At 38.9% G+C, this 144179-nt stretch overlaps 1 long non-coding RNA gene and 1 pseudogene across 7 annotated transcripts; one reads left to right on the forward strand and one right to left on the reverse strand.

Annotated features, from left to right (window-relative positions):
- Window positions 1-20413: 20413 nt before the first annotated feature.
- On the reverse strand, window positions 20414-90594 carry LOC122733785. Of its 7 annotated transcripts, none has more exons than XR_006353952.1 (12): window positions 90428-90594; window positions 77723-87343; window positions 75938-76073; window positions 75044-75177; window positions 74160-74292; window positions 73022-73157; window positions 72092-72231; window positions 71091-71225; window positions 69359-69495; window positions 67888-68028; window positions 66738-66878; window positions 20414-42135 (listed from the first exon to the last, which is right to left on the reverse strand). It is a non-coding gene; the product is annotated as an uncharacterized LOC122733785 (long non-coding RNA). The 7 variants fall into 7 exon arrangements; XR_006353953.1 differs by lacking the exon at window positions 90428-90594 and having other exon boundaries at window positions 77723-77866; window positions 83428-87947; XR_006353956.1 differs by lacking the exon at window positions 90428-90594 and having other exon boundaries at window positions 20414-37378; window positions 38787-42135; window positions 77723-87947.
- A 49187-nt stretch (window positions 90595-139781) lies between these two features.
- Window positions 139782-140531, forward strand: LOC122734072 (annotated as a pseudogene).
- The last annotated feature ends 3648 nt before the right edge of the window (window positions 140532-144179 follow it).

The raw sequence follows: 144179 nt of genomic DNA on the forward strand, positions 1-144179 counted from the left end.
GTGGAATTACTTTATTATAAGGTTTTTTCCCCCTTCAAATTCGTATTAGGTATGGTATAGTAAAACTACTTGAGCTGTGTTATTTACTTCAGAAGGTCACCAGTGTGTAATACTATATTCAAGTATATGTTGCCTTTTAGATTTAACATTTTTTAAACAAAGAAACAAGTTTCCTTCCCAGCACTGATAGTATGTTCCCAGGACCATCTGAACTTTGATCATCTGTTTTCTAAGAGCCCTCCCAGCTTTGACACTGTGTGGCTTCATGGGCAAACTAATTCTGGAATTATGTGTTCTAAGGGCTTTCTTAAATCTGATATTCCTTCTTTTCAGTGCCCTGCCTGCTCTAACATTCCTTTCATGAATTCCCCAAGTCCTACCATTCTGTATGCTCATAACCCAAGGAATCAGACAATTTCAGTTCCCTGCCTCTGACCGTCTCTCACCTTCTGTGATTTAAACCCCTCCCAAGACTGAGATTCAAGATTAGAGCCCCCCCCCCCCCAAGGCAATTCTGGCTTCCATTTGAATACCAGTTTCTAACATCCTGAACCTGGACCACCATCTCAGCACTGAAATCGTCCATTCTAAGCTCTCTCCAGTTTCCAGTATATTCTACCACAATTCATAGCCAAGTCACACAATCTATGTTCCCCCCCAAATCTCCTAGCTCTAAGCTCTCCACTCTTATGATATTCAAGAGGTTTTTTTCTTCCTTTTCACTTATTTATTCGGTGTTGTTATATTAAATTACGCATAGGTCTTAGCCATATACTATTATTTAAAATTGTGGAATGTCTCCTTTCTAAAACTGGGTATTTAACACTTTATTTATTCAAAAACCTTCCCTATCTATTTCCAATAATACAAATATCAGTAGCAGTCTGACCGGATTAAGGCAGTCCATGGAATTCTTTTTTTTGTCAGGTTATTTTTTTTTTCTGGTACTGATTTTCATTCCACTACAGTACTATCGTTTTTACTTTCCTCATTGGCTGTTTCAGGACCTGCTGTTTACAGAGGAGCATTGGCATGATGCCCTATGCACTCACTGTGTTTTCAGGTATTGTTTTTCTTTTCATTTAAAAAAAAAATGGAATCAGATCAGACACTTGATGCTCACCATTTTATGAAGTTCAAATTCCCTTCCCACATCTGAGATTCTAGGGTTCTTTTTCCTTTTCACTTATTAAATCAATTTCTGTATGTTAAAGGACATCTTTATTAACAATACAATTATTGGAAAGCTCAACTTATTTCCCTTGTGAATCCCATGTACTTATCTAACTTTTTCCCAATAAATACATCCCATCCATGAGCATTAATAGTATCACATATAGGAGCCATACCCTTTGAAACCACCCCATGCCTTTACTTTTTGGTCACTTTTTTCCCTTTTCATTGTCTTCCTGTAAATCTAAATTAGGCACTACATATTTCAACTTTCACTTGGCTTTGTGGTTCAGGATATGAGTTTTAATTCTGAGAATCACCATTGTGCTTACAGATATTTTATTGACACATTCTGACACTTATGGTATTTCCTACCGTAAATATGCTTTTATGACATTTAAAAAATTTAACTTTCCTTCCCCATCAATTGAAGCTCTGAGCTCCTTCCTAGCAATGATGTTGTGTTTTCTTGGGACCAAACAAGCTGTGGTAATCTTGGTTCCAAGAGACCTCTGAGCTCTGAAACTCTGTGGTCTTATTCTGGAGAGCAATTGAGAACTATGCCCAAAGCGCTATAGAATTGAGCATACCCTTTGATCCAGTAATACCAATGCTAGCTTTATATCCCAAAGACATCCCCCAAAAGACTAAATGACCTAGTTGTACAGAAATATTTCTAGCAGCTCTTTCTGTAGTGGATAAGAATTGAAAACCAAAGGAATGTTCATCAATTGGGGGAGGACTTGTTTAAGTTGTGGCAATATTATTGTGCTATAAGAAATGACAAGCAGGATAATTGCAGAAAGGCCTGGAAAGACTTGTATGAACTGATGTAGAGTGAAGTGAGCAGAACCAAGAGAACGTTGTGCACTGTGATAGCAATATTGTTGGATGAAGCACTGTGAATGACAACTACTAGTCGCAATATAATGAGCCAAGACAATCCCAATGGACTAATGATGAAACATACTATGACCTCCAAAGGAAGAACTGGTATTGATTGAACACAGACTGAGGCATACTATTTTTCACTTTCTTTCATTTTTTTCTTTTATTCAAGTTTTATTGTACAAAATTACATAATTGCACACATATAACCTCTATCTGATTCCTTACCACCTCAGAGGGGAGGGGGAAAGGAGTGAGGGAGGGAAGTAGGAATAAAATTTGGAACTCAGAACTTTAAATAAAGGAGTATTTACTGAGAAAAAACCAAACCCTTTGTGGTCTTAAAGCCCAAGCTAGTCTTTTTTTGGGGGGGGGGCGGGGCAATGAGGGTTAAGTGACTTGCCCAAGGTCACACAGCTAGCAAGTGTCAAGTGTCTGAGGCTGGATTTGAACTCAGGTCCTCCTGAATCCAGGGCCAGTGCTTTATCCACTGTAGCACCACCTAGCTGCCCTACAAGCTAGTCTTGATAGTGCTTTTTCTATGGGCTTTTTGAACTCTGGTATTCTTTCTCCTAAGTGCCTTCCAAGCTCTGTCATTCCCTTCTCAGGCTGTGTGTTTTGATCCCTAGAAATCAGATCATGCCCGTTCTCTTTCTGTGATCTAAAGTCCTTCCCAAGTTTGCTACTCTACATAGTAGGGCTGCATCTAGTGCAAACCCCAGTGTCTCCAAATTAACTCTCAGCTCACGCATTATATGTTGGCCATATCTTCTCAAATCTCATATTTTTAGATTCTCTCTTAACTCCCACTTCCTTTGTTCAAAGCCTGGACTTCCATTCCAGTGCTAATAGTCACCCTTGTGCTGAAATACATGTTGCATCTCATACACTAAATATACTTATTTTAAAAATTTAACTGTCAATCCCCATATATGTGAACTTGGAGCAAACAATCAAAACTCCTTTGCAGCTGGGGTATGTTTTTTGGAGGCATTCTGGGTTAAGTGACTTGCCCAGGATTACATAGCTGATAAGTATCTGAGGCCAAATTTGAACTCGGGTCCTCCTGACTCCAGGACCTATGTTCTATCCACTGCACCACCTAGCTGCCCTGTTATGGAATGTTTTCAGGACCATTAGAACTCTGATAATCTCTGCTTTAAGATTTTTCTCAGCTCTGATACTCTGCAGTTTTAAGGCCACTTATAGTTCTGAACTTGTATATTCTAAGGGCTTTCCTAGATCTGATAACACTTGCCCTACCTGCCTTTGCAGGGCACATTCCCTTCTCTCTGGCTTCTCCCGGACCTGACATTTTGTATGCTCTGATCACCCTCCATTTTCTGTGTGCTGACTTCTCTCCTGAGTTTGACATTTTAGGCTGGAGGTCTCCATATAGCTCAGGGTGTGCCTTCATGGTCAGACATTATCCCCTCAAGCCTCATAACAAGAATTTGTTTCTATATAAGCTTCCAGTTCTGATATTCAGAGCCTCGACTACCATCCCAGAACTTCAATTTCCATTCTGATTCTTCCATTCCATTCCATTTCCATTCTCTATTTATCCTCCAGTATATACTCTTGAAAGGCACCTCCAAGCCAAACATTATATTTTCTAAATACTATCCTAACCTTATGATTTTATCATCAAAGTCCATTTCTTCCTCTAATATCTAAAGGGCTTCCCCCATTTTTGCATCTTTAACTGGATTTTAGTATGTTAAATGACATCTATATAATAGCAATGCATCTATATAATAGCAATAGCATCTATGCAACAGCAATAGCATCTAAAATCACAAATTTTTGCCCTTGTGAATCCTGGGTACTTATAGTAATGTTTTTAGAAATATGGTAAATATTCAGTAACAATAATAGTAATATATACCGCAAATCTATACCCTTTGGAAACACAACAAATGGTTATTTTTTGGCCATTGTTTTTCCTTTTGGGGGCACTGTATATTCAGATTTCTTTTTTGGCATTGGGATTCAGACCATGAGCATGAGTATTCAGTCTGACCATTGTGCTTATATCTCTTAGATAGCTCTCTTATCTATGTATAAAATCTATATTATGTTGATATATATGTCGCATTTCATAGCCTAAATATATATTAAAGTTTGTCTTCCTCATAACTTGGGCCCCTGAGCACATAAACAAGACTAATAATTCCCAGAAATGATAGTGTGTCCTCAGGCCCATCTGAGCTCTGACCACCTTCATTCCTAGGGCCTTCTCAGCTCTGACAATGATCAAAGGGTTTTCCTGGTTCAGATATTCTTTTTGCAAAGTGCCCTGCCAGTTTTGATATTCCCATTTCTCAGGGGGCAGCTAGGTGGCGCCTGCCCTGGATTCAGGAGGACCTGAGTTCAAATGTGACCTCAGACACTTGACACTTACTAGCTGTATGACCCTGGGCAAGTCACTTAACCCTCATTGCCCCACAAAAAACAAAAACAAAAAACATATTCCCATTTCTCAGGCTTTTACTGGGCCTGACAATTTCTGTTCTCTGGCTCTGACCACCTTGTACTTTGAGATCAAAAGTCGCTCCCATGTGTGATGCTCTGAGATGTAAGGTCCCATTTAGCTCAGGCCCCAGTGATTCTAAATTGCTTTCGAGCAATTTAGACATTCTACATCAGACATCGTTCTTAAGTCTGGCTTCTTTGTTACTACTCAGTCCTGATATTTCAGAGCTTGGAATGGGATCCAAATTACATTCTTTGAGAATGTCCAAATTGGACGTTCAATTTTCTAAAGACCCTCCTTTGCCTATCATTTTAAGGTTAAAAGCCCCTCCCACCTTTTCTTTTCTGCATTTGTTTTCTCCTTTTCACTTATATCTTCAGTTTTAGTGCGTTAAATTACATATCTGTATTAGCAGTGTAATTATTTGAGAGCACAAATTATTTTTTGACTTATGTGTATTTACTATATTTTTCAATGATTACTGATTACTTCATAAAATTAATAGTGATATTTACAGTAGTTTTAAATATTCAAGGTACTGCAAGTAATAACTATTGTTATATATAATAACTATTGTCCATTATCCTTTGTTCACTTTTGGGGGGGGGGGTTGATTAAAGCACCTTTGATCTTTGACTGGGTGAAGCAGAACATGACTTTTGATTTGGAAGATCCCCGTTGTAGCAATATCTATTATACTGACAAATGTGTGGGATCATCTACCTTATTAAATAGCCTTTGTTCTGTTGTATCCATTTGCCTGCCCTTCCTCCTAAGGTAGAATTCTGACCCCAGAAACAAGGATACTGTGTTTTCTCTGAAACCTCTGAGTTCTGCCAAGCCATATGTTGAACCCTCACAGCTCTGACACTGTATGGTTTTATGGCCAAAGCCAATTCTGAAATTGCATGTTCTGAGGGCTTTGCAAAGTCTGATATTCCTTCTCCTAAGTGCCTTCCATCCCTGACATTCTCTTCTTTTTGGCTTCTCTTAAGCCCGCCATTCAATTGGCTTCAATCCCATGGAATCAGAGAATTTTAGCTCTATCTCTGTCTAGCTCTCCGGCTGTGTTTTAAAGCTATTCTCCACTAGAGCTCCCCCTTCCAGCTAAGGCCCCATGGATATTAAATTGTCTCCAGGCTCAGACATTCTATGTTGGACACAGTTCTTAAGTCTCATTACCTGCATCCTGTGTCCATCCTCACTTCTGACATTTAGAGCCTGGAATGAGGTCCAAATAAATTCTCCTAGAAAGCGCCTCTAAGTCAGACCTTCAATTTTGTGAAGACCTTCTCTTTCATTTTAAAGTTAAATGTCCCTCCCACATTTGATATCCTGACTTTGGTTTTTCCTTTTCACTTATTTCTCCAGTTTTAATATATTAAATTCTATATGTATTATAACTTAGACATTTATACATATTGATAGAAGTCTAATTACTTGAGAGCACAAATTCTCCTTTGACTTCTGTTTATTTTTTCAGTGATAACTGATCATTCATTAACTATTGTTATATCTAAATATAAAGATATCTACAGCAGCTTTAACTATCCGAGGTACCATAAGTAATAACTGCTGTCTGTTATCTTTTCCTTTCTTTTTTTTTCAATTATTTGGTGGGGGGGGGTGATTAAAGCAGTTTTGGTACTGTTTGTTTTTTCACTGTTGACTTGGTGATACAAGCAATGTGTTTTAATTCAGAGGATCCCCATTGTGCTCATATCTATTATACTGACATGTATGTGTGATTCCATGCCCTGAATCTACTTCGGTTCTTTTTTGTGTAAATTTTCCTGACCTTCTTTACTCATTACCAGGAACAGAATTGTGTTTTCTCCAGGCCTTTTGAATTCTGATAATCCATGTTCTAAGGGCCCTCCCAGGTCTGACCCTGTGCAGTTTTACAGTCACAACTAGTTTTGAAATGATATGTTGTAAGGGCATTCCTGCTTCTGCCATCACTTGTCCTACCTACCCTGGCAGGTCTTACATCCCCTTCTCTGTGGCTTCTCTTGGGCCTGCCATTCTGTTTGCTTAGGTCCCATGGAATCAGAGAATTTCAGTTGTCTGCCTCTGTCTAGCTTCCCCTTTTTGTGTTTTAAAGTCCTTCCCAGGTTTGATATTACAGACCTGAGAGTCCAACCAGCTGAGACCCCATTGATTTCAATTTGCCTCCAAACTCAGAAATTTTAGTTGGCCATACCATCTCAAGTCTCATATTTTGGCTTCCATGTCACCTCTCCCTTTTGATATTGAGAACCTACACTGCCATCCCAGCGCTCAAAATTTTCCATTCTATGCTGTATCTACCATCCAATATATGCCTTTAATAAAGGCATCTCCAAATCAGATATCCTATTCTCTAAACACCCATCCAGCCTAGTAATTTTATTTCCAAAAGCCTTTCTGTCATCTAATAGATTACTTTTTTCTTTTCTCTTGTTTAATACGTTTTAATATATTAGATGGCATATAGTTATTAACAATATAATATTTATAATTATAAATTATTTCCCTTCTGAGCCCTGTAACTTGTTCTTGATAAATATGGCCCATTCATTAAGAAGAACAGTAAAATATATTTGAAATCACTTCAGGCAATTACTTTTTGTCATCCCCCCAATTCTCCCCCTCTTAAATCCAGATTAGGGAGGGTATATTCAAACTTTTACTTTGGCTGTATGATTCAGGAAAGGCTTTTGAATCCATAGGATCATCATTATGCTTATTAATATTATATTGCCATATACCTTATATTGTATACCATAAAATACTGTGGAAAATGTTTTCTAAATTTAACTTGCTTTCTCTATAACTTAGAGCCCTGAGCATATATGCAGGGCTCCTTCCCCCCACTAAAGCTGTGTGTTCTCAGGCCCATTCAAGCTTTGATAATCTTCATTCTAAGAGCTCTCTGACCTCTAACACTGATTTTATAGCCAATGCTTGTCCTTAAATTCCATATTCTAAGGTCTCTGATATCCCTGCTTCTAAGACTCCTGCATTTTCTGAAATTCTATCCTTGTATGGCCTTCCTGCTTCCTGATGCTGGGTTTATGCAAATCCCAAGGAAGCTGACAATTTCTGTTATTTTGGTCTGACTATCTTTAACTTTCTGTCTTCTAAACCCCTCCCACATTTGATTTTCCAGGTTTCAGGGTCCCATCCAGCTTGGTCACCCTTTTAAAAAATTCTTTTTGTTCAATTTCATTTTATTTTTTAGTTCTAAATTCCCTCCCTTTCCCCATCCCTTCCAACATCCATTTAAAATACAGTATATACAAAAACCATTACAAATATTAAATAATGCAAAAAACACTTTCACCTTAGCTGTGTGCCAAGGAGAGAGAGAGAGAGAGAGAATGAAAGAGAGAGAGAGAGGGGGGGGGGAGAGGGAGAGAATGAGAATGAGAATGAGAATGAATTGCTTCACTTAGCACTGAATCCATCAGCTCTCTCTGGAAGTAGGTAGCATTTTTCATCATGAGTCCTTTGAAACTGTGGTGCATCATGTTGATCAGTGTTACTAAACCATTAATTGATTATCTTTATGATATAGCTGTTAGAGTGTGTATTGTTCTCAGGGTGGGATATATGAGGTGTTCAGGGAGGACTAGTACCTTTGATGTGAGGGCCTGATGAGCCCTTTTTCAGGGTTGCTCATCCATGTTTGGTGTCTACCTGGCACTCAACTCTCACCTGAGGCTCCACGAAGTTGTAGCATGCACAGCAACCACACCCTGGTAAACTGACTTGGCAGATGGGCTAAATCAGGTTGAGGGTAACTGATGGACCTCAAACCCACTGGAGAATTGGGGGATGTCTACCCCAAGCATGTGAAGACTTTCCCTGGATGAATGGGCAGATGAGAACAATTTGTTCCAACGGTTGCAAAGGCAACTGGAGCAGTCCCTGTGGACACTTAGAGCTTGGTCAGACATGGAAAATGCCAAAGGTCATCCACTGCATCATGGACCATCACCAGTTATCTTGACTTTTGTCTTGCCATTGGGCTTTGATGACTTGGGAAGAGAGAGTGAAGCTGATGATTTTGTGCAACTCTGCCTCACTTAAATCCAATTCACATACAAGTCAAGAAACCACTCTGTGATGTCATTGGTCCTCTTCAAAAATAAAAGACGAACAATAATGTTCTGGTTCTGCTTACTTCACTTTGTATAAGATCATATATGTCTTCTCAAGTTTTTTTTTTCTGAAACCATCCTCTTCATCATTTCTTATAGGACAATAGTATTCTATTGGATTCATATAAATTAACTTTTTCAGCCATTTTCAATTTTTCACTACCGCAAAAAGAACTGCTATAAATATTTTTAGACATATGAGGTTTTTTCCCCTTTTTCTTTGATCTCTTTGGGCATATAGAACTTGCAGGGTTTGGCAGAGTTAAAGGGTATACATAGTTTAATAAGTTTTGGGGAAAAGTTCCAAATTGTTCCCCAGAATGGTTGAACTAATTCACAGTTCTACCAACAGTACATTAGTATGTCTATTTTGCCATATCCCCTCTAGCATTTGTCATTTTCCTTCTCTGTCACTTTGGTCAGTCTAATGGGTGTGAGCTGATACCTCATAGGTGTTTTAATTTGCATTTTTCTAATTATTAGTGATTAAGAGCATTTTTTCATATAGTTATTTGTAGCTTTGATTTCTTCCTATGAAAACTTTCTGTTCATATTCCTTGACCTTTTTATCAATTGGGGAATGGCTTTTATTATTATAAGTTTGGCTCAGTTTCTGATATATTTGAGAAGTGAGAATTTTATCAGAGAAACCTGCTACACAGTCTCCTCCCCACTGCCCACCCCCAGCGTCCTTTTTTTTCTAGTTTTGGCTGCATTGGTTTTCTTTGTGAAAAATCTTCTTAATTTTACGTTGTCAAAATTATTCCTTTGAACTTTCAAGACCCTTTCTCTTGTTTGACCATGAATTCTCCCCCCACTCATCATTCTGAAAGGTAATTTCTTCCATATTCCACGAATTTGCTTATGCTATCCCACTTTATGTCTAAATCATGTACTCATTTTTGAGTTTATATTGGGGTGTGATGTGAGAAGTTGGAGTATACCTGATTTCTGTCTGGCTATATTTCAGTTTTCTCAGCAGTTTTTGCCAAATAGTGAATTCTTTTCCTAAATAGTTGAGATCTTTGGGTTTATCATACCCTAGGTTACTGTCCTCATTTCCTTCTGCACTTGGTATATCTAATCTGTTCCTTTGATTAAACACTCTATTTCTTATCTAGTACCAAACGGTTTTGATTATATTTTTTGTAGTATAATTTGAGATCTGGTACTGTTGAGCCCCCTTCTTTTGTTTTTTTTTTCATTGATTCCTCTCATATTCTTGACCTTTTATTCCTCCAGATGCTTTTTGTTATTGTTTTTTTCTAGCTTTGTAAAGTAATTCTTTGGCAATTTGATATGGCACAAAATAAGTAAATTAATTCAAGTAATATTGTCATTGTTTCTGTTGGCTTGACTTACTCTTGAGCAATTACTGTTTCTCCAATTATTTAGATCTGCCTTTATGTGTATGAAGAGTGTTTTGTAATTGTGTTCACATAATTTCTGTGTTGTGTTTTGGCAGGTAGATTCCCAAGTATTTTGTATTGTTTCCAGTTATTTTTAAAAAGGACTTTCTCTTTCTATCCCTTCCTGCTGGGTTTCATTGGCAACATATAGAAATGCTGATGATTCGAATGGATTTATTTTATATCCTGCAACTTTGCTGAAGTTGTTAAATTGTTTTGACTAGTATTTCAGTTGACTCTCTAGGATTCTCTGTGTAAACCATCCGCTCTCTGTTTTGACTCTCTGGTTTAGGTATCAAGAACATATTTACACAATAGCAGGGATTTGGTAGGACTCCTTTACCTATTTTTTCAAGCAGGTGGTGTAGTATTGGAATTGAATGCTCTTTATTATCTTTTTTAGAATTTGCTTGTAAATCCAGGATTTTTTTTTCTTAAGTAGCTCATTTATGGCTTGTTCACTTCCTTTTTCTATGAGGGTTATTTAAGTATTTTATTTCCTTTTCTATTAACTCTGTGTGTGTAAAGTGTCTGAGGCCAGATTTGAACTCAGATATTCTTGACTTCAGGCCCACTACTCTATTCACTGTACCACCTACCTACCTAGACAATTAATATTTTCATATATGTTCATCCATTTCATTCAGATTGTCAGCTTTATTGCCAAAATAGCTCCTAATAATTGTTTTTATTTCATCTTCATTGGTTATAACTTCATCCTTCATGTTTTCTATTTTATTAAATATTCATTTTTTCCACTGTAAGATTACATTCAATTTTGCTGGCTATATTATTCTCAGTTGTAATCCTTGTTCCTTTGCCTTCTGGAATATCATATTCTAAGACCTCCATTCCTTCAGAGTGATAGTAGCTAAAGCTTATGTGATTCTGACTGTGGCTCCGCAGTATTTGGATTATTTCATTCTGGCTGCTTTTTTTCTTTCTGCATTTTCTCCTTTACTTAAAAATTCTGGATTTCAGCTACAATATTCCTGGAATTTTTCATTTTGTGATTCCTTTCAGAAGATAACTGGTGGATTCTTTAAATTTCTACTTTGATCTCTGGTTCTTTGATCTCTGGTCCTTTGTGGTTTCTAGAAATATGATGTCTAGGCTTTTCCCTGTTTCTCCCCCTCCCCCCACAATGGCTTTCAGGAAAATCAACATTTATTCATCTTCTACTATGTTCCCGGCAGTATATGAATTGCTTGTGATACAGAATGAGGCAAAAGACCATCCATTTGGGGAAGGCAACATAAGAACATATATACAAAGCAAGATACATACAGAATAAATAATAACAGAAGGAAAGCATCAGAATTAAGAGGGGTTGGGAGAAGGTTTCCAGTAAAAGATGGGATCTTAGGAGGGACTTAAAGCAAGCCAGGGTGGTCAACAGTCAGAGCAAAGGAAGGAAAGCATTCCAGGCATGGGTGATAGCCTGAGAAAATTCCCAGAGCTGAGAGATGGAATGTCTTGTTTATGGAACAGCAAGGAGGCCACTGTCACTTGATTGATGTGTCGGAGATTTAAGAAGACTGGAAAGGTATAGAAGGGAGCTAGATAATTAAGGACTTAGAATGCCAAATAGAGCATTTTGTGTTGGATCCTGGAGGCAATAGGGAATCACTGGAGCTTATGGAGCATGTGGCATGGAGGGGAAGGGTTTTCTGATCAGAATTTGGTTTGGTACATTTTCTAGGTTGTTATGGAGGGTAATGTGATGGTAAAGCAAAATTTCTACCTCTCATTCTGCCATTTTGACTCCGTCACTCTGACACAGGCATTCTTGATTGATTCTAAGTTGCCTTCAGAGCCCATTCATTTTACATTCTGCATTCTCTCCCAGGTCTAATATCCTGGCTTTCACACTTAAGAGTGGGGACTGCTGGCCCAGTGCCGGGAGTCTTTATTCTGGCTCTCTCCAACCTCCAATATATTCTCTCCAAAGGGCCTCTAATTCACTATTCTCTACTGATGTTCCCTCTCAGCTGGGTCATGTTATGGTCAAAGGCCCCTCCCCCTCCTGATATCCTAAGATATTTTTTTCTTTTCACTTATTTCTTGTTTTACTATATTAAATTACATATATGTATTAGTAATGAACAACAATTTGAGCATAGAAGTTATTTTCTTTTGAATTGCAGTTATTTTTTTCAATAAATACTGACCATTCATTAGCTATAGTCGTACTATCTTTAGCAGCCTTAACCCTTCAAGACACTGCCTTCGATGATTGTCAACTATTTTTTCCTTTTCCTTCTTTTTTTATTAGAGCCATCGTTCACCATATTTTCACCTTTCATCTTTGATTATGTAATGAAGGACATGAAAATTAATTCAGAGGCTCCCCACTATATGTGGCATCTCATACCCTAAATTTATTTTCTTATTTTTGTTTACATATCCCATAAGTTGCAATGTTGAGCACAGGGAAAAACAAAACAAAACTCATTCCCAGCAATGATATTGTGTGTTCTCAGGACCATCCATGTTCTGATCATCTATGTTCTGAGAGTCCTCCCAGCTCTGACCCTGTGCAGTTTTATGGCTCAGGTTATTCCTGAAATGGTATGGACTTTCCTGGCTTTGCTATCCCTTATTCTAAATTTCCTATTAGCTCTGACTCTCTCTTCTCTCTGGCTTCTGCCAGGCCCATGTGCTCACATCTTACACGATCAGATAATTTCTTAGGCTCTGAATATTCCTCACGCCTTTGGGTTGGTAGGCCCATAGGCTCAAATCGCTTCTGGACTCAGACATTCTCTGTTCTACAAGCCCCTCCAAATCCTGATATTCTGTCTTCTATATGAAAACTGATTTTTAACATCCTGAGATTGGCCTGCCATCCCAGTGCAGAGATTCTCCATTTGAAAATATCCAGCCTCTGAAATATCCTCTTGTAATGCCCCTCCAAGTAAGATATTATAGGTTCTAAAGCATGTATTGTGTGATTGTTATAGAATACTATTGTTCTGTATGGAATGATGATGGGGATTGTTTCAGAAAAACCTGGGAAAAGCTATAGGAACTAATTCAAATTTAATTAAGCAGAATCAGGAGAACAATTTAAATAGCAACAGCAATATTGGAAAAAATAATCAGTAGTGGAAAACAATTATTCTAATCAGTATGATGATCCAAGACAATTCCAAAGGACTCATTATCCACCTCCAGAAAGAGAACTTATGACCTCAGACTACAAATTGAAGCTTCCTGCTCCATCCCTCCTTTCTTTCTTTCCTTCCTTCCTTCCTTCCTTCTTTCTTTCCTTTTATGGCTCATGTGGACATTTGTTCTGTATGACTCCCTATTTGTAATGGGTTTTACATTTCTTGCCTTCTCAATGATTGGGCAGGTGTGGGAAAAGGGATAGAATTTGGAGCTGAAAATGAAATATAATTGAACAATAAAGAAATAGAAAAAGAAAATGAATCTTCTGTAATTTTTTCTTCAAAGTCCCCTTACTTCTATGATATTCAAAGATTTTTCTTTTCAATTGTTTTCATTTATTCATTCAGTTTTAGTATATTAAATCACACATATCTTAGCAACACAGTTTTGAAAAAAAATGACAAATGATGTCCCTTTTAAAACTGGATACTTTTCATCTTTTTTAAAAAAGAACACTTTCCATCCCTTATGATAACAGAAATATCAATAGTAGTCTTAACAGAGTAAGGGAGTGCATGAAATTAGTTATTTTCTATGCATTTTTATTTTTCCAATTTCCATCCAGCTTAGGTGATATATTTTTTTGCTTTTCCTCATTGGCTGTGTTTGAGGACCTGACTTTTAAACAAGAGTTATAGGCATGGTGCTGATATAAATTATATTTAAAAAGCGAAGTTGCATGTCATACCCTAAATATATTTTGTTGTGCTTTTAATTTACTTGTCTCTCCCAATAAATTAGAGCTCTGAGCACAAAAACAAAAGTACTTCGCCTCAATGATATTGTGTATCATCTCACTATCTATGTTCTAAGAGCCCTCCCAGGTCTGACTCTGTGTGGTTTTATGGCCAAAACTCATCCTGAACTTGTAGATTCAAAGGGTTTGATAATTTCAGTTCTCTAGCTCTAAGCTCAGACTTCTTGGGGTGGATCCACTCTCTCAGGTCTCATGTTCTGGCTTCAGTGGCAACCGTTCTAATATCAAGAGCCTGAATATATTCTCTTGGAAAGCATATTTTTAAAAAGTCATACATATTATTTTTAAAGACCCTCCCTGCTCTATCACTTTATGGATAAAATCCACAATATTCTATGTTTTTTCCCTTTTCACTTACTTCTTCAGTTTTAATATATTTAAGTACATATGTGTATTAGCACCCTCCTCCGGATCACACCCTCTAACCATAGGCACCCCAGGGTTCTGTCCTGGGCCCTTTTCTCTTCTCCCTGTATGCTACTTCACTTGCTGATCTCATCAGCTCCCATGGACTTAATGATCTTCTCTACACTGATGATTCTTCATACTCTGCTGACCTCCAGTCTCACATATCCAACTGCCTTTCATACATCTCAAACGGGACATCCGATAGATACATTAAACTCAATATGTCCAAGACTGAACTCATTATCATACCTTCTAAACCCTCTTCCCCTCCTACTTTCACTATTACTATCTAGGACACCACCATCCTTCCAGTCCCTCAGGTTCACAACCTCAGAGTCATCCTGGACTCCTCACTCTTTCTCACCCACTAGATCCAACATGCTGCCAAAATGAGTTGATTTCATCTCTAAAACATTGCTCTAATACATTCCCTTCTCTCCTCTGACACTGCCAACACTTTACTTCGGGCTCTCATCGCCTCACCCCTGGAGTATTGCAATAGCTGCTGTTGGGTCTGCCTGCCCCAAGTCTCTCCCCACTCCAAATCATCCTTCTTTCAGCCACCAAAGTGGCTCCTTTAACTCAACAAATTACACTGACTCCCTATCACCTCCAGGATCAAATACAAAATGCTCTGTTTGGTATCCAAAGCCCTTCATTACCTAGTTCCCTTTCACCTTCCTCCTGATCTTATATCTTACTCCGTAGTAGGCAGTCTTGATCCGGTAACACTGGCCTCCTTGTTCCACAAACAAGACAGTCCATCTCTCAGCTCCTGGTGTTTTCTCTGGCTGTCCCTCATGCCACAAATCGTATCCTTCCTCAGCTCTGCCTACTGACTTGCCCGGAATGTGTGGCTGCATGGCCAAGACTAGTCCTGAAATGGTATGTTCTAATTAAGGCCTTTCCTGGCTCTGCTGTTCCTTCTTCTACGTGCCCTGCCTGTTCAGACATTCTCTTCTCTGTGATTTCTCCAAGCTCTTATATTCTATGTGCTCACAACCCATGGAATAACACAATTCCTGTTCTCTGACTGTCTCTCATCTTGTGTGTTTCAAAGTCCTTTCTCCCATGGTTGATATTCCAGGTTGAAAGACCCATGTGACTCATACCTCTTGAAAGACATATCCAAGTCTGACATTGTATAGGATTGTCCTATCCTAGTTATTTTATGTTCAAAAGCCTTTCCATCCTCTGGTATTTAAGGGTCTTTTTTCCCTTTTCACTTATTTAATCAGTTTTTGTAGGGTATTATAACACACAAATATTATTATTACAGTCATTTCTCACCTGCTGCACTACTTTTGGACCTGCTGATTTCTCCATCTTGCCCCTAGGAGCTCATCATTGGAACCACTTTATCATGCTGTGAGATCTCATCAACCTTGGTCCTCTCTGATAGGGGGTGTGTGGCTATAAACTCCAAACCTCCATTGAAGGAGAGAGGCCAGGTCTGACATCTCACCAGGTTGTATGATTTTGGGATTATCTGCTTGATTTGAATGTGCCCCAGGGTCTGGTATCTCCCCTTCCAACCTACCCCCAACTCCTCCCTCCCTTTTCAGCTTCCCCCATTAGATTAAAAACTCCTAGAGGATGGGGACTGTCTTTCTCTTTTTGTATTTGGATCCCTGGTACGCTTAGCACAGTCCTTGGGGCACAATAGGAGCCTAGTCAATGTTTATTGTCTATTGGCCATGGTCACCAATTGTTTCTCTTGTGAAACTTGATTACTTACCTTATTTTTTCAATAAATACACCCAATTCATCATCAACAACAACATGAACAGCAGCCTGCCCCCTTGAAAACACTGAATACATTCACTTTTTTGGTCATTTATTTTTCGTTTCATTGTTTTCTGATTCCAGATTGGACACTGCATATTCAAATGTATACTTTGGCTGTTGTGACTCAAGATGGGGTTTTAATTCAGAGGATCATCATTGTGATGCCAGAGTATACATATATACATATATATATATATATATATGTTGCATATTATATAATAAACATACTTTTTAAATGTTACTTGCCTTTCCCATAACCTGGACATATGAACAAGACTCCTTCCCAGCAATAATATTTCATGTTCTCAGAGCCATTTGAGATCCGATCATTTTTGTTCTAGGAGCCCTCCCAGCTCTGACACTGGTTTTATGGCCATTGCTGGTCCTGAAATTATATGTTCTAAGGGCCTTCCTGGCGCTGCTATCCCTTCTTCTAAGTGCCTTGCTAGCTCTAACACTATCTTTTATGACTTCTCCCAAGCCTTACATTCTGTGTATTCACATCCCACAGAATCAAGTTCTCTTGACAAGGTGACTGTATGCTAAAGTCCCTCCCAGGTGGGATTTTCTAGGTTGACTGCCTGGTCTACCTCATGTCCCATTTATTGCAAACTGCCTCCAACCTATCAGACATTCTATGTTGAACATACCTCCTCAAGGTCTCATTCTGGTCTCTTTGTCAACCCCCAGTTCTGATATTTTAAGCCTGGATTGCCATCCCAGCACTGAAATTCTCCATTCTAAGCTCTAGACATTCTCCAATATGTTCTTTGGAAAGGCACCTCCAAGCCAGACATTCTCCTGTCTTTTTTTTTTAATTCAATTTTATTTTCAGCTTCAAATTTTTCCCTCCCCTCCGCCCTCTCCCCCACCCAATGAAAAGGTAAGACATACAAAACCTTTTACAAATATGAAGTCACTGAAAACAAATTTCTGCCTTAGCCATGTTCTGGAAAAAAAACACACATATACACAAGAAAAAGAAACAAAGAGAAAAAAAAATCTGCTTCAATCTACTCTGAATCCATCAGTTTTCTATCCGGAGATGGAAAGCATGTTTCAATCATGAGTCTTTTGGAATTGTAGTGGGTCATTGTGTCGATCAGTTACTAAATCTTTCACATCTTTACAAAATTGCTATTATGGTGTACATTGTTCTCCTGGTTTTGTGACTACTTTGCATCTAATCCTTGAAGTCTTCTCAGGTTTCTGTGAAACTGTTCCCTTCATCATTTCTTACAAGCACAACAGTATTCCAATTCTTTGCCATCACAAAGAGCTGCTATACATATTTTTTGTACATATGGGTCAGTTTCTTTGTTCTTTGATTTCTTTGTGGTATACACCTAATGGCAGCACTGCTAGGTCAAAGGAATGCATGTTTAATAGCTTAGAATAGTTGGAGCACTACATAATGCCACCATTATTATGTAATGGCTTTGTCACATCCCTTCAGTATTGTCATTATTCTTTTATTTGTTTGTTTGGTTTCTTAGCCAATCTTTTGGGTCTGAGCTGATGCCTCAGAGTTATTTTCACTTATATTTCTCTAATTATTAGTGATTTACAGCATTTTTTCATATGTCTATTTATCTTTGATATCTTCCTCTGAAAACTGTCTTTTCATATTCCTTGACCATTTAACAATTGGAGAATGACTCTTATTTTTTTTGTAATTTTGGCTCAGTTCCCTACATATTTGAGAAATGAGACTTTTACCAGAGAAATTTGCTGCACAGATCTCCCCTTGACAAGTTTCCTGATTTTCTTCTAATTTTACCTGCATTGGTTTTGTTTGTGTAAAAACTTTTAAAATTTGATGTAACCGAAATTATCCATTTCATCTCCTGGGAACCTCTCTTTCTCTTGTCTGGTCAGGAACTCTTCCCTCATCCAAAGAACTAACATGTAATTTCTTCCACGCTCCCCTAATTTGTCGATGCTATCATACTTTGTCTAAATAATGTACCCATTTGGAGTTTATGTTGGTAAATGGTGTGAGATGTTGGATTATGCCTAGTTTCTGACTGCTTTCCAGTTTTCTCAACAGTTTTTGTCAAATAATGAATTGGGGTCTTTGGGTTTACCAAACACTAGATACTGTGCTCATTTGCGTCTGCACTTGATATACCTAATCTCTTCCTCTTATTAAACACTCTATTTCTTATCTAGCACCAAACACTTTTGATGATTGCGGCTTTGTAGTATAATTTGAGATCAGGTACGGTTGGGCCTGTTTCCTTCTGATTTTTTTTTTCATTTATTCCCCTGATATTCTTCACCTTTTGATACTCCAGATGAATTTTGTCATAATTTTTTCTAGCTCTATAAAGCAATTCTTGGTAAGTTGATTGTTATGGCACTAAGTAAATTAATTTAGGTAACATTGTCATTTTTATTATATTGGCTTGGCTTACCCATTAACAATGAATATTTCTCCAAGTATTTAGATGGCTATTTGTGTGAAAAGCATTTTGTAGTTGTGTTTGTATAGTTTGTGTGTGTGTGTGTGTTTGCAGGTAGATTCAAATATTTTCATATTATCTGTAGTTATTTTAAATGGAATTTCTGTATCTCTTCCTGCTGTGTTTGGTTGGTGATATATAGAAATGCTTATAGTTTAGCAAATATTGGACTTGCCCTGCATTCTTGGTATACATTTGGACTAGTCAGGGTGTATGATCATCCTGAAATATTGTGATCATCTCCTTGCTACTTTTTTTGAAAAAAAAGTTTTCCATCAGTGTTCATTAGGGAAATCATTCCTTTTTTTCTCCATTTTGGTTCTTCCTGGTTTAGGTTTTAAGATCATATTTGTTGCATAGAAGGAATTTGGTAGGATTCCTTTATTTTTTTTTCGACCAAAAGACTGTGTAGTATTGGAATTAATTGATCTTTAAATGTTTGGTAGAATTCACTTGTAAATTCATCTAGTTCTGTGCTTTCTTAGGTGGTTATTTTTGGCTTTTTCAATTTCTTTTTCTAAGAGTTATTTGACTATTCTATTTCCTGTTCTGAGAATATGGGCTATTTATATCTTTGTAAATATTCAATCCATTTTATTTAGATTTTCAGTTCCACTGGCATAATAGCTCCTAATAATGTTTCTTTTTTTTAAAAATTTTTGGTTAAGTGCCTTGCCCAGGGTCACACAGTTAGTAAGTGTCTGAGGCCAGATTTGAACTCTGGTCTTCCTGAATGCAAAGCTGGGACTACTATTACTACTGTGTCACCTAGCTGCCCCACCCCTTTTCAAAAAATCATATTAACCAATGGTTTTTTTAATAACTTCAAAAAGCTCCTAGTTTTATTTATTAGATCTGTTTTTTAAACTTTAAATGTTATTAATCTCTCCTTTGATTTTCAGAATTACTATTTTAATGTTTTAAAAAAAATTTTTTTTAGGTCTTTTTTTGTTGTCGTTGCAAGCCTGATAGTTTGATCAGCATTTTCCCCCTTTTATCGCTGTAAGCATTGTGATATAAATTTCCCCCGAATACAGCTTTGACTGCATCCCACAAATTTTGGCATGTTGTCTTATGGTTGTCATCTTTAATGAAATTATTGATTGTTTCTATGATTTGTTATTTGACCCACTCATACTTTAGGATTAGGTTATTTAGTTTCCAATTAATTTTAATCTATGCTTCAAAGACTCTTTATGGGATATAGTTATTATTTTGGGATTTCTTTCAGGATGTGATGTGAATTGTTCTTTCAATTTTTACTTCACACTAAGATGTCAGTGCAGTTTTCCTTTATAATTTCTTAAAATATGACCTCTAGAGTCTATTGTGTCCATAGCTTTCAGGTATTCTATTGGTTATTAAATTATCTCTTTTTGATCTATTTTCCAGGTCAGTTGTTTTTCATGCGAAATATATTGCATTTTCTTTTTATTAGTTTTTTTTTTTACTTTGTTTTACTGTTTCTTGATATCTCTGCTGTAATTAGATTCTACATGGTAAGTTCTGATTTTTAAGGTGTTATCTTCAGTGAGGTTTTGTATCTCTTTACCATTGGAGCAATTGACTTAAGAGGAATTATTTCCTTCAGTATTTTTGTACTTCTTTTACTAAACTATTAAATCTCTTTCCATAATTTTCTCACATAGCTTCCATTTTCCCAATTTTTCTTCTTCTGCTCTTATTTGATTTTTAAAATCATTTTGTTTGCTTTCTCTTTTTTAAATCTCTTTAGTTCTTCTACGAATTCTTGTTGGGCTTGTGTTCAATCTACATTTTCTCTGAGTCTTAACTTGTAGGTGTTTTTAAGTCATTGTCTTCTTTTGACTTTGTTTCTTGAGCTTTCCTGTCCCCATAGTAGGTGAGGTTCTTTTGGTTGTTGTTATTTGATCTTTTTCCAGCCTATTTCTTGACTTTGTTCTTGTTAAAGTTGGGCTCTGCTCACTTCCAAGGGGAATGACTGACCTGAGTTTCTGTCTTATATGCCCTTCTACTACTTTTACAACTCAGTCTCCCCAGACTGAGGGGGGCCTAAAAGTTTTCAGTGCTTCCAAAATGGTGTGATCTGGGGAGAGAAAGGTGTGGTCACTGCCCTCCTGGTCTGTGCTCTGCAAATCCCTGACTCAGTTTGGATCTGTTGGCTTATATGTGATTGAGTGTATGTAGACTGCTGCTCAACTCAATCGCAGAGGTTCTGCAGGTTCAGAGCCACTAGGCTCACTTTTTGTTTTCATTACCTATATCTGATACTGCAGGCTTATGTGTGGGGTCCTTTAAAATGCTGTATTATTTATTTTTTTAATCAGTAATTTGTCTTCTTTTCATTGCTTTCCTTTTTAATCCAGATGAGGCACTGCATATTCAAATTTCCATTTTGGCTGTGTGATTCAGGACATGAGTTTTAATTCAGAGGATTACTATTGTGCTTATAGATATTATATTGACATATAGGGTGCATTTCAAACCATAAATATATTTTAAAATGTTTTAAAATATAACTTACCATTCTCATAACATGGACCTCTGAGCACATAAAAAGTCTCCTTCTCAGCAAGGATAATGTGTGTTCTCAGACACATTGAAGCTCTTCTAATCTATGTTTTAAGAGCACTTTCAAACCTGACCCTGTGCAGTTTTGTCTAGAGCTAGTCCTGATATCGGATGTTCTGTACATTTCCTGGCTCTGCTATCCCTTCTTCTAAGTGCCCTGACTGCTCTGACATTCTCTCCTCTATAGCTTCCCCCAGGCCCTACATCCCATGTGCTCAGATACCACATAATCAGACAATTTCTGTTCTTTGGCACTGACCATTACTACCTTTCTGCATTCTGAAGTCCTTCTCACATTTGAGATTCCAGATCCTAGGGACCCTGCAGTCTTTTGATTCTAAGTTATCTCCAAGTTTTATGCTCTATATCCTCTCTCAGGCCTGAAATTTTTACTTTCATGTCAATTCCTGATTTTTACACTTACAGCTGGGACTGCTGCCCCAGGACAGGAAATCTATGTCCAACTTCCAAAATATTCTTTTGAAAGGCACCTCCAAAAAAAAAAAGATGAAAGGCATCTCCAAATCAGACACTATTATGGAAGGATGCTTTCATCTGTATCATTTTATGGTCAAAGTCCTTTTCCTCTTCTGATATTCTAAGGTTAGTTTGACTTTTCACTTATTTATATATGTAGAATATATAATATGTATATGTATAATATAAGCAATACAATATTTTGAAAGCAAAGATTGTTTCTTTTGAATTTTGTATATTTGCTTTATTTTTTTCAGCGCATACTGACCACTCATTAACGATAGTAGTAATATCTTTAGCAGCCTCAACCCTTCAGGACATTAAATGCAATTATTGTGTGCTCAATTAGTTTTTCTTTTCCTTTTCTTCCTTCCTTCCTTTCTTTCTTTCTACTAGAATCAGAGTAAGCCTGTATATTTACCCTCTATCTTTGACTGTGTGATTTGAGAGTTAATTCAGAGGCTGCCCATTGTGTTAATGTCAGTTATAATGAAATATATAGGAAATATAGGTCCTACCTCCACCTCTAAATATTCTTAGTTATTATTGCTTATAAATTCTGCCCTTCCCTGAGCAAAGAAACAAGTTTTTCCCAGCGATGCTATTTTGAGTTCTTGGGATCATCAGAGCCCACCCAGCTCTGATACTGTGAGGTTGGATGACCCAAGCTAGGCCTGAAATTGTGTGTGCTAAGGCCTTTCCTGGCTTTTTTATCCTTTCCTCCAAGTTCTAACATTCCCTTCTCCATGGTTCCTCCCAGGCCCGATATTTTGCATGCTCACATCTCACAATTTGATTGCAGGCTCTGAACATCTCCCACATTTTGGGTTTTAAGGTCCCTTACCCCTTTGATATTATTTGTTCTACATGCCCTCCCCAGTCTGCAGTTCTGGCTCCTTTTGGAAAACCCATTTCTAACGTCCTGAGCTTGCACTGCCATCCCAGAGATTCACCATTCTAAGCTCTGGCCAGCCTCCAGTACATTCTCTTGCAATTGATCTCCAAGTCAACATGTTGCGTTCTAAATTCCCTCTTAGCTATCTTCTTTTAAGTACAAAGTCTCCTTGCTTTGGAGGGTTTTTATTTTCTTCCTGTTTAATTATCCATTCAGCTTTATTATATTAAATTACATATGTGTCCTAACAGTACAATCATTTAAAATTGCAGATGGCATTCCTATTAAAATTGTGTACTTAAATTCTTATTTGTTAAAAAAAGAAAACTACTCCCCCATTCTTTGCCCATAATAGAAATATCAATAGCAGCATTATTAGCACATTAAGGCAGTGCATGGAGTTTGTGTGTGTGTGTGTGTGTGTGTGTGTGTATATATATACACATATATATATTAGACACACATATACACACGTGCATAAATATATATTTTGTTTTTGTCTGATATTTTTATCCTGCTAGGTTATTTTACCTTTCCTCAATGGCTGTGTGACTTTCAAATCAGAGAAGAAGCATCGAACTGACAGAAATAATATTGAAGCATATATTATATGTTATAGCCTAAATACATTTTTATACTGTTTTTAACATTTAAATCTCACTCCCCCAAATTAGATCTCTAAGCACAGAAACCAGACTCCTGTCCAGAACTTGATATTGTGCGATCTCAGGACCATCCAAGCTCTGATAATCCATGTTCTATGAGCCCTCCCAACTCTGACACCGTGCACTTCTCTGGCCAAAGCTAATCCTGAGACTGCAGTTTCTAAGACCTTTCCTACCTCTGATATGCCTTCTTCTCAATGCCCTGGCATCCTCTTCTCTCTGGCTTCTGCCAGGCCTGAAATTATGTGTGTGCATATCCCTTGGAATCAGACCGTTTCTGTTTTCAGGCTATGAACATCACTACTTTTCTGTTTTCTAAAGTCCCTTCCCAGTTTGATGCTTCCAATGAGAAGGTCCCATACAGTTCAGGCCCCATCGGTTCTAAGTGGCCTCCAGTCTCAGGTATTCTATGTTGGACATACCTTTTCAGGTCTCATATTCTGGATACTATGCCAACTCCCAGATGTGATATTCAGAGCTTGGACTGCTGTCCCAGCCATGAAATTCCCCGTTTTAAGCTCTATCCTCTAATATATCCTCTCAAAACGCATCTCCAAGTTAGATGTTGCATTTTCTTTCTTTCTTTCTTTCTTTCTCTTTCTTTCTTTCTTTCTTTCTTTCTTTCTTTCTTTCTTTCTTTCTTTTTTGGTGAGGCAATTGTGTGCTAGTAAGTGTCAAGTGTCTGAGGTTGGATTTGAACTCATGTTCTCCTGAATCCAGGGCTGGTGCTTTATCCACTGCACCACCCAGCTGCCCCAGACATTGTATTTTCTAAAGACCTTTCCAAACTTGCAACTGTACTTCCCTCCTCTGAAATTCTAGGGTTTTTTTTCCTTTTTACTTGAACAGTGTTAGTAAGTTAAATGCCAGATGTTTATTAGGAATAACAATTATTTAAGATCATAAATTATTTCTTTTCTGATTCCTGTGTCCTTATCATATTTTAATAAGCAAATATGGCCCATTCATTAATAATAATAATATTAACAATTATGTATACTTAATACCTTACCCCTTGAAGACCCTGAAGGCAATTACTTTTTTGGGTCAGTTCTATTCCTTTGTCTGAATTAAGCATAATATAATCAAAGTTCTACTTTGCCTTTATAATTCAGGACATGAGTTTTAATTTATAGGATCACCACTGTGCGTAGAGGATATGGATAGATATGGATATCTATGTTGCATTTAATACCATAAATATACTTAATTAAAAAAAATAATTCTCCATCCCCAAGACTTGAACCCCTAAGCACATAAACAAGACCTCATCCCAGCAAAGATATTAGACATTGTCAGGAAAATCAGAGTTCTGACAGTGTTCTAGGGGGCCTCTCGACTCTAACACTGTGTGGTTTACTGGCCCAAGCCAGTTCTGAAAGTATATGTGCTAAGGGCTCTGCTGGCTCTTCTCGGCCTTCCTCTGAACTCTCTGCCAGCTCTTCCCTTCTTTTCATCCTGCCTTCTCCTAGGCCTGCATTCTGCCCGCTCACATCTCACTCAGATAGTTCCTGTTCTCAAGCTTGGAACATCTCCCACCTTCTGTGTTGTAAGGTCTTACACCTTTGATGTTATGGTGGGAGGCCCTGGGACCTCACATTGTCTCCCAGCTCAGATATTCCATGTTTTATGTGCACCCTCCCAAGTCTGATATCCTGGCTTCTATCTGAAAACCCATTTCTAACTTTCTGAGATTGAACTGGCAGCCCAGTGTAGAAATCCTCCATTCTAAGCTCTTGCCAGCCTCCAAGATATTCTCTTGAGATACATCTCCAAGTCAGACCATCTATGTACTCATCTATTTACCTGCTTTGTCATCTAATGGTCAAAGTCCCTTCACTCCAGTGTCATTCAAGAAATTTTTTTCTCTTTGCACTTATTCAATGTTAATAAGTTAAATGACATATATATATATGTAGACATGTTAGTAATACATTTATTTAAAAACAAATTGTTTCCCTTGTGAATCCTATATACTTACCATATTTCCCCCCAATAATTAGGCCCCATTAATTAATTACAATAGAAACCCTTGGAAAAACCCCATATTTTTACTTTTTTGTCACTCCCCTCCCCTTTTAAATGTTTTCTTGTTAATCAAGATTAGGCATTATATATTTAAAATGCCTACCTTGGTTGTGTGATTCAGGACATGAGTTTTAATTCAAAGGATCATCATTGTTGGTTATTGATATTATATTGCCATATATGTTGTATTTTATCCCATAAATCTACTTTAAACAATTTTTTTAAACTTGTTTCCCCCATAACTTGGGCCCCTGAGCACATAAACAAGACTCCTTCCTAGCAATGAATCGTGTGTTCTCAAGCCCATACTAGCTCTCATTGTCATTCTAAGAGCCCTCCCACCTCTGACACTGTGTGGTGTTGTAGCCTAAGCTAGTCCTGAAATATATTTAGGGCTTTCCTGATTCTGATATTCTTTTTTACTAAGTGTCCTGCCTTCTAAGGATTCTCTTCTCTCTTGCTTCTCCCAGGCCCTTGTATCCCACAGAATTAAACAATTTCTGGTCTCTCCCTTTCTGTGTTCTAATGCCCTTCCCACCACTGTCATTATAGGCCCCCAACCAGCTCAGGCCTTCTTGATTCTGAGATGCCTCCAAACTCATTCTCCCTTCCATATTCTCTCCCAGGTCTGATATTCCGGTTTTCATGTCAACTCCTACTTTTCATACTTACAGCAGGGACTGCTGCCCAGCACTGGGAGTCTCTATTCTGAGCTCTCTCCAACCTCCAATATATTCTCTCCAAAGGGTCAGACACTATTATCTATGCTCCCTCTCAGGCAGGGCAAAATCTCCTCCCTCCTCTGATTCTAAGGTTGTTGGTTTCTTTTTTTTCCTTTTCACTTATTTCTTGTTTTAGTATATTAGATAAATGTGTTTGCAAGTCATTTGAGAGCATAAATTGATTTTTCGTTTGAATTCTGTGTACTGCCTTTATTTTTTTCAATAAATACTGACTATTCATTAACAACAATTGTGATATCTACAGCAGTCTTAACCCTGTAAGACACTGCATGAAATTGTGGTTTTCAGTTTTCTTTTTTTTGGTTTTAATTAGTATTAAAAGAAATACCAATAGGCCCTATATGTTAACCTTTTCAGTCTCTGACTCAGTGATATAGGACATGTTTTAACTATGAGAATCACCATTATGCCAATATATATTATAATGTAACATAGGTTGCTTCTCATACGCTAAAGAAACTTTTAAAAATTGTACACATTGGGGCAGCTAGGTGGCGTAGTGGACAAAGCACTAGCCCTGGATTCAGGAGGACCTGAGTTCAAATCCGGCCTCAGACGCTTGACACTTACTAGCTGTGTGACCCAGGCCAAGAAGTCACTTAACCCCCATATCCCCACCAAAAAAAAAATGTACACATTTACTGGTCAGTCCCCATAACTTTGCAACCCTGAGCTCAGAAACAAAACTCCTTCCTAGCAATGATATTGCATGTTTTCAGGGCCATCTAAACTCAGATAATCCAAGTTCCAAGAACCCTCCCAACTCTGACACTGTGTGCTTTACTGGCCCAAATGAGTCCTAAAAGCATGTATTTAAGGGCTCTGCTGGTTCTTTTCCACCTTCCTTCCTTGAGTTCTCTATCTTTCTCTTCTTCCTGCCTTCTCCCAGGACTGTATTCTGCCCACTCACATCTCACTCAAGAGAGTTGCTGTTCTCAGGCTCAGAACACCTCCCATGTTCTGTGTTTTTAAGGTGCCTCACACATTGATATTTGTTCTTCATGCCCCTTCTGAAGTCAGATATTCAGGCTCCTATTTGTAAATATTTCCAACATCTTAAGTTTGGACTGCCATCACCATTCAAAAATTCTCCATTCTAAGCTCCAGGCTCTAATATATTCTCTTGAAATGCATCACCAAATAAAATATATCTTCTTTTTATTTTATTTTTTTGCAGGGCAATGAGGGTTAAGTGACTTGCCCAGGGTCACATAGCTAGTGTCAAGTGTCTGAGGCCGGATTTGAACTCAGGTCCTCCTGAATCCAGCGCCAGTAAAATATATCTTCCCCTGCCCCTGTAAAATATATCTTCTAAAGAATGTTCCAGCTGCCTTTTCTTAATTTTAAAATCCTGTCACTCCATTCATATTCAAGGCTTTTTTTTCCTTTTCACTTATTCAGTTTTATTATCTTAAATTGCATATATATAATATATGCTAGCATATATACATGCTAGCAATCGTGTTAGCATTTAAAACCATAAATGGTGCCCCTATTAAAATTAGGTACTTATGGTTTCATTTGTTTGAAAGAAAACACTCCCCATTCATTATGAATAATAGAAATATCTGTAACAGTTTTAAGAGTAAGGAAGTGCATGGAATTTTTTGTCCCCTAGAATATTTTTTCCTATTAGCATCCAGCTAAGGTAATATACCTTTCCTCACTGGCTGTGTTTTGGGACCTGACTTTTAAATCAGGGCATCAGCATAGTACTGATAAAAAAATTATATTGAAACATATGTTGCATGTTATACTACATATATATATAACTGATGCCATGTGACGTTATGGGCACAACCAGTCCTGAGATACTATCTTCTACAGGCTTTACTAGCTCAGCCATCACTTCTTCTACCTGCCTTGATAGTGCTGTCATTCTCTTCTCTATGGCTTCTCCCAGGCCCTACATTCTGGGTGCTCAGATCCCATGGAATTAGACAATTTCAGTTCTGTGGCTCCAACTATCTCTCACTTTCTGTGATCTAGATCCCTCCCAAATTTGATGTTCTAGGCTGGAGGGTCTCATCTAGCTCTGGCTCCATTTCTTCTAAGTTATTTCCAAGCCTACACATTCTATGCTGGACATACCTTCTGAAGTCTCATATTCTAGGTACTATCCCAAGTCCCTGGTCTGCTATCCGGAACCTGGACTGCACCATCCCAGCCGAAATTCTTCATTCTAAGCTCTTTCCATCCTTCAATATGTTCTCTTGGTAGCACCAAGTCAGATACTACAGTTCCTAAAGATTCTCAAAGCCCTGTCATTTTAAGGTCAGTTTTATTTTCCATGGATTTCTTCTGTTTAGCTATAATAAATTCAAGTCATTTAAGAGCATAAATTGTTTTTCTTTTAAATCCTACGTTCTTTATTTTTTCAGTGTCTACTGACTATTCATTAATAGCAGTGATATCTACAGCACCCTGAACACTAAAAATCACTGCAGTAATTACTATATTGTCAGTTATTTTTTCCCCCTTCCTTAACTCTTTTTTTCCTTTGGAACCAGATTAGGCACTTACATATTCACTTTCTGTGAGGCAGGATATGAGAGTTAATTCAGAGTCACTGTTGTGCTAAACACAAATTATACTGAAATATATGTTGCACTTCATGCCCTAAACATACTATTTATTGTTGACATTTCCCTGCTATTGCCCAAGAGTTGTAACCAAAGACAGAAACAAAACTAGTTTCCAGCAATGATACTGCATGTTTTCAGGCCCATATCGGCTTTAATTTCTATTCCAACAGCCCTCCCAGCTCTGACACTAATTTGCTGGCTCAAGCCAGTCCTAAAAATGTGTAGGCTTCTCTTCTAGCTGGCTTGCATTCTGCTCACTCACATCTCACTCAGTCAGGCAGTTCCTGTTCTCAGGCTCTGAACAACAGCCACATTTGGTCTTTGAGGGTGCCTTCCCCCTTTGGTATTATGGAGAGCAAGGCCCCATCTGGCTCAGGCAGTCGGCATCCCAAACTGCATCCAAGCACACACTGTCTGTTCACCATGCTCATGGAAGTCTGATATTCTGGCTATATGAAAACCCATTTCATTGCTAACATTCTGAGCCTGTAGTATCAAACCCACTGTACAAATCCTTACAGTTCTAATATCTATCTACCCTCTGAAATTTTCTTGAAATGCATCTCTAAGTCTGACCATCTATGTTCTAAAAACTCCCCTGGATTTGTCATTATGTGTTCAAAGACCCCTGAACCTGGTGATATTCAAGGATTTTCTTCCCCTTTCTTATTCAGCTGCATTACATTGTTACATTGTTGTCTTAGAAATACAATGATTTAAATTCACAAATATTGAACCTTTTAAGACTGGGTAATTGAAAATCTTGTTTTCAACAAGCATTCCCTAAGGTAGTGAATGAAATGAGTTTCTTTCCCCCTCAGGATATTTTTACTTTTTCAGATTTTCAGCCATTGAAGGTAATTTATTTTTACCTTTCCTTACTGGCTGTGTCTCAGGACTAGACTTTAAAATCACCGCATCAGCATGGTGCTTATATAAATGATATCAAAACATGTTGCATCTAGAGATAAATCTAACAGTTCCTCCTCAGAAATAGGAACTCTGAGCACAGAAATAAAACGCCTCAGCAATGAATGACATTGAGGGCTCTTGAGGCCATCTGAGTTCTATTATATGTTCTAAGAATTCTCCCTGCTCACATACTGAGGTTTTAAGGCCTCTTCCTGGTGATGCTGCTGAATGTTCTAGTCTCTCCTAGGTCTGATATTCTGGCTTCTGGGTCCACTCTCTGTTCTGATGCCCAGAGCCCATTCTGTTATCCAAGCCCTGAAATTCTATCAAACCTCAAGATGTTTTCTTGAGAAGGCAGACACTCTATTTTCTAAAGATTGGCCCTGTTCTGTCATTTGATCTCCAAAGTTCCCTCCCTCCCAATATTCTAGGATATGTTTTTTTTTTTCTTTTTCACCTACTTTTTGTTTTAGTGGTGTTGTGGCCCAAGCCTGTTTTGAAATTCTATGTTCTGCAGACTTTGCTGGCTGTTATCACTTGACCTACATGACTTCCCAGCTGATCTTTTCTTATCTATTGTTTCTCCTAGGCTTGTCATACTCTATGCTCATATCCCATGGAGACAATTTCTGTTCTCTGGCTATGACTACCTCTTACTTTCTGTGTTCTAAAGTTCTTCCCAAGTTTGATATTCTAGCTTGGAGGGCCCCACTGATTTGAAATTTCCTCCAGCTTAGACATTTTATGTTGGACATATTCCTTCAAGTTTCATATTTTGGCTTCTATGTCAAATCCCAATTACGATATTCAGAGCCTGGACTAGCACCTCAGTCCTGAAACTCTCCATTATGCTGATATGATACTGAAATATATGATACATCTCTTACACTAAATATACTTAAGGTTTTTTTTAACTTGACCCTCCTCATTAAGTTGGAACTCTGATCAAAGAAACAAAACTCCTTCTCTGAAATTGTATTGTATGTTCTCAGGCCATCTGTTTAAAGAATTTTCCCAGCACTGACACTGAGGTTTGAAGGCCACTCCTAGTCCTGACATTCTATCACTTGTTCTAGGTGTCTTCCCAGTCCTGTCATTCTCTTCTTCATGGATTCTCACAAGCCTGATGTTCTGCATGCTCAGATCCTAGTGAATCAAGCAATTTCAGTTCTTTGGCTCTGACCATCTCACTTTTTTTGATTGAAAGCATGGACTCCCAAATTTGAAAGTCTAATTTAGAATGCCCCATCTAGCTCCTCTCCTCTCACTGGTTCTAAATTGCCTCCAAATTCAGAGATTGTACGTTGGACACAACCTCTCAATTCTCATATTCTGGCTTCTATGCCACATAGGGTTCACTTCTGATATTCAAGTCTGGATTGTCAACTAAGCACTGATACTGTCCATTCTAAGCTCCATACAGTCTCCAAAATATTCTCTTATAACACATCTCCAAGTCAGACACCATTCTCTAAGAACCATAGCAAGCCTGTCATTGTATTGTTGTCACTTCCTACCTCTTCTCCAACCTTTTCACTTATTCAGTTTTACTCTATTAAATCATATATTTATATGTACATATATTAGCAATACAATTATTTGAGAGCACATTTTTTCTTTTGAATTGCTTTATTTTTTCAATGAATACTTATCATTCATTAACAATAATAGTGATATCTAAAGTAGCCTTAATTCTTCAAGCTATTACATACAATTACCTTTGTCTTTCAAAAAAAAAAAACAAAACTGGAACCAGGTTTGGCACAGCATGCTAACCCTTCCTCTTTGGTTCTGTGAACTAGAGTATAAGTTATAATTCAGAAGATAGACTTTTTTTTGGGTGGGGCAATGAGGGTTAAGTGACTTGCCCAGGGTCACACAGCTAGTAAGTGTCAAGGGTCTGAGGCCGGATTTGAACTCAGGTCCTCCTGAATCCAGGGCCGGTGCTTTATCCACTGTGCCACCTAGATGCCCCATAAGATCAACTTTTGCTGATATAAATAATTGTTATCTGTTTTAGCTCATTTTTTTAAGCCTCTTTTATCAATGCTGCCTACATTTACCTGTCCTTCCCCAGAAGTTGAACCTCTGAGCACAGAAACAAAACTTATTGTATATCACTTGGGCCCATCTGAACTCTGACAATCCACGTCCTTAGAGTCCTCCCAGCCCTGACATTGTGAGGTTTTGTGGCCAAAGCTAGTCCTGAGATTTTAGGCTGTAGGGACTTTTTGAGCTTTGATATCCTTTCTTCTATCTGCCTGGCCAGCTTTGACAGTCTCTTTATTCTGACTTCTCCCAGGTCTAACAGACATACTGTGTGCTCACATCTCAGGGTATCAGACAATTTCACTTCTGTGGCTCTGGCCAACTCTTACTTTGAGTTCTGAAGTCACTCCTGAGTTTGATATTCTAGGTCGGATGGCCCCATCTAGTTGAGGCCCCATTGTTTCTAAATTGTCTCCATGCTCAGACATTCTACTTTGAGCATCCCTTCTCAAGTCTCATATTCTGGCTTCTATGTGGGACTCCCTGGACTACCATCCCAGCCCTGAAATTCTCCATTCTAAGCTCTATCCAGTATTCAGTGTTCTCTTGGAAAGCACTTCCAAGTCAGATATTGTAGTTTCTAAAGTCCTTCCCCTCTTAGTTATTTTGTTCAAAAGCCTTTCTGTTCTCTGATATTCTGCAATTTCTTTCCTTTTCACTTTATCAATTTTAGTATATTAAATGATATATGTGGATTAGTCATACAGTTATTTAAGATCACAGATTGTTTCCCTTGTGAATCCTGTGTACTTACCTTTTTTTTTCTTTTCAATAAATTTGGCCCATTCATTATCAATAATTGTAATTTTTACAGCAGCCTTATTGCCTTTAACACACTGCATGCCTTTACTTTTTTGTCAGTTATTTTGTTTTTCATTTCATTGTTTTCCTTTTAATCCAGGTTAGGTACTTTATATTAAAATTTCTGTTTTGGCCATCTGATTCAGGACTTGAGTTTTAATTCAGAGGATCGCCATTGTGCTTATAGGTATCACACGGAAATGTGTTGCATTTTATACCATAAGCATATTTTCAAATATATTTTTTAAGTTTACCTTCTCTTCCCCATAACTTGGACAAGATTCCTTCCCAGCAATGATATTGTGTTCTATGGCTGATCATTAGAGCTCTCATAATCTATGTTCTAAGAGCCACCCAGCTCTGACAGCATGTGCTTTTTTGGCCAAAGCGAGTCATGAAACTGTTATATTCTAAAAGCTTTTGGAACTCTGATAGCCTGTCTTTCTAGAGGCCTTCCTAGCTCTGACATTCCCTTCTCTCTGAATTTTCCTGAGCCTAATCTACTGTGTGCTCAGATTGTACTGAATAAGACAACCTATTTTCTGGCTCTATCTTCCACATTGTATTTTTAAGTCCCTTACTCCTCTGACATTATGAATAGGAGGGCCCCCATTCAGTTCACACACGATACTAAATTGCCTCTAAGCTCAGTCATTCTATGTTCTACAGACTTTCTCAGGTGATACTCTGGCTTCTGAGCCTGGCTTGCCATCCCAGTGTTGAAATTCTCCATTCTAATCTCTGTTCAGTCTCCGATACATTCTCTTACAATGTGTATCCAAATCAGACAATGTATGTTCCAAAGACTCTCCTGACCTTTTCAATTTTACCTGTCCCTCCCCATAAATGGGAACTCTAAGCAATGATACTGTGTGTTTTCAGGCCCATCTAAGCTCTGATAATCTCTGTTCTAAGAGCTTTCCTGGATCTGATATTCTCTTTTCTAAGTTTCCTGCCTGCTCTGACACTCTCTTCTCTCTGACTTCTCCCAGATATGACGTTCTCTGTGCTCACATCCCATGGAATCAGACGATTTCTATTCTCTAGCTCTGACATCCTATCACTTTCTATGATCTATGGTCCTCTCACCTCTGACATTCCAGGTACCATGGTCCCATCTAGTTTAGAATCTATTGCTTCTAAATTTCCCCCAAGTTCATTAATTTAATGACATTCTATGTTCTACATATCCTGGGTTCTTATATTCTGGCTTCCTTGTTAACTCCCAGTTTTGTCATTCAGGGCTGGTACTTATAGTAAATTCTGACCATTAACAGTAATAGTGATCTGTAGCCTTAACCCTTGAAGATACTACATACAATTACTGTGGTTCAATTTATTTCATTATTTTAAAAATTGGAGCAAGATTAGGCATTGTACAGTCACCTTTACTCTGAGTTGCAGGACATGAGTTTTAGTTGAGGGTATTAACATTCTGTTGATATTAAATTATATTGAAATATATATTGTACCATATAGCATAAATATATTATTGTTATTTAAATTTTCCTGCCCCTCTCCATGACTTAGACCTCTAACCACATTGAGAAGACCAATTCCCAGCAATGATAGTGTGTGTTCTCAGGACCTTCTCAGCTCTGACATTCAAGTTGTAAAGAAACTTCTAATCTTGACACTGTATGTTCTAAATGCTTTCCTAGTAGCTCATCTAAGATTTATATAGTGCCTACTATGTGCTAGGTACCGTGCTAAAAAAAAAAGTGCTTTACAAATATTATCTTATTTGATCTTCACAATAGCCCTACCTCTTTGATTTCCTCCTCTAAGTTCTCTGCCAGCTCTCATATCCCTTTTCCTTTGGCTTCTCCCAAGACTGACATTCCATGTGCTCACACCCCATGGCATTGGGACAAGCTCTGCACATCTTAGTTTCTGTGTTCTAGGGTTTCTTCCACTTTTACTATGTTTGATGTTAAATTTCCAGCAAATCCAGACATTCTATGTCCTACCTGCCCTCCTAGATCTGAAATTTTGTATTCTAATTATTCTCTCGAAATGTACTTTACGTTCTAAAGATAGTTTATGTTCTAAAGACTCTCCCAGTTGTCATTTTATGTTCAAAGAATCCTCAGAGAGTTGTTTTTTTTTCTTTTCACTTATTTATTGTTTTATTATAGGAAATTACATATGTCTTAGCAATACGATAATTTAAAGTCACAAATGGTGTCCCATTTTTCAAAGTGGGTTTTTATTGAAACAGTTTGTTTCAATAAAAATCCTCATTCACTACCAATTAAAGAGTTATAAATTGTAGAATATTTTTTGGCATGGAATTTGTTTGACAGGTTTGCTTTATTTTGAGTCAGCTACAACAATACATTTTAAACTATCCAATTTGGTTGTGTTTGAAAAACAGTTTTAATTCAGAGCATCATCATTATTCTTTAATAAATTATATTGAAACATGTTACATCTCATAGTAAAAAATATCCTTAAGTCATTGTTTTTGACATTTACCTCTCCCTCCTCATAGTCTGGAACCCTGAGCAACAAGTAAAACTCTTTGCCAACGATGATATCAGGTGTGCTCAGGATCATCCCAAGTCTACTAATTTTTGTTCTAAGAGTCCTCTCAGCTGAATAGCTGACATGGCCAAAACTAGTTCAGAAATTTATGTTCTAGGGATTTTCCTAGAAAGGTATCCCTTGTTCTAAATGGTTTCCAGTTCTAACACTCTCTTCTCTGTGGTTTCTCCTAGGCCCTACATTCTGTGTCCCTCACATCTTACGAATTTATGGGCTCTGACCATCTCAGGGACTCTTGATGCTAACTTGCCTCCAAGTTTAACGTATTTTTTAAGGTCTGATATTCTGTCTTCCATGCTTTAACTTTTGAAGCCTAGACTGTCCCACAGTGAAATTCTCTGTTTTAAGTTCTTTCTAACCTCCAATGTATGTTCTTGTATACCTCCAATGTATACCTCCAAGTAAAAAATTGTATTCTATAAACTTTCCCTGTTATTTTATTTTCAAAGACCCTCCCTCCTCAGATATTCTAGGGTCTTTTTTTCTTTTTCACTTATTTATCCAATTTATTGTATTCTATGTTATCTTAGCAATATAATTCTTTAAAATCACAATTGTTTCCCTTTTCAATATTGTGTACTTACCTTATTTTTCTCAATAAATACAGCCCTTTCATTAACAATAACAGTAATATTTATAGACACTTTTAGCCTTCAAGATACTGCATGCAAATTACTTTTTTGTCAGTTATTTTTTTTTCTTTTCTTTGTTTTCTTTTGGAGTCAGATTAGGCACCATATGGTCACCTTTCCACTTTGGTTTTGTGATTCAGTATGTGAATTCTAATTCAGAGCATCATCATGAAACATATGTTGCATCTTGCACCCTAAATATAATAAAAAATATGCACTTGTACCTCCCTAGGAGCTCATAAAACAAACTATTTCCCAGCAGTGGCAGTGTGTTCTCAGCACCTCCCAGCTCTGACACCACTCCCTGGTTTTGTATCTATGTTTTGTATGTTTCCCTGGCGCTGATATCCCTGGTTTCATCTTCCCTGAGGGCCAGGATATTCTCTTCTCTATGCTTTCCCAGGTGTGGCTTTCTACATTTTTAGATCCCACTGAATTGAATTAAGGGTGTTCTTAAGCCCTGAGCTGTTACTTTCTGTGTTAAGGTCCCTTCCACCCTTGATATTCTAGGTCAGGTGGCTCTTGATTCTAAATTGCCTCCAAATTCAAGTATTTTATTTTCTCTATGTCCTCACAAATCTGATATTCTGGTGTCTGTCAATTTCCAGTTTTGACATTCAGAGCCCAAAGTGCCTTCCGAGGGCAGAAAGTCTCTATTCTTAGCTCTAGCCAACCTCCGAGTCAGACATTCTATTTTGTAAAGATCTTCCCAGCCCTGTCATTTTATGTTCAAACTCCCCTCCCTCCTCTCTCTGTCTTTGCCCTTTTATTATATTAAATCACATCTCGGTCTCAGCACAATGATTTAAAATTGAAAAAATGTATCCCTTTTTTGAATTGTTAACTTTTTCCCAATAAATACTCCCTGTTCATTAAAAAATAATAGTTTTATCTTTAGCAGCCTCACCCTTTCAAAATACTGCATAAAATTACTGTTTTTGGTCAGTTATTTTTTTCTTTTTCATTGTTTTATTTTGGAGACTGTATGTTAACTTTTCCTCACTGGCTGGGTCTGAAGTCCTGCATTTTAATTTCGAGTATCTCCATTGTGCTGATATAAATTATAGCTTGCTTCACTCTGGTAATCCCCTATGTGCCTCCCCATTCTCTAGGGTTAGTCTCAGGTTTTCTATTGTGTACTAAGATCCTTCTGACTCAAACAATTTCTGTTCTCGGGGTCAATCCAACTGCCATTTTGTCTTCCAAGGTCCCTTCTACCTCTGGTGTTCCAGGTTCTAGGGCTCCTATTCAGCTCTGGGATTCTTGATTCTAGATTTCCTATGAGCTCAGATATGTTCTGCATGGCCTCCTGAGTCTCATATTCTGGTTTCTGTGTCCTAGTTCTGATAGTCATGGCTGGATCTGCTATCTCAGTGCTGAAATCCTCAATTCTAAATCTAGCCAACCTCCAATATCTGTTCTTGAAGGGTACCACCAAGACTAAACATTCTATGAGTATTTTATGTTCTCAGGCTACTCCTTCCTCTCATAATCTAGGAGTTTTTTTTCTTTTCTTTTGTTTATTCAGTTTTATTACATTATCTTACATATGTCTTAGCAAAATAATAATTTAAAATCACAAATGGTGTCCTTTTTTGAAGCCTATGTACTTACCTTAGTGTTTTGTGTGGTTTTTTGGGTTTTTTTCAATAAATAGTCCCCATTCATTAACAATGATAGTAATATCAACAGCAGTTTTACCCCATCAAATCATTGGATGGAATTATTTTTTGGTTGTTTTTTTCACCTCAGTTTTTTTGGTTTTGTTTTTAAGCCTGATCAGGCACGGTGTATTCACCTTAGCTCTTTGTCTGTAGGGTTCAGGACTTGAGTTAGAATTTCCAGCATCACCATCGTGCTGATATTTACAATATATGTTATATTTAATTCTGTAAAGCTACTTGGCTATTTATTGTTTTCTATAATTTACCTTTCACTCCGAACACTTTGCCCACTGAGCACCTAAATTTAAAGAAGCAAATTCCTTCCCGGTTTTGATGCTAAGACCCTTAGCAACTCAACCAATCTCTTCTCTAAGGCTTCCCCCAGGCCGGCTATTTTCTTGACTAACCTCCCACTGACTTGCACAATTTGTGTTCTCAGGGTCAGATTATCTCCCACTGTCTGTGATCTCAGGTCTCTCCAAACTCTGCTATTCCAGGCTCCAGGGCCCCATCAAGTTCAGGCACTGTTGGCTTCTAAACTTCCTTCCAGCTGAGCCATTATATGGACTAAGTGACCTCTCTTCAATTTCTGTCATTCAGATCTCTGACTGCTTTCAGAAAGCTCTCTAGCAGTTCCTATAGTTTATCTTGAGAGGCATATTCTAGTCCAGATACTGTATGTTCTAGGGGCCCTCAAAGCTCTGGATACAATTCTATGCTATAAGGTCATGCCCTAGTATGAGAGACAGGGTCTCTTGTTTGTTTCTTCTCACTTTCATTTCCTTTTATTTGATAACATTGAATGTCTCTTATCAATACAATGATTTAAAAGCAAAAATGGGATCCCTCTTACATACTCTATACTTAACACCTACCTTATTTGTTTCAAAAATACTCCCCATTCATTACCAATAAAACAAATGTCAATAGCAGTCCTACCGGAACAAGACAGTTCATGGAGTTAATTTGTTTTAAACCAGATGAAATACTCTATTTCCCCTTTCCTTTCTGGCTGGGTGTTAAGGAGGAGTTTTCATTCCAAACATCATCACTGCACTTCCCTAAATGATGACTCTTACAATATGTGTTCTCTGGCTCCAGGAACCTCCCACTTTCTGTATCTGAGGCTCCCTTCCACGTCTGAAATGCCATCCAGCCCCATCCAGCTCAAGCATGTCTGATTCTAAACTGCCTCCACGCTTAGACAGTCCATGCTCTGCATCCCCTCCTAGGCCTGACATCCTGTTTTCTATGTCAACACCCAGTTCTGATGTTCAGAGCCCAGACTAAGGCCTTCCCAGGGCTGACAGGCTCTAAGCTCTACCCAGTATCTCATCCTGAAAGGCAACTCCAGACTTAGCTCGCTGTTCTGGTTTCTGAAGACCTTCCTTCCCTGATTCACTTTTTAAGGGCCCTCCCTCCTCTGATAGCCTAGGGGTTCTATTCTTATCACTTAACTTATTCAATTTTATTATATTAGCTTATTTATTATATTGGCTTAGCAATACAATTATTTAAAATCTCAAATGGTTTCTTTAAAATCCTGTGTACTTACCTTATTTTTTTCAATAAATATTCCACATTTTTAACAATTATATCAATCTCAACAGCAGTCTTACCCCATCATGGCAATGCATGTAATTACTTTTTTTTTTCATTTTTTTTTTCTTTTCTTTTTTTTTTTTTTTGAGCCAGATTAGGCACTGTATGTTCACCTTTCTTCTTTGGCTGTGTGGTTCAGGACCTGAGTTTTAATTCAGAGTATCACAATTGTGCTTATAGAAATGATATTGAAATATATGTTGCATCTCTTACCATAAATATACTTCGTATTTTTTAAAGTAAATTTACCTATCCCTCCCAATACCTATAGCATAGGGTAAATTAAAAAAAAAAACCAACAACAACCCTCCTTCCCATATATGACATTATGTGTCCTAAGGCCCTTTTCATGCCATAAAATCTGTTTTCTATGAGCTCTGCCCACTGGGGGATTCTGTAATTTTAAGGAAATGCCTAGTGCTGACATTCTATATGAGAACAGCCCTACTGGTTCTAAGATTTGCTTGTTCTGAGAGCCCTCCCAGCTCTGACATTCGTGACTGTAACTATTCTCAGTTCTGGCATTGGATTTGCTAAGATCCTAATGATTTGAACAATTTGTGTTCGCAGACTCTGACCATCTCCCGCTTTCTGTGGTCTAAGGCAGTGGTGCCAAACTCAACAGAAATGAAAGCCACTAAGCCATATATAAGGATCCCTAAGGGTCACATATTGACTGCACTTTAAAATACAATGTTATCTAAGCTTTACTATAGTTTTACTGATTTTGTTAAGTATTTCCTAATTCCATTTTAATCTGGTTAGGAAGGCACTGGGGAGTTTTGTGGGCAATGTCCAATATTTGACATCTTTGGCCTAAGGGCCTGCCCAGTTTGGATATGCCAGGTTCCAGGGCCTCCTCTGGTTTAGCCATTCTTGCTTCTATATCTCCTCCACGTTCTGAAATTCTGTGTTTTAAGTACCCTGCCAGGTCTGATACTGTCCACTCCCAGGCCTATCATCCTGAGTCCTGACTGCCCTCTTAGCTCTGAAATTCTCCATTCTAAGCTCTCTGGCCTCATAAACCCAAATACTCTGTTCTAAAGCTCTTCCCTCCCAGGTCTGGAATTCTATGTTCTATGGCCACAACTGGCTATGATATTTCAGGATGTTTTTTTTTTTCCTTTTCTATTATCTACTTATTTTTATTTTATGATATTGCATATGAGTCTTGTCAATATACTAATTTAAAGGAGAAAATGTTGTGCCTTAAGTCCTATGCACTTACCAGCTTGTTTCAATAAACACTCCCCATTCATTGCCAATGACAGGAATAGCAATAGTAGGCATACCGGATTAAGGCAGAACACAAGAATTACTATTTCTCTCAAGGCTTTTTCAATGTTTTTTCCTAAGTAAGATAAGGCAGTGAATGTCCTTTCCCCTTTTCCTTTTGACAATGTGATTGAGGATCAGAATTTTCATTTGGAGCATCATCTCGGTGCTGATATAAATTATATTGAAACATATACTTTTTTATTGTTTTACTTTACCTGCCCTACTCTGTAGCTTAAGACCCTGAGTGTGTCAACAAAACTCCTTCCCCGGGAAGTTAGTGTGTGTACTCAGGACCACTGCAAATTTGCCAATCTGTGTTCTAAGAGCCCTCCAAGCCCTGATCTTATGTGGTGTCAATGCTACTCCTAGTTCTGACATTCTTTTCTGAGGGACTCATTCCATGTGTCCTGCTGGCTCTGACACCCCCTTCTCTGCTGCTCCTCCCAAACCTGACATCCTGTGTGCTGCCTTTCCTCTGAATCAGCCCGCCTTATTCTCACATGTCAATCCTCTCTCACCTGGTGGGTTTTAGGATCCCTCTCATGCTTGATGTTCTAGGTTCCAAGTTCCCATCCAGCTTGGGCTTTCTTGATTCTAAGTTCCCTGCGAGCTCATTCATTCTGTTCTACATATTCTCTCCCAGGCCTGATGTTCTGGCTTTCCTATGAACTCCCTGTTTTGACACTCAGAGAATGGAGTGCCACTCCACTTTTAGACTTCTCTATTCCAAGCAATCTTCAGCCTGGGATTTAGCCTCTGCAAAGGCACATTGCCAGCCATTCTATGTTCTCACCCTCCCCCCGCCCCAATACTATGGGCTATTTTTACTTCTAACTTATTTGTTAAGTTACAAATGAAACTTAACAATACAATAATTTAAGATCCCAAATGATGTGGCTTTTAAATCTTGCATACTTACCTTATTTTTTTTCCAATAAATACTCTCCATTCACTGGCAATGGGAATGCTGATAGCAGCCTAACCAGATCAAGGCAGTGCATAGAATTATTTTTTTCAGGGCTGTTTGGTGGGGGTGGGAGTGGGGGAAAGGGCTGTTAAAGGCATTGGATTGTCCCCTTTCCTCTCTGAATCTGTGCACCGGGACCTGACTCTTATTTCCGTGTCCCCACTGAAATCAATGTGCATCTCGTTCCATAAAGAGCACCTGCTGTTGCCTTTTACATTTACCTGTGACTCCCAACATCCTGGGCCCCTGAGACAGCGACCAAACTCCTTCCCCAGGATTTACATTCTGCTAGTCTGTACTCTATGAGCCCTCCCTCTCAGCTTGCACACTCACTCCACTTGGTGACTGGGTGGTGGGAAGCCTCTCTTGGCTCTAAGAGCCCTGAGAACTCTGCCTGTTCTCACATTCTCTTCCCTCTGGTTACTCCCGGGCCTGACAATCCACCATCTCAGATCGGGGTTCTAACCTCCCTCCCTCCTTCCTATTCCTGGCCCCTGGAGGCCCCTTCCAGGTCAGGCCTCCAAGCTGAGATAGTCTTGGCGCCTTCCCAGAGTAGATATTTGGACATCTATTTAGACCTCCAACGTTCAGAGTCAAGTCTACTACCCCAGTGATGAAATGTTCTATTCTAAGCTCTACCCAACTGCCAATAGGTTCTCTTGAGAGGCCAGACATTCCACGTTCTAAAGACCTTCCCAGCCCTGCCATTTGGGGTTCTAAGGCTCCTCCTTTTTTTTTTGGATAGTCAAGGGTGAGTTTTTCCCCTTATCACTTATCGGTTTAGTTCTATTACTTTAAATACAAGTCTTAAAAATAAAATTATTTAAAATCCCCAATATTGTCCCACTTAAATCCTGTGAACTTACCTTTTTTTTCAATAAATACTCCCCATTCATTAAGAATAATAGGAATATCGACAGCTGTCTTACCCTTCAAGGCACTGCATGGGATAACTTTTTTGTCGGGTTTTTTTTCTTTTCTTTTTTTTTTTTTTTTTTAGGGGGGGAGCCAGATTAGGCACAGTATGTTCACGTTTCCTCTTTGTGTGGTTCAGGACCTGAGTTTTAATTCAGAGCATCACTATTGTGCTGATATCAATTATATTCAAAGAAATTTTGCATCTCATGCCATAAAGATATTTTATCATTTTGAAATTTACCTGCCCCTCCTGCCATCTTGATCACTGAACATCTTGAAAAAGAAAATCACCAGAACCTCCCATCAGTGATGGCCTGTGTTCTCAGGACTAGCCCAGCTCAGATAATCTAGTTTTAGGGACCCTCCCAGCTTATACACTGTGGTTTTCAGGATGATCCCCCTCCTGGCATTGGGCGTTTAAGGTTTTCCTATATTCTAAAAGGTCAATCCAACCCTGACCTGGAATGTTCTAAGACCACCATCCTTCTCTGATGATCTAGGGGGCTTTCTTTCCCTTTCATTTAGTTATTTGGTTCTGTCACATTACTTATATGTCTTAGGGGTAGAATGATTGAAAATCACAAGTGGCACAACATACCTCTTAAACCTTATATATCCTATGTACTTACCTTATTTTTTTTTCAATAAATACTATTTATTCATTTACAATGAGAGTAATAATCATAGCAGTCTTTCTCCATTTCTGCCTGGAATTATTTTTTCCCCTTTTCTTTCTTAGATTTTGGTGGGCTGGGGGGCAGGGGGGGGAGACAGGGTAGGCTCTGGATGTTTACCTTTCCTCTTTGTGTGGTTTGGGACCTAAGTTTTCATTCAGGACTTTACTATCTTGCTGATAGAAAATATATTGAAAAATATTGCATTTTATACCATAAATAAACTTCCCTTGAAGTTTGACCGCTCTCTCCTAACACCTTGGGCATTGGGGACATTTAAAAAAAAACACACTAGACTTCCTTCCCAGCTCTGACATTTTGGGGTTTTCAGGTCATTCCTAGTTCTGCCATTCTGCCTTAAAGAGCTCTCCTGCCTCTGAGCTTATTTGTTCTAAGGAGCCGGCCCCTCTGACATTCTCCCGAGCCTGACACTCTGTGTGCTAAAGTCACAATGAAGAAGTTCACAATGAAGTCACAAGGTCCCTACCGCATTTGATATTCTAGGATTGGTGGCCTCTAGCAAGCTCAGGCACTGTTGGCTTGAAATTGCCTCCAAGTTCAAACATTTGATATCCTAGGTGCCCTCTAACACCTGATGTTCTCAAGGCTGCTTTGTCAACTCCCAGATCTGACATTCAGAGCCTGGACAGCCAGCCCAGCCCTGAAATTCTCCACTCTAAGCCCTATCCATCCTCCCATATCTTCTCTTGAAAGGCACCACCGAGGCTAGGCAAGACCATCCCAGCCTATGTGTTTCTATGTTCTAAAAGAACTCTCCCTCTCCTGAGAGTCTAGGTTTCTCTTTCCTTTTCTACTTCTCAAGGTACTAGGGACCCTCCTAGTCATGGCATTTTATGTTCTAAGGCCCATAACTCAAGTCTGCATTTTTTCTTTCACTTAGCTATTAGTTTTTATTATATTCCATATCTGTCTTGGCAGTACAATACTTTAAAATCACAAATGGTGTCCCTCTGGATCCCATTTCCTTATCTTATTTTTTCTTCAACAAATACGCCCCATTGATTAACAATAATAGTAATATTTATAGCACTTATCTGCTTAAGGCACTGCATGGAATTACTTCTTTTGTTTAGCTCTTTGCATTTTTTTTTCCTTTTCTTGGACCTAGATTAGGCAATGGATGTCTCTTGACTGTGTAGTTCCATAAATGAGTTCTAATTCAGTACTCATAGAAGCCAGTCTCATGGTCTGGCTTCAACGCTCACGCCCTGGTTCTGCTCAGCCAGATCTAATATTCTCCATTCTAAACTTTCCTCATCCTCTAACATTCAGCCTTCAAAAGCACTTCCCAGATGAGCCTTTCTATGTGCTAAGAAAACAGGGAAGCACCTGATATTTTATTATCTAAGGCAGAGGTGTCAAACATGTGGAAGAAGGCCCCAAATATTTGAAGTACAGCCAAATCAGATTAAAATGGAAAAGTGGAAATTTGAAAATATGTAAAAATTTTAATGTTTACTGAAATAAAGATAATAAAACACAGATAACATTACATTTTAAAACTAAGTTTAAATACAGTTTTGCAGCTCCCAGTTCGATGTGAGTTTGACACCACTGGTCTAATCCACCACCTGCTCTAAAATTCTATGTTTTTCTTTTCATTTCTATATTTTTGTCTTAATGAACTTTGTATGTCTCAGCCAGACCTTGATTTAAAAGCAGAAATATTGTATTTTATAAATATAATGGTGTTTTGTTTTTATCTTTCATTGTCGAAGAGAACCAAAATGGCATCACGGTGTCGCGGTCAAGGTACAGTGTGTCTGACTGTGGCTGATCCTTGGAAGGCTCTGCCACAGGTCGGGCACAGACAGTCCATATGACCATTTAGGGAGATGTCTCTAAATGGGCACATCCCACATTTCTGTTGAGTTCCCACAGTTCTGCTTTGCTCATGGAGCACAGGACTTTGTATGCCTCATACTCTACCACTAGCAGGGTTATCCCTTCAAGGAAGTGCAGGGAATCGATTTTTTTTCTAATTTTCAAGACAAATAAGACCCTATATTTTAAGCATTTCACCTTCCTGATATGGTTGGAGAAAAGAGTTGTAATTCACAGCATCACCACTGTGTTGATCTAAATCATACTGATAGAACTGCTGCAATTCTCACTATAAATAAACTATGTTCTTGTTCTTAATTACCTTTATGCCCCACCCCTGTAAAAATGAACTCCTTCTTAACTGAGATCTTGGGAAGTCTAAGGCCCATGCCAACTCTGAAAATCAGTGTTCTAAGTCCTCTCTCAGATTGAACATCATGTGAAGCTGACATTTAGCATTCTAGGTGATCTCTCAGCTCTGATAGCCTCTTTTTAAGTGCCCCCCCCCCCCGCCCAAGGCCTGGCATACTCTTCTCTGTAACTACTCTCAGGCTTCCTAGTCTGTGTGCTAAGCTGCCAATGGCTCAGACCATTTTTCTGCTCTGCTTCTATCCATCTCCTCCTTTCTGCCTTCTAATGTTCCTCCTACCTGTGACATAGCAGGGTCTAGGGCCCCATTCACATCACGCATTCTGGATTCTCAATTTCCTTTAAGCTTAGATATCCTATGTGTTATATACTGTCTCAGGTTTCATATTCTGCCTTCAATGCTCAGTTTTGACATTCAAGGCCCAGATTGCCTTCTTTGTTCTAAAATTTAAAATCTTCTCTCCTACCTACAACATTTTCCCTTGAAAGGCACTTTCTGGCCAAGATATTCTGTGTTCAAAGGACTCTAACAGCCCTGATATACCATGTTCTAAGGCCCCACTCTGCTTTAAAATCTTCATTCTTTTTTTCTTCTTTTATCGTTATTTATTTTTATCTAATTACACTGCTAAAGTATCCTAGAAATATGATTTAGAAAGCATCAATGTTGTCGCTTTTAAATACACTGTCCTTTATGCCTTATTACAGTCAATAAATACTCCCTATTTTTAATTCTCTCTCTCCGTGCCTTGGCTCCCTCACCACATGACAAAATTCATGTTCCCACCAATGTCACTGAAAGTTCTAAGGCACTTTCCAACTCTGAAAATCTAAGTTCTATCACATATACTAGTGTTGTTTAACAACAGCAGAAAATCAACATCCTGTATACTCTCTTGCTCTGCTATCCCTTGTTCTAGGTGCTCTCCCAGCTCTCACATCTTCTCTCTGGCTGAATTCAGGATCCATTTTTTTACATACTCTTTCTGGTTGATATGCTGCCTTCAATGTCCATTCCCATTTGTAACATTTTGCCTATTCTTGTTCTGAAATTCTCTATGCTATCTTCTCTACTACCGTCCCTAGGAAGCCACAACATTCTGTGTGCTAAGGACTCCAACAGCCTTAACTTTCTACGGCTTGCCCTCTTCTAAAATTCTGGGCCCTTTTTCCTTTCCTTTCCCTCCCTCCCTCCCTCTCTTCCTTCCTTCTTTTAGTAGACTGAAAATGTATATTAGCAATATGATGATTCAAAGAAATTAATGTCTCTTTTAAATACACTGCCCTTGAAAAGTTTTCGTAGGCCAAAAATATTCCCTGTTTATTATCAGTGGCAACATGAAATCATCAAGGATCTGCATGGAATGAAAGTGATGACCATTTTGGGGGGTTTTGGTTTTCTCTCTCATGCATTTGTGCATTCCCTTCTCTCCCACTCTGTACTCTAAGCTCTCTTCTCCCTGGAATATTCTTCCTGGAATAGCACCTCCTAACCAAGGCTTTCCATGTGCCAAGGATCTGCATCCTCTGATATCTTATACGCCAAAGACAAATCCTCCTGTGATGTGTTCTTTTCCTTTCTTGGTTTATTTCTTTTTCTCTTCTTGCACTGTCCATGGTCTTAGTAATAAAGTGACAGTGCACATGGTCTCCTTTTGAGATGCACTGTCATTAGTACCTCATGGCCATCAATCAGTAGTCTCTGTTCATTGCCAATAATACTAATATCAATATCAATCTTAGCTGATCAAGGCCATATGAGGAGATGCTTGTTTAGTTGGGAAGGTTGTTTTCAATTTTTTTAAGCCACATAAGGCATTGTATCATTGTGATGCATGACATGAGTTTTAATTCAGACAAATCCTACACTCCTGATATAAATTAAATGGAAATAAACCTTACTCTTCAAACAACAAATGTGTTTTATTACTGGGGTTTCAATGAACCTATTTCTCCCCATGCCCTGCTACCCTGAGGAAAAAACAACAACTTCTCAATGAAGATGACATGGAGAGTTCTACAACTCCTACTTGCTCTGTAAATCCAAGTTCCCTGTGCCCTCTGACCTCTGTCATTTTTGATCCCTCCTACATCAGATGCTTCATATTCTATGAGCTCCCCTTTAAACACACTATTCTGCAAAGGCTATTGTAGGCAATAAGTGGCCATAGCCATTATTAATAGCAGTATTAAGTAATCAAGGGAATGCATTGAATCAAAGTGATGACTATTTTTTTTTTGTTTTCCTTTTTTGATATTGTGCAGTTCTTTCCTCTTAGGTCTAATATTGTGTAATTTAAGCACTTTGCTACTTGGAACATTCTCCCTTTAATGGGACCTCCCAACCAAGACTTTTTATGTGCTAAATTATAGGTAGCAAGGTGGCTCAGTGAATATAGAGTGCTGGGCCTGGAGACAGCACTGAGTTCAGATCTAGCCTCAGACTAGCTGTGTGACCCTGGGCAAGTCACTTAAGCTCTGTTTGCTTTACTTCACTGGAGAAGGAAGGGGCGAACCACTCCAGTATCTCTGCCAAGAAAACCCCATAGACAGTATTATTAGTGTGTTACAGTCTATGGGGTCACAAAGAACTAGACACAACCGAACAGCATATAATGTATCATTTGAAGCCACAAATACACTTTGTACTAGGATTTCAATTAACCTGTCTCTCTTCATTCCTTGGTATCCTAAGAATATGCAATAATCCATGTTCTCAAGGAATGCCCCTGAGAATTCTGTCCTCCTAGCTCTAATGATAGTGCGCTAAGCTCTCTTCTACTTGGAAAACTCCCCCTTGAATGACCCCTCCTAACCAAGCTTTTCTGTGCTAAGGACCCTTGTAGCTCTGACAATATGCTTTCCAAGGGCAAACCTTCCTATGATATTCTATCCATTTGTTGGGTCCATTACTAATTAGTAATAGTTATTATTGCACTGCTCATGGGTCTTAGTTGTAAAACAGCAGTACTAGAGTGAAAATACTCTCCATCCATTCTCCCAAACCTACAAAGAATCATATGTCTTTTGTCAAGGGCTGTTTTTATTTCATGAAGCCATGGAAGGTACTAGATTCTAAACTTATCCATTTGACTCGGTGATTGGAGACTTGAGTTTTAATTCAGACAATCACCACTCTCCTGATCTAAATTATTTGGAAAGAAACATAGCATTTCAAGCCTCAAATTTCCTTTGGTAGTGGGATTTCAAATACCCAGTTCTTCCCTATGCCTTGGTGCCATAAAAAGATTGTTTTTACAATTGAGAGGTATGAGACCCCCTTGCTAACTCTGAAAAATCTAGATTTTATCACACCTCCTAGCTCTGTTCTTATAGAACCCACCCACCCTGGAAATTCCATATTCTATATGCTCTCTCGCTCTGGCACCCCTTGTTCTAGGTGTCCTCCCAGCTCTCACATTCTCTTCTCTATGGCTACTCTCAGTCCCATCCTCTAAGTCGTAAGGTTCCACTGGCTCAAACTGTGTTTGTTCTATGACTCTGTCCAACTACCACTATCTGTGTTCTAAAGTCCTTCCTACTTCTCATTCCAGATTCTAGGATTCATCCTAATTGGACAGTCTTGATTCATTATATCCCTGGAATATCCTCCTAGGAATGGCACCTCCCAGTCTAGACTATCTATGCACTAAGGACTGTTCTAGTTCTGACATAGTATGTTTTAAGGGCAAGCACTCCAAAGAAATTCTATCCATTTCAGAGGTTCTTTTTCTCTTAATGCACTGTCCAAACATTGTTATGGTAGTGAGTAAATACTCTCAAGCAATTCCCAATAACAGGAATACTGAGAGCATTCTTCCTATCACTGATATCCCTTATTCTAGGTACCTTTTTCCTTTCTGGCTATTTATTTCAAAAGTTATTGCAGACAATAAATACTTCCTAGACATTACCAATAGCGTACTGAGTAATCAAGGATCTGCGTGGAATGAAATTGATGACTATCTTTTTATATTTGAATTTTTTATATTGTGGAGTTCTGCCCTCCCATCTCTAAAAATCTCTAAGCTCTCTTCTTCCCGGAAAATCCTTGAATGTCACCTGCCAACCAAGCTAAGAACTCCCAACTATAATCTAAGGACCCTCATCCTTGACACTATATATTCGAAGGCAAACCCTCCTATGGTATTCTATCCATTTAGTGATTTATTTTTTTCTTACTGCACTGCCCATAGGTCAGTCATAAAAGTATCAGCACAAATGCCTTGAAATGCCTTATGAGTAAATATGAGTAATGGCAAATGAGTAAATTCTCTCCATCCTTCCCCAATAACAAGAATAAGACTATCAACAGGAGCCTTACTTGATCAGGGTACTACAAGGAATCACGTGTCTTGTGAGGGATTGTTATGGGTTTTGTTTTTTTCTGGGAGCTGTATAAAATACTTGATTCTAAACTCAGACATGTGGATCTGTGACTGGAGACCTGAGTTTTAATTCAGACAATCACCACTCTCAAAATATAAATTATAGGGAACTAAATGTACTCTCTCAAGTCAGAAATGCCCTTTGTTACTAGAGTTTCATTTAACCTGTCTCTTTCCATGCCTTGATACCCTGAGAACTTAGAACTTAAAACAACAACAACCATGTTATCAAGGATGAAAATGAGAATTCTGGGGCAGCTAGATGGCGCAGTGGATAGAGCACTGGCCCTGGATTCAGGAGTACCTGAATTCAAATCCGGACTCAGACACTTAACACTTACTAGCTGTGTGACCCTGGGCAAGTCACTTAACCCCAATTGCCTCACGAAAAGAAAAAAAAAAGAAAATGAGAGTTCTAAGGCCCCTTCAGCTCTGAAAATTTGGTCCTATCAAACCTCTTAACTGTGTTCTTACAGAATCCTCCCACATCAGAAATTCCATATTCTATATACTCTCCTTCCCTAACCTCCCTTGTTCTAGGTGCTCTTCCAGTTCTCACATTCTCTTCTTTAGGGCTACTCTCAGGTCCTAAAGACACTTACTAGCTGTGTGACCCTGGGCAAGTCACTTAACTGTTTGCCTCACTTTCCTCATCTATAAAATGAACTGGAGAAGGAAATGGCAAATCATTCCAGTATTTCTACCAAGAAAACCCCACATGGGATCATGAAGAGTCAGACACAACAGAAACAACTGAAAAACAACAAATAAAGGTTCTGAAAATACAGGTCCTGTCATGTTAGCTCTGTCCTTTTGACACTCTCCCACACCAGAAATTCAACTTTCTGTGTACTCCCTTGTTCTAGGTGCCCTCCCAGCTCTCACATTTTCTCCTGCCTGGCTACTCTCAAGGCTGAAATTATACTCCAATATACAGCATGGATTTCTGTTTGGCTTCAAACATTTCAGCTCTGTGGTGATCCTTTGAATTAAAACTCAGGTACTAATCCAATATATCCAAGGAGGAAAAGGGGAGACATGCAGGACCTTCTCAGACTCCCTAGTCATTACCAATAGCAGTACTGATTGATCAAGGATTAGCAAGGAATCAAATTGATGATCTTTTTTTGTTGATGTTATTCTCTTTAATATTGTACAGTTCTACCCTCCCAGTTCTAATACTTTGCACCCTAAGCTCTCTTCTATTTGGAAAATTTTCCAATGGATGACGTCTCCCAACCAAGCCTTTCTATGTGCTAAGGAATCGGACACATTTACTTCTAAATTTAAATCCACCTCTGATATTCTATCCATTTATTGGTTTCTTTATTTTTCTCTTACTGCCCATATTTGTCTTAGTCATAAAATGACAGTAGAAATGGTGCCTCTTTGAAATGGCTTATATTTAAAACCTTAATCGTGAATAAATACTCTGCATATATTCTGAGTAACAGGAAAATCAATAAAAGTCTAACCTGATTAGCATTACACTATGAGGAATCACTCTTGAGGGACTGTTTTTATTTCTTGAAGCCATATAAGGTACTGGATTATAAATTTACATGCTTGGCTGTTCAACTGGGAACCCGAGTTTTAATTCAGACAATCACCACTCTCCTGATATAAATTATATGGAAAATATGGTAACATTTCAAGCTACAAATATTCTTTGATTCTAGGGTTTCAATTAACCTGTATCTTTTCCTACCTTGGTGTCCTGAGAACTTAAAAAAAAAATCTATCTTTTGAAGGATGCCACTCAGAGTTCTAAAGGCAATTTCCAGGTTAGAAAATACAGGTTCTATAGCCTAGCTTCTTAAACTGTGGGTGGTGACCCCATAAGGGTAACTGAATGTGGGAGTCACAAAAAATGTGAGAGCAGTAAAAGGTTATGTCTATCTCTTTTATATCCCGATATACCCAGGGTCATGTAAAAATATCCTGAGCGAAAAGGGGTCATGAGTGGAAAAAGTTTAAGAAGCCTTGTTCTGTAGAACTTCATAGCTCTGTGCTTTTGGAACTCTCTCACAGCAGAAATTCCACATTCTGTGTGCTCCCTTCCTCTGCTATCCCTTGTTCTTGGTATCTTCCCAGCTCTCACATTTTCTTCTCTCTCACTATTCTCATGGCCCATGTTCTATATCCTTCCCCCCACTGGCTCTGGCTATTTTTATCCCTTGGTTATGCCCATTTCCCAACTCTTTTCTTTGTAAGTCTCTCCAAATGTCTGTTATTCCAAGATTGGGGCTGATCCAGATCCAATAGTTCTCTCTCTAAATTTGGTCCAACTCTAACTGGAGTTTCATTTAACCTCTCTTCTCCTTGGCTCTGAAGGCAGCCAGCCTCTCCTGTGGTAGTCTGGCCAGTCATCAGTTTGTTTCTTTTTTTCTTATGGCCCTGCCCGTGGATCTTCCTTCTAAAGTGACAGCACAAATAGTGCCATTCTCTGCCTTCTCAAGACCCTCTCACAGTTCTAGAGCTTTTAGAAATGAGATAGTCTGGATTCTGAATTTCTTCCATGCTCTTACTGGAGTTTAAATGAACCATTCTCTCCCTATTCCTTGGCCCACTGGGAACATAAAAATTCTCATCTTCTCAAGGATGACACTGAGATTTCTACTAACTGTACTGGCTCAGAAAAATCTAGGTTTTATCACCCCTCTTCCCTCTCTAATTTTCAGACTGCTCTGAGTGAGGTGAGACATTCACCATTCCATACGTTCCCTTTTCACTGCCCTGTACTTCAAAAGTTATTGGGAGTAATTCATGTCCCCTAGTCATGACCAACAGCATTTTTAAGTAATCAAAGATCTGCAAGGAATCAAACTGATGGCCAATTAGTTTTTGTTTTTCCTTTTTTACATGGTGTAGTTCATTTCTCTTCAAGCTCTTACAGTGTATACTTTAATCTCCCTTCTTCCTGGAAAATTCTTCCTTGAATGTCACCTCCCAGTCAAGCCTTTCTATGCGCTAAGGACCGTCACAACTCTGTCATTATATGTTGTAAGGGCAAACCCTCCTATGACATTCACCCTTAAAAAAAAGAATTGTTGTATTGTATGACCCAAGGGACTTAGTTATAAAGTGATGGTACATATAGTCTCTCTTTGAAATGCCTTGTACTTAATCCTAATGGTAGTGAGTAAATACTCTCCATCCATTCCTAGTAACCAGAATATGAATAGCAATATTATCTGATCAGGGCACACTACAAGGTATGACTAGTCTTGTCAGGGGGTTGTTTTTAATTCTTGGAGCCATATAAGGCATTAGACTGTAAATTTATACATGTGGTTCTCTGTTCCACAATCTGAGTTTTAATTCAGGCAATCACTAGTCTCCTGATATAAATTATGTGGAAATAAAGACAGCATTTTAGGTCCCAAGTATTTTTCTTTACTAGGGTTTTCAATTAATGATGTCTTTGTGCTCTGAGAAGATAGAGAAACCGAGGTTCTCAAGGATGTTATTGAGTATACTAAGGCCCCTTCCAGCTCTGAAAATCAAGCTTCTATCTCACCTCTTGGATCTGTTCTTTCTGAACCAGAAATCCAACACTCTATGAGCTCTCCTCTTCTGATATCTCTTGTTCCAGGTGCCCTCCCAGCTCTCACATTCTTCTATATTGTTACTCTAAGGTTCCCATGTCTACATACTTTAGCTCATACTATTTTTGTTCGATGGATTTGTCCTCCCTCTCTCTGTGCAATTCCCTACAACCTCTTTTATTCCAGGTTCTAGAGGTTATCTAGATTCTGTTGGCTAGAACTGAAATTTCTTCCATGATCTTAATGGAATTCCAATTAGTTTGTGTCCCTCTATTCCTTATCCCACTGAAAACACTGAAAAACCCATGTTATCAAGGATGACATTGAGATGTCCATGGCCTAGGCTGCCTCTCATTTACCTCTCTAATTTAAGACCTCTCTTATATAGAGACTTTCAGAATTATGCTCACACTGTCTTGATATAAATTATATGGAAATAGAGGTAGCATTTCAAGCCACACTTTTCTTTTGTTACTAAGCTTTCAGTTAACCTATCTCTCTCCATGCCCTGGTGCCCTGAGAATACAAGGCCATCACTGAGAAATATATACTTTCAGTCCATCTTCTCAAGGATGACATGGGGGCTTACCAGCCCATACTGCCTCTGAAAATCTATTATGCTGCTTCTCTTACCCCTCAGATAATTCAGATATTTAGCATTCTGACTGTTCCCTTTTAAAATGAAGTGTACTGCAAAATTTTTTGTGGGTGATAAATACTTCCTAGTGGTTAGCAAAAGAATATCTGCAAGGAATCAAACTGATGACCTTTTCCTTTTTTGTTATTGTGATATCATGCAATTCTACACTCTCAGTGCTAATATTCTGTACTCTAAGCTCCCTTATACCTGGAAAATTCTCCCTCAAATTGAACCTTCCAACTAAGCCTTTCTATGTGCTAAGGACCCTCATGGCTCTAACACACTGTCTTCTAAGGAACACCTGTTTATTTATTTGTTAATTTTTATCTTGTTGCACTTCCCATAGCTCTTAGTCGTAAAGTGACAACCCAAATGGCCACTCTTTGAAATGCTTTGTACTTTAAAATTTATGGTACCAACTAAATAATTTGGGTCCATTCCCCCAAAACAGGCATATCATTAGAAATTCAATCTGACTGGGCATGCAATTAAAAAAATAAACTAGAAAAGAGAACAACTTAAAAATCCACAATTAAACATCAAATTGGAAATCCTGAAAAAAAAAAGGAAAGATGAATAAAACTGAATGTAAGAAAACTATTGAACTAATAAATAAAATTAGGAACTAGTGTTATGAAAAAACCAACAAAATAGATAAACCATTGATTAATTTGATTAAAAAAGAAGAAAGGAGAAAACCAACAAAATAGATAAACCATTGATTAATTTGATTAAAAAAGAAGAAAATAGATAAACCATTGATTAATTTGATTAAAAAAGAAGAAAGGAGAAAACCAAATTAACAGTATAAAAAATGAAAAGGATAAATTTACTACAAATGAAGAGGAAATTAAAGCAATTATTAGGAACTATGCCAATAAATCTTACACTCTAAGTGAAATGGATGAATATTTATGGAAATATAAATTGCCCTTGGAAGAAGAGAAAACAGAATACTTAAATAACTCTATCTTAAGAAAAAGAAATTGCACAAACCATCAAGGAGCTCCCTAAGAAAAACCACCAGGACCAGATGAATTCACAAGTGAATTCTACCAAACATTTAAAGAACAATTAATTCCAATACCATATAAACTATTTGGAAAAATAGACAAAGAAGGAGTCCCACCAAATTCTTTGCATGACACAAATATGGTGCCGATAGCTAAACCAGGAAGAGCAAGCAGAAAGAGAAAGAAAACCATTGACAAATTTCCCTAATGAATACTGAAGCAAAAATCTTAAATAAAATAAGTGACTGACAAAGAGATTACAGCAATATATCACAAAGATCATACATTATGACCAAGTGGGATTTATACCAGGAATGCAGGGCTGGTTCAAGATCAGGAAAATTGACCACAGCAATAACAAAACCAACAACAATCATGATTATCTCAATAGATAAAAAAAAGCTTTTGACAAAATACAACACTCATTCCTATTAAAAACACTAGAAAACAGGAATAAATGGAGTTTTCTTTAAAATTATGAGTAGTATCTATCTAAAACTATCAACAAACATTATCTGTAATGGAGATAAGCTAGAAGCCTTCCCAACAAGATCATGGTGAAGCAAAGAGATCCATTATCACCACTATTATTCAATATTGTCCTAGAAATGCTAGTTATAGCAACAAGACAAGAAAAAGAAACAGAAGGAATAGGCATTGGGGAAACAAAACTATCATTCTTTGGATACGATATGATGGTACATTTAGAGAACCCTAGAGAATCAACTAAAAAACTTGTTGAAATAATGAACAACTTCAGCAATGTTTCAGGATATAATACAAACCCACGTAAACCATTAGCAATTTTATATATTTATACATATATATGTGAGTGTATATATATATACATATATACATATACATATACATATATACATATATATTACCAATAAAGTCCAGCAGGAAGAGATAAAAAGAGAAACTGCATTATTTAAAATAATTATAGACAATACAAAATACTTGGGAGTCTAACTGCCAAGATAAACCCAGGAACTATATGAACACAATTATTAAACACTTTTCAAACAAATAAAGTCAAACGTATATAACTGGAAAAATAGTAATTGTATTACAAATTCACACTCATCAAAACAATCTGATACTAGTGAAGAAATATAGTGGTGGATCAACAAAACAGATTAGGTACATAATAAACAGTAGTATATTGCCATAGTAATCTAGCATTTGATAAACCCAATGATGCCAGCTTCTGGGACAAGAACTCACTACTTAACAAAAATTGCTGGGGAAAATGGAAAGCAATTCTTCAGAAGCTATATACACTGTATATACCAAGATAAGGTCAAAATGAGTGCATGATTTAGACATAAAGCAAATTAAGGGAGCATGGAAAATTTTACCTGTCAGATCTATGAATAAGAGAAAAAGTTATGACCAAACAAGAAGCAGAGAGCATTATGGGATGAAAAATGGATAATTTTGATTACATTAAATTTAAAAGGTTTTGCATAAACAAAGCCAATGCAGACAAGATTAGAAGGGAAGCAGAAAACTGGGGGAAAACATTTCAGAGTAAGTTTCTCTGATAAAGGCTTCATTTCTCAAACATTTAAAGAACTGGGTCAAATTTACAAGAATACATGTCATTCCCCAATTGATAAATGGTCAGAAGATATGAATAGGCAGTTTTCAGAAGAAGAAATCAAAGCTATCTATGGTCATATAAAAATACTCTAAATCACTACTGATTAGAGAAATGCATATTAAAACAACTGTGAGGCACCACCTCATACCTATCAGATTTGCTAATATGACAAAAATGAAAAATGATCAATGTTGTAGGGAATGTGGAAAAATTGGGACACTAATGCACTATTTGGTAGAGTTTTGAACTATTCCAACCATTCTGGAGAACAATGTGGAACTATGCCCAAAGGGATATAAAAGTATATATACCCTCTGACCCAGCAATACCACTACTGGGTCTGTGTCCCAAAGAGATCAAAGAAAAAGAAAAAGCTCTTTTTGTGGTGGCAAAGAAATTGGAAATTGAGAAGATGCCCATCAATTGGGGAATGACTGAACAAGTTGTGGTAGATGATCGTGATGGAATACTATTACACTATAAGAAATGACAAGCAGGGTGGTTTTAGAAAAACCTGCAAATTCTTAAATGAACTTATGCAAAGTGAAGTGAGAAGCAAAAGAACATAATACACAGTAACAGCAATGTTGTATGATGATCAGCTGTGAATGATTTTGCAGTTCTGAGCCTTACAATGATCCAAGACAATTCCAAGGGATGAATGATGAAAAATGTTATCCACTTCCAGAGAAAGGCCTGATGGAGTCTGAATGGAGATTGAAGCAGACTTTTTTATGTTTTCTTTTGTAACATGGCTAACATGAAAGTATGTTTTGCATGAATTCACACATATCATATAATCTATTTCAAATTGCTTGACTCCCCAAGGAGGCAGGAGGGAAAGGAAGGAGTGAAAGAATTTGGAACTCAAAATTTTAAAAGATGAATGTTTAAAAAACTTACATGTAAAGGAGAAAATTAAATTAAATTAAAAATAAAGGAAAATTTAAAAATCCAACCTGCTGAAAACACAAGGAAGCACTTTTCTTGGAGGACTATTTTAATTTCTTAGAGACAAATAAGGTGCTCTATTATAAACATATACCTTTAGCTCTGTGGTTTGGGAACTGAATTTTAATTCAGAAAGTCACCACTCTCCTAATATAAAGATGGAAATAATGGTAGCATTTCAAGCCACAAATATCTTTTGTTCCTAGGGTTTCAATTAACCTGTCTCTCTCTATCTATCTTGGCACACTGAGAAAAGAAAATAACCCATGTTCTCAAGGATTCTATAGATAATTCTAAGACCCCTTCCAGCTCTGAAATTCTAGGTTCTTTTGCAACTCTTAATTCTGTTCTTTAAAAACAGTTCCAAAACAGAAACAGAGCATTCAGTGTGCTCTCCTGATATATCCCTTGTTCTTGCTGCCTCCTTTAGTACCCCCGCCCCTCCCTCCCTCCTCCATTCTCTTATCTATGTCTTCCCTCAAGTCCCAAAATCTATGTACAAAGCTCTCACTGGATCAAACTATTTTAGTTCCCTGGCACTGTCCAGCTCACATTTTCTGTCCTCTAAAGTCTTTCCTATTTCTCATATTCCAGGTCCTAGGACTAATCCAGATGCCACAGTCTGGATTCTAAATTTCTTTCAAGATTTCACTGCAATGTCTATTAACCCGTTTCTGTCTCTGTATCCTTCCCTCCCTCCCTCCCCCCCCACTTTGGACAGCTAAGAACAAAAAAATGAAATGAAAGAAAACAAAACAAAACAAAACAAAACTACTTCATGTTCTTAAGACATTGAGAGTTCTATGGCCCATCCTGCCTCTGAAAATGCAAGTTCTATCATCCCCTTAGCTCTCTAATTTCATTCCCCTCAGAGATCAGACATTCAGCATACTATGTGTTCCCTCTAGTTCACTGTCCTTCAAAATTTACTTTAGGTAATAAATATTCCCTAGTAATTACCGATAGCCATCCTAAGTCAGAAGAGAATTGAAAGGAATCAAATTGATGAAAAAAACAAACAAACAATTTTTGAATCTGGTGTAGTTGTGATCTCCCAGCTTGAAGAGTATGTACTTCTAAGATCTGGAAAATTCTCCTCTGAATGACATCTCCCAATCAAGACTTTCTTTGTGCTAAGGACCTATAATCATAGCTCTGATACTATATATTCTAAGGGCACACTGTCCATTTATTGGTTTGTTTAGTTTTAGCCTTATTGCCCCAAAGTCTGTCTTGTTAAGTGACAGACAGCACAAATGGGACTCTCTTAAAATACTTAAAAATTTATGGTAGTGAGTAAATACTCTGAATCCATTCTGAATAACAAGCATAGCATTAGAAATCCAGCCTGCTCAGGGCACTACAAGGAAATATTTTTCTTGGGGGAATGTTTTTTTTGACTGCTTAAAGATAAATAAGGTACACAATTTTTTTGTTTGTTTGGGTTTTTTTGTTTGTTTTGTTTTGGTTTGGTTTTTTGCAGGGCAATGGGGGTTAAGTGACTTGCCCAGGGTCACACAGCTAGTAAGTGTCAAGTGTCTGAGGTTGGATTTGAACTCAGGTATTCCTGAATCCAGGGCCGGTGCTTTATCCACTGCACCACCTAGCTGCCCCCAAGGTACACAATTATTAACTTAGACCTTTGGCCATGTCATTTGGGACCTGAGTTTTAATTCAATTGCTACTCCCCCAATATAAATAATATGGAAAGAGGGGGAGCATTTCAAGCCACAAACATTCTTTATTATTAAGATTTCTTTTAACCTGTCTCTGTTCCTTGGCTCTCTAAGAACATAAAAATACTCATCTTTTCAAGGGTGACATTGAGATTTCTAAGGCCCATGCTGGCTGTGAAAATCTGAATTCTATAACCCTTTTAACTTTGTAATTTCAGAGCCCACCAACATTACATATTAAAGGCACCGTACTTCAAATTTCATTGTAGGCGATAAGCAATTACTAGTCAATACCAATCATAGTACTGAGTGGTTAAGGATCTGCATAGGTCAAAATTAATGAGCATCATTCTAAGTTTTTTATTTTATTTTATCTTTTATATTATGCGGTTCTGCCCTTCCATCTCCAGTAGTCTATAATCTAAGCTCTTTCTCCCTGGAAAATCTCCCCATAAATGGCACCTCGTAATCAGAACTTTCTATGTGCTGAGGATCCTCACAGCTCTGACACATTCTCTCCTCAGGGCAAACGTTCCTATGGCATTCTACTGATGTATTAGCTTATTTTTCTCTTAGTGTACTGTCAATAGGAAAGTGACAGCAAAAATTGTCATTCTTTGAAATGCCTTGGACTTAGCACCTTTTGGTATCACATCTCTGTCCATTCCCAATAACGGGAGTAGCAGTAGCAGTTTTAGCTGATCAAGGAACTCCAAGGAATCGTGTGTCTTCTTGGGGGATTGTGTTTACTTCTTAGTGACATATAAGGCTCTTGAAAATAAATGTGTATATTTGGCTGCGTGGTCTGCTACCTTAATTTTAATGCAGATAATCGACATTCTTCTGATATCTATTATGTGGGAATAATGGTAGCATTTCAAGCTACCATTTCTTACTAATTTCTTATTAAGTCTCAACTCTTCTGTCTCTCTCCATGCTTTGCCATTGAGTGTTCTAAGGTCACTTCCAGCTCTGAAAATCTAGGTTCTATATACTTCCTCACTTTGTTCTTTCAGAACAGTTCCAAGCAAGAAATTGAACATTCTCTGGGCTCTTCTAATATGATATCATTTGCTTTATGTGCACTCCCAGCTCTAATATTATCTTTTCTGTGGCTTCTCTCAGGTCTGATAGTCTATTTACGAAGGTGCCACTTAAGGTGCCACTGGCTCAGACTATTTTAATTCTATGGTTCTGTCCTTTTTTCACTTTTTTTGATGAAATTCTTTCCTACCTCTCCTATTCCAAGTTGTACAGGTCATTCAGAATCTGCAGTATAGATCCTAAATTTCTTCCATGACCTTAAAGGAGACTGAATCTATCTCTCTATTCCTTGGCTGACTAAGAACATAAAAAAATTACTGTCTCAACGATGACACTGAGTTTTCTAAGGCCCAGGATGGCTCTGAAAATCTAAGTTTATTGCCCCTCTTTCCTCTTAAAGTTCATACTGTCCTCACAACAGACACTCAGTATTCTCCGAATGCCCATTTAAATGTACTGACTGTACTTAAAATTTTATTTTAGGCAATAAGTACTCCCTACTCATTAACAATAGAAATACTGAGAAATTAAGGAAATTGATGACCATCATTTTGTGTTTTTGATTTTTTTTTAATATCGTGTGCTTCTGCCCTCCCAGCTATAACCGTCTGTGCTCTAAGCTCTTTATGCTATGGAAAATTCTATAACAAATGGCACCTCACAACCAAGCCTTTCTATGTGCTAAAGATACTTAGATTTCTGACAAATCCTCTGTAAAGGGCGTACTCTTCTTTGATATTCTAGCTATATTTTGCTCTTGCACTGCCCATCAGTCTTAGTCATAAAATGGCAGCACAAATGGTCTCTCTTTGAAATGCCTTATGGAACCAAGTCCACACGCTTCTAACAGGAATAGCACTAGATAACGGAAGTCCAACCTGATCACGGCACTGCAAGGAATCATTTGTCTTGCCAGAAGGTTGTTTTTACTTCTTAGACACATGTAAGGTGTTTGATGATAAATTTTTATGTTTAGCTGGGGAGTCTGATACCTGAATTTCAATGAACACAATCACTACGTTCCTGAGATATATTCTACAGAAATAATGATAACATTTCAAACCACAAATATAATTTCTTCCTAAGGTTTCAACGATCTTGTCTCTCTCCAAACCTTGTCAACCTGAGAACATAAAATAACTCACGTTTCCAAAGATGCCATTGGTCATTATTAGGGCCCTTCCAGCTCTGAAAATCTAGGTTCTAGATTAGGTACCTCCTACCTCTAAACGCCAAATTCACTCAACACCATTAACTCAAGCTATTTTAGTTCCCTGTCACTCTCCAGCTCCTACTTTCTGTCTTCAAAAATTCTTCCTCCCTTTCAGATTCCAGGTTCTATATCTCATGTAGATCCCATAGTCTAGATTCTAAATTTTTCCAAGACCTCACTAGAATGTCTGTTAACCTGTCTGTCTCTATTCAGTGGCCAGCTGAGAATGATTAAAAAAAAACAAACCTATGATCTCAAGAAAGACAATGAAGCTTCTACGGCTCATACTCCCTCCAAAAATGCAAGTTCTATTGTCCCCTTAGCTCTCTAATTTCATTCCCCTCAGAGATCAGACACTCAGCATACTATGAGCTACCTCTAATGCACTGTCCTTCAAAAATTATTGTGGGCAATAAATATTCCCTAGTCATTACCAAATAGCAGCCTTAAGTAATCAAGGATCTGCAAGGAATCAAACCTATAATCATTCTGATATGTTTTTTTGTTTTGTTTTGTTTTGTTTTATGGAGCAATGGGGGTTAAGTGACTTGCCCAGGGTCACACAGCTAGTAAATGTCAAGTGTCTGAGGCCTGGATTTGAACTCAGGTCCTTCTGAATCCAGGGCCGGTGCTTTATCCACTATGCCACCTAGCTGTCCCCCCAATACACTTTTTTTTGTTTGTTTTTTGTTTTTTGAGTGAGGCAACTGGGGTTAAGTGACTTGCCCAGGATCACACAGCTAGTAAGTGTTAAGTGTCTGAGGCCGGATTTGAACTCAGGTACTCCTGACTCCAGGGCCGGTGCTCTATCCACTGCGCCACCTAGCTGCCCCCCGATATGCTTTTTAAAATTAATTGTGCAGTCTGCCCTCCCTACATTAATATTCTCTACTCTAAGCTCTCTTCTCCCATGAATGTCACTTCCCAGTCAAGACCTTCTATGTGCTAAGGACCCTCAGAGCTCTAACACATTATCTTCTCAGAGCAGACCCTCCTATGATAGTCTAGCCATTTATTGGTTTGTATATTTTTCTCTCCTTGCATTGCCCATGGGTCTTAGTCATAAAATGACAGCACGTGAAACTGCTAGAGTCCACACTCTAGGTCAGTTCCCAATCATAAGAATATCGTTAGAACTTCAACCTGATCAGGGCACTACAAGGAATCACTTCTCTTGTGAGACTTTTTGTTTTACTTCTTGGAGCCATCTAAGGTACTTATACCTTTGGTGTGTCCTTCAGGACCTGAGTTTTAATTCAGACAATTACCTCTCTCCTGATATGAATTATGTGGAAATAAAGGTAGCATTTCAAGTCACAAATGTCCTGTTACTGGGGTTTCAATCAACCGGTTTCTCAGAATGTCTTAGAAGCCTGAGAACATAAAAAACCTATGATCTTGAAGATGCAACTGAGAATGGAGTCCCCTTCGAGCTCGGAAAATCTAGGCTCTACTGCACTTCCTAGCTCTGTTCTTTCAGAACAGTTCCAGACTAGAAATTCAGAATTCTATGGGCTCTCCTGATGTTATCTCTTGTTCTAGGTCCCCATTCTCCTTACCCCTTTAATCTCCCTCTTCCCCATTGCCTCTTGTATTCTTTTATCTATGTCTTCCCTCAGGTACCAGAGTCTGTGTACTAAGTTCCCATTGGCTTGAAGTATTTTTAGTTCCTTGCAATTGTCCATCTCCCATTTCCTGTCTGAAAATGTGTCCTCTTTCACATATTCATGGTTCTAGAGCTCATCAAGATCCTGTAGTCTGGATTACAAATTTCTTCCAAGATCTCACTGGAATTTTTACTAACCCGTCTCTCTCTATCCATTGGTCAGCTGAGAATAAAACAAAACAAAACAAAAATAAAACAAACAAAAACATGTTCTCAAGGAAGCCACTGGGAGTTCTGTGGCCCATACTGTCTCTGAAAATGCAAGTTCTCTTGTCCCCTTAGCTCTTTAATTTCATTCCCCTCAGATATCAGACATTCAGAATACTATGTGTTCCCTCTAATGCACTGTCCTTTAAAAGCTATTGTGGGTAATAAGTCCAGTCTAGTCATTACCGTTAGCAGTCTTAAATGATCAAAACTGCAAGGAATCCAATCGATGACCATTCTGTTTTTGTTTGTCTAACCTGCTTAGTGTCCTATGAGGAAAAGATTGTCTTGGAGGATTATTTTTATTTCTTATAGCCATATAAGGTACTGGATTACACGCTGATACCTTTGGCTGTGTTGTTCAGGACCTCAGTTTTAATTCAGACAATCACCACTCCCTGGATATAAATTATATGGAAATAAAAGTAGCATTTCAAGCCACAATTTCATTTCATTTTTTTTTCAGGGCAATGAGGATTAGTTAAATGACTTGCCCAGAGTCACACAGCTAATGAGTGTCAAGTGTCTGAGGCCGGATTTGAACTCAGATCCTCCTGAATCCAGGGCCGGTGCTTTATGCACTGTGCCACCTAGCTGCCCCCCATACAATTTCATTTCTTACTAGGATTTCAATTATCCTGTTTCCAAGCCTTGTCAACCAGAGAACACAAAATAGCCAATGGTCTCAGGGCTAAGATTTAGTGTTCAAAGGTCCCTTCCATTTCTTAAAATCTAACACTTCTTAAAATCTAGCAATCTTCAATGGCTCCTCATAGCTCTGTTCTTTCAGAATAACTCCAAACCAGAAATTTGACATTTCATGCACTCTCCTGATAGGATACCCCTTGTTTTAGGTGTTCTCCCAGCTCTCACATTCCCTTCTCTATGGCTACTCTTAGATCCTCTGGTCCACCTATGGTCCCACTGGCTCACACTATTTTCTTTCCTATGGCTCCGTCCATCTGAAGTCCCTCCTACCTCTTATATTACCAGTTCCAGGGCTCATCCAGATCCAGCAGTCTGGATACTAAATTTCTTCCAAGCTCTCACTAGAGTTCCAATGACCCTGTCTCTCTCTATTCCTCGGCTCCCTGAGAACATAAAAAAACAACAACTGATCTTCTCAAGGAGTCCATTGAGAGTTCTTAGACACCTTCTAGATCTGAAAGTCTTGGTTCTCTAGAAGCTTAGTTCTTTCGCAGCCCCCTCAGACCAGAAAGTCAGACCCCATTGACTGGCTTTGTCAAACGGCTCTGTCCATCTCCCACTCTCTTTCTTCAGAAGTCCCCTCTACCTCTTATGATGGAGGTTCTTGGTTCTGATTGGGATTTGGCAGTCGGGATTGTACATTTCTTCCAAGCTCAGCTGTTTTACATTATAATACCCCCTCTCTGATCTGATTTTCTGTCTTTAATGTCCACTCCTATCTCTGACATTCAAGGTTCAGACTACTTTCCCTTTTCTGCAATCCCCTTCTGTGCCCCTTCAAAGTCTATCATGTGCTGAGAACCCTAACAGCGCTGACATTCTAGGATCTATGGCCTACCCTGCTCGAAAAATCAAGGGGTTTGTTATCTGTTTCTTTTTGTCTTTTTGGACTGTAAATGCCTCTTAGCAATATGATGATTGAAAAGCACCTTGTTGTGTCTTTTAAGTACACTGCATTTCACAATTACTATTTCACTATTAAATATTTACTCCCTATTACCAAGAGCAGTATTGAGTAATTAAGGAACTGCATTTAATCAAACCAATTCCCCCCCCAAACCCCCTTTTAAAGCAGTTACATCAGTATTACCTGATCAAGGCTGTATCACTTCTCTTGTCAGGGGATTTTTATTTCTTGGAGCCATCTAAGACTCCAAGATTTTCAGCTTATACCTTTGACTCTGTGGTCTGGGACCTAAATTTGAATTCTGACAATTACCACTATACTGATGTAAGTTATTCGGAAATAAACGCTGCATTTGGACTACAAATATCCTTTGTTTTTAGTCAAGCTGTCTTTCTCCAATTTCTTGGCCTTCTGAGGCCATCAAAAAAGTCATCTTCTCAAAGATGACACTGAGATTTTTAATACAACTCCCGGTGCTATAGTTCTCTCTCATCTCCAACATTCTGTTTATTGTCTTTTGAAAACCACTTCCCAGATGAGACATTCTGGGTCCTCTGGCTACTCCCTAGTCTGCTTGTCTGTTTGTGATTGGCCACGACAATCTGTGTTCTCCACTTCTCGCCATCTGCCACTTTCTGGGCTCTAAAGCTACCCCTACCTTAAAGAAGCTAGACTATAGTAGCTTACCCAGCTCGGATATTTTCTATACCATTTACCCTTCTCCATCTCTTACCTATCTTGGCTTCATTTTTTCACTCCCAGATCTGCTTAGCCAGCCCTAAGATTCTGTATTCTAATGGCTTCTCCTCCACCACCACCAGTTTTCCTTGAATGACACTTCCCAGGCAAGAGAATCTATGTCAGAATGACCCTCCCAGTCCATTCATGTTCTGTATCACCATCCTCCTCTCAGATTTGGACTCTTTTGAATTTATCTTTATCTCATTGCAGCCTAAATACCTTAGCAGTGGGATTATTGAAAAGCAATTTGTTTTTTGGCTGTAAGTACACTGTACTTAACACATTATGGAAATCAATAAGTATTTCCCATTCATTATGAAAAGTAGTACTTTCAATCGCAATGTTACCACAATCGAAAACTGCAAGGAATCTTTTTTTCCCCTTTATTTTCAAGCCACATAAAACTCTATGTTTTCATCATTCCTTTTTAGCTATCTGGTTCAAGATCTGAGTTTTAATTCAATGCATCACCTCGATCCTAATATAAATTATATTTAAATAAATATGCCATTTCATAACATTCTTGTGGAAATTCATTTGTCCCTTCCCCTTACCTTTTACCACTGAGGACAAAACTCCTTTGCATCTTGATTGTTTGTTCTAAGGTGCCTCTCTGCTCAGAAGAGCTATGCTTTAAGGTTTGAGCCAGTCTGGGCGTTCTGTGATTTCCGAGGCCACTTCTACTTTTAACATACTGTGTTCTTTTTTTTTTAAATTAATAAAGTATTTTATTTTTTTTCCATACTGTGTTCTAATATAGTTTGTCAGAGTTTTAAAATTTAGCCTGTGCTTCTCAAGAACTAGACCCACTGAGCATATTGTAAAAAACAAAACTCTCCATCCCAGCCATAGTACTATGGTCCTTGGAGGTCTGAAGACTTGTATTCTAAAGGCCATCCCATCTGTGGCATTCTGGGATGCCCAGGCCACTCTTACTTTCGCCACCCTCTGTGCTGCTTCTCCATGCCCTGCTGCTTCTGATGTTCTCCTCTCTATGCCGAACCCCAGGCCTGACATTCTCTGGGCTAAAGTCCCCTAGACTCTGACATTTGTTCTCCGACTCTCCTCTTGTCACCACCCACTTCCTGTGTTGTAGGGTGTCCTGAAAGCCCACCTTGGATATTCCACCCAGCTCAGACATTCTGGACTCAAACACGCCTCCCGGCCCACAGATGCTTCCTTCTGTTCTGCTGTCTCTGTGTGCCCCCTGCAGGCACTGCCATCCAGAGGCTGACAGCCCCCCAGCTCTCATATTCACTCCTCTAAGCTCTCTCCCACATTTAACTTTCTCTTTGGAAACACAGCTCCCAGCCTAGGCATCTATGATCTAAGGTCCTACATCCTAAGAAATTTCTTCTATTAATTTCTTAATATTAATTTTATTACATTATATATATATGTGTATATATATATATGTTTCAGCAACACAGTTATTTAAAAAGACAAATGGCTTCCATTTAAAAATCTACATACTTAACACCTTATTGTTCTCAACAAAGACTTAGCATTCATTACCAATAATAGTAATATTAATCACAGTCTTACCAGATCAAGGCACTTCTGCAATTACTTTTTTGCCCGTGTTTTTTCTTTTTGTGGAACAAAATAAGGCACTTCATTTTCACCAATCCCCTTTGGCCGTATTGGTTCAGTCCCTGAGTTTGAATACAGAGCTGCACCACTGCACTGAAATAAATTATACAAAAATTAATTTTGCAGATGATACCACAAATCTAATTTATGTTCTTTTACATTTCTACTTGTACTTCCCAAGATATATCACCCCAGAGCGCATATTAAAAAAACAAAACAAAACACGAACCTTCTTCCCGACCATGATATTGTCTATTCTAAAGCTCATCACAGATCTGACCAACAACCCTCCCCAACCTGTGTTTTAAAGGGTTTCTCAGCTCTGAGATCTCTTCTTCAAAGTGTCCTCTCTATGCAAGTCTCTGGCCTGACATTTGGAGTGCTAAGATTGCCTGGGCTCTGACCACCTCCCACTTTCTTTGTTATGAGGGTCCCTCAGTCTCCCCCTCCCACTCCTCCACCCCCTTGACATTCCGGGTTCTAGGGCCCCATCCAGCCCAGCCTTCTGGATTCTGAGATCAGAAGAGTTTGTTCTAAATGCTCTCCCAGACAGGGTATTCTGGCTTCCATGGCTCCTGCCCATTCTACCATTCAGAGCCCAGAGCCCTCCCAGCATGCAAAATCCCTGTTCAAAGCTCTCTCCCACATTTAACATTTTGGGTTATTAGGGGCAGCTAGGTGGCGCAGTGGATAGAGCACTGGCCCTGGAGTCAGGAGGACCTGAGTTCAAATCCAGTCTCAGACACTTAACACTTACTAGCTGTGTGACCCTGGGCAAGTCACTTAACCCCAAATGCCTCACTAAAACAAAAACAAACAAACAAAAAACCCCAAAAACATTTTGGGTTAGCCCAGACATCCTAGGTTCAATGGACCCTCCCAGCACGGTCACTCTTTGTTCTGAGGTCCCCACTCATTTCTGATACCCAAGGCTTTTTTCCCCCCATTTCTCTATATTATGTTCCATGGTACATGGGACTTAGCAAGACAATGAGATGAAAGCATAAATCATGTCCCTTTTAAATCCTATGGGCTAAACGCACCCAATTTTTGTTCATTAAATAGTCCCCTAGAGTAGCGGGATCAATAACAGCAGGCTTACCCAATCAAGGCGCTGCATGGAAATAGTTTAATACCCGTTTTGTTTCCAATTTCTGGAGCCTGAGAAGGCACTGCATTCCCGTTTCCTCTTTGGCTGAATTCATTTAATACCTGAGCTGGAATTCAAAGGATCACCACAGAGCTGGAAGAAATGAGAAGGAAACCAACGGTGTACATCATGACACCACGGTCTCACGGTTTTTCAATTTCCTTTTGTTTCCTAATGCTTTACCACACAGAGCACACTCAGAAACCTCTTCCCCAATATGATACGGTTGGTTCTACAGCCCCTCACAGTTCTGACGAGCTATGTCTTGAGGGCTTTCCCAGCACTGAAATTGTCCCGTGTTCTAAGGGCTCACCTAGCTCTGGAATCCCTGGTTCTAATTACCTTCCTATCACTGACACCCCTCCATGTCTACTTCCCAGCGTGCTATTTCTATGCTGAGATGCCTTGACAATCTGCGTTCACAGGCTCTACCTATCTCCCACCTTCTGTGTTATAGGGGCCCCTGAACGCCCACCTTGGATATTCCAGGTTCTAGGGCCCACCCAGCTCAGACATTCTAGATTCAAACATGCCTCCTGGCCCACAGATGCTTCCTTCTGTTCTAACATCTCTGTGTGCCCCCTGCAGGCACTGCCATTCAGAGGCAGGCAGCCCCCCAGTTCTCACATTCGCTACTCGAAGCTCTCTCTCATCTCCACCACTTTTTTTTTTTTTGGCAGGGCAGTGAGCGTTAAGTGACTTGCCCAGGGTCACACAGCTAGTACTAACTAGCCAAGTGTCTGAGGTCAGATTTGAACTCAGATCCTCCTGAATTCAGGGCCAGTGCTTTATCCACTGCACCACCTAGCTGCCTCCTCCACCATTCTCTTTTGAAAGGCACCTCCAGCCTAGACATCTAGAATCTTCCCTGGACTGACATTGTAGGGATTTTTTCTTTTCGTTTCTCAATATTTCTTTTAGTGCACTGCACACGTGTCTTAGTAATACAGTATTTACAAAGCAACACTGGTGGACCCTTTAAAACACATATTTATAAAACCTTCTCTTTAAAGATTGAAAACAACCTGCTCTGGCATCTGAAACCCTCCCTAACTCAGCCCCCACCTCAAGAAGATCTCCCAGGAACAGCTTGGAGGCCAGGGTCACTGCTTCAAAGAGGCCCTTTTGGAGTCCAAGCTTTAAGAAGGGTGTCTCTTTAAAGAGAAGGTTGCTTGGCATATACATGTCTTCATGTTGTCTCCCCCAAGAGATTTTAACCTTCTTGAGGGCAGGGATTGTCTTTTGCCTCTGTTTTTTATTCTCAGGGCATAACACAGTACCTAACACATAGTAGGCTCTTAATGAATGTTTACTGATTGATTCTCAATTCCTCATTCATCACTACTACTACTACTACTACTACTACTACTACTACTACTACTAATAATAATAATAATAATAATAATATCAATAACATTCTTACCAGAACAAGGCACTGCTTGGGATTTTTTGCCTGATTTGTCCTTATTTTAGAGCCACAGAAGGCACTTTATTTCCCTCTTAGCTCTTTAGTTGTATTGGAGTTATACCTGAGTTTTAATTCAAAGGTTCACCACTGAGCTGAAATGAATGATATGGAGATTAACGTTACATATCACAGCATTATTATACTTTCTAATGATTTGTCAATTTACTTGTACTTCCCAATACCCTAACCCACTAAGCACATTAAAAACAAGTTTTTCCCCAACATGATATTCTTTGTCGTAAAGCCCCTTCAAGGTGAGAAGATCTTTATTGTTCTAAGGGCTGTCTCATCTATGACATTCTTTTGTTGTAAGGCCACTGCTACTTCTGGTAGTCTCTGTTCTAAGGGCTCACCTAGCTCTGCTATTCCTTGTTCTAAGTACCCTCTTATCTCTAACATTCTCTTCTCTTTACAACTTGCAGGTCCATGATTGCTCTGTGCTAAGTTCCCTAACCTCTGATGATTTGTATTCTTGGACTTTGAGCATCTCCCACTTTCTGAATAATGTTGGGGGGAGAGGGTGAGTTTAGCCATTTCCGTCATGTCTGACTCTCTGTGACCCCCTTTGGGGTTTTCTTGGCCGAGAAACTAGAGAGGTTTGCCATTTCCTTCTCTAGCTCATTTTAGAGCTGAGGCAAACAGGGTGAAGGGAATTTTGCCTAGGGCGACACAGCTAGTATCTGAGGCTGGATCTGAACTCAAGTTTTCCTAATTCTAGGCCCAGAAACTCTATCCACTGTGCCACCTAACTGTCCCTTTAAGCACAAATGCATTGACTAGAAATAATAAGCACCCCCCCAAACCCTCACCTCTGATCTTTGAGGTTCTAGAGCCCCATCCAACCCAGCCTTCTGGTTTCTAAGACACCTTCCAGATCAGAAGAGCTTTGTTCTAAATGCTCTCCCAGAAAGGATATTCTGCCTTCTATGGCTACTGCCTATTCTACCATTCAGAGCCCAGAGCCCTCCCAGCATGCAAAATCTATTTGAAGCTCTCTCCCCCATTTAACATTTTGTGTTAGCCCAGACATCCTAGGTTCAGAGGACCCTCCCAGCATGGTCATTCTCTGTTCTGAAGTCTCACCCTTTCCTAATATCCAAGCTAGTCTTTTTTTTATGTCCCACTGCTCGTGGGACTTAATGATCTAAAAGAACCAATGATGCCTGTCACGGGGTAAATTGGTGGTAATGGTGGTAGGGTCCTTAGAGGTATCCCTCTTTAAAGAATTACACCCTCTCGCACACAAACCCAATTAGAATAAAACGATCTTTTATTTAGGCACTAGAAAAAGTGACCGAGAGCGAAGTCCTTGGACTAGGGGAGATGGTTCAGAGACATGGTTCTCTGAGATATCTATCTCCTTGAACAGGAGGAAGGCCATCACTTTTATAGAGGGTAGATGGGGTGATCACCTGAGCCTTTATTGGGGGTGGGTTGGGAGAAGTCAGGTGAGGGGCAGTTGTTCTGATTTCTGGAGCTATCTGTCCCCGTGGGGCCCATCAGGCAGAAGCCATGCCTAAAGGGTTTATCTCCCTTACTTCTCAAGGTGTGTCCTCTTTAGTTTAGCTGGCCAGTTTAAACTTTAATAGTCCCAACCCCATAACAATGTCCCTTTTAAATCCTATGGACTAACCACTTTCTTTCATTAGTCCCCAAAGTAGCAAAAGCAATAATACAGAAGTCTTACCAAGTCAAGGCACTGCATGGAAATAGTTTAATACCCGTTTTGTTTCCTATTTATGGAGCCAGAGAAGGCATTGCATTCCCGTTTCCTCTTTGGCTGTACTGGTTTAATACCTGAGATTTAAGGTTCACCACTGAGCTGAAATGAATTAAATGGAAATTACTGTTACATACCATGGCATAATTTCACTTCCTTATTGGTTATAAAGTTACTGCTACTTCCCAAAACCTTACCCCACGAGGCACATTAAGAAACAACAACAACTACCACAACCACAACCACAACCACAACAACACCTTTCCCCAATATGTTATCTGTGTTCTAGAGCCCCTCACAGGTCGGAAGATCTATGTTCTAAGGGCTAACGCATCTCTGACATTCTGTGATTTTAAGGCCAATCTTATTTCTGCCATTCTGTGTTCTAAGGGTTGCCCTAGCTCTAATGTCCCTTGTTCAAAGTATCTTTTTTTTTTCTTTTTTTTTCTTTCTTTCTTTTTTTTTTTTAGTGAGGCAATTGGGGTTAAGTGACTTGCCCAGGATCACACAGCTAGTAAGTGTTAAGTGTCTGAGGCCGGATTTGAACTCAGGTACTCCTGACTCCAGGGCTGGTGCTTTATCCACTGCGCCATCTAGCTGCCCCCGTTCAAAGTATCTTAAAAGTTCTGACATTCTCTTCTCTATGCAACAATCGGGACTGACATTCAGAGTGCTAAGATTGCCTGGGCTCTGACAGTTTGTGTTCTAATCTCCCACTTTCTTTGTTATAAAGATCAACTCAGTCTCTCCACCTCAGACATCTCCAGATCCTTGGGCCCCATCCAGCTCAGGCATTGTTTTGTTTTTGTTTTTTGTTGTTTTTAATGTTCACTTATTTATTTTTGACATTCATATTTTAAAATTTTGAGTTCCAAATTTTCACCCTCTCACCCCTCCACTGAGCAGGCAAGCAATAGGATATCAGTTAAACATGTAAAGGCATGCAAGATCAATGATGGCAGTCTTACCAAATGAAGGCACTGTATGGAAATAGTTTTAATACCCGTATGTTTCCAATTTATGGAGCCTGAGAAGGCACTGAATTTTCCTTTCCTGTTGGCTGTATTGGATTAATACCTGAGTTTTAATTCAAAGGATCACCACTGAGCTGAAAGAAATTATATAGAAGTTAATGTTGTATATCTTGGAAAAATCTCACTTTCTCATTGTTTTGAAATTCCCTGCTTCCTGACCCCTCAACCCAATGTGTATGTTCAAAAGAAACTCCTTCTCCAATATGATATTTTTTGGTATAGTGCCCTCTTATGTTTTAAGGGCTGCCCATCTCTGATGGGGCTCTGATGGGGCTCCCCATCTGCCATTCTGTGATTCTAAGACCACCCCTATATCTGAAATGCTTTTCTAAAGGCTCTCCCAGCTTACATTCTCCTCTCTATGCCTATTCTCAGGCCCGACCTTCTCTGGGCTGAGGTCCCCTAGACTCTGACAATTGTTCTCAGACCCTCATCACTGCCCACCTTCTGTGTTATAGGGTGTGCTGAACGCCCACCTCAGATATTCCTGGTTCTACAGCCTACCCAGCTCAGACATTCTGGATTCAAACACACCTCCCGGCCCATAGATGTTTCCTTCTGAAGGCTCTCCCAGCTCTGCTAGTCTGGCTTCTCTGTGTGCCCCCCTGCATACACTGCCACTCTGAGGTGGACTCACATTCACTACTTTCAAAAGCAGCTCCCAATCTATGATCTAGGACCCTGGCCTCCTTTGACATCCTAGGGATTTTCTCTTCTCCTTTCTTAAAATTTCTATTTTACTGCCTCCATTTCTTAGCAGCACAGTATTGCTTTTCAACCCTATATGAACTTAACACTTTTACTGTCCTCAACCAGGACTCCTTACTCCTCATCCACCAAGAGCCATTTCAATTGCAGACTTACCAGAACAAGGCACTGCTTGGGATTTTTCCCTGGTTTTCCTTATTTTAGAGCCATAGAAGGCACAGCATTCCCCCCTTTTCCTCTTTGGCTGTATTGGTTTAATACCTGAGTTTAAATTCAAAGGTTCACCACTGAGCTGAAATGAATGATATGAAAATTCACGTTACATATCATGGCCTGATTTTCACTTCTTTATTGTTTTATAAAGTTACTGGTGCTTCCCAATACCTTACCCCACTGAGCGCATCAAAAAACAGAATTGAAAATAAATAAATAAATAAAATAGAACTGAAGAATTTTCCCTGCTGTCATAGTGTGTGTGTGTGTGTGTGTGTGTGTGTGTGTGTGTGTCCTTTAGAACAGCCCCTCACAGGCCAGAAGATAGTCACAGTAGGTGCTTAATAAATGCTGGCTGATTGGGAAGATTGGTGTTCTAAGGGCCTTATCTATGACATTCTGTCATTTCAAGGCCACTCTTACTTCACCATACCATGTTCTACGGGCTTCCCTAGAGCTTGTTCTCTCCTATTTCTTGGTCAAAGGGCCCCTGATGTTGACATTCTCCTCTCTGTAAAATTCCCAAGTCTGACATTCTTGGTGTTAAGGTCCTCCGAGCTCTGCCGATTTGTATTCTCAAGCTCTGACCCCCTCCCACTTTCTGTGTTATAAGGTCCCCTGGACAGCCACCTCTGATATTCTGAGATTCTAGGGCCCCAGCCAGCCCAGCCTTCTGGATTCTAAGACACCTTCCAGATCAGAAGAGCTTTGTTCTAAATGCTCTCCCAGACAGGATATCCTGGCTTCTATGGCTACTGCCTATTCTACCATTCAGAGCCCAGAGCCCTCCCAGCATGCAAAATCCCTGTTCGAAGCTCTTTCCCCCATTTAACATTTTGTGTTAGCCCAGACATCCTAGGTTCAGAGAACCCTCCCAGCACGGTCATTCTTTGTTCTGAAGTCTCACCCTTTCCTAATGTCTAAGGTTCTTTTTCATTTATTAATTTTCATTGTATTCCACTGCAAAGACAATGATGTAAAAGAACCAATGCTGTCCCCTTTGCATCCCATGAACTAAACACTTGGTTTTTCTTTCCTTAAACATTCTCCATAAGGGGCAAAGCAATAATAGCAGTCTTACCAAGTCAAGGCACTGCATAGTTTACCGGTTTTATTCCAGTTTATGGAGCCTGAGAAGGCACTGCATTCCCCTTTTTCCTCTTTGGATATATTGGGTTAGTACCTGAGTTTTAATTCAAAGGATCACCACAGAGCTGAAAGGGATTCAAACAGAAATTCATGCTGTATATTGGGGTATAATTTCACTCTGTTTTAAAATTTACTGGTGCTTTCGAATTCCTTAACTCCCTGGACACAGAAGGGAAAGTACTGACCTCATAGAACACTGTTTATTCTAAGCGCCTCCCTAGCTGTGCAATCCTCTTTGCCAAGATTGCTCACAGACCCCCATATTCTGCGTGCTAAGATACCCCAGGCTCTTATTTTGTCTCCTTGAACTCTCAACAGCTGCCACTTGTCTGGGTTATAAGGGCCCCTGAACTTTGCCCACCTCAGACATTCCAGGTTCTAGAGCCCCACCTAGCTCAGACATTCTCAATCCCCACACGCCTCCTGGCTCAGAGATGCTGTGTTCTAAAGGCTCGGCCAGATCTTACTTTCTGGATTCTAGGACCATTCCAAGTTTCACCATTCAGCCCTCCAGCAGTCAAATTCCTTATTCTAAGCTGTGCCCCACCTCCAACCTTCTCCTTTGAAAAGCACCTTCTAGCCCGGATATCTAGTCCTATGGACATCTGACATGCAAGGGATTTTCCCCCCATTTTTCAATGTTTATTTTCGTGTATGTATGCGTGCATGTGTGTGTGTGTCTTAGCAATACTGTCATTTCAAAGACCGCATGCATATGATGTCTGTTTTCAAACCTATGAACTTAACACCTTAACTGTCCTCAACCAGGACTCCTCACTCCTCATCCACCAAGAGCCATTTCAATTGCAGACTTACCAGAACAAGGCACTGCTTGGGATTTTTCCTGGTTTTCCTTATTTTAGAGCCATGGAAGGCACTGCATTTCCCTCTTAGCTCTTTAGTTGTATTGGAGTTATACCTGAGTTTTAATTCAAAGGATCACCACTGAGCTGAAATGAACAAAATGGAAATTAATCTTGTCTATCATGGCATAATTTCGCTTTTTAAATGTTTTTCAATTTCTTGGTGTGACCTGAATACATTAAAAGCAATGGCTCATTCCTGGCTACGATATTCTTTCTTCTAAAGCTCTCCAAAGTCAGCCATTCTGCTAAATATTTTAAGGTCCCTCTTACTTCTGAGGGTTCACCTAGCTCTTGATCCCCTTTCTTCTCTGCGCCCTGCTACTTCTGATGTTCTCCTCTCTATGCCTATCCCCAGGCCCGACCTTCTCTGGGCTGAGGTCCCCTAGACTCTGACAATTGTTCTCAGACCCTCATCACTGCCCACCTTCTGTGTTATAGGGTGTGCTGAACGCCCACCTCAGATATTCCTGGTTCTACAGCCTACCCAGCTCAGACATTCTGGATTCAAACACACCTCCCGGCCCATAGATGTTTCCTTCTGAAGGCTCTCCCAGCTCTGCTAGTCTGGCTTCTCTGTGTGCCCCCCTGCATACACTGCCACTCTGAGGTGGACTCACATTCACTACTTTCAAAAGCAGCTCCCAATCTATGATCTAGGACCCTGGCCTCCTTTGACATCCTAGGGATTTTCTCTTCTCCTTTCTTAAAATTTCTATTTTACTGCCTCCATTTCTTAGCAGCACAGTATTGCTTTTCAACCCTATATGAACTTAACACTTTTACTGTCCTCAACCAGGACTCCTCACTCCTCATCCACCAAGAGCCATTTCAATTGCAGACTTACCAGAACAAGGCACTGCTTGGGATTTTTCCCTGGTTTTCCTTATTTTAGAGCCATAGAAGGCACAGCATTCCCCCCTTTTCCTCTTTGGCTGTATTGGTTTAATACCTGAGTTTAAATTCAAAGGTTCACCACTGAGCTGAAATGAATGATATGAAAATTCACGTTACATATCAAGGCCAGATTTCACTTCTTTATTGTTTTATAAAGTTACTGGTGCTTCCCAATACCTTACTCCACAGAGAACTTAAAAAAAACACTGAAGAACTTTCCCTGCTGTCATAGTGTGTGTGTCCTTTAGAACAACCCCTCACAGGCCAGAAGATCTATGTTCCAAGGCTGCCCCATGTCTGTAAATTTTCAGGCCATCCGTACTTCTGACCTGCCCTGTTCTATGCACTCTTCTAGCTCGGATATTCTCTTCTCTACATGTACACGTAGGCCCGACATTGTGTGCTAAGCTCACCAAGGCTCTGACAGACTGTGTGTTCTAAGATCCAGACCATCTCCTGCTTTCTGTGTTGGAAAGTATCCATACCCTACTTCTGACAATCCAGCTTCTAGGCCCAATTCAGCTTTGGGCATCCTGGATTCTCAAATGCCTCCCAGCTTCCAAATGTGAGCCAAAGCTTGATAGTCTGACTTCTCCATCCCCTTCTTGTCTGCTGTTCAGGGCCAGGACTTCCCTACCTGCTCAAAGTTCTCTCTCACCCCTAACATTCCAGAGCCTAGACTACCCAACGGACCTCCCAGCTCAGATGGTCTTATCATTTCAGGTCTTACCTCCTCACATATGCTAGGGACTTTGTCTTTTAATTTCTTAATATTTATTTTATTACACTGCATATTGTCAGTCAATGAATAAATATTTATCAAGTGCCCATGTACCAGGTAGTACTAAAGGGCTGGGGATAACAAAAGAGGCAGAAAATAGCTCCTGCCATCAAGGAGCTTACAATCTATCTGGGCTAGACAACAAGCAATCTGATATATACAACCAACCATCTACAGAATAAATGGGGCATAATTAAGTGAGGGAAGGCCCTGGAATTAAGAGAGGCTAGGAAATGCTTCCTGTGGAGAAAGGATTTTAATTGGGGCATGTCTTGTTCATACAACCACAAAGCCATTGTCACCAAATTGAAGACTGTGTGTTGGGGACCAAGGTGCAAAAAATACCAGAGTGGAGGAAGGAAGAGGGGAGATTATGAAGGGCTTTGGACACCAAACAGCATTTGGTGTGTGATTCTTGAACTAATAGGGACCCACTGGAGTTTATCGAGCAGGGGAGTGATATTGTTGTACCTGAACTTTACCAACAAAACACTTTTGGTGGCTGAATGGAAGATGGTTTGGAGTGGGGAGAGACTTGAGGCAGGCAGACCGCCCCCCAGCAGCTACTGCAGTAGTCCAGGCTTGAGGAGATGAGGGTCTGTACTGGGGGGGAGTAAAGTCAGAGGGCACATATTTGAGATATGGCAAAAGGGAAATTGATAGGTTTTGGCAATGAATTCTATATGGTGGGGGGACAAGAGAAGGAAAAGCTCAGGATGATTCCAAGGGTTTGATGCTGAGGGATTGGGAGGATGGTGGTATCTTCTACAATAACAGGGAAGGATAATCAGTTTGCTTTTGGACAATCAGTTTGCTTTAAGACGTCTACTGGACGTCCATATTTTAAAAGCATACATGGTGTCTCTCTTAAAATTGATGCATTTAACACTTCATTGTTTTCAACAAAGACTTGTCATTCATTACCAATAATAGTAAAATGAATAGCAGTCTTACCAGATCAAGGCACTGAATGGATTACTTTTTAGTCCGTTGTTTTTTTTTTTCTTTTATGGAGCCAAATAAGGCACTACATTTTCACCAATCCCTTTTGGCTGTTTATTCGATCCCTGAGTTTTAATACAGAGCTGCACCACCTCACTGAAATAGATTATATGAAAATTAATGTTGAATTTTTACCACAAACATACTTTGTAGTTATTGTTTTTTAAATGTATTTGTAGGTTCCAATGCATTGACCTACTGAGCACATTAAAAGGAAAAACATCCTTTCCTACTAGAGCCTTGGTTTTTAAAGCCCCTCACAAGTCCCCCTACTTTTGGACATGCTCTGTTCTACCTATTCTTTCAGCTCTGATGTCTTTATAAGCTTTGACCATCCCCCACTTTCTGTGGTATAGGGTGTCCTGAACACCCACCTGGGATATCCAGGTTTTAGGGCCCCACCCAGCTCAGACATTCTAGATTCAAATGCCCATCTCGATTCACAGATGCTTCATTCTGAAGGCTCTCCAAGTTCTACTATTCTGGTTTCTCTGTGTGCCCCGCTGTATATTCTGTCATTTAGAGACCCGGACAGTCCTCCAGTGCTCAGATTCTATATTCTAAGCTCTCACCCATGCTCAATATTTTCCTTCAAAAGGTGTCTCCAACGTAGACGTCTAGAATCTACTCTGCTTTGACATCCTAGGGATTTTTCCTTTTCATTTCTTAGTATTTACTTTAGTGCACTGTATATGTTGTATCTTAGCAATACAATATTTTAAAAGTACAACCGGTATCCCTTTTAAAATCCATGCACTTAACACCTAATTGTTTTCAACAAAGACATGTCATTTCTTATCAATAACAGTGATATCTTGCCAGATCAAGGCACTATATGGAATTACTTTTCTTGCCTGTTTTTCCCCTTTTTTGGAGCCAAATAATGTAACTAAAAGCATTTTCCCCATTCCCATTTGGCTGTGTTGGTTCAAGCCCTGAGTTTTAATATAGAATACCTCATTATGGTACAGAAAGTATATGGGAATTCATCTTGGATATCATACCATATACTTTTGTGGTTTTTAGATTTATGTGTACTTCCCAATGCCTTGACTCACTGAGTATATTAAAAAAACAAAGCAAAAACTTTCTCGGCTCTGGTATTGTCTGCCTTAATGCCATTCACAGCTCTGAGTATATGTTTTAAGAGCCCACAGAATGCCAACATCATCCTACCAATGCCTACTCCCTTATCATCTGTGTGCCACAGTCCCACCAGCTCAGTTCATCTCTCATTGTCTTCTAAAACCTCTCCCAGGTCCTATATTCTAGGTTCCTGGACCCCATAAAGCTCAGAAGTATTTTAGTCTAAGACAACTCAGGGCTCAGAAAAGCTTTGTTCTAAGTGATCTAGCAAGTCTGATATTTTGATTTGTTTTCAAGTTTCCCTTCTGAAATTCTGTATTTTAAATTACTTTCCAACTCCAGCATTTTCTGTTGAAAGGCACCTCTTGGCCCAGGCATTCTGTGTGCTAAGTAGACCCTAATAGCCTGATATTTTATGTTCCAATACCCTACCTTGCTCTGCTCTTCTGGAAAATTTTCTTTTATTAATTTAAATTTTATTCTATCACAACACATATGTATCTTAACAAAATAATGATTTAGAGGGCAGCTAGGTGGTGCTGCAGTGGATAAAGCACTGGCCCTGGATTCAGGAGGACCTGAGTTCAAATCCAGCCTCAGACACTTGACACTTACTTAACTGTGGCCCTGGGCAAGTCACTTAACCCCAACTGCCTCACCAAAAAAAAATTCTTGATTCTAAAACAGCTCCCAGCTCAGATAATTTTCTATTTGAAGCACCCTCTGAGGTCTGCTATTCTGGCTTCTTTTTCCACTCCCTGTTCTGACATTAGATGCCTAGATCAGACTTGCAGCTCTGAAAGTCTACATTTTAAGTTCTTTCCTCCTCCCAGCCCAGTCTCTTGGTTCTAAAGGAGGGAACAAACACTTATTAAATATCTACTATGTGCCAGTCACTCAGTTAAGAGCTTGACAAATATTTCATTTCATTCCATTTGAGCCTCACAACACATCTGTGTTGACACTGAAGAAACTGAGGCAGATACTGAGACTTGCCCAAGATTACACAGCTAGGAAGTGTCTGAGGCTGAATTTGAACTCAGGCCTTCCTGCTTCCATAGAGTTGCCTCAGTTCTAATAATATAGGGACTCTTCCCCATCTTGACGTTCTATTTTCTACATACCAATCTTGCTCTGATGTACCAGGGTATTTTTTCTATTGCTTATTTTTAAACTAAATGTTTCTTAGCAATAAAGTGATTTTTAAAAAGTGTCTTTTTAATGTTCTGTATACTTCACACCTTATTTTTTCAACCACTAAATACTGCTTCTTCATTAACTACAATAGTAAAATCATTAACAGTTTCCCCAAATCAGGACACTGCTTGGAAATTGCTTTTTGGTTTGTTTGAGGCAGAGAAGGCACCACATGCCTTCCTTTCCAGCAGTGTAGTTAAAGACCTAAGTTTTGATTCAGAGCATCGCCACTGCACAGATATAAATTCTGTAAAAAATAAATGTTGCTGACACTCCACAAATGTCTTTTATTATTTTTTCAAAGAATCTATCAAAACCCAGTTATTTTAAAAGATCCTTTGCCAACTATGCTGTTCTGTGTTTCCAGCTCTGCCCATTCAAGTCTGAATACCCTTCCCATCTCTGGCATTCCGTGCTTTGTAAGGTCACTCCTATTTGTGACCTTCTTCCTTCCCTAGCCCTGCCATCCCATGTTCTAAGCACCCTTCCAGCTGGGAAATAGAGTATAATAAACAAAACCCTGTCCCTTCCAATACCTTATCCAGAGTACATAAACAGAACTCCTACCTAGTTATGACACTGGCTCCTAATCTATGATTTAAGGGCCCTCCTAGCTCTGCCAATCTGTGGTTTTAAGGCTGCTTCCAGATCTGCTATCTCTGTTCAAAGTAGCCTACCAGCTCTGATATTCGCCTATTTAAAGCTATGTTGGTTTTTTAAAGCTGATGTTCTGTGTTCTAAGTCCGACTTGGCCCACTGGATCCCAGATTCCAGGTTCTCTGCCTCTTTTCAGCATCGATTTTTTGAGTTTTAAGGTATATCCCAACTCTGCTATTCCAGGTAGGGTTCCTTTCAGCTGGGTGAGACATTGTATTTTAAGAGTGCTGCCTGTTCTGATTTTGTGGCTTCTCTGTCCACTCTGGGTTCTGCCACTGGGTGTCTAGACTACCTTCAAGGTCTAAAATTTTGTATTCTGAGCCCCCTCTCACCTCCAATATTCGCCCTTCAGGACATTCATGTAAAAAACTCCTTCCCTTTGCTCTGACCTTCCAATGGCGGTTTTTTTCCCTTTTCTATTAAACTTTTGAAATTTTATTAAACCCCATATTTAGCAATCTAATGATATATAACACAACTGATGCTCCCCTTGAATCTTGTTTACATTTAATTCCCACCCCCCACCAAATATAAACAACTCATTAAGAAGATGTAGCTACTTTTCTTTTGGTAGTCAGTTAAGACAGTGTATGTTCCCCTTTCCTTTGTCACTATGGTTCAGAACCTGACTTTTAATTCAGAGCGTTAAAATGGTGCTAACAAAATTGTATTAAATGTTGTGCTATATTACATAGCTATTGTTTAAAGTAGTGAACTGGTCCCTCCCAATAACTTGGCCTATGAATTAAAATGCAAAAATATTCCATCCCAGACAGGAGTGTGTGCTGAGGGCCCTCCCAACTCCCATATTCTGTGATATAAAGGCTACATCTATCTGATAATCTGTATTCTAAGGACTCTCTTAGATCTCTTATTCTAAATGGGCCCCCAGTATTGAGACTCTCTTTCTCCAGGGTTATTTCCTTGGTTGACTATTCTGTGTTCAAAGGTTCCATGGCCTCTTACAGTTTGGATTCTCAAACTGACCATCTCCCACTTCCTGTTATAAGGTACCTCCAAACTGTATATTCTAGGTTTAAGGGTTCCATCAGTTCAGACATCCCTGTTTCTAAAACTCCTCAGATATTCTGTTGTTTCCTAAAGTCCTGTAAACTTTGACAATTTCTGAAAGCAGAGGGCAATGGCCTTTCCACTCTCTAAGGTTCCTCCCACCTTCTGACAATCCCTGTTCTAGAGGCAATTTCAGCTAAGTCATGCTGCATTATAAATGCCTCCTAGCTCATACATTCTATACGCTAAGTGCCCTCTAAGCTCTGCAATTCTGTACTCTAAAATCTCTCCCATATCCAATAGTCCTTGAAAAGACACCTCCCAGCCCTCACCTTCTCTGTTCTAAGGCCCCAGCAAGCTGGGATTTTTTTTTTCTGTTTACTCAGTTTTATTTTAGGACTTTGAATATGGTTTAGACATCCATTGCTCTGAAAGCATAAATCATGTACTTTAAAAAATCTTGTTTAATTAACACTGGTGTGCTTTAGCTAGCTAATACTGGAATGTGAAAGTCTAATGTTAAAAAAATTTTAGGGTAAGCATCTACATCTTGGAAATCGACAAAAGCTAAAAATTAGGGCTGGATTGTTTTATTGTCTAGACTTAAAGTGATGGGAAAATGTTACTAAAGCAGATTAAATGTAGAAGTGTGTCTTGTCAATTTACAAACTCAACCTTGCCCAACACTATTTCTCCAATAGATTTAGTCAGGTAATTACAAATACTATTCTCTCAGAGCAGTCTTACCTGATCAAGGACCTGCATGATACTACTTTTTTCCTGGTAGCCAGATAACCTTTTAATTCATAACATCAAAACTATTCTGATATAACTTATATTGAAATAAGTCTCACATATCATATTATAAATGTACTTTATTATTTTTTAAATTAATCTATCCCTCCCAATGCCTTGGTCCATGGAGCAAGTGTTAAACAAAAATCCTTCCCAGCTATATAGCACGTGTTCTAAGGCCCCTTCTAGTTTTGACAATTTGTGTTCTAAAATATTTCATGAAATTATTTTTTCTGTATTTGGGGGAAGGGGCATAGCAAAGAAGGCACTGTATTTTCCTCTTTGATTGTGTGGTTCAGGACCTGAGTTTGAATTTGGAATGTCATCATTTTGCTGATATAAATTATATTGAAATCAACATTTCATATCATTCCATCACGGCATTTAAAAAAAAACAACGATCTGATCATTCCATGGCCTGATGAAATTAGAACAAAACACAATGCCCTCTCACCTTCACTATCTATATCGTGTGTTAAAGACCCCACTTACCTCTGGATTTTTTTTTTTTTTTGGTGGGGCAATGAGGGTTAAGTGACTTGCCTAGGGTCACACAGCTAGTAAGTGTCAAGTGTCTGAGGCCGGATTTGAACTCAGGTCCTCCTGAATCCAGGGCTGGTGCTTTATCCACTGTGCCACCTAGCTGCCCTCCTTACCTCTGGATTTTAGCTCTGACCTCCCAGGGATTGTTCTTTACATCTCTCTGACACTGCATATGTTTCTTAGCAATACAGTGATTAAAAAGCACAAAGGTGGTGCTTTTGAATACTGCATCCTTAACACTTTACATTTTCAATAAATACAATCGATGGTCACCAACATGAATATCAACTTTATTCTTACCCAATCAAAGCAGTGCACAGAAATAATTTTTTAAAATTTTGTATCCAAATGATGCTCTGTATTTTTACCTCTCTTTATCTCTGGGAAGTTCAGGACCTGACTTTTAAAATTCTGAGCATCAATAGTGTTGATATAAATTACATTGAAATGAATGTTCCATCTTATACCATAAGTAGACTTTGTTAGTCTTCTTTTAATTAACCAGGCACTCCCAATATCTTGGCCCACTGAGCGAAAAACAAACAAACAAACAAAAAACCAAACAAAACAAACAACCCTCCATCCAAACTATGATATTCTGTGTTCTCAGGCCCCTCCTAACTCAGACTCTCCATTCTGAGGGCTCTCCCTGCCCTGACAGTCTCTGGTTTGAGCCCCACACTAACTCTGACCTCCATCACTTTGCTATGCTTTTGTGAAACTATGAGTTTCACATTCTAACATCCCAGCAGCTCCGACATTCTGGCTTCTCACTTGCTCATCATTTCCCACTGTATTCCCTCTTCTCAATATCCTTTCTACTCAAGTATTCTCAATTAGAAGAGGTCTCCAGGCTCAGCCCCTTTATGTTCTAAGTTTAGCTTCTCACAATTCTCACTCACAATTCTGACATTCTGTCCCCAACTCAACTTCTCTTCCAGCTCTTAACATTCACCCTTCAAAAGATACACACCCAGTACAGACATTCCATGCTCTAAGGACCTCTTTGGGCTAACAGTCTATGCTCCACCCAACTCTGATCTTCAAGGTTTTTTTTTTCTTTTCTTTAATGATTTAAAAACACATATGGTGTCCCTTTTGAATCTTGAATAACTACACTTTATTTCCTTTTATAAATTCAACCACTTTATTCCCAGTAACATTGGTTATCAGTAGGAGTCTTACCTGATCAGGGCCATACAGGGAATTACCTTTTTTTGGGGGGGAGGGGGGGAACGTGGGGGTAGCCAGATAAGGCACTGTATTATTACTGTTCTTCTTTGTGTCTGTGCTTCAGGACCTGACTTAGTTCAGAGCTGCCATAAATTATGCTGAAATCCATGTTGTATCTCCTAGCATAAATCTGCTTTGTTATCCTTTTTTTCCTAGATTAAACAATCATTCCCAATAATTTAGCCCACTGTGAAAATACAAACCACTGCACCTCACCTTCTGACATTGTGTGTTGTATGCCCCCGGCCAGCTCTAAGATTCTCCTCTCTAGGGCTGTTTCCAGGCCTGACATTTTTATGTCCTAAAGCCTCATGGGCTTTGCCAGTTTGGGGGTCTCATATTCTGACCATCTCCTACTTCCTGTTTTAGAAGATGCCTCCAAACTGGGGCATTCCAATGTTTCTAAGGCTCCATCTCCCTCAGGCCTTCTGGAAGCTAAGATGCCTCCCAGATTGTATTTTCCCGTTCTAAGTCTCCTCACAGGTTTCTGTGTCAACTTTCAGTTCTGACATTCAACGTGCAGCCTAACCTCTCATCTGGGAGATTCTGTTGGCTAAAGCTATCTTCCACCTCCAACATTCTACTTTAAAAGATGAACCCTACCCCCAGCCCTGTCCTGCCCCGCCTTACCCTGCCAACCTCATAGTATTTTGGACTATGGCCCAAAGGCTCTGACCTTCTGAGACTTTTTTCTTTTATGTCACTGCATAGGTTTACAATAATTTTAAAGTACAAATGATGTCCTTTTAAGACTTGGGTGCTTAACACTTTATATTTTTCAATAAAACCAATTCATGTCCTGGGTCACACAGCAAACAAGTGTCTGGGGTCAAATTTGAACTCAAATCTTCCTGATTCCAGGCCAAACACATTATGCACTGCATCATATAACATTAAAATCCACAGCAATCTTACCTGATCCGTGCTTAGAATTTTTTTTGAGTATCCATATAAGGCATTATATGTTCACCTTTCCATTTTGGCAGTGAAGTTCAGAACCTGACTTTTAATTCAGAGCATCAAAATTGTGCAGAAATAAATATTGTCTCTTATACCATAAATATACATAATTATTATCTCTTAAACATTTTTTCTGTCCATTCCAATACATTGGCCCTCTGGACACATGAAAAAAACCAACCAACCCTTTTCCCAGTCTTCCCAACTCCTCTCACCTCTGAAATTCACTATTCTAAGTTCCATCCAACTTTCCATATTCTAAAGAACCTCAGAGCCCGGTTCCTTCTCTGATATTTTAGGGTTCTTTTTTCCTTTTAATATATTTATTTCCTTTTATTTATTACATTTCATATGCTTAGCAATACAGTGATTTAAAAGCACAAATGGTGTCCTTTTTAAGTCGTGTATATTTAACACTGGATATTTTTCAAGAAATACAACCAAATCATGTCCTGGGTCACACAGCAAGTAAGTGTCTGAGGCCAAATTTGAACTCAGGTCTTCCTAATTCCAGGTCTAGCATTCTATGCATTGCATCACACAATATTAATATCCATAGCAATCTTACCTGATCCATGCTTAGACATTTTTTTTTGGAGGGGTATCCAAATAAAACACTGTATAGTCACCTTTCCACTTTGGCGATGTAGTTCAGGACCTGACTTTTAATTCAGAGCATCAAAATTGTGCAGAAAGAAATTATAGAGAAATACACATTGCATCTCATAGCATATACACTATTAGTTTTTTTTTAAGTTACACGTTCTACCCTATACCTTTGTCCACTGTCTTCCCTAATACATTAACCTACTGAGCACATTAATAAGCATCTTGCTAGCTAGAAGACCCTCCCCACTCTGACATTCTGTGATTCTTAGTAGGTCACTTCTACCTCTCAAGTGTGCTATTCTAAACTATGACCAACTTATGGTATACTCTCTTGAAAGGCATCTCTCCAAGTCTCTCCAATTCCGACATTTTATGTTCTAAAGACTCTCCTAGCCCTGTCATCTTAATCCCCTCCCCATTCCTATGATATTCTAGGGTTCTTTGTTACTTTCAATTTACATATTCTTTTTTATTTTATTAAATTACATCTATCTTAGCATATAGTGGTTTAAAATCCTATGTACTTATACTCTTACTTTTTAAAGAAAATGATTCTCCATTCATCATCATTAGTAGAAATAGCAATAGCAGTCTTTCCTGGTGAAGTCACTGTATAGAATTCCTTTTCTATATGTTTTTTGGTTTGTTGGGGTGGGGTGGGGGGGTTGCCAGCATACCTCGCAGCTACAGGAGGAACGTGTAATGTTCCATGTTCTAAGACCCCTCCCAGGTCTGATATTTTGGCTTCTGTGTCCACTCCCAAATCTTAGATTCTGTATTTTCCAACCTCCACTATTTTACTCTGAAAGGCACCTTCTAGCCTAGATGTTCTATGTTCAAAAGCCCCACCCAACTCTAACCTGAGGTTTTTTTTTTCCTTTTCTTTTTTATAACACTGCAGATTCTTCTTAGCAATCTAGTACTCCTACCTCTGATATTCCTTGTTCTCAAGATCCTTTCAGATCAGGCATTCTAGATTCTACAATACCTCCCAGCTCAGACATTTTATGTTGTAAGGGTCCAGCTGGGTCTGATGTTCTGGCTTCTATGTTCACTCCCAATCCTGACATTTAAAACCCTGATTGCCTTCTCGGCTCTGAAATGCTGTATTCTAAGTTTTATTCAAGCTCTAACATTCATTGCTCAAAAAGTACCTTCCAGACCAGACACTCCATGTTCTAAAGACCTGCCAGAGGTCCCATCCCATTTTGATAAGCTAGGATGTTTGTACTTTTTATCTATTTATTTTTATTTTATGACACTGCATATTTTTAAATAAAATTTCTTTTAAACCTCATATACTTAACACTTTTTCCCCCCAATAAATACAAATTCATTATCAATTAAGTCTTACCTGATCAGAGCTGTGCAAATAATTACCTTTTTTTTTTTAGGTAGCAATATATGACATTGTATTTTCACCTTTCCTCTTTGGCTGTGTGGTTCTGGAACTGAGTTTTAATTCAGAGCATCACCCCTGTGCTGATACAAATTATATTGACATAACTGTTTCATATCAAAACATCTTTTATTATTATTTTTAAAAATTAACTCCCAATACCGTGTCCAACTCAGCACATAAACATCCCACCAATCCAGCTATGAGATTATGTGTTCTAAGGCCCCGCCCTGCTCTGACTTCCCAGGGTTCTCCCACCCCCCCTTTTTCAATTTCATATTCATTTTTATTTTATCATATTGCTCATGATGTATCAAAACATTACAATGATTCAAGATCACAAAGAGTTTCCCTTTTAAATCCTATTTAACACTTTGCTTTTTCAAAATTTTCCCCATTCATTACCAATTATAATAATGAATTAGTAATCTTACCGCATTAGTGCTGTCCATAGTTAAATTTTTGTTTGCTTTTATTGCCAAATATGGCATTGTATTTAAAGCATCACTTCTGTGCTGATATAAATACACTGAAATGAATGTTGTGTATCAAAGCATAAACATATTTTGTCATTAATCATTCAATTAACCCGTCCATCATAATGCTTTGGCCTAATGACCACATTTTTAAAAAGAAAGAAAAAGAGACAGAAACAACCCAACACCCTTTCCGAGGCATAAGGAGAGGCGCAACTTCTCTTCTCCCACCCACCCATCCATCCATCCATCCATCCATCCATCCATCCACAATCCAGGAAAACTTTACTTCAAGGAAGACAAGGCTGACTCTGGGCTCTGATTGGTCCATGTCTTGGCCTTGCCTTCCCTGGTACAGCCCCCCTTTGCCCACCCACTTTCACTTTAGCAACCAATATTGGATAGGCAGAGCACAAAGCTACCTCTGGAACCTGATTGGTTCTGGATGCTATGACGTAATTTCCCCCTCCCTCCTCCCCGCCTTCGCAACCAACATAGGCTTGGCCAAGGACTCAGCCCCTTCCATGATCTGATTGGCTCTGGATTCTCTGATGTAAACTTCCCCGCCCCCTTCTCCACCTTAGCAACCAATATTGGATGGGCAGAGCACAAAGCTGCCTCTGGAACCTGATTGGCCCTGGATGCTATGACGTATTTTCTTTCCCCTCCCTCCTTCCGCCTATCCAGCCAATACTGGATAGGCCGAAGACTCAGCCCCTCCCACGATCTGATTGGCCCAGGATTCTCTGACGTAAACTTCCCGCCCCCTTGTCCACCTTAGCAACCAATATTGGATAGGCAGAACACAAAGCATCCTCTGGAACCTGATTGGCCATGGATGCCATGACGTATTTTCTTTCCCCTCCCTCCTTCCACCTGCCCAGCCAATACTGGGTAGGCGGAAGGCTCAGCCCTCCCACAATGTGATTGGCCCGGGATTCTCTGACGTAACTCCCCGCCCCCTTTTTCACCTACATAGCAAGAGGAACAAAGATGCTTCTAGGACATGACAGACCCCGGATTCTATAAAGCATTTTCTTTCCCTCCCCCCTCCCTCCTCCCTCCTCCCTCCTCCCTCCTCCCTCCTCCCTCCTCCCTCCTCCCTCCTCCCTCCTCTTTCCTCCCTCCTCTTTCCTCCCTCCTCCCCCCTCCCTCCTCCCCTCCCCGCCCCCCTTTTTCCACATGCGCAATCAACATTAGATCTGCAATCTGACAGCCCCCAAATCCGATGACGCACTTTCTTTCCCCCACTGCGGCCAACACCGACTAGGTCTACAACAAAACTGACAGGCCCGGATTCTATGGCGCACTTTCTTTTCCTTGCTCCCCTTCCCCCTCCGCGGCCAACACCGACTTAGGTCTAAAACAAAACTGAGAGCTCCTGAAACCTATGACGCACTTTCTTTCCCCCTCTGAGGCCAACACAGACTAGGTCTAGAACAAAAGCAACAGGCCCCCAGATCCTATGGCGCATTTTTCTTTTCCCTCTGCGGCCAACAGCGAGCTAGGTCTAAGAAGAAAACTGACATGCCCCGGATTTTCTTTTTTTTCCGCACTTTCTTTTCCTTGCTCCTCTTTCCCCTCCGCGGCCATCACCAACTAGTTCTAAGACAAAACTGACAAGCCCTGAATCCTATGACGCACTTCCCTTCTCCCTCCGCGGCCAACAGCCGCTAGATTACTAAAACAAAACTGACAGCTCCCGGATCCTATGGCGCACTTTCCTTTCCTCAACTCCCTTTCCCCTTTCGCGGCCATCACCAGCTAGGAATAGGATGAAACTGACAGGTCCTGATTTTATGACGCACTTTCCTTTCCTCACTCCCTTTCCCCTTTCGCGGCCATCACCAGCTAGGAATAGGATGAAACTGACAGGTCCTGATTTTATGACGCACTTTCCTTTCCTCACTCCCTTTCCCCTTTCGCGGCCATCACCAGCTAGGAATAGGATGAAACTGACAGGTCCTGATTTTATGACGCACTTTCCTTTCCTCACTCCCTTTCCCCTTTCGCGGCCATCACCAGCTAGGAATAGGATGAAACTGACAGGTCCTGATTTTATGACGCACTTTCCTTTCCTCACTCCCTTTTCCCTTCCGCGGCCATCACCAGCTAGGAATAGGCTGAAACTGACAGGTCCTGATTTTATGACGCACTTTCCTTTCCTCACTCCCTTTCCCCTTTCGCGGCCATCACCAGCTAGGAATAGGCTGAAACTGACAGGTCCTGATTTTATGACGCACTTTCCTTTCCTCACTCCCTTTTCCCTTCCGCGGCCATCACCAGCTAGGAATAGGCTGAAACTGACAGGTCCTGATTTTATGACGCACTTTCCTTTCCTCGCTGCCCTTCCCCTTCCGCAGCCAACCCAACACCGGCTAGATTACTGGAACAAAACTGACAGCTCCCAGATCCTATGACGCACTTTCCTTTCCTCGCTGCCCTTCCCCTTCCGCGGCCAACGCTAGCTAGGAATAGGACCAAGTTGTCTCTGAGACCTGATTGGCTTCCAGCTTCCCTGGCGAAGCTTACTTTACCCACCCACCTCCCAATTTCGCGGCAATTAGGCCGTGGACAAAGCTGCCACTGGGATCTGATTGACGCAGATCAGTGGCGCAGGTTCCTTCCCCATCCACCTTCCACCTTACCAGCCAACATGGGATAGACCGAGGACAAAGCTTCCTCTGGTACCTGGTTGGCCCTGGATTCTCTGCCGCACTTCGTTCCTCCCCCCCCTTCCACCTTCAGGTTGGATGGGAGGAGGACAAAGATGCCTCTGGGTCCTCAGAGACGCACATCAGTGGAGCTGCATCCTTCCCCATCCACCTTCACCCAAACACTGACTAGGCAGAGGACAAAGCTGCGTCTGGGAACTGATTGGCGCAGTCAGTGCCGCAGTTGCCTACCCACCACCCACCCACGCACCACCTTAGCAACGAACGCGTACAAGGCTGCGTCTGAGACCTGATTGGCTGACTCAGTGCCGCAGTTGCCTACCCACCCACGCACCACCTTAGCAACAAGCATAGGATAGGCCGCGGACAAAGCTGCATCTGGGACCTGATTGGCGCAGTCAGTGCCGCAGGTTCCTCCCCCATCTACCTTAGCAACAAACATGGGATAGGCCGAGGACAACGCTGCGTCTGAGACCTGATTGGCTCAGTCAGTGCCGCAGTTTCCTACCCACCCACCTTCCACCTTAGCAACAGACATGGGATAGGCCAAGGACAAAGCTGCGTCTGGGACCTGATTGGCCCTGGATTATCTGACGCACTTCCTTTCCTCATCCCCTCTCTTGCTTTCATAGCCAACATGGCTGTCTCTGGGATCTGATTGGCCTCAGCTTCCGCTCCCCACTCCCACGCCAATGTCGGATAGTCAAGGGCAAAGCTGTCCTTGGCAGTTGATTGTCCTCCCCATCCCCCCTCTTCCCTCAAATAATCTCTTCTTCACCTATGAGCTAGAAAATTCCCAGCCCTATAGATAGTTAAGACCCCAGTCCTAGGTTGATTTCTGACGCAGATGCCTTGCTGACCCTATTGTTTTCCTCCCGAGGGAGGGAGGAGAGGCAAAAAGAAGCTGCGTCATGGGAAGCTATGCCCCTCGGCCTTTTTGCATGCGTTTGTATTAGGACAAAGTTAATTCTTTGGTCACTTTTCTAATGGAGTCATTGCAGCCTTAACAACTGACTTCTCTAGCCTGAAGCACTCTTTGAAACTCCATTTTTATGATCAAATTACTGGAGTTACAGCCAGGAATGGAGTTTGTTGTCTTTAAGTGGCTAAGATGGAGACTTGGTCGCACATTTACAGATGAATTACCATTGTAGCAAGCTCCCCAATCTACTAGGAAGGGACTCAGTCAATAAACATTTATAAAGCACTTCCTGTATGCCAGACACTGCCTTTGTAAGGAGGATACAAATGTGAATAAAGCAGTTCCAGTCCTCAAGAAGCTAACAATCCAATGGAAGAAAACAACACACAAAAGAAAATTGACAGGAGAAGAGGGGGTGGGAGTGGAGAAGAAAGTACCCAGCAAAGGGTGGTGAAATTCTGTTCAAGGAGTGCAGACTGGGAGGAAATGAAGAGTTGGGTGTACAGATAAGCACTAGGATGGTCATCTCAAAAGCATCTTTTGTTACAAGGTCAAATATATATCCTTGGAATTTCTTTTGTAATAATGAAAAGAATATCAAATATATAGGACTCTTGCAAATGATATTCAAAATCATTAGGCTCATAAATTCTATTTTTCTTAGTCAATAAAATCCAACTTTTATTCCTATAATAATTTCAGAAAAAAACAAAAAGAGTTGGATGTCCTGGGGGGTCCTCTTTAAATGGAGTCATAGGGTGGCTGGTTTTTTAATTTTTTTTTTTTTGGTTGGGCAATGAGGGTTAAGGGAGGAGTGTTTTGCTCCACCTTCCAGCTCTGCAATCAAAGAGCAGAAGGTACTGAGCATACTGATACTTATGATAATACTCATCATACTGATGAGGTGTTAATACCAAAGTTGATAAAATCTTGCAGGATGATGAGTTTTCTGAGGACACAGTAGAGTCCAGTCCAATGCTGGCTGGTAGAAAATGAAGAGATGGGGGCAGCTAGGTGGCGCAATGGATACAGCATCAACCCTGGAGTCAAGAGGACTCAGACACTATCTGGGTCTCAGACATTTGAAACTTATTAGCTGTGTGACCCTGAGCAAGTCACTTAACCCCAATTGCCTCACCAAAAAAACCACAAAACAAAACAAGAAAATGAAGAGATGAAAGGGGTAAAGTTTTAAAAGAAATGGGTTTGGTCATTTGGATTTTATGAGGTTCTGCCCACCACAGTTTACCATACCCAATGACCATTCAGTCCCAAGGACAATTAGATCTGGGTAAACCCCCACCATAATGGCTTAGAGAAGTATCTCAGGTCCTCCACAACTGGCAGCCTTCCTTCCTTCTGGGATGGTTGGGACAACTTCCACAAAAGGGCTTGGGAAACCATGGAGTTGCGTTGTTGGAAGGTGCCTTAATTTTTAATTGAATGGGAGAGGTAGAACTGTCACTATATAATTAAGGTGGGTTTTTTTTTACCTGGAAATTCGCTTGGCAGTAATTCTGAGTCACTGGATGAGCATGAGGGATAGTCCTTATTAAGTCCCTGTGGAAGAAGGGGTAAGGCCTTCCACAAAGGGGGCAGCTTTTGCATCATTCCACTGAGGTGGCTCTCAAAAAGGGGGTGGTTTCAGCAGGTGGGCCAGGGAATCAAGTTAGATCAGGACAGGTTAAATACAAGAGTAGTATGACCTCTTAGCTACTTTTCTACAGAGGGCTCTGATGTGTGAGAAATAACTCCTTGGTAGGCCAGAAATGTCCATGATGTGGTCCTAATCTAGAGCTGATACTGTTTATCATTAGCACTTTCCATCCAGAAAAGAAATATGTCATTGTAGTAAAGTAATTTTCATCTGTGTTGGGTCACTGATATTCCTAGTGCTATTCTGAATGATCATTATCCAACTTGCATTAGAAAAACCAGCAAGAACTGAAAATATTTGGAATTTTCCACCACGTGGACCAGAATGAGAGACTGGAGACTTGCTCCTTCTGAAAGGGATGTTAGAAAATACCATGATTTCTGGTTCTTGTTATCCACAATTTTGTTATTGTTGTTTTGGCTTTTTCTGTTTTCTACTTTTGACCCTTTGTGCTCCCCATTTCAGGAGGATTGTCTGGCCCTGTAAGCATTTCAATTGTGGAAGGTCTGATCTTTAGGACCTTGCCAAAGGATGGTACCACTTTAGGGTGGTAGATGATAGGAACATTTCTCTGAGCCAGTTTCTTTCCTCCTATTTCTAACATTGGGAGGCTTTACCTACAATTAGACAAAGCTGCCCTCAGGATCTGATTGGTCTGGGTTTCCCCCCAACTCTAATCCCTATCCCCCATGGGGCAGGCCTAAAATAAAACCTTTCCTGGGATTTGATTGGCCCTAAACTTTCTCATCTAAGGGGATAAAAAGTCCCAGCCACATAGAATCTAAGTTTCTCAGATTAGTCACCTTACCCTGCAGTGCTAACAATTGGAACATCTGTATAGAGATGAGGGAGGTTGTGTCAAGAGGAGCTAAGTATTACTGTGTCCTTTTTGTATGTCATTTCTGTGTTAAAGCGAGGTAAACCTATTAAATGGTGAATGTCTTTGTAATGCTTCATTTCATCCCAGCATCTAACCTGAACTAATGAGAATGTGGGCATCAGAGCAGCATGTACAACACTATCCCTCCTAATACGATGCCAGATTGATCAAATTAAAAACAAACGGACAAACACGTCTCCCTGGCAATGATGTGTGTTCTAAGGATACCTACCAACTCTGACAATCTATGGTCTAAGGGCCTTCAGAGCTTGAACATTCTGAGATTTTAACACTACTATTTCCATATTAAGCATTCTAAGGGTGCAACTTACCTCTGAAATTCTCCTCTTTGTGGCTGTTCCCAGCCCTGACATTCTATGTGCTAAGATCCTAGGTGCCTAGCAATTTGTATTCTTGATCTTTAAAATTCTCCTACTTTCTCAGTTATAAGGTCCCTGCCAAGTCGGATATTCCCAAGTTCTAGGACCACATGCAGCTTAGCCACTGTATGTTCTAAATTCTTTTCCAAAACTGATGAAACTTCATATTCTGCTCCAAGTTTTGACATTTGGAGTCTGAACTGCCCTCCAAGCTCTGAAATTCTGTATTTTAAACTCTTTTCCACCTCCAACATTCTCCATCAAAAGTCACCACATAGGGCAGCTAGGTGGTGCAGTGGATAAGGCACCAGCCTTGGATTCAGGAGGACCTGAGTTCAAATCCAGCCTCAGACACTTGACACTTACTAGCTGTGTGACCCTGGGCAAGTCACTTAACCCCCATTGCCCTGCCAAAAAAAAAACCCCAAAACCCCCCAAAACAAACAAACAAACAAGTCACAACATAGCTTTGACATACTTTCTTCTAAGGAACAACTTTGCTGTATTTTTCAGAGTTTTGTCTTTCATTACAATAATAAAATCATGAATGGTGGACCCTTTAATTCCTATGTACTTAATACATTATTTTCTAAAAACAATACTCAATATTCATTATCATTAATATTGTGAGTGAGATTATCCATAACCCTTAGATACAAGTGATTTAACAGTAGTACTAAGCAGTTTATAGACTACAAACTGTGGTATTCTTTAATAGCTTAAGAGTGAGTAAGATAGGGGCAGCTAGGTGGCGCAGTGGATAGAACACTGGCCCAGGAGTCAGGAATACCTGAGTTCAAATCCAGCCTCAGACACTTAACACTTACTAGCTGTGTGACCCTGGGCAAGTCACTTAACCCCAACTGCCTCACTAAAAAAAAAAAAGTAAGTAAGATAGATATTGAAAGGAGCTAAGACAAATGCTAACTTGTCTGCTCTACAAGCTCAACCAAAGATTCAACTGACTTCCAATTGTGATTAGGTATAGCCACCAATCAGCTTAAAGGTCAGATACCTAAAATAGTAACTTCTGAACTATAAGGGAGCAATCAGAGCAGGAGAAAAGTTTGAAAGCCAGGCTTAACCAATATGGTGGAAAGTCTTGATAGCTGAGAAACAACTCAAAGAAATATTGACCAGAGAGGCAGCATCAGAGATGGCAAAGACTCAATCCAATAGATGGCTTCTTATGTTATGTGCCTGTTACTTAATAACAGGGCTATTTTAAGTAAGATATAGAGAATGGCAAATGACTGTGCTAGTATCTGACTGATGGTTACTTTCTTCCTATTCCATACTTATTGCATTTGTATACCTTAAATTATGTTACACTGTGGGAGGACTTATTGTATATAAATATCCATGGATCCTGAGTCTTGGAGTCTTTGAGTCCTAGACCTGAAATCAGCTTTATTGTGAGACAGGATCCCTCTCTCAATAAACCTATTTTCTTTTCGCTTAGAGACTTTGTTTTTTTTTTTCTTCATCTAACACTTTGACTTAGAAATTTTTGTAACAGTATTAATAGCCATAGCAATGTTGCACAATGAAAGAGCTGGGTGGAATTACATTATTTTCTGTGTATATGTATTTTTTTAAGCCAAATAAAGCACAATACCTTCATATTTGCTACGGCTATGTAATTCAGGACCTGAGTTTTAATCAAAGCATATTCACTGTATTGATATAAATTATACTGAAATAAATGTTTTATCTTCTGCCAAAATCCTATTTTATAATAGTTTTTTAAAAAAAATAAAACTGTCCTTCACAATACTTTGAAGCCATGAACATTTCAAAAAATGTTTTCCAAGCTATGATACTGAGTGTTCTTAGACCTTTTTTAGCTCTGAAGATTTATGTTACTAGAGTCCTTGTAGTCTGACATTATGTAGTTTTAAGGAAATTCCTAGTTTTAATAATCTGTATTCTAATGCCCAACTTTACTCTATTGTGACATTTCACTTTTTTTCTCTGCTTTTCTTTTACATTAGTGTCATTAATATTAAAAAAAATTAATAGCACAGTGAATGGTGTCCCTTTTAATTACTGGGCACTTAATAAGGTTTTTTCCCCCCTCAAAATGCTCCACATTCATTATCAATACAACAATTTGAAAGAAAGTCTTATCTGATGAAGGAATTGGGAAGAAATACATTGCTTTCGGGGGCAGCTAGGTGGCACAGTGGATAGAGCACCGGTCCTGGAGTCAGGAGGACCTGAGTTCAAATCCGGCCTCAGACACTTGACACTAGCTGTGTGACCCTTGGCAAGTCACTTAACCCCAATTGCCTCACCAAAAAAAAAAGAAAGAAAAGAAATACATTGCTTTCATGGATCAGGGTTTGTTTTTGTTTTGGGGGATTTTTTGGTAGGAAGACTACGTACATGGTGCTTATACCTTTTGCTTTATACTGTGATTCAGGAGGTGAGTTTTTATTCTAAGAATGACTGTTATGTTAACATAACTTTGAAATAAATGTTCTACCTCAAATCAAATTCATACTGTCAATGTTTCTCAAATTAAAGTGCCCATACAATTATTTTGGCTTACTGAGCACATACCAAAAATTCCTTTGTTCTACTGCCCCTTCAAATTCAGGAAGTCTATGTTGTAAGAGCTCTGGTAGCTCTCATGTTTTGAGTAGGCTTCTCATAATTATGACATTCTGGGTCATAGGGCTCTCCTCTCTCTGTTATGCCTTCTTCTAAGTGCTTTACCTCTCTAATTCTCTTCTCTATGGCTATTCCCAGGCTTGATTTTCTATGTGTTAAAATCCCATTGTCACAGACAATTTCCATTCCAAGGTCTTGAGCATTGATCAATTTATTGAAAATAAAGTCCTGACCAACATATTTCAGTCTCGAGGTCTCAATCCAGCTGAGGATTCTTGATTCAAAATTTCATTCAAGCTCAGACATTGTATGTTTTAAGTTCCCTACCAGGTCTGATATTCTGACTCCTATGTCCAATACAAGTTGTGACATTAATAGCCAGTACTTACCTCCCAAATAGTAAATTCTGTATTCTAAATTCTCTTCCAATTCCAATATTCTTCCCTGAAGGTCACCTAGAAACCAATACATTTTATGTTCTAAGGCTTCATCCAGCTGTGATATATCAGAATTAATTTGTTCTATTTATTTAGAATTCATTATGATGCAAATGCATCTTACCAATACAAAATACCTGGTATTTAACTGGTTTTAAAAAATACAACATAGTAATTATTCTTTAACAGGTTTTAAAAATACAACATAATAATTATTCTTTTTTAATTTTATTTTAATTAATTTTTTTTTTTGCCAGGCAATGGGGGTTAAGTGACTTGCCCAGGGTCACACAGCTAGTAAGTGTCATGTGAGGCTGGATTTGAACTCAGGTACTCCTGAATCCAGGGCCAGTGCTCTATCAACTGAGCCACCTAGCTGCCCCCATAGTAATTACTCTTGACTGTGATATAAAGAGGAGATTTTGTGAAAGAATGAACTTCATGGAATTGCTTGTTTTCAGTATATGTGAAATTGGTTTTGTTTTGCTATTTATTTAAGCCACTCAAAAAATAAACAGTACTTTCACCATGCTTTTTTGGTAACAAGTTTTTGTTTTTGTTTTTGTTTTTTGCGGGGCAATGGGGGTTAAGTGACTTGCCCAGGGTCACACAGCTAGTAGGTGTCAAGTGTCTGAGGCCGGATTTGAACTCAGGTCCTCCTGAATCCAGGGCTGGTGCTTTATCCACTATGCCACCTAGCTGCCCCCCACCATGCATTTTTGATTCTATGGTTGAGGGTATGAGACTTTTTAAAAAATCATCCATCATTAGGCTAATATGATTTAAATTGAAATAACTGATTAATTTAATATAAAATCTATTTTGTCCTAATTTTTAAATTTAACTATAACTTTCTAATATTTGGGCCCATGAAGAATATATATTAAAAAAGATGCTTCCTATTTATAATATTTTCCATTCTAAAGAACCTCTAGAGCTAATGATTTATATCTAAATACCCTAGCATCCCTAATATACAATGGTATTGAGAACATTACTATTTTTTGACACTTTCTGTGGAAAGGCCTCTCATCTTTCTGAAATCTCTCTGAAATCCTTTCTAAGAGCTCTCCTCCCTCTCTCATTCACTTTTCCATGGCTACACCAAATCCCTACATTCTGTGTGCTAAAATCCCAATGCATCTGACAATTTCCATTCTCAGTCCATGAACATCTCCCATTCTCCTTGTTCTAGTCTCTCCCATCACTGGCATTCCAGCTTCTACAACCTCATCCAGGTCAGGAATCTGGATTTGAAATTCCCTTTAAGCATAGACATTCAAGGTTCTAAGTTCTCCCTAATCTTATATTCTGGTTTTTCCATCCAATCCAAGTTTTGATATTCAGTGCTGTAACTTCCTTCTTATCTAGGAAATACTGTATGATAAGTTCTCTGCAAACTCCAAAATTCTTTCCTGAAAATCATCTTGAAGCCCAGACATGCCAAGTTCTAAGGAAATTTTCAGGCCTGGCTTTCTATTTTCTAACATCCAAGCACCATGGGCCTACAAGGCTTCTTTTATTCTTTTAACTTTCTTTCAAATATATTGATTTGAGTACTTTTTACTTGTGCCTGCTTATTACACTGATTTCAAAGCACAAATTGTGTTCCTTTTAAGTCCAAGTATTTGACACATTTTTTTTTTTTACAAAAAATACTCCATAATCATCAAGAATATCAGGGGTCAGCTAGGTGGATAAGGGGAGGACCTGAGTTCAAATCCGACCTCAGACACTTGACTCTTATCAGCTGTGTGACCCTGGGAAAGTCACTTAACCTTCATTGCCCAGCAAAAAAAAAAAGAAGAAGAAGAATATCAAAACTTGACTTACCTCATGAAGGGACATTAAAAGTCTTTACTCTCTTACTTTATTCCTTATTATTTTTAGCTAAAGGAGGAGGCACTATCTTTGAACCTTTCCTATTTGTCTCAGTGTTTGAAGGACTGGGTTTTCACTCAAAGCGTCACTGCTGTGCTGATATAAATTACTTTGATGTAAATAAATAATTAACCTCATACCAAAAACATACTTTCTTTTTGTTTTTTAAAATTAGCTGGTTCTTCTCTATAATTTGACCCACTGAGCTCTTAACCAAAAAGCCTCCTTCCCAGAAATGCTATTTTGTATTCCAGAGCTGAAGATTTACCATCTCATGGCACACCTAGAGTCTCCCTCTTTATATGACTGAATTCTGACATTCTCTGTTCTAAGGGCTATGCTACCTTGAATGTCCCTTGTTCTAAGTGCTTTCCTATCTCTGCTAGTCTTTACTCTTTGGCTCCTCCCAGTCTTGGATTTCTCTGTTCTAGAGTTCTACTGGCTCTGAAATTTTCTCTTCTTAGACTCTAGACATCTCTCACTTTCTATCTTCTAAGGTCCCTCCCAAAAACTATTAGGACAAGTTCCATGGCCCCATCTTGATTTGGAAAGTCCCCCAAAACTCAGACAATCCCTGTTCTAAGTGACCTCCCAGTTCTGATATTCTGACCTCTGTATACATTCCAAGTTCTTACATTCAGAGACCTTATTGTCCTACCAGCCCCACAATATCATATTTCAGGTTTCTTCCCAGCTCCAAGCTTCTCCTTTAAAGGGCATCTTGGGGCAGGCAGGTGGTGCAGTGGATAGAGCACCAGGCCTGGATTCAGGAGGACCTGAGTTCAAATCCAGCCTCAGACACTTGACACTTCCTAGCTGGGTGACCCTGGGCGAGTCACTTAACCCTCATTGCACCACTAAAAAAAGGGCATCTCAAAACACAGACAATGTACTAAGGAACCTGCATTCCCTGACATTTAATGTTCTAAGGCCTTATTCTACTATGACTGAACAATGCACACGTGCTTAACCAATACAATAATTTCAAAGCACAAGTGGTATTCCTTTAAAACTTATTTTTTTCCTAAAATATACTATATTCATTATGATTATAGCAATATGAAGGGCAGTATTTATCAATTCAGAAACTGCATGGAATCACATTGGTCTTGGTGTGAATTTTTTTTCTGGGGGGGAGGGGTTCATAGCCAAAAATTAAATAGTGCTTTTGCCATCCCCTATAGGCTGTATGGTTGAGGATTTGAGTTTTTTTTAAAGTGCCACCAGTAGGCTAATCTATATAAAATTAGAATAAATGATTAGTCTCCTTATTTTTTTAAATTACCTAGAGGGTAGTTAGGTGGTGCAGTGGGTAAAGCACCGGCCCTGGATTCAGGAGGACCTGAGGTCAAATCTGGTCTCAGACACTTGACACTTACTAGCTGTGTGACCCTGGGCAAGTCATGTAACCCTCATTGCCCTGCCAAAAAAAAAATTACCTAGAGGGAGGCAGCTAGATGGTATAGTGGGTAGAACACCGTCCCTGGATTCTGGAGGACCTGAGTTCAAATCCAGCCTCAGACACTTGACACTTACTAGCTGTGTGACCCTGGGCAAGTCACGTAATCCTCATTGCCCTGCAAAAACCAAAACAAAACAAAATTACCTAGAACTGGCCAATATTTTGACCCATTCAAATATATATGAAAATAAGTCATTTCCATTTACAGTATCTTCAATTCTAAAGCTTCTTCCAAATCTCAGAATTTATGTTGCCAGAGCCCTCCTAGCATTGCCTACATTAGATGTTAGGACACTCCAACTACTGATCTTTTGTGTTCTAAGAGACCTCTTCACTCTAATATCCCATCTTCTGAATGTTCTCCCTCTCTCATTCCTTTCTCCATGGGTGTTCCCAGGCCTGCCATTCTGTGTACTAAAATCTCACTGATTCTGATCATCAGCTCTCCCTCTCTCCCTTAAAATGCAATTCATTGCAAGGTATGGCATCACCCCGATGCCATGGTCCTCTTCAAGAATGAAGGACCAGGGACAGCTAGGTGGCGCAGTGGATAGAACATCAGCCCTGGAGTCGGGAGTACCTGAGTTCAAATCCGGCCTCAGACACTTAACACTTACTAGCTGTGTGACCCTGGGCAAGTCACTTAACCCCAATTGCCTCACTAAAAAAAAAAAAAAAGAATGAAGGACCACCACCAACAACAGCTTCTGACAATTCTCAGCCTCTAAACACTTCCCACTCTCTCTATTCTAGTCCCTTCCAACACTGACATTCCAGGTTCTATAGCCTCATCAAGCTCTGGATTCTGCATTAAAAATTTCCTTCAAGCTCAGATGTTCTAGGTTAGAAATACCCTCCTGATCTTATATTCTGGCTTCACTTTTCATTTCAGCTTGAGCCATTCAGAAGTGCAACTTATCTGTAAGATAAGAAATGTTGTATAGTAGTCTAAGCTTTCATCCATCTCCAATATTCCTCCTTGAAAGGTGCCTGGAAGCATTTTATAAGGAATGTCCCAGCCTTGACACATTTTATTCAAAGGCTACATACACCCTGCTGTGGGCTAAAAGGATTTAAAAGAAATTAATTTATTTGAATATTAATACACTGCAAATGTCAGTTGCCGATATGATTTCTTTTGGGGGGGGGCGGAAATGAGGGTTAAGTGACTTGCTCAGAGTCACAAAGCTAGTAAGTGTCAAGTGTTTGAGGCTGGATTTGAACTCAGGTCCTCCTGAATCCAGGGCCAGTGCTTTATCCACTGCGCCCCCTGATAAAATGATTTCAAAGTACAATTGGCAATCCTTTGGAATCCTCAGTACTGAATACCTTGTTTATTTGTGAGGGAAAAAAAACCCTTTATATTGATTATCATAAATGTAATAATAATAGTAGTCTTTACTAAAGAAGGAATTGCATGGAATTGCATTTGTTTTAGTGTGCAATTTTTTGTTTTCCGAAGGTTTTTTAGCTAGCCATTAAATTGAAAGAACTTTCATCATAGTATGGTTGAAGATGCAAGAGTATTTTTATTTTTGTTTTTGAAAAGTATTACAAACTAAATTGGAATAAATTTTCATTCTCACATGAAAAATGTACCTTCCTTTTTGTTTTTATTTTATTTTTTTGGTGAGGCAATTGGGGTTAAGTGACTTGCCCAGGGTCACACAGCTAGTAAGTGTTGTGTCTGAGGCTGGATTTGAACTCAGGTACTCCTGACTCCAGGACTGGTGCTCTATCCACTGTGCCACCAAGCTGCCCCACTTTTTGTTTTTAAATTTTAATTGAAGTGGCCAATATTTTGAGCCCCTAAGAATATAAAACAAAATAAAATCTTCCATTTTATGATATTTTCTATTCTGAAGACCCTCTAGAGGAGATGATTAATCTTCAGAACCGTCCCCCAAATCATATACCATGGTATTAAAGACACTCCTTTTTCTGATATTCTGAGTTCTAAGGGGTCTCCTCACTCTGATATCCCATCTTCTCAGTGCTCTCCTAATTCTCTCATTCTCTTATTGTGATTACTCCTAGGCCTGACATTCTGTGTTAAAATCCTCCTGCTTCTGACAGTTTCCATTCCCAGCCCTTGAACATCTCCCACTCTCCCTGTTCTAATCCCTCCCAACACCAACATTCCAGCTTCTAAAACCTCATTGAGCTCAGGATTCAGGATTAGACATTTCCTTCAACCTTAGGCATTCTTGATTTTAAATGCCCTCCCTTATGTAATATACACGATTCGCTTTCCATTCAAAACTGGGACATTTAGAGGGTCTTATCTCTTAGTTTAGGAAATTCTGAATTCTAAGCTCTCAGTCACCTCCAACATTCTCCTTTGAAAGATATCTAGAAACACTGCATAAAATAAATGTTTTATAGACCTTCTCAGCTCTACCAGATTTTGTTCTAAGTCTGCACTGAGCTATGATCTCTAAGGTGTTTTTTTTTCCTTCAGTTTTTCCAATTTATTTTAATATTATTACAGTGCTCATGTCTTGCCAATATAATGTTTTTGGAGTGTAACTGGTGCCTCTTTTAGAGCCTCCATGTGGAACAATTTGGATTTTTGTTAAAAAGTCTCTGTATTGATTATCATTAATATTAATGACAATAGCAAACTTTCTCAGTTTGTGTTTATTCAATATCAATTCTTTCTCTGGAGGTGGATAGTAGGCTTTATCATTAGTCCTTTGGGATTATCTTGGATCATTGTATTGCTGAGAGTAGTTAAGTCATTCACATAGAACAATGATGTTGTCACTGTGCACAATGTTCTCCTGGTTCTGCTCACTTCATTATACATCAGTTCATACAAGTCTGTCCAGGTTTTTCTGAAATCATCCTGCTTGTCATTTCTTATAGCTCAATAATATTCCATTATAATCATATACCACAGCTTGTTTAGTAATTCCCCATTTGATGGGCATTCCTTCAATTTCCAATTCTTAGCCACCACAAAGAGTTGCTATAAATTTTTTTTGTACATTTTTTTTCTTTTCTCTTTTTCACAGTTACTATTGTTAACTGTTTCCCTCCATCCTAGTCCCTTCCCCATGATATTTACTCTATTATCTATGTTCTTTCACCCTATCCCTCCTCAAAGGGGATTTGCTTCTGACTGCCCCCTCCCCCAATCTGCCCTCCCTTTTTTCACCCCCTCCTTCCTTATCCCCCTTCCCCTCCTACTTTCCTGCAGGGTTAGATAGATTATTCCACCCAATTGAATGTGTATGCTATTCCCTCCTTTAGGCAACTCTGAGGAGATTAAGGTCCTTGAGCCAATTCTGATGAGTGTAAGGCTCATTCACTGCCCAGTTTAGATAGATTACTCCACCCAATTGAGTGTGTATGTTAATCCCTCCTTGAGCCAACTCTGATGAGCCAGCAAACTTTCTTAAAGAAGGAACAGGGGAGGGGGGGGCAGCTAGGTGGCACAGTGGATAGAGTACTCAGGAGGACCTGAGTTCAAATCCGGCCTCAGACACTTGACACTTACTAGCTGTGTGACCCTGGGCAAGTCACTTAACCCCAATTGCCTCACCAAAAAAAAAAAAAAAAAAGAAGGAACTGGATGGAATTGTGCTGGATTCCATGGGAAGGTTTTTATTATGTAGGGAATATTTGAGCAAGCCAAAAAATTAGTACTTTCACCTTACCCTTTTGATTGTGTGGCTGAGAATGTGAGATTTTTTTTAAAGCATCACCACTGACTAATATAAAGTTGGAATAAATGATTGGTTTCATACATAGTAATCTTTCTTCTTTTAAAATTAACTAGAACTGGCTAATATTTTGGCTCGCTAATGACATGGTCTTAGGATAAGTTATTAGAAGTTTCTCCTGTGAGAAGCAAAACCAAAGGGGACCAGATCACAGGACAGATATATGGAGGAATTAAGGGACTATTGAAGTTTAGCTTGGCCAACTATATTTCAGGACAGACACACCTAAGAAGCAAGGGGAGATAAAATTCTCTAGCAGGAAAGTCAATTAGATGTGGCTACTACCTGAGTTAGGAGACAGAGATAACTCCAGAGGTCAGGACTATCATTCCAAGAGAAAAATCCCCCTGACTCTCAGGAATCTTTCACCACTACACCCTCAAAGGGAAATTTCCATTGTCAGTTGGTCACCCCATCTATCCCCTATAAAAGCTTTGGCCTTTCTTCTGTTTGAGGAGACAGATGTTTCTAAGCCCTCTCCTCCCCTTGAGGCCAAGTCTTCCACTTCCCCCTAGGTCACTTTCTCCAGTGCCCAATAAAGGACCATTTGAATCCTGATTGGACGGGGTGTAAGAGTGTAATTCTTTACAGAGAAATACCTGACTCCTACCACCTCTTTCTCCCATGACAGCTAAGAATATATATTAAAATAAATCTTTGCCCTTTTGATATTTCCTTTTCTAAGGACCATTCCAGAGCTAAGGATTTACATTCTCGGAGTTTTCCCAGTTATGGCATGTGGAAGTTCTTTGGACACTTCAAGTCTGGCCTTTAATGTTCTAAGAGCTCTCCTTGCTCTGATATCCTTTTTTTGAATATCTTCTGATGGAGGAGGCTAAAAAAGGTTAAAAGAAAACCTAAGATCTGAGCTCTAACTAAGACCCAAGATCTAAAAGGGGCTAATAGATAACTTAGCAATTGTAGCTAAAAGGGGTTAACAGATAACCTAAGATCAATAGTACCTAAAAGGGTTAACAGAGAAACTAAGGTTTGTTTTCTTATCAACAGTACAGTAACCCTCACCATCAACAGAGACAAAAACTAGGGATTATTAACCATGAATAGCCATTACTATTCCTAGATGACAGGACACCTAGAAACCAGATCTAAGTAAAGAGATATCAAAAACACAGAGACCTCTGGCTCTGACAAGTTTAAGCATGTCTTTATGATCATGCACATAAAGGACCAAATGTGTCCTTAGGTTCACCTTATGACATGTAAACCCCCAAAACACACCTCCAAAGAAAAAGGTACCTCCCTCAGGGATTGCCTTAGGACCCCAGGAAGTCCAAATTAGGATAAAACCTCCTATGTACCTCCTTAAGGAGGAGATTAAGATAGTGAGGAGATAACCTACTTTTTCTCACTATAAATAGAACCATTTTCATCTCCCTATTCAAGATCCCTATCTCCTTAGGGTGATTCTCCCTGTGGTCATCATAGTATTTCAATCAAACTTGGGAAACTGAGTCACTGAGTCTTGTAATTCTTTGTGATGCCTCCTGATCAATTTCATCAATTAAATCCATCTCTACTATATCATCTTCCAGCCTCTCTCATTCTCTTCTCTAAAGCTAACATTGTGTGCTGAAACCCTACTACTGAAAAATTCCATTCTCAGTCCATGAGCATCTCCTCCTTTTTCTGGTCCAGTTCCTCCCAACATTGCCATCCACCTCAGCATTCTGGATTAGAGATTTCCTTCAAACCCAGATGTTCTAGGTTCTCAGTGTCCTCCCAGATCTGATATTCTTGGATTCACTTTCCATTCCAAATTGGGACATTCAGAGATGGGGTTTAGCTCCCTACAATGAAATTCTATATTCTAAGCTCTTGGACACCTTCAACTCTGCCCCCCCTCCAATGGTACCTGGAAGTACTTCATAATATTCAATGTTCTAAGGACCTGCCAAAGCCTTATATTTTGTCTGAAGACTGAAAACTGCTATGGTCCAGAAAGTTTGTTTTCTTTCTTTTTATTTTTAAATTTCAAATGTTTTGTTTATTTGTGTATTATACTGAACATTGTGAAAATTATTATTAATAACCAATAATTTGGGGGGAGAGTCAGAGCTCTCCCCTTCTTCCAAAGTCCTGATATTTTTTTCCTTGAATCTCAATCAATGATAATGAGATTGTATTTATTTTCCTAGATTTTGGTCACACCAGCTCCCAACCATACAAGGAATTTAATTTAGGGTGGGGAAGCTCACTGTGTTCTCAAGATTGGGTGGAGATAGATCCTTTTGTCTGTATAAGATGAAGGCTTCTCCATGGGGGGGGTGGATCACTCAGGGCCCCACACTGAAGAAGGAATACATTCTATGAAATAATAGTCCAAGGCTGGAGCTGATCTGAGTGGAGATAATCTCTCCGTGCAGGGGTCAACCCTTGGCCTCATTGGCCACCTACTGTTTCAAGGGTATATGAGCTGTGAGTCCCACCACTATGATTGTCTTTGGTCTGAGACAGACAGCCAAATGACCATCCTTTTATTAATAATCTGCTGGCCTTAGTAATAAAATTATTAAATTACTCATAAACTATGCCTCAACTTTTTAATTGTGACATTTGTCTTACTTATATAATGTTTTAGAAGTATAAGTCATGTCCCTTTGGAATTTTCTATAAAGAATACCTTGATTATTTGCCAAAAAAATTATCATTGAAGGGCAGCTAGGTGGTGCAGTGGATAGGGCACAGGCCCTGGAGTCAGGAGGACCTGAGTTCAAATCCAGCTTCAGACACTTGACACTAGCTGTGTGACCCTGGGCAAGTCACTTAACCCCAACTGCCTCTCCAAAAAAAAAAAGATTAATAATAATAACAATAGCAATTTTTGTTGTTTTTACTAATAAAAGGAACTGCATGGCATTCATTTGTTTCAGTGTACAGGTTTTTGACTTTTGGAGTTTTTTGGCTAGCTATTAAATAGACTGTATATATTCTTGGAAGTATGGTTGAGAATGTGAGATTTTTTTTTGGTTAATAGATTAAATGAAAGTAAGTGTTAATTTCATATAAAAAATTAACTTCTTTTTAAAAAAGTTTAATTTGAACTGGCCAATATTTTGGCATACTAAGAATATATAATAAAATAAAACCTTCAAACTTATGATATTTTCCATTCTGAGGACCCTCCAGATTTGATCACTGATCTTCTCAGCTGTTGTTGTTTGCCCTTCATTCTCAAAGAGGACCATGACATCAGAGGTGATGCCATGACTTGCACTGAATTGGATTTTAGTGAGGGATGGTTGTGCAAGGTCTTTCCCCTGGAGCCATCTGGTTCCAGTGGCAATAGATAGATAGATAGATAGATAGAGAGAGAGAGAGAGAGAGAGAGAGAGAGAGAGAGAGAGAGAGAGAGGGATCTATAGATCTCTCTCTCTCTCTCTCTCTCTCTCTCTCTCTCTCTCTCTCTGTCTCTCTTTCTCTCTCTCTCTATCAGGATGACTGAAGATAGTCCTGGATGTTTAAGGCAATTGGGCTTAAATGACTTGCCCAGGGTCACACAGCTAAGTAAGTGTCTGAGGTGAGATTTGAACTCAGGTCCTCCCAACTTCAAGGCCAGTGCCTTATCCACTGTGCCACATAGCTGTCCCATATATACCTATACACCCAGGGTTGCATAAAAGTTTCTCAGGTGAAAAGGGGTTGCAAGTGGAAAAAGTTATATAGGTATATAAAATAGGTATACATAACCTTTTACTATTGTTAAAATTTTCACAACCCCTACATTCAGTTATACAACCCCATATGGGGTTTGAACTTACAGTTTAAGAAGCTAGGGTCTAGAAGGATTTAATTTTTTTAATCTCTTTGGATTTTGAAATCCTCTGTACAATACACCTTGTTTATTTTCCAATTTGATTATCATTAATAGTAATAACAAAAGCAGTCTTTACCTAAAAGGGAACTACATAGAATTCTTTTTATTTATGTGTAGGTATTTTCAATCTTTTGACTAGGAAAAGAAGGGGACAGTACATTTACCATACCTTTTTGACTATATGGTTGAAAGTGAGCTCTTCTTTTTTTTTAAAGCATCACCACTGGGCATATATATATATATATATATATATATATATATATATATATATATATATATATATATTTGTTGTTGTTGTTGAGTTGTTTTCAGTTGTATCCAACTCGTTGTGACCTGTTTGCCATTTTCTTCTCCAGCTCATTTTACAGATGAGAAAAATTAAGGCAAATAGAGTTAAGTGACTTGCTCAGGGTCACACAGCTATTAAGGGTCTGAATCCAGATTTGTACTCAGAGAGATAAGTCTTCCTGACTACAGGACCCAGATGGCTCTAGAAAATCCCACTGGCAAAGATACTGGAGTGGTTTGCATTTCCTTCTGTGTGTGTGTGTGTGTGTGTGTGTGTGTGTCTGTCTGTCTGTCTGTCTGTCTCTCCTTGCCATTTGTGAGATTTTTCTATTCTAAGCCCCTTGCAAAGCAGATGACTTAAGCTCTGAGAGCTTTCTCTGCTATGGCATACAGAAGATTTTAGGACAATCCAAGTCTAATTTTTTGTGTTCTAAGAGTTCTCCTTCTCCTTGATCTGATAGCCTTTTTTTCCCCAGTGCTCTTGTCCCTTTCTCATTCTCTTCTCCATGGCTATTCCCAGGCCTTACATTCTACATGCTAAAATCCCACTGCTTCTGAGAATTTCCCTTCTAAGCCCCATAACATCTCCCACTCTCTCTCTAGTCCACACTCTTCTAGTCCCTCCCAACAGGGACATTCTAGCTTCTACAGCCTCATCCAGCTCTGGATTAGAAATTTCCTTCAAGCTCAGATGTTCTAGGTTCAAAGTGCCCTCTCTGATCTAATATTCTGGCTTCGCTTTCCCTTCCAAATTGGGACATTTAGAGTTGACTTCCCTCCTAAATAGAAAATTCTGTATTCTGTCCTCTTGGCACCCTCCAACTTTCTGCCTTGGAAAGTAAATCTACTTATTCCCTAATGTTATTTTTTTTAGTGAGGCAATTGGGGTTAAGTGACTTGCCCAGGGTCACACAGCCAGTAAGTGTAAAGTGTTCGAGGCCGGATTTGAACTCAGGTACTCCTGACTCCAGGGCCGGTGCTCTATCCACTGCACCACCTAGCTGGCCCTATTCCCTAACATTCAATGTTCTAAAGACCTTCCCAGCTCTGACAATTCTGGTTCTAAGGCCACACCCTCTTAACATTTATAAGGGTTTGTTTTTTCCCTTTTTTATGGTTTATTATTATAATGCACATAGGTCTTACAGCTGTGAAGATTTAGAAAAAAAAAATGTCCCTTATAACTCCTTGGTAAATAACAACTAGTTTTTTGGATGGTCCAAATAGTCTATATTCATTCTATTTTTATAGTTTTGGGTTTTTTTTTTAAGCAATTGGGGTTAAGTGACTTGCCCAGGGTCACACAGCTAGTAAGTGTTAAGTGTCTGAGGCTGGATTTGAACTCAGGTCCTCCTGAATCCAGGGCCAGTGCTCTATCTACTGTGCCACATAGCTGCCCCAATAGTCTATATTCATTATCATTAATAGGAATACTAATAGTAGTCTTTACCAAAGAAGGAACTGCAGGGAATTGCATTTGTTTTGGTATGGTCCAGATTAGGTTTTTTCCCTGTTTTATTTTTTTTTTGGCTAACCAAAATATATACAGCACTTTCAACATTCCCTTGAGGCTTTGGGGTTGAGAATGTGAGAATTTTTTTTGGTAATTATCACCACTGCACTAATACATATTAAATTAGAATAAAACATTAATGCCATATAAAAAACTACTTTCTTCTTGTTTTATTAAATTACTAGAACTAGCCAATACTTTGGGCAATATATATATATATATGTGTGTGTGTGTTTATATATATCATATATATAATATATATAAACACACATACTCATATATATACATATACACATATACATGTGTGCATAAGACAGACACACATAATATATTATATATGTATGCTTACATATATGTGTACGTACACATGTATGTATGCACATACATACATGTGTATATATTAATCTAGATTAATGCACACACACATATATGTATGTATATATTATGTGTGTGTGTGTGTGTGTGTGTATGTGTGTATAAGCCCTTGTCATTTATAAGATCTTCCATTCTAAGGCCCTTCCAGAGCAGGTAATTTATAATTTCCTAGCTATCACATATGGTCATTTTGAGGACACAGCACATTCTGACTTTGGCTATTTTGAGGGATCTCTTTGTTCTGCTATCCCTCATTCTAAAGGCTGTCCACCCTCTCTCATTCTCTTCTCCATGATTGTTACTCACAAGCCTGCTTCTGACAATTTCCAAACCAGTCCCTAAACATCTCCCATTCTCTCTGTTCTAGTCCCTCCCAACACTGACATTCCTGCATCTACAGCCTCATCCCGATGAGGATTCTGGATCTGAAACTCCCTTGAAGCTCAGACAGTCTAGATTCTAAGTGCCCTCCTTGTTTTATTATTATTGCTTTACTTTCCAATCCAAATTGAAACATTCACAGGGGAACTTACCTTTTAGCTAGGAAATTCTGTATTCAAAACCCTCAGCCAGGGTGGCTAGATGGCGCAGTGGATAAAGCACTGGCCCTGGAGTCAGGAGGACCTGAGTTCAAATCCGGCCTCAGACACTTGACACTTACTAGCTGTGTGACCCTGGGCAAGTCACTTAACCCCCATTGCCCTGCAAAAAAAAACAAAAAAAACTCTCAGCCACCTCCAATTTTCCCCCTTTGAATGATACCTAGAATTCTAGAAATCCAGGATTCAAAGGACCTTCCAAGATATTCAATTCTAAGTTCTAAGGCCATAGCCTCCTATGATATTATAAATTGGTTTTTTTCTTTCAATTTTTGGATTATTGTTACAATTTACATGTATATAACTGATAAAATGATTGCAAACTGTAAGTCTTCTCCCTTATAAGTCATCTCTAAGTAACACCTTGTTTTTGTGGCCCCAAATACTCCATACTGATTATCATTAATAGTAATAACAATAGAGGGCAGCTAGGTGGCACAGTGGATAAAGCACCAGCCTTGGATTTGGGAGGACCTGAGTTCAAATATGACCTCAGACACTTGACACTTACTAGCTGTGTGACCCTGGGCAAGTCACTTAACCCTCATTGCCCCACAAACCCCCCCCCAAAACAACAAAAACAAAAAAAATAGTAATAACAATAGCAGTCTTTACCAAATTAGGAATTACATTTGTTTTGGTGCGTATGTTTGGATTGGGGGGGAGGGGTTAGGCTAGCAAAAATATAGGTAGTACCTTTTTGGCTCTATGGTTGAGGATGTGAGATTTTTTTAAAGCATCACTGGTAGGCTAATATATATTAAATTGGAATAAATTATTAATCTCATAGGAAAAAAAGCTACTTTCTTCCTGTTTTTATATTAATTAGCACTTGTCAATATTTTGGCCTCTTAAGAATAAATTGCCATTTATGAGATTTTTCCATTCCAAGGCCCCTTCTAGTCCTGATGATTTGTGTTCTAAGGGCTCTCCTCCCCTATGATATCCCTTCTTCTAAGTGCTCTCCTAACTCTTTCATTTCCTTTTTGCCATGGCTACTCATAGGTCTGACATTCTTTGTACTAAAATCCTACTTCCTCTAAATCAGTCCCTGGACAGCTCTCAATTTCTCAATTCTAAACCCTTCTGACATTTCAGCTTGCACAATCTCATCTGGCTCAGGATTCTGAATTAGAAATTTCCTTAAAGCTCAGATACTCTAGGTTCTAAATTGTCTCTCAGATCTAAAATTCCGGCTTCACTTTCTATTCCCAATTGGAATATTTAGAGGTTGGACTTACCACCTAGCTTAGAAATTTTGTGTTCTAGGCTCTGACCCACCTCCAACTTTCCCCATTGAAAGGCATCTGGAAGCCCAGACATTCAGAGTTCTAAGGACTTTCCAAGACAGGACATTTTTGGATCTAGAAAAACCCTCCTTACTGTGATTTATAATTTTTAAAAGCTTTCCCCCCCATTAGATTATTATGATCTTCCCAGCTCTGATCATTTTAGTTCTAATACCATGTCCTCCTATAATTTATATATATATATATATATATATATATATATTTTTTTTTTTAGTGAGGCAATTGGGGTTAAGTGACTTGCCCAGGGTCACACAGCTAGTAAGTGTGTAAAGTGTTTGAGGCCGGATTTGAACTCAGGTACTCCTGACTCCAGGGCCAGTGCTCTATCCACTGCGCCACCTAGCTGCCCCTATAATTTATATTTTTAAATTTTATAATTGTTCATTTATTATTGACAGAAGGCATGCCCGCCAATTGGAATGGAATTGGAAGATCATTAAGGAAAGTTCATTAAGGTTCTTTTTTCCTTTCTTTTTTTTTTTGGTGGAGCGGGGGAAATGAGGGATAAGCAACTTCCCCAGGGTAAGTAAGTGCGAAGTGTCTGAAGCTGAATTTGAACTCAGATCCTTATGAATCCAGGGCCAGTGCTTTATCCATTGTGTCACTTAGCTGCCCCTGTTCGCTTATTCTTGATTATATTTTTTATTATAAGGCACCTACGTCTTATAGATATACTTATTTTGAAACATACATTGTTTCCCTTTTAATTCCTCTATGTAACACCTTATTTAGTAGTCAAAAAGATTTTATACTCATCATCATTAATAGTAATATCAATAGGGGCAACTAGGTGGTGCAGTGGATAAAGCACTGGTTTGGATTCAGGAGGACCTGAGTTCAAATCCAGCTTCAGACACTTGACACAACTAGCTGTGTGACCCTGGGCAAGTCACTTAACCCTCATTGCCTTGCAAAAATAGTAATATCAATAATAATGTTTAACAAAGAAGGAATACCTGTAATTGCATTTCTTTCTATGTGCCAGTATTTTTTGGTTTGGAGGATTTTTATGTAGCAAGCCAAAAAATTGTATTTCTATTATATCTTTTTGGCTGTATGGTTAAAGATGTGAGATTTTTTAAAAAGCATCACCACTGGGCTAACCTATAACTAATTGCAATAAATTATTAGTTCCATAGGAAAAATCTACTTCTTAATTTAAAAAAATAGTTGGAATTGGCTGATATTTTGGGCATCAAAGTATACATATTTAAATAAATTGTTGCCATTTCTGGTATTTTTCCTTCTGAGCGCCTTCCAAGGTTGATGATTTATGTTCTCAGAGACCCCCTGCTATCACATGTGGTTTTCTGTAGGACATGTCTAACCTTTGGTGTTCTAAGGTCTCTCTCCTCTCTGACAGCCCTACTTGTCATACCTCTCTCATCCTCTTCATGGCTACTTCCAGACCTAACATTGTGTGCCCCAAATCCCACTTCTGATCGTTTCCATTCTCAGCCTCTGAACATCTCCCTCTTTCTCAGTTCTAAAGACCCTCCTAACTCTGAAATTGAGGTTCTAAGCCTTCCTCCAGTCCAGGATTCTGGATTTAATATTTCCATTAAACTTAAACATTCTTGGTTCTGAGTCTCTTTCCAGATCTTACTTACCTTCTCTGCCCAATCCAAATTCAGACATTCAGAGCTGCAATTTCCATCCTACCTAGTAAAGTCTATATTCTATGTTGTCTGTGACCTTCATTCTTCCCTGAAGGCCAGACATCTAAGGACACTTCTAAAACTCTAGTTCTAGTTTCTAAAGACAGTGTACTCAGGTATACAAAGATTCTTTTATACATTTAAGTTTGTTAATACTATTGATTCCAGTACACTTGGCTTCTGCCTTGTCATTAAAATGACTTCCAAGCACACATCTTCTTCCTTTCAATTCCGAGGACTTAGCACCTACTTTTTTTTTCTCCCCGAATACTCCACTATCATTATCATTAAAAGGAATGTCAATACGTGTCTTACCTGATGAAGGGACTACAGGGTATTACACATTTTTCTTTTCTTGCTTTTTTGTCCTTATTGTTTTCAGGTCAATGAGTCACTGTCCTTTCATTTTGCAAGACTGGGTATCTGAAGACCTGGGTTTCATCGAAAGCATCACTCCTGTGGTAATATAAATTATATGAATGAATGAACTTCCCCAAAATACAATGGCTTCTTTTTTTTTTAAATACCTGGTCCTTCCCCATACTTTGGTCCACTAAGCACACAACCAAGAAACTTCCTTCCCAGCCACTCTATTTGGTGCTCCAGAGTTGACAATTTCCCATCTCCTGGTGCCCCTAGTTCTGCCATTCTCTGCCTTCCAGGCCCCTCTGACTTCTGAAATTCTGTATTCTAGAGGCTAGGACAGCTCTAATGTGCCTTGGTCTAAGTGCTTTCCTACTTATGTCATTCTCTGCTCTGTGGATACCTCCAGTTCTGACCTTCTCTGTCCCACTGGCTCTGGAAATTTCTTTTCTCAGGCTCTAGACATCTCTCACTTGCTGGCTTCTAAGGTCTCTCCCAGTACCTTTAGGGCAGGTTCTAGTGCCCCATCTTGATTTGGAAATTCTGCACAGTTCAGACAGTACCGGTTGTAAGTGAACTCCCAGTTCTGATATTCTAATGTCTGTGTACATTCCAAATTCTGACATTCAGAACCCATACTGCCCTATCCCTTCTAGAGTCTAGATTCCAAGCTCTCTCCCATGCCCACACTTCTCCTTTAAAGGGAACCTCAAAGCCAAGGCACTCGGTTTTCTAAGGAACCAGCCAGTCTGAAAGTTTATGTTCTAAAACTCTACCCTGCTATAAGTAGCTAATTTCCCCCCTCCCCATACCTCCCCCACGCTGTTTTTTTGTTTGTTTGTTTGTTTGTTTTTTTAGTGAGGCAATTAGAATTAAGTGACTTGCCTAGGGTCATACAGCTAGTAAGTGTTAAGTGTCTGAGGCCGGATTTGAACTCAGGTACTCCTGACTCCAGGGCCGGTGCTCTATCCACTGCACCATCTAGCTGCCCCCGCTGTTTTTGCAGTTAAAATTTTTTCAAAGCAGAAGTGGTGTCCCTTTAATATCTGTGTACGTAACACTTCATTTTTTTTAATTCACTATCATCATTATTAATATTGAGATCAGTCATTCTCAATGAAAAACTGCATTGATTGCATTGTCTTGGTATGCCTTTGGGATTTGTTGGTACTGAAACAAATAAACTGTATTTTTACCAAACCTTTTTGGCTCTGTGGTTATAGATGTGAGATTTTTTTTAAAAAAAGCATCAGGGGGCAGCTAGGTGGTGCAGTGGATAGAGCACCGGCCCTGGAGTCAGGAGGACCTGAGTTCAAATCTGGCCTCAGACACTTAACACTTACTAGCTGTGTGACCCTGGGCAAGTCACTTAACCCCAATTGCCTCACTAAAAAAAAAAAAAAAGCATCAGTAGGGGGCAGCTAGGTGGCAAGTAGATAAAGCACTGGCCTTGGATTCAGGAGGACTTGAGTTCAAATCTGGTCTCAGACACTTGACACTAGTTTTGTGACCCTGGACAAGTCACTTAATGCTTATTGCCCCGTCCCCCCCCCAAAATCATCAGTAGTTGTCTAAGCTATATTAAATTGGAATAAATTATTAATCTCATATGAAAAATCTTCTTTATTCTAATTTTTAAAAAAAATTACCTAGAACTGGCCAATATTTTGGCCCTCTAAGAATACAGATTAAAATAAGTCCTAGCCATTTGTGATATTCTTCATTCTAAGGACCCTGCCAAAGCTGAGAATTTATGTTGTCAGGGAATTTCTACCTACCCTCTGCAATAGTTTTTGGACCACTATCTTTTGACCTTTTTTTTAATATGTTTTGTTTTGTTTTGTTTTGTTTTTGCAGGGCAATGAGGGTTAAGTGACTTGCCCAGGGTGACACAGCTAGTGTCAATTGTCTGAGGCTGGATTTGAACTCAGGTCCTCCTGAATAAAGGACCAGTGCTTTGTCCATTGCTCAACCTAGCTGCCCTTGACCTTTTTTGTTCTAAGAGATCTCCTTGTTCTAATATCTCTCCTAAATGCTCTACATACTCTCTCATTCTCTTTTCCATGGCTACTCAAAGTCCTGATATTCCATGTGGTGAAATCCCACTGCTTCTGACTATTTCCATTTCCCGACTGAACATCTCCCACTCTCTCTGTTCTAGTTCTTCACAGCACTGACATTCTACCTTCTACTTTCTCGTTCAGCTCAGGATTCTGGAATCCAAATTTCCTTTCACCTCAGACAGTCTACATTTTAAGTTCCCTTTTGAGTTAATCCAATTTTGCTTGCTCATAAAGCAAAGCGCCTTCTTGGAGGCAGGCATGCCATGCTGAGCAATCCAGTGCCAATGTCTCACAATTGATTCCTAAGTTCTTCAAGAGATCTTGCGACTGTCCTTGTATGGCCTCTTCTGACCTCCATGTGAGCACTTGCCTTGTGTGAGTTCTTTAAAATAATCTTTTAGGCAAAACAAGGAAAGATAAGAAGTTTTTTTCTTAAAGGAGCAATGAAAAGAAATAAAAGAAAACAATAGACTGGGAAAGATAAGAGGTCTCTTCAAGAAAATTAGAGATATCAAAGAAATGTTTCATTAAAAAATGGGCATGATAAAAGACAAAAATGGTAGAGACTTAACAGAAGTAGAAGAGATTAAGAAGAGCTGACAAGAATATACAGAACTATACAAGAAAGAATATCACCAATAACCACAATGGTGTGGTTATTGATCTAGAGCCAGACATCCTGGAGAATGAAGTCAAGTGGGCCTTAGGAAGCATTACTAACAACAAGGTTAGTGGAGGTAATAGAATTCCAGCAGAGGTATTTTGTCTGACTCCTGAGAAGCAAGAAAAACTCCTGAAGTTAGCACCTACCCTCCCCATATCTCCATATCTGCTCTTATTCATTTAACAAGCATTTATTAAACACCTAGTATGTATCAAAAAAAGGTCAGAGGAACTAGAGACCAAATTGGAAACATTCATTGAATTATGGAGAAAACAAGGAAGTTCCAGAAAAAAATCTACTTCTGTTTCATTAACTACACTAAAGCCTTTGATTATGTGGATCACAAAAAATGTGGGAAGTCCTCAAAAAGATGGGATTACTAGATCATCTCACTTGTCTCATGAGAAACCTATATGTGGGTCAAGAAGTAATAGTGAGAACCAAAGAGGGAACAACTGATTGGTTTAAGTGTCACCTTATTTATTTAACTTATAAGCAGAGTACAGCATGCATAATGCCAGGCTGGATGGATTAAAAGGTGGAATTAATGTTGCTGGGAAAAATATCAACAATCTCAGACATGCAGACAATACCACATTGATGGCAGAAAGTGGAGAAGAATTCAGAAGCCTTTTGATGAGGGTGAAATCTAGCTTAAAGCTTAACATTAAAAAAAGATCTTGGCAATTGGCTCCATTGCTACCTGGCAAGTAGAGGGAGAAGAAATGGAAGCTAGGTGGCACAGTGGATAAAGCACTGGCCTTGGAGTCATGAGGACCTTAGTTCAAATTTCACCTCAGACACTTACTAGCTGTGTGACCTTGGGAAAGTCACTTAACCCCAATTGCCTTAAATATCTGGGGCCATCTCCAGCCATCCTGATGTATATCTTGCCACTGAACACAGATGGCTCTGGAGGAGAAAGCAAGGTTGGTGACCTTGCACAGACCTCCCTCATTTAAAAAAAAATCCAATTCGTTGCAAGTCATGACATCTGTCAGGGTCCTCTTTGATAATGAAGGACAAACAATAACAATATTCTTGGGCTCACAGATCACTGCAGATGGTAATGTAGCCATGAAATTAAAAGACACTTGCTCCTTAGAAGGAAAGCTACAGCAAATCTGGACAGCATACTAAAAAGCAGAAAGTTCACCTTGTTAAAAAAGGTCCATATAGTCAAAGCTATGGTTTTCCCAGTAGCAATGTATGGCTGTGAGAGCTGGATGATAAGTGGAGCACTACTGTGAGATTTGCCAATGCCAAAAGGCCCCAACCAGAGGAGATTGATCTAGATTGATTAAGTGAGACCGCCTGAGAGTGATTGACTAACCCATTTAAAGTTAATTAAATTGAAACCACACCTGGCCGGCACCTTAAGAGGGTATTGTTCTAAGAAGCTAAGGACTTTGAAGTCAACAATGAGACCACCCTCAAATACAGTGAACCAATGGATTTGGGTGACACTGACTGACTGACTGACAGCCTCTTCCAGGTAAGAGAAGCAGGAAGTAGGAAAGGCTGCTAGCTCTCTGGCTCTTTCTCTTTGGTGGCTGGAACCGAGGTGTTGGTGGCAGAAGGGAAGGAGAAGGCCAGGCTGAACTATTAGGGTAGATAGACTTTGCTATCTTTCTGAACTCCACATATTCTCTCTTTACTCTTTAATAAATACTTAATGCCAAACTTGGTACTAAGGATTCTAATTTATAAGTAAACCCTAGCTAGTTTTCCCTAAACTAGGGAAAGGAAAAAGGTGACCATACACATTAGATTTTAAATGTCACACAACTGATCTATGCTTTTGAGTTGTGATACCAGAGAAGAATTTTGAGAGTCTTTTGGACAGCAAAGAGATCAAATCAGTCAATACTTAAGGAAATTCATTCAGACTATTCACTGGAAGGTCAAATGCTGAAGCCAAATCTTAAATACTTTGACCACATAATAAGATGGGATACATTGGAAAAAGCCCTTGATGTTGGGAAAGATTGAAGGCAAAAGGAGAAGGGAATGGCAGAGAATGGGACAGATGCATAGTGTCATGGAAGCAACAGACATAAACTTGGACAAGACTTTGGAAGATAGTGGAGAATAGAAGAGCCTGGTGACTCCATGGAGTCACAAAGAGTTGGAACAACTGAACAACTGAAAAACAATACCTCTAACAGCTGCTGAAAATTTCTGCTTTCAGTCTCCCTATATCTTCTACTCTCTCTGTTCCAATGTGTCCCAACACTGACATTCCATCTTTCATAACCCCATTTAGCTCCTGCTTTTGGATTTGAAATTTCTTTCAAGATTAGATATTCTAGGTTCTAAATGCCTGCTGTGATGTAACTTTTTGGCTTCGCTTGGTACTACAAATTTGGATATTCAGAGTTGGGACATATCTCCCAGGTAGGAAATTCTGTATTCTTAACTCTCAGAGATCTCCAACTTTTTCCCTGGAATGGTACCTGAAAGGCCAGAATTCAGTGATCTAAGGACCTTCCAAAAAACCCCACACCCTCTTCTAAGGCTTCCCCCCAGTTTTTAAATTTATTGGGTTAATATAATGATTTCAAAATATAAGTTCTCTCCCCTATAAGCTCTCTGTATATAACAGTTTGGTTTTATGGCCAAAAATTCTCTATATTCAATATTATTAATAGTAACATCAGTAGTACTCTTTACCAAAGAAGGAACTTCATACAATTAGATTTATTTTATTGTACAGTTATTTTGGGGATTTGGGTGTAATTCTTTGGATAGCCAGAAAATACAAATAATTTAACTATACCTTTTTTGCTTTGTGATTGAAGACATAGCCATCTGTTAAATTGGAATAAATTATTAATGCCATATGAAAAATCTTACTTCCTTCTTATTTTTGGAAATTAAATAGAATTGGCCCTAAATTTGGCCCACTAAGAATATGTATATGAAAATAAATCCTTGCCCTTTATGCTGATTTCCATTCTAAAGCCCCTTCAGAAGAGATGATTTATGTTCTCAGAAGCCTCTCAGCTGTTCCAAACGGAAGATGTTGGGATAATCTAGGCCTGCCCTTTTGTGTCCTAAGGGCTCTCTTTGCTCTGATATCCCTTCTTTTCAATGTTTTCCTAACTCTCATTCTTCTCTTCATGCCTAGTCCCAGCTCTGACATTCTGTCTGCTAAAATCCTACTCCTTCTGACAATTTCCATTCTCGGCCTCTATACGGCTCCTACTATTTCTGTTCTAATCTCTCCAAATGCTGATATTCCAGCTTCTATAAGTCTTATCATCTAGCTCTGGATTCTGAATTTGAAATTTCCTTCAAGCTCATTCAGACGTTCAGTTTCACTGTGCCCTCCATGATCTCATATTCTTCACTTTACACTCAAGTGTGGGATATTTAGAATCGATCTTTACCTCTGAGCTAAGAAATTCTGTAGCCTATCTCAGCCACCTCCAACTTTCTTCCTTCAATGGGACTTGTAAAGTCAGACATTCAATGTTCTAAGAACCTCCCAAGACCTGATACTTTTGATTCTAAGGCTGCACTCTCCTATAATTTATGAGATTTTTTTTGTTAATTGGATTATTACAATGAATATGGGTCTTACAGACATACTGATTTCAAAACAAGAGATTCTGTCCTTTTAATGTCCTGTTGCACCTTGATTTTTGTCCAAAAATATTCTATATTCATTGGCATTAATGGTAATATTGATTGCAGTCTTGACAAAGAAGGAATTGCATGCAATTGCATTTGTTTTGGTCTGCAGGAGTTTTGGGGCTGTAGGGTTTTTATCACTAGCCAAAAAGTAGACAATACTTTCTATAGACCCTTTTAGCTTTGTGGTTTGATATAAATGATTTATCTTATATGAAAAATGTGCCTTCTTCTTTTTGAAATTATATTGACCAACTAAGAATAAAAATGAAAATAAATCCTTGCCATTTCTGATATTTTCCATATGAAGGCCCTTTCCAGAGCAGATGATTAATGTTCTTAGAGAACTTCCAGCTATCCCATAGGGTGGCTTTTAGCATATTCCAAGATCAGAACTTTTCTGTTCTAAGGGCTCTCTTAGATATCCCTTCCAAATGCTACTAAATCTCTCATTCCTTTCTCCAGGGCTACTCCCAGGCCTGGCATAATGGGTGATAAAACCTCATTACTTCTGATTATCATATTTTTAATCAGGCTCTGATCATCTCCCACTCTCTGTTCCCATCTCTGTATAATGACATTCCAGTTTCTCCAGCCTCATCCAGCTCTAGGTTGTAGATTAAGAATTAACTTCAAGATTAAGCATTCTGGGTTCTAAGTACTCTCCCCAATCTAATAATATTCCAGTTTCACTTTCCATTTCAAACTGAGACACGCAAAGACAAGAGTTACCCCCTAGTAAGGAAATTCTGAATTCTAAAGTCACCTCCAACATTGCCCCATTACCTAACATTCAACATACTAAAGACCTTCCCAACCAAGACACGTTTTGTTCTAAGGCTACACCCTGCTATGATCTTGAAGGTTTTATTTTTTTCAATTTTTTACCTATTTGAATATCATTCCAATGCACATGTGCCTCACTGATACGATTTTTTTTGAGGTATAAATGTTGTCCCATTTAAATATTCTATATGGAACAGCTTAATTTTGCTAAAAAGTCTTTATATTGATTATCATTAGATGTTATAAAAATAGCAATCTATATGGAAAGGTTTTATATCACAGGGGGATTATTTTGACTAGCCAAAAAAATAAGAAGTATTTTCACTGTACCCTTTTGGCTGAATGGTTGAGAATGTGAGATTTTAAAAAATCATCACCACTGGGTAATATAAAATAAATTAAGCTGGAATAAATGAGTGAGTGATCTCCTGAGTAAAATTTACTTTCTTCTTGTTTTCAAAATTATCTAGAACTGGACAATATTTTTGCCAACTTAGAAGATATAAAAATGAAAATCAATTCCAGGGGGCAGCTAGGTGGCACAGTGGATAAAGCACCAGCCCTGGATTCAGGAGGACCTGAGTTCAAATCCAGCCTCAGACACTTAAAACTTACTAGCTGTGTGACCCTGGGCAAGTCACTTAACCCTCATTGCCCTAAAAAAGAAAAAAAAAGAAAATCAATTCCAAAAGAAATGAGATTTTATGTTCTTTAAGCCCTCCCAGCTATCACAAATGATGGTTTTAAAGTTTCAAAAACTGGATTCTTATTACAATACACATGGTTCTTACTGATTTGATGATTTTGAACCATGTGTCATGTCTTAGAAGTTCACAGAATGAAATATCTTTTTTTTGTTCCAAAAATTCTCTATATACATTGAAAAGAATTTCATTAGCAGTCTTTACCAAAGGAGGGACTCCTTGGAATTGTCTTTGTTTTCATGTTCTGGTTTTTTCCTTTTGGGGGTATTTCTTAGCTAGCCAAAAAATTATCGGTACTTTCACCGAACCATTTTGGATATATGTTTGAGATTGTGACTTTTTTTTAAGCATTACCACTGGCTTACTATGTATTAAATTGGAATAAATGATCAATCTCATAAGAAAAATCTATTCTATTGTTTTTTAAAAATTATTTAGTAATGGCTAACATTTGGACTCACTAAAATTTTATATGAAAATAAATTCTTATCATTAAAAATATTTATTTATTTTGTGTGTGGAGGCAATCAGGGTTAAGTGACTTGGTTAGGGTCATACATCTAGTAAGTATCTGAGGCTGAATTTGAATGAAGGTCATCCTGAATTCTTGTTATGTCTGATATTTTCCATTCTAAGTTCCTTTTTAGAATAGATAATTTATTTTCTCAGTCTTCCCAGCTATCATATGTGACCATTTTAGGACACTCCAAGATCTGACCTTTTGTGTTCTAAGGGTTCTCTTTGCTCTGACATCCTTTATTCTAAGTACTTACCTACCTCTCTCATTCCCTTCCCCATAGCTACTAACATTTTCTGTGCTAAAGTCCTCCGAATTCTGACGATTTCCAGTGTTAGGACTTGAATCTCTCTCACTCTCTCTGTCCTAGTTACTCCCAATATCAACATCCATCCTGTAATGCCTTGTCCATTTTAGGGTTCTGGATTAGAAAATTCCATCAAACCGAATCCCTCTAGGTTTTTACAAGCTCTCCCAGATCTCAATTTTCTGGCTTCATTATTCACACCAAATTGGGACATTCAGAGGACAGACTTGCCATCTATCTAGGAAATTCTGTGTTCTAAGCTACAGGCCACCTCCAAATTTCCTTCTTGAAAGGTACCTGGAAATACTTCATAACAATCATTGCTCTAAGGACATTTGCAGCACTGACATTTTTAGTTCTGAGGCTGCTCCCTCCTTTTATTTACAAGTTTGATTTTTAAAAACTTTTGTGTTTATCAAATTATATATTATATTATATATTTTATAAGATATAATAATTTTATAATAAATTTTATTATTACCATACTGTACTTGGTTCTTACCATTATACTGATTTCAAAACATAACTCCTTTCTCTAATAAGTCCTCTTTATGTAACATCTTTCTGTGGTCAAAAAGACTATTTTATTATCATTGTTAGCAATATCAATAACAAGTTCTACCAAAGAAAGAACTGTATGGACTTGCATTGGTTTCAGTGTGCAGGTTTGGGGGGAGGTTTTGGGGTTTTTTTTGGCCGGCCCCCAAAATAGGCAGTACTTTCAACATACCTTTTGACTATGGTGTTGAGTATGTTATTATGTTTTGTTTAGCTTCACCACTGTGTAATATAAATTAAAGTGGAATAAATGACCAATCTCAAAGGAAAATGTGAACTTCCTGTTTTTTCAAATCCTGATAACTGGCCAAGATTTTGGTTCACTAAGAATATATATGAAAATAAAACTTGCTATTTTAATGAGTTTTTTCCATTTTGAGGACTCTCCAGAGGTGATTTATCTTCTCAGACCCCTCCCAGGCATCACATATCATGGTACTGAAGGATATGCTGGGTTCTAAAGGGCTCTCTTTGCTCTGATAGTCCTTTTTCTAAGTGCTCTCTGACCTCTCTCATTCTCTTATTCATGGCTACTCCCAATTCTGACATTCTATGTCCATAAATCCCAGTGTTCTGACACTCTCCATGCTCAGTCTCTGAGTATCTCCCATTCTCTTTGTGCTAGTCCCTCCTATCACTGACATTCCAGCTTCAATAGCTTCATTCCAGCTGGGGAATTTGGATTAGAAATTTCCATCAAGCTCAGATATTCTATGTCCTAGGTGCCCTTCTTGATCAAGTATTCTAGTTTTACTTTCCACTTAAAATCGGGACAATAAGCAGGAGGGCTTAACACCAGCTAGGGCATTCTGTATTCTAAGCTCAAGGATACCTCCAACATTACCCCTTGAATGATTCTTGGAAGTCTAGATATTCAGTCTTCCAGGTACCTTCCAAGACCTGACATTATAGGTTCTAAGGCTTTATTTATTTTTTACCAACTGGATTATTATTGAAATGCAAATGGATGTTATCTATATCCTGATTTTGAAAATTAAGCTTTTCCCCTTATAAGTCCTCTATGTAACACCTTCTTTTTTAGGGTCAGAAATATTCCATATTCTTTATCATTAATAGCAATACCAATGTCATTCTTTAACAAAGAAGGACATATAGGGAATTGCATTTGTTTTGTGTGTAGATTTTGGGGGTTGTTGGGCTTTTTTTTTTTTTTTTGGCTGGCCAAAAACCAGACACAATAACTGTTTTGGCTGCATGTTTGACGATATGAGATTTTTTTAAAGTGTCATCATTGTTAATATAGATTTAATTTGAATAAATGGATGATCTCATAGGAAAAAGCTCCTTTTCTTTTTTGATTAGTTACATACATCCAGCATTATGGGCCACTAAGAATATATGTGCGGGGGCGGCTAGATAGCACAGTGGATAAAGCACCGGCCCTGGATTCAGGAGTGCCTGAGTTCAAATCCAGCCTCAGACACTTGACACTTACTAGCTGTGTGACCCTGGGCAAGTCACTTAACCCCCATTGCCCCGCAAAAAAACAAAACAAACAAACAAACAAAAAGAATATATGTGCAAGGGCTGCTAGGTGGTACAGTGGATAAAGCACTGGCCCTGGATTCGGGAGGACCTGAGTTCAAATCCGACCTCAGACACTTGACACTTACTAGCTGTGTGACCCTGGGCAAGTCACGTAACCCTCATTGCCTCACCAAAAAAAAAAATATATATGTGCAAAGGAATACTGGTCACTTATGACATTTTCCATTCTAAGGCCCATTCAGAACAGATGAGATGTTTTCAGAGTCCTCTAAGCTAACACATTTTTTTAAGGACACTCTAAAATCTGACCTTTTGGGTTCTCAAGGCTCTTCTTAATCTGCTAGCCTTTCTTCTAAATAGCCTGAATCTCTCCCTTTCTTCTCCATGGCTCCTCCTAAGCATAGTATTCTGTGTGCTAAAATCCTCCAGCTTCTGACAATTTCCCTTCTCAGGCTCTGAACATCTTCTAGTCTCTTCCATCATTCAAATTCCATCTTCTACAGCCTCAGCCAGCTCTGGATTCTGAATCTGAAATTTTCTTCAAGTTCAGACATTCTAGGTGCTAAGTGCCCTCCCTGGTGTAATCTTTTAGTTTCACTTTTCATTCTCAATTGGGACATTCAAAGGCAGGAATTACTCATGAGCTGGAAAGCTCTGAATTCTAAGCTCTTGGCAACTTCCAACATTCCCCCTTGAAAGGCATCAAGAAGCATTTCATAACATCTGATGTTCTAAGGAACTTTCCAGACCTGACTCTTAGACTGAATGAACTGTAGAAAAATAGGGGTACCCTAAATTGCTTGAGTCCCAAGTTATCCAGGTAACCAGAGGACTATGAGAAATAATTTTTAATAAACAATATCATGGGAAAATTCAGATCCTTTTTTAAAATTAATGCTGTAATTTAGTCTTTGCCTTTGTAATACTTATAGATTTAGATTCACTGTCCTGCACTATATCACACCCAGGTGGAAGTTAGTGTGCTCTGATCAGCTTGGGTAGGGTTCGCATTCTTTCTCTGATGTCTCTTTGGCCAAGATTTGAGTGACCTAAGTCAAGTAACCTCATTTCAATAATCCCACCTCTGATCATGTCAACCAATTAGATTTGCTTGCTATTTGATGAACCACCTACTGTTTGGAAGGGTATATAATCTGTGAGTCCACCTCCATATTGGTCTTGGTGAGAAAAAGATGTCCATTATTCATCCTTTTATTAATAACCTGCTAGCATTATTAATAAAATGATTAAATTGCCCAGAAACTATGTCTTTCATATTTTTAACTGTCACAGGACTGAATGAGAACTGACCAACAATTCATTGCAGGGTGGCTAGGTACAAACCCTCTGAAGCAGTTCTGAGTTCATATCAAGTTATCTACAGAGATTCTCCCTTTCCTTTGTCTTACCATTTAGGCTAGAAGCTTGAACTGTCAGATTTTGAACAGAATGAGGGACCCAATTATTTGTTGTTATCAGCCCCAGTGGCAGATTCCTGACTGTACAGACATCTTGCTTACCAGGAAAAAACCAAGGCCATAAATCTTAACTGCACTACCTAAAACTGTGGCCCTGCTATTTAAATATCCCCTTCTTTATAATGCGGGGGGGGGGGGGGGGGGTGTGTGTGTGTCTTTCTTTCTCTTCCTCTCTTTGTCTCTCCTGACTCTCCCATGCATGCATGCCAACTTGCTGAGGAGAAATAAAATGGGTATTTGTCTAGATATCTGTTCTTCATTCTTTCTGTTTTGGTCAGGGATAGGTTTCTCATTAACAGATCCTTGCAGGTTTTTTTATTTTTCAATTTTTTGATTTATTTGGACATTATATCAATGCATATGTGCCTTGCCAGGATGATGTTTTTGAAGTATAAGTGTTGTCTCATTTAAATACTTTACCTGGGAAAAGATATTTTTGCCCCCAATGTCTATACTATCATTAATATTCATACCAATAGCAATCTTTCTCATAGAAGGAATTGCATGGAATTGCTTTTGATTAGGTGGGCAGTTTTTATATCATATTGAGATTATTTTAAGTTGACAAAAAATAGATAGCACTTTCACTGTACACTTTTGGCCATGTGGTTCAGCATGTTAGATTTCTGTGAAACTATCACCACTGGCCCAATATAAATTAAATGTGAAAATAATTACCATTCTCATATTTTTAAAAGTACCTTCTTTGTTTTTTTAAATTTAATTCAAATTGGCCAATATTTTGGCTCACCTAAAATATATAATAAAATAAATGTTTCAGTTTATAATATTTTCCATTCAAAAGCCCCTTCCAGAGATGATGAATTATCCTCTCATTGTGAGGAATCAATAGTTCTCTCTTATATTTTAAATTAATTATTGTATCAGGACCAATGTTTTTCTCCTTTTTTGCTTTCTCATACAGAAACCAACCAGTGTGGGAAATCTCTTTTAGAGGTTTGTCCAGGCCAAGATCTAATCAAACAGTAAAAAATTCTAAGTATGGGCTAATGGGTGTATTCTTGCTCATTTTGTTTCTCAAACAGGCCGGGGAAAGGTTGATTCTCCCCATTATCAAGACAAGTAATATGGAAATTGATGTCTCTTTGACCAAGGTTTGTGACCTAAATTACATACTCCAAGACCTTCATTTTACTATATCCCACACCTCCCATTGGATTAACCAATCAGAGATGATTGCAATAAACTGTGATTCCTTAGCTATTAGGGATCTTTGGCTTAAGAAAGATGGCCAAGTTACCATCCTTTTATTAATAACCTGCTGGACTTATTAATAAAATGACTAAATTACCCAGAACCATGTCTCTCAAATGTTTTTAATCATCCTTATCAGAGCTTTTTCAGCAATTACATACCACAGTATTGAGGACACACCTATTTCTGATATACTGGGTTCTAAAGGGCTCTGCTTCCTCTCATATCCCTTCTTCCAAGTGTTCTCCTACTTCTCTCATTTGCTTCTCCATGGGTACACCTAGTCCTAGGATCTTGGCCACCTCCAACATTCCTCCTTGAAAGGCACCTGAAAGTACTCTGTAATTGTCAGGGTTCTAAAGACCTTCCCAGCTCTTACATATTTTATTCAAAGGCTGTACCCTACTGTGGTCTAGAAGGTCTTTTTAAATTTCAAATTTATTTGTATATTATTAAAATTCACATATGTCTTGCTGATATAATTAGTTCAAATTATACATGGGATCTCTTTGAGATCCTTGGTATTGAACAGCTTGTTTATTTGCCCCCCAAAACCTGCTACATAGTTTATCAGAAATGTAATAAAAACAAGAAGGAACTGTATGGAATTGCGTTTTTTAAAAATTGTGCCTGTGTTTTAAGTTTTTTTTGTTGTTGTTGTTTGTTTTCTTTTAGCTAGAGAAAAAAGTCAGTACTTTTTCCAAACCCTTCTGGCTATGTGATTGATGATGTCACACACACGCGCATGCATACACACACACACACACACACACACACACATATATTTAAAGCTTTGCCACTCTGTTATATAAATTAAATTGGAATGAATAACTGATATCACTGGGAAAATCTAAATTATTCTTATTTTTTAATTTACCTAGTACTGATTTTTTGGTTCACTAAGAATATATGAAAATAAGCCTGTACCACTAATGATATTTTCTATTGTAAGTCCCTTTCTGGAACAGATGATTAATGTTTTCTGAAACCTCCCAGCTGCGGCGTATGGTAATTTCTAGGACACTGCAGGTTTAACCTTTGGAGTTCTAAGAGTTCTCTTTTCTCTGATACACTTTGTTCTGAAAGCTCTGTCTCTCATTAGCTTCTCCATGGCAACTCCCAGGCCTGACATTTTGCAAGCTGAAATCTTCCTCCTTCAGACAATTTCCATTGTCAGCCTCTGAACATCTCCCACTCTCTCCGATTTAGTCCTCAACACTGACATGCCAGCTTCTATAGCCTCATCTGACATTCTAGCTTCTAAGTGCCCTTCCAGATCTAAAATTCTCTAAATGAGAACATTTAGAGTTGGGGAGAACTGCTTTGTTTAGAAATTTTGTATTCTAAATTCTCAGCTACTTCCAACCTCCACCCTGGAACAGTAGTTGGAAACGGAGATATTCAGTGTTTTAAGGACCTTCCAAGACATGACATTTTGGGGGTCTAAAAAAACATCCTATGTTCTATTAGGGTTTTTTAGTTTTTTATTGATTGGATTGTTATTTTGACACACATGGTTCTTATGGATATACTGGTTTTGGAACAGAAGTCATGTTCCTTTTCATTCCACTTCTGTAAAGCCTTGTTTTTGTGGAGAAAAATATTCTTTTGGCATTATCATTAATAGTGAAATGATTAAAATTGATCATGTATCATTTTTTATCCCATTTACAAGTAATTTATTTGAGTACTATAAATACATTTGGCCTGTAATTACTTTAGTCATGCATCTCTGTCTCTGAATTTTATTCAGAATTCAGCTGGCCTATAATAGGTTAAGTTTAAAACTCCAGTTCTCTTTGTGATCACTAATCTATTCTTGCCTCAGGGAGTACAGCTTAAACTTGGGAGATGCATGTGAACACAAGGGAATTGGGCCTGACATCTCTATACCACCAAACCATCCTTCAAGGATGTCTGGTTTCCTGTCCAAAAGTCTGAACAATTATCAGTAACATTGCAGGTAGATTGAAATAATGAGCACTTATAAGTCACAGGGAAGGAAGGAGAGATCATTAGTACTTCTTTATTATCCAAATTCCAAACAATAATATTTTCCCTTGTGCCTCAGCATAATAACCAATCATGTCCTCAATCTCATGATATAACCTTCTTCTATTCTTTTTGTACTCCCTAAAAACCAATAAAAGAAAACTGGCCCCGTTTATTCAGTGTCTTAGCTTTGAGATCCTATTTATTGGTAGATTACTACTTTATCAATAAATTGATCATGCTCTGAACTTTGTGCCTCAGTTGCCTTATGTTTTTAACTGTTACCATAGTAATTTCAATAACAGTCTTTACCAAAGAAAGAAATGCAAGGTATTATATTTCTTTAGGTGTGCAAGTATTTGGGGTTTGTCAGCTGTGTTTTTTTCAGCATCCACAAAAGTAGTACTTCCACCATACCCTCCAGCTGTGTTGTTGAGAATGTGAGATGTTTTTTAAAGCATCACTCTTGGGTTAAACCATATAAGATGCAATAAATTATTGACCTTATTGGAAAATTCTTTGTTCTTAGTTTTAAAAAAAATAACTAAAATTGGCCAATATTTTTGTAGTGAACAAATATATATATATATTTTTTTTTGGGGGGGCAATGGGGGTTAAGTGACTTGCCCAGAGTCACACAGATACTAAGTGTCAAGTGTCTGAGGCCGGATTTGAACTCAGATACTCCTGAATCCAGAGCCAGTGCTTTATCCACTGCGCCACCTAGCTGCCCCCAATAATATATTTTCAAAGAAATCATTGCCATTTATGATATTTTCCATTATAAACACCTTCCAGGGCTGAAGATTTATGTTCTCAGACATCCCCCACCCAATCTTGTCTGTCTGTCTGTCTATCTATCTATTTAAAGTTTTTAGTTCCAAATTCTATCCCTCTCTCATTCCCTCCCTCCTTACCTTCCCCTCTCCCTGAGGTGGTAAGAAATCAGATATAGGTTATACATGTGCAATTATGTAAAACATTACCATATTAGTCACTTTATATAAAAAAGTCAAGTATAAAAAAAAGAAAGCGCAAAATAGCATGCTTCAGTCTGTGTTCCATCAATATCAGTTCTTTTTCTGGAGGTGGATAGTATGCTTTATCATTAGTCCTTTGGGATTGTCTTGGATTATTGTATTGCTGAGAGTAGTTAAGTCATTCACAATTGCTCATAGAACAATAATGCTGTCACTGTGCACAATGTTCTCCTGGTTCTGCTCACTTCACTATACATCAGTTCATGTGAGTCTTTCCTGGTTTTTCTGAAATCGTCTTGCTTGTCATTTCTTATAGCACAATAATATTCAGTTATCTATCATCAAGGGAATTTTTTTCAGTCACTCCAATTTCTGACCTTTTGTGTTCTAATTGCTCTCCTTGCTTTGATATTACTTCTCATTCTCTTCCCATAAGTCCCAAGCTGTATATTCTTTGTTCTAAAATTGCACTTTCTCCCTCCCCAAGAGTCTCTCTCTATATTATTAATAGCAACGATAACAGCAATCCATAGAAGGAACTACACTGAATTGCATTTAATTCTGTGGGAAGGTTTTTAGTTATGGAGTTTTGGTGGATTATTTTTGTAGCCAAAAAATAAATAGTACTTTTATCATACCCTTTTGTCTGTGTAATTGGGGATGTGAAACTTTTTTTTTTAATTCACCAATAATTTGTTAGTCTTTGAGGAAAAATCTATTTTCTTCTTATTTTTATATAATTAACTACCATTGACTAAGATTTTTGGCCACTAAAAGTATTTGTTGTTGAGGTGCTTTTCCATCGTATCTGATTCTTCTTGACCCCATTTGGGGTTTTCTTGGCAAAGATACTGGGAATGGTTTGCCATTTCCTTCTCCAGCTCATTTTAGAATTGAGAAAACTGAGGCAAAAAGGGTTAAGTGACTTGTCCAGGGTCACGAAACTAGGAAGTGTCTGAGGCCAGATTTGAGATGAGTCTTCCTGACTCCAAGTCTGGCACTCTATCCATTGTGCCATCCAGGTGTGCCTTAAGAGTATAAATTTAGGGGGCAGTTAGGTGGCACAATGGCTAAAGCACTGGCCCTGAATTCAGGAGCACCTGACACTTAATAGTTGTGTGACCCTGGGCAAGTCACTTAACCCTCATTGCCCTGCAAAAACAAAACAAAACAAAGCAAAGAGTATATATTTAAATAAAACCTTGTCATTTATATTATTTTCCATTATAAGGTCCCTTCCAAACCTGATGATTGATGTTCTCAGAGTCCTTCCAGTTATCATATATGGTGGTTTTAAGGACAATCCGCCATCTAAACTCTTAAGTTCTAAACTTTCTTTTCCTTCTGATATCCTTTCTTCCAAGTGCTCTCCTATCTCTCTCATTCTCTTCTCCATGGCTCCTCCCAGGCCCAACATTCTCTGTGATAAAACCCTACTAACTTTGACAATGTCCATTCTTGGACCTTGAACATCTCCTACTCTTTCTGATCTAGTCCTTCCCAACACTGACATCCCAGAGTCTACAACTTTATCCCGCTCTTGATTCCAGATAAGAAATTTCCTTCAAGCTCAGGTATTCTAAGTTCTACATGATTTTCCTAATATAATTAATATATCAATCTCACTTTCCAATTTAAATTGGGACATTCAGAGATGGGACTCTCCTCTAAGGGGGAAAATTCAGTGTTCTGAGCTCTCAGCTACCACAAACTTTGCCCCTTAATGGTACTTGGAAGGCCAGACATTCAGTGTGCTAAGGAGATCCCAGCTCTGACATTTTTTTATTCTAATGTCACAGACTCCCGTTATTTAAAATTCTTTTTTAAAGTTTAATTTTTTTGGATTATAATTAAAATGCACATGTAATTATTATGACTTAATAAAATGATGTACTGATATAATGATTTCAAAACCTAAGTATTATGAGTCCTCAGTGTGTAGCACTTTGATTTTGTGGCCCTAAATGCTCTATATTCCTTATCAGTATGAGTATTGTTACTAGAAATCTTCATCGTTAATAGTCATATCAATAGCAGTCTTTACTAAAGAAGGAACTGCAGGGAAATGCATTTGTTTTGGTGTGCACCAATACTCTTAGCACTATGCTACCTCCAACTTTCCCTCTGGAATGGTACTGGGAAGGCCAGGCATTTATTTAGTGTTCAAAGGTCCTTCCAACAAACTATACATTCCTATGAACTATGAGATATTTTTTTATACTTTTTAATTTATTGATTATTATAAAAATGTACATGTATTTTACTGATATAATGATTTCAAAACAAGTCTTCTGCCTTAGGAGTCCTCAGTTTCTTTTTGGTATGAGGCCTTCACCATGTTTTTGTGACCATAAATACTCTATATTCATTACCTTTAATAGTAATGAATAGTAATAGCAGTCTTTATCAGAGAAGGAAGTACATGGAATTGCATTTCTTTTGGTATGCATTTTTTGAGGGAGTTACAAGTGTTTGTTTATTTGTTTGTTTGTTTGTTTTTGGCTTTGGCTAGCCCCAAAATAGAGAGGCATCTCTCACCCAACCTTTTTGCTAGGGTGGTTAAAGATACAAGAGGTTTGTTGTTTGTTTCTTTTTTAACATCACTGTTTTATTTTTAAACATCACTGTTGCTTAATATGTATTATTTTTGAATAAATGTATGATCTCATATATAAAAAATCTATCTTATTTTTAAACTATTTAGAATAGGCGATATTGGGGCCTACACAGTATATATAAGAAAATAAATCCTTGTGTGTTGTAATATTTTTCTCTGTGAGGCTCCTTGCCCAACAGATGATTTTTGTTCTCTAAACCCTCCCACCCATAACATCTACAGTTTTCCAGGACACTGCAAGATCTGATCTTTTCTGCCCTAAGGGCTCTCTTTGCTTTGATTCCCCATCTACCTATGGGCACTGCCTGTGCTCTCATTTTCGTCTCCATGGCAACTCTGTGTGCTCCCATATTCCTGCTTCTGAAAATGTCCCTTCCCAGCTCCCGTAAGTCTCCCCCTCTCTCTTCTCTAGGCCTTCACAATTCTGAAATGGCAGATTCTGCTGTGTCATCCAGCTCATGATCCTGAATTCCAAATTTCCTTCAAGTTCTTACATTCTTTGTGCCATGAACCAATCCACATCTCCTAGTCTCTCTAAGCCTTCCACTCAAAATCTGGACCTTCAGAGGCAGGACTTATCTCCTAGCTGGGAAATATTGTATTGTAGGCTCCAGGCCCCAGGAGCTTAGATCCTTGAAAGGCCCCAGGGACATCCAGTCATTCAGTATTGCAGGGACCTCCTTTATCTTCTTTTCCCCTTCCTTAGAAAAATACACATGTGCTTTCACAATACATGATTTCAAAGCAGAACTGGTGTCCCTTTAAAATCTGTGTACACAACAACACAATTTTCCACAAATACCCCATATTCCTTATGATTATTAGTAATATTAAGAGCAGTCTTTCTTAAGGAAGAAACTGCATGGAATCACATAGTTGTCAATGTGTCTTTGGCCTTATTTTGGTAGCCAAAAAATAAACAATCCTTTCATGATACCCCTCGGGTATTGGTGGTGAAGGGGTAAGATTTATTTTCTTCAAGCATCATCACTAGGCTCATCTATATTAAACTAATTTGCTATTTTAAAAATTAACTAGAAATTGCTAATATGTTATCCTATTAAGAATAAATGTTTTTAAAAAAGGAACAAGAATACATGTTTTTAAAAGCTTTGCCATTTAGGAAATTTTACATTCTAAAGAACCTTTCAAAGCAGATGATTTATAATCTCAAAACCTTCTCACAACTATCCAATAGGGTGGTTTTTAGGACATTCTAAGATCTGATCTTTTGTGTTCTAAGAGCTTTCTTTGCTCTGATATCCCTTCTTCTAAGGTCCCCCTAACTCTCTCCTTCCCTTCTCTTGGCTTGGGAATTCAGTATTCTAAGCTCTCAGTCACCTCCAACTTTTCCCATTGAATGGTACCTGGAAGGCCAGACATCTGATGTTCTTAGGACCTTCCAAGTTATTATATTTTTGTTACTAAGGCCAGACCCTTTTGTGATCTATGTGGTTTTAAAAAAATTTATAGGATTATTATTACAATGCACATGTTTTTAATTTTATAAGGATTTTGAAACAGAAGTCTTTTCCTTCTGTATATAACACATTGTTTTCATAGTAAAAATACTCAATATTCATCATTATTAATAGTAATATCAATAGCAGTCTTTGTCAAAGGAAGAACTGAATAGAAGTGCATTTGTTTCACTGAGCAGGTATTTTAGGTTTTTAAGTTCAGTGAATCTACAGTATTTTCACCATACGTTTTTGTGGCTTGTGGATGAAGGTAGCAGGTTTTCTTTTTAAAGAGTCCCCACTGGGATGATATAAATTAAACAAAATACATTATTTATGTCATGAGAAAAATCTATTTTCTTATTGTTTTACCAATACCTGGAAATGGCCGATATTACTGCCCACTAAGAATAGATATGAATATAAATCCTGGCCATTTATGAGATTTTCCATTCTAAAGCCCCTTGCAGAGCAGATGATTTGTTTTCTCAGAGCCCTTCCAGGTATTCAATATGATGGGTTTTAGGATGCTCCGGGTTCCAAAGGTTGTCATCCTGGGGTGGGAGTGGGGATAAGCTCCCACTCTCTATAAAATGCTCCAATGGCGTGTGTCTCAAATATCCTCTGACAACCTCTGACAAGTTGGATGTTGGACATCACATCCCTCTGACAATTCCTGCGGCGGCACTAGTGCCAAACTGTATTGGCTCTGCCTCTCCTTTGGATCCACCAATGTCGTGGAGAGGGAAAACCTGCTGCATGGGCAACAGCTTGTTTTCCATATTGATCCACCCAGGCCAGCACGCTGGAGAGGACACTCCAGCTACTCCTCATGGGGTAGATATAACACACAGCCACATTGTGGTCTGTGGCTCTTCAGGGGGCTGATCCATGGTCATCAGGGACTGGTGGAGGCCTACTACTACTACTACTACTACTACTACTACTACTACTACTACTACTACTACTACTACTACTACTAGGATGCTCCAAGTTCTAAGGGCTCTCTTTGCTTTGATATCACCTCTTTCAAGTGCTCTTTTACCTTTTACATTCTCTTCTCCATGTCTACTCCAAAGACCCTCATTCTATCTGCTAAAATTCTCCTGTTTCTGACAATTTTTATTCTCAGCCCCATAACATTTTCTACTCTCTCTATTTCAGCCTCTCACAATTTGGACATTGCAGCTTCTTAATTCTAATACAGATCAAATTTCTGGAATCAAAATTTCCTTCAAGCTCATATAGTCTATATTCTAAGCCCTTTCCCCAAACTGATTTTCTGGATTTATTTCCATTCCATATTTGGACATTCAAAGGTGTTGTGACTTAGCTCCTAGCTAAGAAATTTTGCATTCTAAACTCTCTTGAATCTCCAACATTCCCCAGTAAAAAGTAACTGGAAGCACTTATCATTCCTGTTTTAAGGAATTAACCAACCCTGACATATATTGGTTGAAAAGTACAACCAGCTATAGTCTGGAGGTTTTGTTTTCTTTTTACACAGCACAAAGTTCTTGCCAACATCATCATTTCCAGGTATATGTTGTGTTCCTTTGAAATACTCTGTAAGGAACACTATGTTTACTTGTCAAACAGAATCTGTATTGATGATCCTTCATTGTAATCACCATAGCAGTCTTTGCCAAAAAAGAACATGCATAAAATTGCAATTGTTTTAGGTTAAGGTTATTTGTTTTTCTGGAGTTTTCTGGCTAACCATTAAATAGACCTCCCTTCACCATCTCCTTTGGCAGTGTGACCCAGCTGTGAGATTCCTTTTAAAAAATATTACCATTGAAAGTATTAGGAACTCAGGGGGCCTAAGGGCTTGAGAAACCTTTATTATTATTATTATTATTATTATTATTATTATTATTATTATTTGTCGGGCAATGGGGGTTAAGTGACTTACCCAGGGTCACACAGCTAGTAAGTGACGTGTCTGAGATCGGATTTGAACTCAGGTCCTCCTGAATCCAGGACCAGTGATTTATCCACTGTGCCACCTAGCTGCCCCGAAACCTTTATTTTTAATAGTATTTTTTTCCAGTTACATGTAAAGATAGTTTTCAAAAGTTGTCTTTATAAGATTTTGAGTTCCAAATTTTTCTCCCTCCCTTCCTCCTCCCCAAGACAGAAAGCAATCTGATATAGGTTATATATGCATAATCACATTAAATATATTTCTGCATTAGTCATGTTGTGAAAGAAGAATCAGAAAAAAAGGGGAAAACCTCAAAAAAAGTATCACCATTGGGATAACATGAATTTAAAAGGAAAAAAATAATAAATGGCATAGGAAAATGTACTCTCTTTTTGATTTTTAATTCAATTCAAACTGGCCAATATTTTGACCCACTAAGAATAGGTAATAAAATCAAATCATCCAATTTATGATAGTATCCATTCTGAGGACCCTCCAGTTCTGATCAAAGACCCTCCCCCCAACAATCACATGCCATAGTATTGAGCACACTCCTATTCCTGACATGCCAGGTTCTAAAGGCTCTCCTCCCTCTGATTTCCCTTTTTCTAAGTGCTTTCCTAACTCTCTCATTATCTTCCCCATGGTAACTCTCAGGCCTGATATTTTGTGTGCTCAAATCCCACAGCATCTGACAATTTCCATTCTTGACATTTCAAAGTCTTCCACTCCCTCAGTTCTACTCCCTAGAGTTCTGACATTGTAGTTTCTACAGCCTCATTTTGCTCAGGATTAGAAATTCCCTTCAAGATCAGATATACAAGGTTCTAAATGCCTACCCTAATCTGAAAATCCTGGTTTCATTTCCATTCCAAATTGGAGAGGACAGACTTTCTCCCTAGTGAGGAAATTCCATGTTCTAGGCTCTTGGCCACCTCCAACATTACCAACTGAAAGACACCTGGACAGGCTCTATCAACACTAGGCTAATCGCATTAAATTGCAATAAATTATAAATCTCATCTGAAAAATCTACCTTCTCATTTTTTTTTAGTGAACAAGAACTGGCCAATATTTTGGCCCACTAAAATATATGATAACACAAATCTTTGCTATTTAGGATATTTTCCATTCTAAGGAATCTTCCAGAGCAGATGATTTATGGCCTCAGAGCCCTCATGGTTGTAACATCTGGTAGTTTTAGGATGTTCCAGGATCTGACCCTTTGTGTTCTAAGAGTTCTTCCTGATCTGAAAACCTTTCTTCTAATTGCTCTCATAAGCCTCTCATTCTCTTCCCCAAGGCACCTCCCAGGCCTCCCATTCTTTGTGGCCAAATCCTCCTGCTCCCTGATATTTCCCAATCCTACCCTCTCAAAGTCTCTCACTCTCTCTGTTCTGGTCCCTCCCAACACTGACCTTACACCTTCTAAAACCTCATTGAGCTCTGGACTCACTATCTGATATTTTCTTCTTCCTCAGAAGTTCTAGGTTCTAAACACCTTCCCTCTTTGAATATTCTGTCTTCACTGCGCACTAGAAATTGGGAGACTGAAGTGAGACTCACCTCCTACCTAAGAAATTCTAAATTCTAACCTCTCAGCCCCCTGCAACTTTCCCATTTGTATGTATGGTGCCTGGAAGCTCAGCCATCCAGTGTTCTAATGAACTTTCCAGACATGGACTCTTTGCATCTAAAAAAACCCACCCTTCTCTGATTGATGAGGTTTTTTAAATGCTTCAAAAATTAAATTCTTATTATAGTGCATGTGATTCTTATTGATATAATGATTTTGACTCATAAGCCATGTCCTTCATAAGTCCACAGAATGAAACACATTGCTATTTTGTCCAGAAATACTCTCTATATATTATTGTTAAGAATAATGTGCTTATCCGTCTTTACTACTATCCTTGAATTGTATTTGTTTTACTGTGCCAGTTGATTTTATTTTTTGTTTGTTTTGTTTTTGTTTGTTTTTTGGTTTTTTGGTGGGGCAATGAAGGTTAAATGACTTGCCCAGGGTCACACAGCTAGTAAGTGTCAAGTGCCTGAGATCGGGTTTGAACTCAGGTCCTCCTGAATCCAGGGCTGGAAGTTTTTAGGGCCTTCCTGATCTGCCCCTGTTGTTGTCTCTTCCTGATTTGATATTCCTCCTTCTCAATGTTCTCCTAAATTATTCTTCTCCAAGACCACTCCAGAACTGACATTCTACCTACAAAAACCCCACTTCTTTTGACACTTGCCCACATCAGTCTCTAAACATTTCCCACTCTCCCTCTTTCTTAGTCTATTTCAAGACTGATATTCCAGCTTCTACAACCTCATCCATCACCAGGTTCTGGGGCTGAAATATCCTTTCCCCTTGAAGGATACCTGGAAGCAGAGACATTCAGTGTTCCAATGACCTTTCTAGACCTGATATTCTGGTTCTAAAGTCACATCATCCCATAATAAATAACATTTTTATTTTTGAATTTTTAATATATTATTATTATTATTATAATGCATGTAGGTCTTCCTGATGTAATGATCTGGATATATAACTTATGTCCCTTATGAGGTCTCAGAACATAATACTTTATTTGGGGGGCCCAAAATACTTTCTATTATCATTAATAGTAATTTCAATATCAGTCTTTACCCAAGAAAAAACTGCATTGAATTTCATTTTTTTAATAAAAAAAAATATGCCCATGTTTTAGAGTTTTGGGGCTTTGTTTAGCTAGCCAAAAATGAAAAATAGTCAGTACTTTCTCCAAATCCTTCTGCCTATGTGATTGATGACTTGGGATTTTTACAAAAAAGCTTTGTCAATGTGTTTTTATAAATTAAATGGGAATGAATGACTGATAACATTGGGAAAATCTTTTTTTCTTTTTTAGTTTACCTAGAATGGATCAATACTTTGGCTTGTACTAAATATACATGAAAATATATAAAAATATATATAATACTCTATATCAAAGTATGTAAGAATAGACATTTAGAATGTAGGTGAAAATTGCCATTTGTGATATTTTCCTTGCAGAAGAGATAATCCATGAGGTGTCATGAGCTCCATTGGGACTGGATATGATCTGTCAGCCTCAATTTTCTCTCCTGATGGAAGAGTTTTTCAAGTTGAATATGCTATGAAAGCAGTGGGAAACAGTAATACAGCTATTGGAATCAGATGTAAAGATGGTGTCGTCTTTGGTGTAGAGAAATTAGTCCTTTCTAAACTTTATGAAGAAGGTTCTAACAAATGCCTCTTTAATGTCAATCGACATGTTGGAATGCCAGTAGCAGGTCTGCTAGCAGACATAGTTAGAGAAGAAGCCTCCAACTTCAGATCTAACTATAGCTATAATATTCCACTAAAGCACCTTGCAGACAGAGTAGCCATGTATGTGCATGCTTACACACTCTACAATGCCATCAGACCTTTTGGTTGCAGTTTCACGTTAGGGTCCTACGGTGCAAATGATGGAGTACAACTCTATATGATCGACCCATCAGGTGTTTTATATGGTTATTGGGGATGTGCCATTGGTAAAGCCAGACAAGCAGCAAAAACAGAGATAGAGAAACTCTAGATGAAAGAAATGACTTGTTGTGATGTTGTTAAAGAAGTTGCAAAAATAATCTATACAGTACATGATGAAGTTAAGGACAAAACTTTTGAACTAGAGCTCAGTTGGGTTAGAGAAGTGACCAAAGGAACGTATGAAATCGTTCCAAAGGATATAAGACAAGAAGCAGAGAAATATACCAAGGAATCTTTGAAAGAGGAGGATGAAGCAGATGATAATAATATGTAACAATTAGTGCTACAATACTTTTTAAAAAAAATGTTTTACATGTAAACTATGTAGAAGTAGTGTCCTATGGATTATTACCCCAGTGACAAATGACCAATTTGTTAAAAATTTATCTTGTATTGGGGGCAGCTAGGTGGCGCAATGGATAAGGCACTAGCCTTGGATTCAGGAGGACCAGTGTTCAAACCCAGCCTCAGACACTTACTAGCTGTGTGACCCTGGGCAAGTCACTTAAACCCCATTGCCCTGCAAAAAACAAAACAAAACAAAACAAAACAAACAAAAACATTTATCTTGTATCTACAAAAAAAAGGGAAGAGATAATTTATGTTTTCTGAACCCTCCCAGCTATGGCACGTGGAAGTTTTTAGGACACTCTAGTTTTGATCTTTTGAGCTTTTCTCTCTGATGTCCCTTATTCTAAGGGACTCTCTCTTCTTCTTGACAACACTTAAACTGACATTCTGGGTGCCCAAATCCTTCTGCTTCTGACAGTTTCCATTCTCAGCCTCTGAACATCTCCTACTATCTCTGCTCCCAGCATTGACCTTTCACCTTCTACTTCTTCATTCATTTAGAATTCTGGAATTGATATTTTCTTCAAGCACAGACATTCCAGGTTCTAAGTGTCCTTCCAGATTGAAAATTCTGGCTTCACTTGTTACTCTAAATTGGAACACTTAGATGTAGGAATAACTGCCTCGCTTAGAAAGTCTTTATTCTAAGCTCTTCGCCACCTCCAAATTTGCCCCTGGAATTGAAATATTCAGAAGTTCGGATATTCAGAGTTTGAAGACCTTCCAAGACACGGCATTTCTGGATATAAAGACACACACTACTGTGATCTGAGTTTCAAACTGTGGAGAACAATACTCAGCTAAAAGTATCTTTTTAAATAAATGGTTGCCACTTTTTCATTATAAACTCCTTCAAGGGCTTATAATTTATGTTCTCAGATTCTTCACTCCCCTCCAGCTGTCATATATGGTATTTTTTTCAGACACTCCAAGTTCTGACCTTTTGTGTTCTAAGGTTTATTCTCTCTCTGACATCCCTTCTTCTCAGGCCTCTCCTCCCTCTCTTTTCCATTCTTACTCCCAGGCCTGACATTCTGTGGGCCAAAATGCCGCTGTTTCTGGCAATTTGCATTCCCAGCCTCCAAATTTCTCCCACTTTTTCAGTTATAACATCTTTCCTACTCTGATATTGAAGGTTCTCAGGCCTTTTCCAAATAGATCTTTCCCTCGAGCTCAGACAGTCTAGGCTCTAAGTGTCTTTCCAGATCTGACAGTGGCTATTGGTAGTATTAGTTATATTGCTATGATTGGCTTCTCTGTCCAATCCCCCTTCTGACACTGTTCAAAGCCTTGACTTCCATCCTACCCAAGAGAGTCAGTATTCTAAGAGCTGTGCCGCCTTCCAAATTCTTCCCTGAAAATCATCTAGAAGCCCCGACAAGGAAGGGTCTAAGGACACTTCCCAACCTGCCCTTTTTCTTATTAAGGCTACTACCCCCTTGTACCTAAAGGGGTTTGTTTATTCTTTTGAGTAGTTCAATTCTATTGATTACAGGACACTTCACTTGTGACTGATGATTACACTGATTTCAAAGCACAATCATTTTTCTTTTAATCCCATGGATTTAGCACCTAATTCTTGTCCAAAAGTCTTCTCCAGTCATTTTCATGGAGAGGAATACCAATATATATTTTTTAAACTCTGGCTATTATTATGGTCTTTCACCTTCTTTATTTGGTATATATACTATACAGCTTCCTATTTTAACTAATTATTCTTGCAGGTATTAAGTTCAGTTGTTGTTTTGGTTTTTTGTGAGCTGTGGAAATTTGTTTTGATTCTGGGACCCTGCCTTTGGACTGAGATTAAAAAGCCTTAGGCCCTCATGTTTTTTCTGTGTGGGAGGGGCTGGTGCCCCTCCCCATCACTTCAGCTGAGCCAAAAAGCCCCATGGGCTTTACAGGATGTCAGGTCAGACCACTGGGGGAAAAAAGCCCCAGCTCCCTCTGCCCTGGGGGGATCTACCCAGCCTCTAGCACAGGTCCCAGGTGCACAGCAGGGGTCATGGGCCCCTTGAGCAGTGCTACTACGGTCAGTAGATTAGCTTGGGGTGGGGGGTGGGGGTGGTGCGCAGGGAGCCCAAGGTTTGAGGTGGAGAAGGAACATATATACAGGAGAGCTAGGGAGACAGTGAGGGAGGCAGATGTATGGAGGTTGGGAGAGGCCAAAAGATTCAGAGAACAGAGGGGGAGACAGTACAAGGAGGTTGGAGAAGACAGTAAGAGAGGAGACGGACAGAGGAAGGAGTGGTATGGAGTAAGGGGCTTTTCAGGGGTTTATCACTATGGTAGTGAGAGAGAAGTTAAAGAGTGAAGCAGGGGGCTATTCAGTGGGGCAGTCAGCACAGAGGAGTTGGAGAAAGGGCTTTCCAGTTAGAAGGTAGAGAGAAGAGGATGGACAGAAAAAAGACAGAAAAAGGTAAGAAAGAAAAAGCTGGAGCATACCCTAAGGCAAGAGGCAGCAATGGCCCTTATTATATTAAAAGCAGACAGGTTGTATAATTTGCATTTCTTAACCCTTATCATTTACATTGATTTTTATAAATAAATTCTGCTTTGATTATTTAACTAAGAGGCTTCTTAATCTTTTGCTTATCAATTTGGGAGCAGAGCAGTGGGGGAAACTTTATAAAAGGCCCATAGGAAATTAATAGCAGTCAGATAGCCAGGGAGTCAAAAATTCCGGATTAGGCCTGCAGTTAGATTAGCGCCCCCCCCCCCCCCAGTTAAATTAGGCCCAACTAGTCAGTTAAAATATTTTTTACATTTGAATGGCAACCCAGATGGGATTTATGACCCAATTATAATTTTTCTAAACTTAGAATTTTTCATATACTTATAATTTTTATAAGTACTGTTTTATATATATATATATGTATATATATATATTAGATTAGATATAGTTAAATTATTAATTTTTTTTTACAGGGGCAATGAGGCTTAAGTGACTTGCCCAGGTTCACACAGGTAGTAAGTGTCAAGTGTCTGAGGCTGGATTTGAACTCGGGTCCTCCTGAATCCAGAGCCCGTGCTTTATTCACTGCACTACCTAGCTCCCTCCCACTCATTTGTTTTACCTGTTGAAGGGACTACAGGGCATTATAAGTATTTGTTTTCTTTCTTTTCTCCTTGCTGATTTCAGTCAATAAGGCACTAGTCTTGTACTTTGACCTTTTGGGCATTTGAAGGTCTGGGTTTGCATTCAAAGAATCACTACTGTGCTGATATAAACTATATTGAGATGAATGGTTCATCTCTTCACCTTAGCCTTTTGGAGGCCTCACTATGCAAGACCTTGTTTTTTGCCTACAGGTACTCTATATTCATTATCATTAACTGTAATACCAATAGCTGGCAAAGGACCTCCAGGGACTTAAATTCTTACAGTGTGCAGATTTGGAGGGGTTGGGAATTTTCTTTTTGTCTAGTCAAAAACTAGCCAGTAGTTTCACTCTTTTGGCAGTTGGGTTGAAGATGTGAGGTGGGTTGTGTTTTATTTATTTAATTCTATTTTATTATTTTTTTAGTGAGGCAATTGGGGTTAAGTGACTTGCCCAGGGTCACAAAGCTA

This window comes from Dromiciops gliroides, chromosome X, assembly GCF_019393635.1.
Source record: "Dromiciops gliroides isolate mDroGli1 chromosome X, mDroGli1.pri, whole genome shotgun sequence".
Lineage (NCBI taxonomy): Eukaryota > Metazoa > Chordata > Mammalia > Microbiotheria > Microbiotheriidae > Dromiciops > Dromiciops gliroides.